This window comes from Cardiocondyla obscurior, unplaced genomic scaffold (genome assembly GCF_019399895.1).
Source record: "Cardiocondyla obscurior isolate alpha-2009 unplaced genomic scaffold, Cobs3.1 scaffold33_214576_698314, whole genome shotgun sequence".
NCBI lineage: Eukaryota > Metazoa > Arthropoda > Insecta > Hymenoptera > Formicidae > Cardiocondyla > Cardiocondyla obscurior.
The window spans coordinates 193,462-318,532 of NW_027228790.1; the positions used below are offsets into that span (position 1 = coordinate 193,462).

The following is a 125,071-nucleotide window of genomic DNA, read 5'->3' on the forward strand; positions in this document are numbered from 1 at the left end:
TAAAGTATTTCGCGTTTCCTAGCTGATCTAGTATTTCGGTGATATTTGGTATTGGAAATGAATCACCTATTGTTATTTCGTTGATTTTTCGGTAATCCACCACTATTCTTAATTTCGCTTTTCCTGACGCGTCTACTTTCTTTGGTACTACCAGTATAGGCGCGTTCCATTGGCTGCTACTCTGGCGAATTATGTCTTCTTTCAACATTTTGTCTATTTGTTTATTTACTTCTTCTTTGTGTTTTTCTGGTAGTCTATACGGGCGACTATTTATTGGCGGATTTTCTTTTGGTGTATTTACCTCGTGTTTGACAGCTGCTGTGTACGTTAGTGCGTCACCTTCTAAATAAAATATGTCACAATAATGTAGGCATATTTTTTCAAGTTCTCTTTTTTCTTCTTTGTTTAAATGATTCGTTCTTAGCTGCTTCATTAGTTTTTCGCTGCGCTCCTGTATCGTTTCGTTGTCGGTTCTTTTATTCAGCGTCAGCACTTTCGCGGAGTTGATGGTTCTCAGTTCTTCTATCTCCACTTGCGGTGTATGTATTTCCATCGGTTCTTCTGTCATGTTGAGCACACTTACTGGGCACTCGTTATCTTTTGGTGCTACCAGGCAGTTTCCTATAAATACTCCTGGTTTTGTTTCTTCCGCATTAATTACTCCTACTTGATTCTGACTTGTAATTGCTCGGAGTATTGTTTCGCTGCGCGGGGGTAGTATATATTTTTCGTACGGATGTAATTTAAATTTTACTCTGTCTATTACTATCTGCTTCTTTCCGTGCAAGCAAGATGCTCGTTGTTTAGTCAGAAAGTCTATTCCTAGTATTCCTTCGTACTCTATTGGGAAATCATCTCTTACTACGTACATTTTTTGTTTTACATTTTTCCTGCCTATTTTAATTGTTGCTCTTATTTTCCCTATCGTATTGATTTTATGTCCTGTGACACCCGTTAATGCCATTTTTTCTTCTATTATCGGTGTGTCTTCCTTTAAATTTCCTACTTTTATTAGTGTGATCGTTGCTCCTGAATCCACCAATAAATTTAATCTTCCCTTTTTTGCTTGTTCGACGTTTAGCGTGATGAGTTTTAATCCGTTGCTCACTTCTTTTGTCGCTATATTCGCAACTTGATATTCTCTTGCCGCTCTTATCACTCTTGGTCTCTGTCTTTCTTCTTCGCTCTCGCTTCCGCTTTCCTTGCTTCGGCTGGTTTCTTTTCTATTCCTACTTGTGCGAGCTATGTTTATCGCGGGTGATTGTCTTGTGCGTATTGTTTGTCTGTTGTCTTTTCTTTGCCATCGCGTATCTGGCCGTCCGTTCACCGACCAGCATTCGTCTCGAGTGTGTCCTGGCTTTCTGCAGTATGTGCAGAATTTCTCTGTTATTAATTCTCGCACGTGTTTCGGCTCGCGGCAAGTTGAATCCGTTTATGTGTTTGTTGCTTCGGCATTCGCGTGCTATATGCCCTGCTTTCCCGCATTTGTTGCATGTAATGCTTGATGATCGCGGTTTTTCGTGCGTTTTGTTTGTTTGCGTTTTCTCATACGTGCCTTTATATTTCGTTATCCTTATTTTTTCTTCTTCCACTGCGCCTTCTATCGCGTCTTTTAACGTCTCGAAATGTTGCGAGCGGACCATTGTTTTAATGTCGTCTGTTAGTCCCATGTGAAAATAATGTAACACTTGTCGCTGAATTAATTTTAGAACCGTCCGTTTCTGTTCGCTGGTCATTTCTTCTTCATCCGTCATCGCTTCGTATAATTCCATCGCGGTTTTTTGTACGCGTAGTCCGTATGCAGTCGCACTTTCTCCGTATTTCTGTTTCAACGAGCTCATTTCTGTTTGTAAACGCGAAGTCCCCTTTTTTCTTAAATATGTTTTTTTGAATTCATTTAGGAATTGGTCAAATGTCGTGATGTCTCTTGCGTCGAAATCTAATAGCGCGGCGCCTTTCAATTTCGTGCAGAGTACTGCTTCTAATAGCGTTTCGGTATCTTCGCGTGCGACATGTCTCGCGGCGTACGCGCATGCTTTTAAAAATTCTTTCGTTTGAGCATGATTTGCTCCGTCTACCGTCGGAATCATTGCTCGTGCGTCCTTAAGTTTAAACGTAGATACTGGTTCTGTCGGTCTATTTCGTACCTCTTCGTGCGGGCGTACATTTCCTTCGATGAGTTCTTGATTTCCTTGCGTTTCTCGGTTTTCGTTTGGTCGACGTTCGAGGCGAACAATTCGAGAATTCATTTCTCGCAAGTTTTCGAGTACTTGTTCTAATAATCGTTCTTGTCGTTGTGTCGGGTGTGGCGTCGCGGTATGTAACTCTCGCAACGCGTTTACCTCTCTGTCGATGAGTATCTCCGGTACTCCCCCAACCGCTCCGTCCAGCAATGAGTAGTTATGTGTCATTTTTTCACGGGTAGTGTTTAAATTATTTGCGAAAATTTCCGCGGGATCAAACACGCTACTATCGTATGATGTTAAGGAGAATTCTCCCCTGTCCGAAATACCGCTAATGTCGCTCGGGGTGTCTGCGAATATTTGATTATGTGTACGGCGCGCAATATTTCCGTCTCCGCGGTTTAATAACGCGTCGTCTATTTCGCCAAAATCAAATTCGCGCGGCGTGATAACATTTACGGATTCCTCGCTTTCTGTCGCGGGGTCGTCTTCGTATTCTAACACGCGGCGTACCCTATTTCTAATGTCGTTTAACGCGTTTATGGCGACTCGCAATGGTCGTACAGGTGTCAGCTGAAACGCTCGTCTAGCCGCTTGGCTGTGTAGCCACGAATTGTTTGCAACGCGGCGTTGTAATTCTAATTCGCTATCCGACATGGATCGGTCGGTTACAAAATATTTCGGACTTACATTAACGCTGTGACTCGCATGTTTGATCTGCTTTGTTGCTGGCTGCTATACTGCTCTCCTTGTCGCACTGCTTGGCTGCTATGTTGCTTTTCTTGTCGTACTGCTTGGCTGCTATGTTGCTTTCCTTGCCGCACTGCTTGGCCGCTATGTTGCTTTCCTTGTCGCACTGCTTGGCCGCTATGTTGCTTCCTCGTCGCACTGCTTGGCTGTTTCTTCCTTCCTTTCTTTTATCACGGGTTCAAATACTGAGTCTACTGCTGACTCAATACTTTGTTCACTATGGTGTGTCTGTCTCGTCTCGTTAATAAGTTTTTGTACTAATCTTTGATTTTATCTTTGTTTCAGAAATCGTCCTCGCCGTCGCAGAGTAGGCGACTGCGCCTCCCGGAGGGCGGATCCCACCGTTGCCACCACTTTTGTTGCACCGGGGCCGGTGCACGGGGTCCGTCCTTCGGGATCCGTGAGGGAGGGCGAAATTATTTGATTTAAATAAAAAGATTAGAATTTTTATTCAATTACAATGTTGCACTTGTCTATCTCCCTAAGTTTCCCTTTTGTCGGTTCGGCGCACGTCCTCGCGTTGTCACGCGTCCTCGGCTCCGCGTGGTCTCCTCTTACTTGGCACGCGACCGAACTTTTGTTATCACCGCTCTCAGTTTACGGTACGGACTATGATGCGACTGCCCGTCCGTGACGGTCCGCGGTTATTTAATAGTGACGCAGGGCCTTGGCCTCCTCGGGTTGCAATGCCGAACTTCGGTAGTTCGGCGAATGCAACCTCAGCGATTTCGGCAATAAGTTCTCGCACGTGTTTCTTTTATTATTTAATTTCTTAAGGAGGTTTGCTGATCTTGCATCCTCCGAGGTTATTTAATTACGAGATACTTATTCCGAAATGCCCTGCGTCATGTTTCGTGTTGTAACGGGGTTTGGGTTACAACAAAAGTTACTTTGTTAGTTTTTATTAAAATTGAGTCTTGCTTTATTCCGTGTGAGTGATCCGCGGGTGTGAGAGAGTGAGTGCACGTCCGGGGCTCGCGGAGGCAGTAAGGCGATGGTACAAAATCCGAGGAGCGGCGTAACAATACAATATAACACTCGCACAATAATCAACCACAACTCATTTACCTTATGCACAGACAAGAAGCCGTAAAATCCAAGGTCGCCGAGGAATAATATAGCCAACAGTGGTTGCACAAAGGAAGCTTGCGGCACAAGCAAGAAATCATAATAAATCTTGTACAATACCTCGTGAACTCAAACAAGCGCTTAGACATTGATTGTTCGACTAGAAACGTGAGCACATTGTATTTATAAGCCACAACAAAAGAAATTTGAGTAAAGTTCTGTCGCTTCACAATCAGAGTTCATTCACGGAGAAAGAAAGTTTGTTAAAATTAAAATTTAATTGTCTGTAATGGATCGTTTAACCGTTACCGAATTAGTTGACATGCATTTAATGTATGGTCTCGCTCAAGGTAATGCTACAGAAGCAAGAAGGTTGTACATCGAAAAATTTCCTCGGCGATACGCATCGAACCAACGTTCTTTTCAAAATATTGATAGAATGTTGCGAGAAACTGGGCAGTTAACACAGCGTCGAAAAGAGGGTAGGCCTCGAATCAACGCTAACACGGAAGAAAGAATTTTGAACGCATTCCGGGTTGACCCTTCTACTAGTATCAGTAGCATTTCAGAAGTATTAGATCTGCTGTTGTAACCCGAACCCCGTTACAACACGTAACATGACGTAAAGCATTTCGGCATAAGATTTCGTAATAAAATAACATCGGAGGATGCGATATCAGCAAGCCTCCTTAAGCAATTAAATAATAAGAAATAAAAGAGAGAAACAATTGCGAGAACTTATTGCCGAAATCGCTAAGGTTGCATTCGCCGAACAACCAAAATTCGGCATTGCAACCCGATGACGCCAAGGCCCAGCGTCACTATTAAATAACCGCGGACCGTCACGGGCTGGCAGTCACGTCAGAGCCAAAGGAGGAAGAGTCCGTGTAGTAAAACGATACCGCGTAGTGATTCAAGTTCGGTCGCGTGCCGTGAAAGAGGAGACTTCGCGGAGCCGAGGACGCGTGATAACGCCGGAACGCGCACCGAACCAACTAAGGAAAAATTGAGGGAAGCGAAGGACTTGTAACGCAGAATCAAATAAAAACTAAGTGTTTATTTCTCTATCTAAACTTTATCGCCCCTTCCCCACGGATCCCGAAAGACGAACCCCGTGCACCGGCTGCGGTGCAACACTGCCAACAACTACAATATGGAGAACTCTTAACAGAAATTCCTTGTATCCCTATCATGTACAACGTGTTCAAGGATTGACTGAAAATGATTATAGTCCACGTATCAATTTCTGTCAATGGTTCGTGAATAAATTAGAACAAATGTCTAATTTTAGTGAAATAATTTTTTTTACTGATGAAGCAGCATTCGATAAAAACGGTATTACAAATTTTCATAATACACATAAATGGATGGAAGCAAATCCCCATACAATTGTTGAAAAAAAACATCAACGGCAGTTCAGTTGTTTGGTTTGGGGAGGAATAATTAACAATTCACTTGTTGGACCACATTTTTTTGAAAACAGATTAAATGGAGAAACTTATGTCGAATTTCTTAAAAGCAGATTAGGTATACTTCTTGAAGACGTCCCTTTAAACATACGATATAATATATGGTTTATGCGCGATAGTGCACCTGCACTTTTTAGTTTAATTGCTAGACAAGAATTGGAACGCAAATTCGGTCGACGATGGATAGGGCATGGAGGACCTGTACGCTGGCCTCCTAGGTCACCCGATCTCAATCCGTGTGATTTCTATCTTTGGGGTTATCTGAAATCCTTTGTTTATAAACGGCCAATTAATAACGTCCATGAACTTAAACAAAGAATAACTTGTTACGTCCGGAGGCCTCCACAATATATTTTTTTTTTCTCTCTCTCTTTTCTCTTTTTCTTCACCTTTTCTTTTCTTTTTCTTATATATATTAAATCTCTAACTACTTCACCATATCGGTGCATTATTATCGCTGCCTTATTATTCAACACCGGTGATTGTCTGGCGGTCAATACATTATAATATATCCATTGATTTACCGATCGGCCGATCGACACATCACACGGTGCTCACGCTCGCGTTCACGCTCGCGTTCACGCTCGCGTTCACGCTCTCGTTCACGCTCTCGTTCACGCTGGTGTCCACATGAATACCATGCACACGAGGCATCGCCAGTCATAATTATTGTAATTAACAAAAGCAGCAATAATTCGGGCACCACATAAGGAAGCTAACACGAAAGGATTGAGGAATAATTGATGAATCACCCCGAATTATTTAAATTAACCATTAAAACATGCAGAAAAAGAGGAAATAAGGCCGCGCGCCTTTTTTAAACAAAATAAAAAACCAACAAACAGAACTAATATCTTATGATAATCGCAAGCAACAAATCATGTAACCCGAAAACCAAAATGCTACGCGATTTAGCTATCAAATAAGAAAATTAAGTTTCAATCATATACATTCATTCATAATGCGAAAGTAAAATCAGATATAAAAAAACCATGTTCTTATTTGATAGTTAAATAAAAGAATTAACAACGAGCGACTTATACCAGTTAAACCGCAATTATATGGAAAGTACAAAAGAAATCATCAAAGTTGCAAAACAAATTATCTAATTGTTAGAAATTAAAATTTTAAATTAAGGAATTTCGCGGGGCAAAGGGAAAATCTGTTCGTCCCTCGCCCTCGGAACCTAAGATCTGCTTGTATATAAACCGCGGATTTTCGAGCTCGAGACCGCCTTGTCTTCTCAAAACCAATCTACGACGGAGAGCTACCCGGGAAACGCTACCCAGGTGTAAGACGAAGAAATACAAACGTACGATTCAGGAACATCAAAATTTCTATTCAATTCAAACCTCAGGCTCAAGCGCGCTTCTCTTTAGCGATCGCGCCTCAACTTCCTTCCTTCAAAGAGCCACGGCGTGCTGCCTACAGTAGCGATCGCCACCTCGCCTCCTTCTCTCAGAGCCTCGGCGCGCTGCCTAGAGTAGCGATCGCCGTCTCACCTCCATCACTCAGAGCCACGGCGCGCTGCCTAGAGTAGCGATCGCCGTCTCACCTCCTTCACTCAGAGCCACGGCGCGCTGCCTAGAGTAGCGATCGCCGCCTCACCTCCTTCACACCAAACCACGGCGCGCTACCTCGAAAAAGCGATCGCCGCCTCACTTCCTTCAAATCGACCATTTCACTCAAAAATCCACAAAAGCGATCCTTACTTTGCGCACTGAGCATTCAAAATTCAAAAGAGCGTTCGCAAAAATCTCTGACTTCCTTTTAGATGAGCAAAAGCAGACACAAAGGCCGCAGATCTTGCCGCACGGGGAGACGGGAGAAGGCGCAACGATTGTTAATAGAATACAAAACATTTGGAATCTTCAACCCGTTGATCTTCCTAGTAGACCAAAGCCGGCTCCTCCAGGCTATCAATCGCCACGACGGGACACTCCTACTAGTGATGCGCACGAGACAAAACAAGACAAGATTTAAGCAATCTTGATCTTTATCTTGAAAAATCTTGAAAATATTATCTTGATCTCGGAAATTCGAGAATCTCGAATATATAATCTCGATCTCGATCTCGATCTTGACGAGATTTGACGATACATAATTAACAATGTATTTCATATAACATAGGAAAACTATACGAAGCTTTCTTATATTATTTGAAACACGCTGTACATGATTTCATATTTACTATTTACATTTTATGATTTTATTACTTAAATTTGTAAATATAATTTTTTAATTAATATAAACAAGAAGTTTTTAAGAAATAATTTTATATTAATGTCTTACAGAAGTGAGAAAGATAATTTAACTAGTAAAAATACAAAAGTATATAAATGAATGTTTCAGAACAAAATTATATAAAGTTATTTTAGTAAATTTGACGTGTACCATGAATTCAGGCATATCAGTGATCTGGCAGATTCACCAGTTAGCTGATTACGATGTTTCCGTATAATTAATCTAGCTTTCGAAAATAGTCGTTCCGCTGGAACAGATGTAGCTGGCGTTTCTAGAAAATCTCGAGCCATTTTCGATAAGCATGGATACTCATGTAAATAAGTTGACCACCATGCCAATATATCTACATCTTTGTCCGCTCTTCTTGTATTATAATATTTTGTCAATTCGTTTCTCCAATCGGAATCGCTAACAGATTTTTCATATATTAAACTTAAATCAATATCATCGTCGTTATCAGTCGAGGAATTACGTATATCATCGTTTAGAGAACTTTTTAAAGAAATAAAATATTTGTTCTTATATAAATCTTCAAATTTTTTTATACTTTGTTCCTTCATTTCTTGTCCTCATGTTGTGGCATTAAAACTTTCAATTTTGTGTCTTGGATCTAGCACGAGGCAAATACAATAAATCCAGTTAGATTTGTGGTAATGTTTTAATAATTTATCTCGACCAGCTTGATATGCATTCACTGTTAAAAAAATCATGAAATTTCATGAAGATTTAATATAGAATGGTATATTAAAATTAAAGCATCTGTAACTAAAATACAATTTAATGAACATGTTAATAAAATTGAGGTTAAGTTACGTAAAATATATAAATGTATTGAAATTTAATATACTTCTAATACACAAACAATGAAAAAAGTTTCAATACAGTGTGCATAAAAAATATTTTCATATACAGGTTAATGAAACTTTAGTTCCTTCCGTTGCGTATACGTGGCGCGACCCGCGCGACGAAACCATTAGTTGTTGCTAAGTGTTTGGACACGTCGGCATGCCCGTCGTATTATGTGATACATCGCACTTCAAAACAGTGATCGCGGTAATAATCGTTTAGTACTGCTTTTTCTTTTCATATATCTGTGACATCAAAGACAGAGACTTATGCGAAGTGGCACTGGCGGCAGCATCCACTCGCTTCTTGGTCAGAGTACGCACACACGTGCAGGCATTATTCTGTATGACCGTTCTATGCATGCTGAACGGTCTATACGGATAAGGCTTATACATGTGTGCGTACTCTAACTAAGAAGCAAATGGCTGCTGACGACGTATAAAGATCTTTAATTATAAATTTAATGTTCTACAGGTTACAATGTTTTATTGTCAAATTTGTATGTTTGAAACGATATCATTAATATCTTACTTAAATCATCATCGATATCATACAAATATAACACGTTTTTATTATTGCGGATTCATGAAATACGGAAAGTTTTTTCAAAAAAGTAGTTTTTTAACGAAAAATTTATTACGTTTGCACCGCTTTAAACAAAGTACAAATCAAAAGAGTATTGTCAAAGATGCAACTTGCATTCCTGACAATCAATGTAAATATATCTGTAGCGTTGCTATATGCAAAAAGGAATTTTACGTGTTTGCTAAACTTGTGAAGCGTTTAAAGTTTCATATTAGAAGAAGTGAAAAAATCGTTTGTCCGTATCCTTGCTGCACAAAAAGATACAAAGTAGTATCCTCTTTTACTAGTCATCTAACAAAAATACATAGAAGCTGCAATTATAATACAAATATTTCTCAAGGAAATCAAGACATAATTGATACTTCAACATCAGAAATTTTTGAGGTATTGAATAAAGCAGAGATATTACCAATGTCATCTAATAATGTACATTTAGAAATCAACGATCACTTAAATGTTAATTCAACAGAATTGTAACGCGGTAATTTTATCGGCGGAAAGCTCGCCGGGAGCCAAGGTACGAGTAAGAAGTGAGACGTGATTAAACGTGGAAAAACATAAATGATACTTTATTATAAACTAAAAGATAAGTGGCAACACAAAAATAAACCTATAATACAAAAGAAATCTAGTGCTAAAGTAACGCAGAAACAACAGAAATATTCTAGCCGCTCGGTGGAACGGTACACGACCAGCCTCGAATTCTCGGATCGATCGCTGTTACGCTCTGAGGGTGGCGGTATACGGCCGCGAGCCGTCTTCGCGCTGATCCAGGGTGGGCCTCGCGTCCGGGGGTCACGTGGTCGGGAGGCGGCGGCGCAACGGATGGTGCAAGCCCTCTGAGCTGTATCGTTTTGAGCGGAGCGGCGTGCTCGCAGGTCGGCGACGTGGTGTGAAATAAGCTCCCTGAGTCGAGTCGTTCGGTCGGGAATACGTGGTTGCGAGTCGACGGCACGATGTACAAGATAGGCCGTTCAGGCCGTGACGGTCGGACAGGTTTCGCGGTCGCGAGTCGGCGGTGCCGGTTACATGGTAGGCCGTTCGGGCCGAGGCGGTCGTACAATTTCCGCGGCGCGTAAGTTCGCGGCGCAAAGTCCAGGGAAGACCGTTCGGACTGTGGCGAGGGAGATCCGCGAGGGTCCGGACGGAAGAAGGCTCAAGAGAGCCCGAGTCCTGGGGAAGGATAGCGGTGTCGAAGGCCGGGTGAGCCCGGTCGAGGACAGGCTCGGGAGCGCCCGAGTCCTGGAGGTAGCGGTGTCGAAGGCCGGGTGAGCCCGGTCGAGGACAGGCTCGGGAGCGCCCGAGTCCTGCAGGTAGTGGTATCGAAGGCCGGGTGAGCCCGGTCGAGGACAGGCTCGGGAGCGCCCGAGTCCTGGAGGTAGCGGTATCGAAGCCGGGTGAGCCCGGTCGAGGAAGTCTTGGGAGCGCCCAAGACCTGAAGGGTCGGATGCTGGAGTGCTCTCCAGCGAGGAAAAGGTGCCTCGTCTGCGTACGAGGCAGCTTATATACCCGTGGGCCCGAGAATGGGGAACCTCCCACTCCCGAGCGGTCGGTGGCGGTGCGCGGTGTGGGCGGTTGGGCGGCCCATGTCACACGTTCCGGTGATCCGCGCTACGCGCCGCGGGCGGCTGGTCGGCCCGCGTAATTAACATTAAAATGGTCGGTATCCGCGCGATAATTCCGGGCGATCGGTGTTAGTCGCGGCGCGGGGTCTGAGGTTCTTAGCTTTTAGTGGCCTAGGGCCACATCACCCCCTCGTTTACCCCGTAGGTGCTTCCTGGACCCTCCGGCACATGGTGAGGCGGCCGTCTGCGGCGAAGCGTAGGATCCATCTTTCTGTGGTGGTCCGGGCTCGCCATTTTCGGTTATGCCGGATGGCCGACATGGGTACGGAAATGCACGTACCATCCGGCAGTTGGATTGGAACCGCTAGCGGTATTCCGGGCCGCGATATCCAGCTTTCCTGGCGTATGTAGGCTGGTGGGGCCGGTGGTGGCAGGATCACTGGCACTGTTCCCGGCATGCTGGTAACCGCCGGTGGTGGTGGATATGCCATTACTGGTGCGCTGGCTGGCCCGGCTACCGTGTCTTCCCGTCCTCCTGGCACTACAGCGGCGGTAGCGTCGTCCGCCATTGTGGATGCAGCCGCCCGGGCGTCGGCCTGCCGGAACGCGGTCGATGTGGCCGTCACGATTGGTTTTCCGGCGGTTATGATGCTGGCCACGGTTTTTATTTCCGCGCCCGGTGGTTGCACCATCTGTACTGCGCGGATGGTTGGCCCGCGGCGGGACGTTGATCCGCGCTTCAATCCCGGCGGCATTGGCGGGAGGGCCTTTGCCCGTTGTCCCCTCGCCATTTTTTGGCCGCGTGCCTCCGTGCTGGATCCTGTTGAGTTGGTGGGCAACGATCCTTCTGCGTTGGCGATGGCGGTTCGGCTGGTGATGCCGCCCTGTTGTGCCTTGTCCTCGCTGCCGCTGCTGGCGGGAAGCCTGCCCTGCGGTGGCCGTTCGCGTGCTGTTTTCCCTGGGCCGCCTGTGGCTGGCCTCGTGGTCACTACGCTGCCGGGTGCCGCCATCTTGGTCGCGGCGGCAGTTCGTGCGGCCTTCTTCCCTGTTGGCTCGCCTCGTGAGGTGGTGGCAGTGGCTTGGCCTCGGCTTCCTGGCGCCGGTCTTGGCGTGGCCGGTGGCGGTTCTCCCATCCAACTGGTATGCCGATCTCGGCTGCTGTCGCCGCGCTGGATGCTTGTCCCGACCCGTGGGACTCGATATCGGCGCCCTGGGTCCACGGGCGGTGGCCAGGCTTCCGGCGGTGGACTGGCCGGCGAGTCGCTATCCTCGCTGAGGCTTCCAAACAGCTCTTTGATTTTCTCGCGTTTACTCATCGTGGACGATAATCGCTCGACTGATATTTGGGTCGACGGGGCACGCTTTATATATCCTGATTGTGGGGGTTTCTCGGCCGTGGATTGGTCGCTTTCTTTAGGTGGGGGGTCCGGCTTTAAGTCCTGAATGTGAATGTGCCGCTGCCAGCGCCTTCGGCCGTCACGAAGATCCACGATGACTGGCGAATGAAACTTCATTACTGTAAACGGGCCCGAATACTTCGGCGCTAGTTTTGCGTTGAAACCGTCGGTTTTCCGTGACAATGGATGTTCCTTTTTCCAGACTGCATCACCGATTTGAGGTTGCCATTCTCGACGTCGTAAATTATACGTCGTTTCTTGGCGCTGGAAGGCTCGGGCGAGATTTATTCGGACTAGCTGGAAGGCCTCGTGGAGCGAGCGCTGTGTTTTATGCGGCGTCGTTGGCGTGGCGTGGCGGCGATCCTCGGGATGCGGCAAGGCTAATTCTCGTCCGTGGTTGAGAAATGCAGGCGTGAATCCGGTGGCGTCGTGTTGCGCTGTATTAAATGCGAACTGAAGTGGCCCGAGATGTTCGTCCCATCGTCTGTGATTCTTTTGCGTGAATTGCGAAATCATTGTTTTTATTGTTCGATTGGTCCACTCGACCGGGTTACACTGTGGGGTATAAATCGGTGTCGTACGGTGTTGAATGTGCCAGGCGCGCAGCAGGTTTCTCAGTAGGCGAGACTTGAATTGAGTCCCGTTATCGGAAATAACTTGGTCCGGGCATCCGTGTCGATACAAAATTTTCTCGACTATGGCAGTCACTACCGCCGTGGCTGTGGCTTTTCGCAGTGGGTGCAGCTCCACCCATTTTGAAAAGCGGTCTTGCATGACTAAGAGCCATGTATGACCTTTGCGAGAGCGCGGAAGAGGCCCCACCAAATCCATGGTGACTTGTTGCCAGGGCGCCGCCACTGGTGCTGTATGTAACTTTCCGGCTGGTTTGGTAGGAGATGCTTTATAGGCGAGGCAGGTTTTGCACTTCCTCACGAATCGGGTGATGTCGCGGAACATGCCCGGCCAATAGAAAAGCCGAGCCATACGAGCAATAGTCTTGGCCGTTCCAAAATGGCCGGCGCTAACATCCGCATGATGTCGAGCGATGGTTTGCTGTCGTTCTGGTTTCGGTATGCATTGCTTCCACTGCATAGCTGGATCAATCTCTTTAAAATCTACCTCGTGCAAAATGAGGCGGAATAAACGTCCTTGTTGTTCCTTGTAATTTGGGAAGTCGGTAGGGTGAGTTCGGACCCCGGTGAGAATGCGGTGGTACCAATTATCCGGGGGCGGTGCCTCGGTGCTGGCTATGGCCGGTTGGCGGGAGAGTGCATCGGCCACTTGATTGGCTGCCCCCCGGCGGTAACGGACTTCGAAGTGGTACTGTTGCAGCTCAAAGAGCCAGCGGCCCAGCCGTCCTGTAGGTTCGTCCAAACGTTGTAGCCACTTTAACGCTTGGTGGTCGGTGATTACCGTGAAGGAGTAGCCCTCGAGATATCCTCTCATTTTCCGTATCCCCCAGATAACGGCTAGGCACTCTAGCTCGGTGGCGCTGTAGTTCTTCTCGGCTTTAGTAAGCGTACGGCTTGCGTACGCGATGACACGCTCGCCTTCTGCTAGGTGCTGCGTCAGGACCACCCCTAGGCCGTTTGTGCTAGCGTCGGTCTGCAAGATGAAACGGCGGGAGAAATCCGGGCAGGCCAGAACTGGGGCGGTAGTCAGGGCGGTTTTGAGCTCGGTAAAAGCTTTTTCTTCGTCGGGGCCCCAATTCCACCGGGCGTTCTTTCTGGTTAGGCGGGAAAGCGGGGCGGCTAGACTGGAGAAGTTGTTGACAAATCTTCGATACCACGACGCCATTCCCAGGAATTGTCGCACCTGGCGAAGGGTCGTTGGTGGCGGCCAAGCGGTTACGGCCGATGTCTTCTCCGGATCTGTACGGATACCCTCGCGGTCGATAATATGACCGAGATATCTTAGTTGTGGCCTGCAAAAGTGGCATTTCTCGGGGTTCAGGCGTAATTTAGCGTCCCGCAGGCGTTGGAATACCATCCTTAGGTGAGTTAGGTGCTCGTTGAAGGTACGGCTTAGAATAATGATGTCATCGAGGTAGACCAGTACGCAGGGTTCGAGTTCAGGGTCGAGTACCGTGTCCAGAAGTCGCTGGAACGTGGCCGGGGCCGAATGAAGCCCGAACGGCATTACTTTGAATTGCATCAGGCCCCGTCCCGGAACGGTGAAGGCGGTGATTGGTCGGCTCTCCGGATCCAACGGCACTTGCCAGTAACCGTCCTTCAAGTCTAATGTCGTGAGGTAACGTGCCCCTCGCAGTTTATCGAGCGTGGCGTTGACCTGAGGTAACGGATACGCATCCTTCTCGGTGACTTCGTTGACTTTTCGATAGTCAATGCAAAAACGATAGCGACCGTCCTTTTTCTTTACCAGCACAATTGGGGAGCTCCAGGCCCCGCGGGAAGGCTCGATGATCCCGTCCTGCTCCATTCGCTTGATTTCCTGGTTTATTACAGCCTGCATGGCCGGATTACGTGGACGGTACCTTTGCTTGATTGGCTGGTCGGTCTTTAGTCGTAAACGGTGTGTAATTTTGTCGGTAGGTCCCCTGATGTTTTGGAATTTTCCCAATTCACGCTTGAGAAAATGTTTCAGGCTTTCCTCTTCTTCTGGTGATTGGACAGCGAGTCCAATTTTGTCGAGACTGTTTAGCTGCTTCTGGTGTGAGCTGCCTGGTGGGATTTGCAGCGTTAATCCGATCTGTTCCCACAAATCTACCCCTATGATCATGGGGCTCCGAGCTTGTGGCATAATTGTAAATTGATGCCGAAAGATATCCCCTTTATATCTGATGGGTAATAGCAGGCTGCCGGCGGTCTCGGTTGTTTCCGCCAGCCTGATTTGCTGTCGGTCCGTCTGACGGTGATAGCCTAGTTTTTCGGCTAGGTTTACCACCTCGGCATTTACGCACGAGAGCTCCGAGCCGGAATCCAAGAGAGCCTCTATCTCTGTATCTCCGAGCAGGACCGGAAGATGTGGTCGGGGCCGGAACCTTAATTCTGGCTGGCAGTGGGCCGGTCGGTGCTGTCGGTACCTCCGGCCCGTTGGGCGTTTCCCGTAAACGGATGACACTCCCGCGTAAGTACGCCGTCTTTGCCGCAACGGGAACAGAATTTGACGGCGGGACGGCGGCATTCGGCTCGAGTGTGGCCCCGCTGCTTACAGCGCCAGCAGCACTCCTCTCGGTTATAAGAGGCGGCTGCGATGGCCGGGGGATGGCTGGCTTGGTGTTTCTCGGATTGCTCTCGGCGCTTGATGTCTTCGAACTCTGAGGCTCGTCGGGTGAGGTCCTCTAGGTTGTTTATATCTCCGATTCTAATGTACAGCTTATATTCGGGCCTCATATTCTCGTAGACCTGGTCGAGAATCTCGTCGGCTGACAGTTTCTCAGCGCGGCGTGCCATGGTCAGTAAAGCGGTGGCGTATTGTTTAAATGGTTCGCCAGCCCGCTGTATGCGGCCATGAATCTCCCGGGTCAACTGAGCACGGTATCGGTGCGGCAGATAAAAATTGCGGAAACTGTCTTGGAAGTCAGTCCAGCACCTCCATCGTGCCTGGTTATTGCGAAACCACAGCAATGCGTCGCCCTTCAACATTTCCGGCAGTCCAAGTAGTAGGAGGTCCCCGGGATACCCGTAGGCGCGCTGGAGTTCATGGATCCGTTCAAGAAATGAAAACGGATCCCGTCCGTCGAAATGCACGCCCCACTTCCGGATCTGGTTGATAGTTTTTGCATGGTCGATTGTGCCGAGGAGTTCCTCATTTCGTGGTGGTAGTGGTTCTGCCCGGTCGGGGGCGGTTTCCTCCATGTCGATTCCGGGGACGGGTGCTTGCAGTGGCAGCAACTCTTCCAAGTGACTGAATGCCGGGAGCGGATGATGCCGCGGAGTGCCGGCCGCAAAGGCCTCTATTTGAGCTGAGATGTTTAATTCGGCGCTGGTTTCCCCTCGGAGGCCGCCTGATTGCGACTGATTTTCCGGCTTTGGCGGCACCGTTCTGTTTACCGCCATCGGGGGTTTGTAACTGGGGTTAGATTCCACAAATCTTCGCAGGCGGTATTGTAATTGATCACAGGGGCCGTCGTTATCGATTTGTAGGCGGGTCAATTCCTCGGACAAGTCTCTTTTGGATAATTTATAGATCCAGCTTTTCATTTAGTTTTAATCACGTCTCAGTTCGGTCAAAGTCCCTGTTCGGGCGCCATGTAACGCGGTAATTTTATCGGCGGAAAGCTCGCCGGGAGCCAAGGTACGAGTAAGAAGTGAGACGTGATTAAACGTGGAAAAACATAAATGATACTTTATTATAAACTAAAAGATAAGTGGCAACACAAAAATAAACCTATAATACAAAAGAAATCTAGTGCTAAAGTAACGCAGAAACAACAGAAATATTCTAGCCGCTCGGTGGAACGGTACACGACCAGCCTCGAATTCTCGGATCGATCGCTGTTACGCTCTGAGGGTGGCGGTATACGGCCGCGAGCCGTCTTCGCGCTGATCCAGGGTGGGCCCCGCGTCCGGGGGGGGGTCACGTGGTCGGGAGGCGGCGGCGCAACGGATGGTGCAAGCCCTCTGAGCTGTATCGTTTTGAGCGGAGCGGCGTGCTCAAAGGTCGGCGACATGGTGTGTAATAAGCTCCCTGAGTCGAGTCGTTCGGTCAGGAATACGTGGTTGCGAGTCGACGGCACGATGTACAAGATAGGCCGTTCAGGCCGTGACGGTCGGACAGGTTTCGCGGTCGCGAGTCGGCGGTGCCGGTTACATGGTAGGCCGTTCGGGCCGAGGCGGTCGTACAATTTCCGCGGCGCGTAAGTTCGCGGCGCAAAGTCCAGGGAAGACCGTTCGGACTGTGGCGAGGGAGATCCGCGAGGGTCCGGACGGAAGAAGGCTCAAGAGAGCCCGAGTCCTGGGGAAGGATAGCGGTGTCGAAGGCCGGGTGAGCCCGGTCGAGGACAGGCTCGGGAGCGCCCGAGTCCTGGAGGCAGCGGTATCGAAGGCCGGGTGAGCCCGGTCGAGGACAGGCTCGGGAGCGCCCGAGTCCTGGGGGTAGCGGTATCGAAGGCCGGGTGAGCCCGGTCGAGGACAGGCTCGGGAGCGCCCGAGTCCTGGAGGTAGCGGTGTCGAAGGCCGGGTGAGCCCGGTCGAGGACAGGCTCGGGAGCGTCCGAGTCTTGGAGGTAGTGGTATCGAAGGCCGGGTGAGCCCGGTCGAGGACAGGCTCGGGAGCGCCCGAGTCCTGGAGGTAGCGGTATCGAAGCCGGGTGAGCCCGGTCGAGGAAGTCTTGGGAGCGCCCAAGACCTGGAGGGTCGGATGCTGGAGTGCTCTCCAGCGAGGAAAAGGTGCCTCGTCTGCGTACGAGGCAGCTTATATACCCGTGGGCCCAAGAGTGGGGGACCTCCTACTCCCGAGCGGTCGGTGGCGGTGCGCGGTGTGGGCGGCCCATGTCACACGTTCCGGTGATCCGCGCTACGCGCCGCGGGCGGCTGGTCGGCCCGCGTAATTAACATTAAAATGGTCGGTATCCGCGCGATAATTCCGGGCGATCGGTGTTAGTCGCGGCGCGGGGTCTGAGGTTCTTAGCTTTTAGTGGCCTAGGGCCACAGAATTAAAAAATATCGACAATGAAAAAACTGTCTTGGAATAAAATTTACTTGCTGAAAGTGTTACACAGTTTTATTTGAAACTAGAATCGCAGTATTTAGTTCCAGCTACAACTATTCAATACATAATAACCGAAGTTAGTAGAATGCATGATGAAACGCAAGATATTTTGCGAAATAAACTTACAAAAGAATTTGCAGCACAAGGCATATCAGAGCAAGTAATACACAGTATTGTAAAAGAAACTTTTAACGCTGATCTAATAAAAAATACTTACAAGGAATTGTCTACAAATTATAAAAGAAAGATGTTGTATAAAAATAACTTCGATTACGTAACACCTGTTCAAATTGTAATTGATCAACAAAAAAAACATCCTTTGCTTACGTATCTATAATAGAAACATTACGAAAATGTTTTAAGGATAATTTTCTTCACAACGAACTGAAACATCAAGGCTTTCGCAGAAAAGATTTGCTAGAAGATTTTACGGATGGAAATGTTTTCCAGAATAATACATTTTTTCAACAAAATCCAGATGCTATACGAATAATATTGTACCAAGACGCATTTGAAATTGTCAATCCTATAGGAGCCGCAAAAAAAAAAACATAAATTACAGGGTATTTATATGTGCCTCGAAAATATTCCTTATTACCTACGATGCCATGTTAATTCCTTAAAACTTGTTGCTCTGTGTAAAGAATCAGACTTCGAGCACAAAACAATTTATGGTAAAATAGTCACAGATATAAAAAAATTGGAAAAGGAAGGAATAGAAATTGATGAAAAAAAAATAAAAGGTTCTCTTGTCTGTATTATTGGTGACAATCTTGGAAGCCACGAACTAGGTGGATTTGTTCAAAATTTTTGAACCTCTCAATATTTCTGTAGATTTTGTTTGATAACACGGAATGATTTTAATGAAGAAAATGGTGCATACAAGACATATGCTGCCAGAACCATCGAGTCATACAATAATGGCATAAATTTATTAAAAGATAATAATATGTATCAGGGAATCAAATTTAATTCCGTGTTTAATGAATTGCAGTACTTTCATGTGTGCGCTTCTGGATTGCCTCCTTGCATCGGACATGATTTATTCGAAGGAGTTGTAGCCTTTGATTTAAAATTATTTATTGATTATTTTATAACAAACAAGTGGTTTTCACTGATGGAATTAAATACTCTAATTGATAAGTTCTATTATTCGAAGGAAGATCGGAGAGATAAGCCTTGTGCAATATCAACTACAAGTAACCGAATTCTCGGAGGAGCTTGTCAAATATGGACATTTTTACAAATTTTTCCTTTGATAATTTATCACAAAATTAAGAATATTTCAGACGAAGTGTGGCTTTGTTTTCTTCTACTAACAGAAATTGTCGAAATTGTGTGTACACCAACAATTCACAAATCATATTTGTGTTATCTAGACAGAATCATTTTTGAATACCTTTCTATGAGACAAAGGTTATTTCCTGATGTTACTTTACGGCCAAAACACCATTATCTTTCTCATTACAGCAAATTAACGTTAGAATTTGGTCCTTTAATGAAAATTTGGACTATGAGGTTTGAAAGTAAACATCAATTTTTTAAAAGAACTATTCGAAATTTTCATAATTTCATTAACGTTGTGAAATGTCTAAGTGAAAAACACGAACTTTTACAAAGTCTGATACGCGTGGGAACTGATAAGAGACTAGAAACACAAGTATACGAACTTACTCATTTTAACATCGATATGTATCAAGAAGATATTAAAAAGACTATAAGGAAAATACACTTACTTACGGACGACTTTCAACAATGCACCAGAGTTGTTTTAAGAGGTACTGATTACATTAAAGGGCATGCTTTAGTAATACGTCAAGATAGTTATGAAGAGAATATTACTATAGGGAAGATTTGCTTGTTTCTTTGTTCAAATGATATTGATATTTATGCTGTATTCGAAGTAATGGATAGTTCTTTCATACCATCTCTTCGAGCTTATAAACTCGGACGTATAATTGGGTACGACTGTCTTTCCTTGTATGATTTGATAAATTTTAAACCAATGCATGTTTATAATTTGGGAAATATATTATGCGTAAAACCACGTCATGGATTTGTATCTTATTATAATAAAGATATATAAACGTTTGAGTAATATTAAGGTCATCTGTGTATGCTCTCATTATTTTTAAAACCAGGTTAGCATTACGTATATTTTGATAATTTTATAATTCTTCATGTCTGTCTTATTCTATATATTTATATGTTGTTTATGATTTTTTTATGTTTATGTATATGTTTTAATTGATTATAATTTTTACACAATTTTTATTTTAACAAAAACATTTGTTTTCCAGGTTTCAAAATGCCACTATTTAAAATCGAATCACTTGATTATAAAAGAATATTAATAAGTGCCGAAAGTATTTTACAAATAATAGATATAGCAATAAAAAAACTTAATCTTCCTGCTGATGATGTATATACGGTATTTAAATTTCTTATTTTTATTAAATAAATAAGGGCAAATAAATATATTTATTTATTTATTTTCTTTATTATATTTTTTTTAAAGCTTGCGTTACAAGAAAATGGCACTCAAATTGATGATGACAACATATTAATTCAATTATCTCAATTAAACTCTACTCCCATTGTTTTATCTCTTATAAATAAAACTCAAAAATTGAAAATACTCGCAGAAAAGGAAAACATTCAAAATGCTTCAAATATTACGCCAAACGATTTTCTAGGTAATTAAAATTTAAAACATTATATACAATAATTTATTACAAAAAATATATATACAATTATATACAAAAAATTATGTAAAATTTCTAAATTATTGAAAAAATATATACAAAATATTTCAAGAAGATAAATTTACGTTTTTTCTACTTTTTATTATATATTTTTGTTAATAAATTTTTTACAGCATCCCCAAGTACGTCCACTTCGTCAACTAATTCCGTATATAAAAAAACATGTGTTTTAAACATGAAAGAAGGTGTGTGGGATAAAGTTTCTGACACAGTTCTTTCTATTTGCCAAAGAGGAGAGAAATTGCAGCCTGCGCAAAGGCAAGCAATAAACAGAATTGTCGCCGATTATATGTTTAATGTTCTGAAACAGACGTCAAGAGTAGCTGAAAAAATAGCATTAAATATTTGTGAGACATACCCAAAAACTTTTAGAGATACAATTGATAATGAGCAGTGGGGTAGTGGCGTTGAATCTTTAAGAATGCAAATATACAACTGTGTGCAATATACAGGGTGTCCCAAACATACGTAAACAAACTTTTAGGGTAGATAGAACGTCTAAAAAGAAAACGAAAAGTCCTATACCGTTTTCTGAAATTCTTACTCGTTTTCAATAAAAAAAATTAATTTATATACACGCGAGAGCGACAAGAAAGCGTGGGCTGAGTGAGCGCGCGATAGACAGCGGCGAGTATATCTTAAAAGCGATGGGCGGAGTCAGCGCGCTACGAGCGAGACGAGGCGACAACGCGCGTTGTCGCTTCATTTCGCTCGTGTGTCGTCGCATCGCCTTCCTCGCACGTTATCTCCTTGTCTCGCTCGCTACGCGCAAGTTTCGCCCATTCTCTTTAAGCGATACTCGCCGCTGTTATCGCGTGCTCACTTAGTCCACGCTTCCTTGTCGCTTTCGCGCGTATATAAATCAATTTTTTTATTGAAAACGAGTAAAAATTTCAAAAAACGGTATAGGACTTTTCGTTTACTTTTTAGACGTTCTATCTACCCTAAAAGTTTGTTTACGTATGTTTGGGACACCCTGTATAAAGCATACAAAGAATCGAAAAAGAGCATTAATTGGTTCTGATAGCGATAATGCTGATTTTGAAGAAAGAAAAAAAGAAACTGCCACATCACGACGACAAGATGAATATGGCTGCGTTGAGTACGCACCTAGATTACCGTCTACGGAAAATTCAAAATCACAAGAAGAAAAACGTCTGAGATTACTGAAATTGTTCGCAAATGTAGAAAGAAATAACAGAGAGATCAGCCAATTGATGACAGAAACGTACCCTACTTTACGCGGTATTATTAACGAAAAATCAAGAAAGATTGAAGAATTTTTAGTTGAGTGGCCTTTTCTTAAAGAGCCAGAGTTTTTTTTGGAACACAGTTCTATGTTATTGGGTAAAAATGTTCAGAAGATTTGGATAGACTCGCTGAGCAAAAAAGTGAAGCCCATTCGACAATATATTAAATTTAATAGTAAAGAATCTGAAAAAGTGATTGGCATTATTAATCAATGCAAAGAAGCTGCAGAAGTAACACGAGACAACGTGCCAAAAATATTTGTAATATTTTCACTGTTGATAGAGTACTTCGAGAAAAAAATTAATTATTTAATAAAAGTATCTAGTGTAAGTTCAATTTTTTTAATTGTATTAAAACTGTAAAATAATTTAAAGTACATAATTTATATAATATATATTATTACTACAGACAGACACAGTAGATGCCGATGTACTAACGGTTGCAGATTCTGATTATCCAGTTTTAATTATCCGAGGTTAGTACGTGTTTATATATTGTATTTAAATTAAAAATGTATGACTAATACTTACTTCTTTATTTTTTAGGAACTTCGCTTTATGACAGTGCTGCTACATGCACTGTTGTTATTGAAAGAAAAATTATGATTTTCTGCGACGACGTTTTTCAAGGAATTTTAATTTGTTTTTTGACTTATTACGTTTTTGGCTTTTGTTATCCGAAAGAAGCGGAAAAAACTTTAGAATTTATCCAAAGGTAAAAAAAAATTATGTTTATTGTTATTATTTATTTAATAGTTTTTGCCGATTTGCAAATTAATTTATTTTAACGTACTTTGTTTCAGAGTCTTTCTTAATATTAATCCGATATCTGGCGGAAAAAGAATTAATAAAAGTAAGCGTAGGGGCAAAACATTCGACACGGAGGTTTTTAATTTAGCAAAAGCTGCACTTTCTGCATTTCCTGATGCTAATTATTAACTAAATAAATACTTTTCTTCAAGTATTTTTCAGGTATTTATATAAAGTCACATATAATATTGGAAAAAAAAATACATATAATGTATAAACATATACGAAAAATAAAGACAAAAATATGTATTGTTATACGTTCATATGTATGAACGTGTGTTTCTCTGAAATAAAAGATTTATTTCAAATACTCAAATCTCATTTTTATTTTTCTTTCTCCTTTCCTCTCAATTATTGATTTTTAACAAACATGTATAGAAAGCATGTGGTCATACCGTAAATAAAATGTAATGAACAATGTACATGAGACTTCATTAATTGATGTATTGAATTTCATTTATAAAATGTAATGAACACTATGTGAACATTCATTTATTGATGTATTAAATCTCATTAATGTTCATTAATGTCCATTAATAAACATTAATAAGATTTAATGCATCAGTAAATGAATATTCATGTAGTGTTCATTACATTTTTTAAATGAAATTTAATACATCAATTAATGAATATTCATATACAATGTTCATTACATTTTTTAATGAAATTTCAAAACAACAGTAAATGAATGTTAATATACAGTGTTCATTACATTTTATTTACGGGAATGAACACATGCTTCCTTTACATGTTTATTAAAATCAATAAGAAATTTCTAACAGTGTTCAATAATTCAAATTCATTAGTGCGGTTCAAAGTTTGCAACTTATATTCAATTTTATCTAAAAGCATATTGAATGCTACTATGACGTACGGTAAGGATACGTATCTGTCACCGCCAAGAACCGTAGATACAGTTTTAAAATATTTTAAAAATCTTTGAACTTCTAAGCACAAAGACCATTTTTCTTCGGAAAGTGAATACATATGAAATGCATTATTACTTTGAAATAAACCAATCAGTGCAGGCTTCAATAATTGATGAATTGAACGAACTTACCTTAGTGAAGTTCGATTACAATTATGCTAGTCTCGTCCGGATGGATAATCGTAGTAGCGCTCCGCTGCTTAGCAATCAACAGGACAAATTTAACAGGAAAAAACAGAGATGGCGCCACAACCGTGGCCCTCACCGCGTGTGGCGCCGCAAACCTCATAAGTTTAACCCAGCAAATTCGAAAAACAAAAAAGGGTGGGTAGTGGTGGGTCTCCATCCGGACGAGACTAGCATAATTGTAATCGAACTTCACTAAGGTAAGTTCGTTCAATTCATCAATTATGCGACGTCTCGTCCGGATGGATAATCGTAGTTGTTTAACCTAGAATTTGCTCACACAAAAAGAAAAAAAATATATTTAACGCAATCTGCGAAAATAAAAGGAGAATACAAAAGAAAATACACTTAGTACAGCCTGAGAAAAGAAAATAAATCATTCGTTAATACTAAGAATGGCCGACTGGAAATTCTCCTTAAGAATAGGTCTCTTATAGAGTCTTGCAAAAACATCTGAAGATTTAGTCCATCCCGCAGTTCGTCTAATCTCTTCCAGGTTAATCCCTTTACTGGCCGCAAGCGAGGTCGCGGCATGGCGGGTGGAATGTGCTGAGAAGATTGATACATCTACCCCAGCAGCTCCCAGCTCGCTCTTCACCCAATGTCCTAGAGTCTGCGAAGACACTGGTTTGTAAGGTCTACGACAGGAAATAAAGAGTGGGTCACATCCAATTTCCCGAACTTCTCGAGATAATTCGATATAGTGTCTAGTGAGAGAAAAGACACATAATTCAGGGCGCTCCTTAAAGGGTTTAAATGAAAGGAAGGGCTGAGACCTCCCCACTCCCGAAGTCTTTAGTTTATCTGGGATCTTGATCGTTAACCTATCCGAAAATCTAATGTTGGAAATTCGAATGGCCGCTAAAGTCTGCATCCTCTGGGCAGTGGTTAGAGCTAAAAGAGTAATTAATTTTCTGGAGATAATCTCCAAGGGAACGTCCTCGTAGGGGTATATTGTCGCCAAATGCTCGATAACCGGAGACGGGTTCCAAATAAAGTCGTATCGCGGGCGTTGCGGTTTAAGTGAAGCAACACCCCTAAAGAACCTCCTTACTAGAGGGTTAGAACCGATATCATTATTAGAAATTAGAGAGATTGCCGATCTGTAGGAATTAAGCGTCGAATAGGAGGAAACCTCTAGCAGTCTGTCCGAGAGAAATTCTAGGAAAGCCGATACTGGTGGTGAAAAACAGTCTACCTGTTTCTCTAAACAAAAATTCCACCACAACCTGAGTGGTTTAGTGTATTGGGCAATTGTAGATGGCGTAATGGATCCCAAGGTGGTCTCTATAGCTACTGATGGAGTGCCTCTTAACCTAAAGGCTTTGCGGATAATCTCGCTGCCACCAGGGAAATCCTTCTCCAGGCTGGGTGAAACTCCCTAAAAGGAGAAGACAATGCATTAATATTGGGTCCAAAGGAAACCAGAGGTTCAATTAAGAGTCTACTGAATAGAGGGAACCAAGGTTGAGCCGGCCACCAAGGGACAACCACAACTCCCTCTGCCTTATCTGAAATTATTTTCCGTAAAACCCTCAGAATCAAAATGAAGGGGGGAAAAGCATAGAAACAGAAGTTGCCCCAATCTAACGAGAAAGCATCGACTGCCCAAGCCTCAGGATCCGGGAGCCATGAAACGAACCTTGGACATTTCTTATTAATAGACGACGCGAAGAGGTCTATATCAAAGGGCCCAAAGGCCGAATTAATTTCCCTAAAGTACGCTGCTCCCAGGGACCACTCGGTTTCCTCTGAACTCACTCTCGATTCAGCATCCGCCTCAACATTCAGGGAAGAAGGTATGTAGGAGGCGAAGAGAAAAATGTCCCGATCTGCACACCAGAGCCAAATCTTCCTAGAAAGATCAGATAAATGCGGGAACTTAACAGAACCCATACGATTAATATATGCTATAGCCGTAGCATTATCTATCCTTAACAGAATATTAACATGGCAGAGATGGGAGGCAAAGCATCTCAGGCCATGATAAACTGCCAACAGCTCCAAATAATTAATGTGGAATTGTTTTTCCCCAGAAGACCAAAAACCATGAGTACGGCTATCAGCACAGACAGCGCCCCATCCAGAAGTGGAAGCGTCCGAAAAAATAGTCAAGTCAAAATTACCCGGTCTAATCTTATTAATCTGCGAGTTATCCTCAAAATTATCCTTCCACCAGATAAGGTCTTCTCTAATAGACACAGGAAGCGTCATCTGGGCATTAAAATTATCATCCGCGTCAAGTAGAGCCCGAAATTTCACTCTTTCCAGAAGCTTAGTGTGTAAAATGCCGTAAAGAACCGCCGGACAAACAGAAACTAATGAGCCAATAAAACTGGCGAACTCACGAATCTTACAAGATTTTTTACTTAAGAATGCAGATGTAAGCTTCAAGAGATGAGTCCTTCTATCTGGTGGAATAGCAATTGAGAAAGATCTGGTGTCAAATAAAAAACCCAGAAATCTACAAGAGGTAGATGGAATGAGAACGCTCTTTTCTCTATTAACCAGAAAACCTAAGTCTGATAAAAGATTTAAGGTCGTAGAGACGTTAACAGAGCATCGGTCAAAGTCCGGAGCTATGAGTAGGAAGTCGTCTAGGTAGGCCACAGAGAATAGACCCTCTTTCCTAAGAGAGTACAAAACTGGCTTAAGAATCCTAGAAAATAAATATGGTGCTGAAGCCAGACCGAAGGGAAGTGCCCTGAACTGATATAGATGTCCCTGAAAACGAAAACGTAAATATTTTCTGTAGGCCTCATGAATTAAGATTGTAAGGTAAGCATCCTTTAAATCTATAGAGGCTAGGTAATCGCCTGGTGAGAGCAGACGCATAGCTGTCTTCCAGTCCTCGAGCTTAAAATGTGGAACTATAATATAATTATTCAACTCCTTCAGATTTAATATAAATCTCCAGCCGCCAGATGATTTCCTAAGGATGAAAAAAGGTGAAATAAACTGCCCCTCACAATCAGAAACCAGTTCAATCGCTCCTAAATCCCTGAGTCTGTCTATCTCAAGGGCACAAATAATTTGCTCAGAATCAGAAAGGTGGACAACCGGTTCCGATAATTGCACAGCAGGATGTGCTCTAAACGGAAGTTTATAGCCACTGACAGCCTCTAGTATAACCTGGTCTGTTGTGACAAGTCTCCAGCGCGGGAGAAAACTGGCCAATCTGCCACCCATTCTTACCTGAGCAACGTCTATCTCCTCCTCGAATGAGACCTGGAGCGGTAAGTTTGCCGTCGACTGCTGGTCTGTGCCCCTGTACCCCTCCGATTCACCTGTCTCGGATTCCGTACAGGGGCCTGGGCGTTTCCCGACTTGGAAGAATTCGCCTGAGCCGACATATTGACAGGAAGAGCTCTTCTAGATAAAGAAGGGGCTGCCTTAACAATGCCCTTGCTAGACTTCTCAATAGTGGTTGCTTTCTTTATCTCCTCTCCAAAAACAGCACCGAACAGGAACTCGTCCGCCTGTAATTGGTCCGCTGTACCCTTGGCCACTAAGTTTAAGATGGGCAGAATTTGAGCCCTACGGGCTACCGAAAGGCGGTAAAAAAGGTCCGCAATGATCTTAGCGCTGTCGTTAACTTTAGATACAGCTGAGCGTGCCTCCGGACTTAAAGATTGTTGCAGACTAGGCTTCAGAAAGTCAGACAAAGCTTCGCCTAGCGCACATAGAGCAACGCCAACTTGGTCTTGATTTAGACTATTGAAAAAATCTCTCTTCACGACCGCATTATTTTTTAGGCCTGCCTTGCACTCAGGGTTCACCTTGGGAGCCTTGAGAAAGGCAACCGTGTCAGGTGGGGCGTATCTTTTCAGCAGAGTCTGGCGCTGGTCCTCAGATAACCCCTGGCGAGAAAGGGACTGCCACTTGTTAGAAATTAATTCGTTCCAGGGCAACACCTCTACTTTCTGCAGCTCCTCCCCAAATAACTCTCTTGTTAGGGCACCAATTTCATCCACAGCTTCCTCTGGAACAGGTGAGGGAGGAAACTCTCCCTCGTCCGGGATGCTTACCACATCTAGAAGGGAAAATTGAGAATCAGCCGAGAATTGAGGGAAGGTTGTGTCGATAGGCAGCCTGCATTTCGCAAATGCAGATCCAGCCATCTCGTACACACCTGTGGGCTGTGGCGCCGGAAGAATTACATTCTGCGAATCCGAGCACCCAGAACCCTTCACCCGCCTCTGCTCGTCCTCCGACGGCGATAAGTCCCCGCCTCTCTGTTGAGAGGGGGAAGGCGAAGGTGAGGAATGTCGAGAAGGTCGTTCTCTAACCTCAATCAAAGCGTCCGACAAAATCTCCATAAGCCGGCTCCATCTTGCTTTCGAGCGTGGAAATCCGCTCGTCTGACGGCGAGCGCTTTCTCTTCTTGGACTTATGGGACGATTTACCCATATCAAAAACGAGAATAAAATGTAAAATATCACTGAAATAAAAACTTGCCTGTTAATTGCACGTGCAACAGGAAAACAATGAGGTTTGCGGCGCCACACGCGGTGAGGGTGTGGAGACAATCCAGGGATTCAAGAATCAGGAAATGAATTACCCCTTGAACTTCCTGTTATCACCTCTTTATTAATAACACGTCTTTTCTTCCACGTGGCGTTTTATTACCCCAAAACAAAAACCAAAAACCAAGGCGCATTCTCACACACGCGATCGAACCATAATTCCAGTGCCAACACAACGCTTGCGCAGTACGCCACACCACTCCCCTTCCAGTGTAACGATAACGTTTAAATTAACTTTTTAGCATATTTTAACAAAACAGCCAATACTTAAATATAACTTAGTGATAATAATATTATTACGCTTATATTCATGTGAAAACAAAACTATACTGAGATCAAATATAGGTTAAGCTTAGTAAAAATAAAATATAGCTAATTGCTACGTTTTTTATGCGTACTATACGTTTTAAGACCCGGAACAGTTAGCTGACTAAAAACTGGATCGGGGTGGGAGGCCTCCTGTGCTGGACCCTGTTGCACTTGAGGGACGTCGTCTGAAATCTCTTGCTCCGGTGTGCTGCTTTCAAAGAACTCATTGATGGCGAGATGAGCTGGTTTAAGACGTTCCACGTTGACGATCGATTCACGACCTTCAATATCAATCTTAAAATTTGAATCATCCAGGCGTTCAATTACTCTATGAGGACCAGAGTATGGTTGTTCCAGAGAGTGCTTCACCTTGTCGCAACGTAGAAATACATGCGATGAATGATACAAATCCTTGAAACAAAAAATCTTCTGCCGACAGTGATGCGCCGTAGGAGCTGGTCTAACTCTTCTCATATGAATTCTAAAGTTTTCCAAAAAAAAATTTGGGTCTGTGGGAAGATCTTCTTGAAGAAAAAACTCGCCTGGAATCCTAATCGTAGTTTCGTACAAATATTCAGCCACCGAAGCCTTAAGGTCAGCCTTGAAACACGTGCGTAGGCCGAGAAGCACCGCAGGGAGTACATCAACCCAGTCTTTGTCTTCATGGCACATTAAAGCCGCTTTAAATGTCCTGTGCCAGCGTTCAATAAGACCATTCGCCTGCGGGTGGTAAGGCGACGTACGGACTCTTTTAGAACCCATGAGATTAGTAAGAGCGGTGAAGAGTATCGACTCGAATTGAGAGCCTTGATCTGTAGTGATGTCTTTTGGGCAACCGAATCTAGCGACCCAACCGGCCACGAATGCATGAATTACTGACTCCGCTGATATATCCGCCAACGGGATTGCCTCGGGCCATTTGGAAAAACGGTCAATCATGGTGAGGCAGTAACGAAATCTTCTCGAAGCAGGGAATGGTCCCACAATATCCATGTGAACATGGTCCAAACGTTGATCGGGTTCAGTGAAGGCAACGGGTATCTTATGCACGTGACGATTTGTTTTCGAGCGTTGACACTGAATACAGTTCCTAGCCATTCTTTGTAGATCCTTATGCATTGAAGGCCAAACGTAACGCTGGCATACGATACATGAGAGGGATCTCCCTCCGGGGTGGGAAGGAATGTGAAAAGCCTCGAAGACCTCTTGTCTAAAGCATTTTGGAACATATGGTCTAATGTCTGTCGATGAGACGTCACAATAAATTGCTTGATGATCCTTACCAAACGTGAGTTTTTGGAGTTTTAAAGATGTTGTATTCGCTTTCAATAAATAGCTCAGCTCTCCGTCTTCCCTCTGCGCTTTAGCTAAATCCGAGAAATTAATAATTATAGGTAGTCGAAGCGCATCAATTTTTGAAAAGGCGTCTGCTGCTATATTTTCTGCGCCCGCAATATGAGTGATGCTCGTCGTAAACTGACTGATGAATGAAAGCTGTCTCTGTTGCCTGGAAGTCATTTTCTCTGACTTCTAATTAAAGGCAAAAATGAGAGGTTTGTGATCCGTGCGAATCTCAAAGGTATTGCCCTCAATCCAAGTTTTAAAAAATTTGACTGCATTATATATTGCAGTCAATTCCCTGTCATACGCACTATAAGCCTTTTCTGCTTTTGAGAATTTTTTTGAATAGAAGCCTAAAGGTTGCCAATGCCCATCAACGAGTTGTTCCAATGTTGCTCCTTGCGCGATATCTGAAGCATCCGTGGTAATACGGAGTTGGGCCCGCGGGGCGGGATGTGCCAGGAGGGTTGCGTTCGCCAAATCTTTTTTACACTTGTCAAACGCTGCTTCTGTTAGTTCATTCCAAACCACTAATCTTTTGTCGTTTTTCTTACAGTTTGCTGTCTGCTCATTGAGGATCGCCTGAGATGCTGCTGTACCCTTTAAAAACCTTCGATAGAAATTAACGGCACCTAAAAAACGACGTAAATCAGCGATTGTTGAAGGCTTCTTGTAATTTAAAAGTGCCTGTACTCTATCAGGTAAAGGTTTAGTGCCCTTAGCGGAAATCCTGCATCCCAAAAAATCAAGAGAGGCTTTGCCAAACTCACATTTATCAATGTTAATCTGAATACCGTATTCAGCAAGACGCTTGAAGACCTCACGCAAATGCTCTTCATGTTCCTCCGGTGACACTGACGCAATGAGGATATCATCCAGATACTTGTAGACGTAACTTAATCCTTGAAGAACTATATTAATAAAGCGTTGAAATGTCTGAGCCGCGTTCCTCAACCCAAAAGTCATGAACGGAAACTCATATAATCCAAAGGGCGTTATGATTGCCGTTTTGATGATGTCAGAATCTGCAACTGGAATTTGATGATAGGCTCTTACTAAGTCAATCTTGGAGAAAATCTTTTTACCGTGCAGAATTGATGAGAAATCTTGAACGTGTGCTATAGGATAACGGTCCGGGACCGTTTGCGCATTCAAAGCCCTATAGTCCCCGCATGGGCGCCAGCCTGATTGACCTTTGGGTACGAGGTGTAACGGACTAGCATAAGGACTGCTCGAAGGCCGGCAAATGCCTTGGTCCAACATGGACTGAAATTCTTTCTGCGCAAATCTAAAACGTACAGGTGACAGGCGACGCGGCCTAGCTGTGGGTGGAGGACCCTTGGTGACAATGTGATGATTGATAGGGATCTTCCTTGTCTCCCTCTTCAGCTTGGCGTCCAACAGTTCAGGAAAATCGTTAAGTATGCGTGAGAATCTGTTGGAATTATTGTCGATAACAGATGAGATACCACATAATCTAGCAGGTCCCAGAAATCCAGTTGCTTTAAGTTTGGAATTAAGGTCGATGATGCAATGTCCGTGAATGTCCACAGCAATTCTAAATTTGCTTAACAGATCCGCTCCGATTATTCCATAAGGCACATCTGCAACGCGGAAGACCCATTTAAACACTCGGCGAAGTCCGAGGTCGAGCGACAGTATTTTTCTTTCATAACAATTAATCACACTGCCATTAGCGGCAAAGAGTCTCTCGATTGGTATACAATTTTTGTATTTACTTGAGGCAGGAATAACAGAAACGTCCGCCCCGGTATCAATCAGGAATGTAATCCCGGTACGCGGGTCTAACAAGAATAAACGGCAGGATGATCTCTGCACGCCAACAGCTGCCGTATCTACTGTCGTGCTACAGAGTTTCCCTGACTAACTTTGCTGTCTACAGGTTTGAAATTACATGGAGGCGTACAATTCCTGGACTCCGCTCCCCATCGCATGTGATGCAAACATAACCAGCTGCAGGGGGAAGAGCAATTTCGAGCATCCTTTCCAAAGCTTTTATGAAACTGACACCAGGTTCTTTTGGAACTACCCTTTCTTGGCAAAGTATTATGAGCTTTGGGTCGATAGCGTGTGTTAATTTGTCCTCCATAATTTCTATTCGAAAGAGCGTTCAATTGATTTGTGAGCTCGTTAACTTGTTCCAGAACGTTTCCCGACGAAATGTCGGATGAAACGACTGAGATTTGCTCACTGGTAGCCTTTTGAATTTCCCAGAGTCTATCTGCTTGCGCTGCCATACCTGAATTATCTAGACCCTCTGCTGCTACCAATGCTAATTGCATCTCTCGTGGAAGTTTCTGAAGCCACAAGAACCGAATAAATTCTGCATCAAACTTTTTCTTGCTGAGAGCAGTCATCTCTCTGAGCAATGTAGAAGGCTTCTTATTTTCCAAAATTAAGCCGGTGGTAAGTTTATGATAACGTTGATCTGATGTTTGGCCAAAATGTGCAAGCAACTCAGTTTTAAGGCTCTCAAACTTCCCGGTTTCCGGAGGATCTAGAATGAGATCTTCAATAATTGATAACGTTTTTTGATCCAACTTACCCACGAGAGTAAAGAATTTAGTGTTGTCGCTAGTTATTCGTTTTGCTATAAACTGTGCCTCTATAGAGCGAAACCACAATTCTGGTTTTTCTTCCCAAAACGGCGGAATAACTATCTGTTCCGCCGGTGTAGTACCAACCACATTGAGGTTAAATCGGTCTGATTCCGCGTTTTTTTGGACATCTACAGGTACCTCGTTTAGATCACTTTTCGAATCCTCAAATTTGTCGATCTCCTCGTCTTCGTTCTTCTTACTCAACCTCGAGCCCCACATGACTTTGATGAAAGCGGAATTATCCGTTCAGTAAATCCGTGATAATTTATGTCTCCGACTCTTAACGGGGTCACCAATGTGGAGACAATCCAGGGATTCAAGAATCAGGAAATGAATTACCCCTTGAACTTCCTGTTATCACCTCTTTATTAATAACACGTCTTTTCTTCCACGTGGCGTTTTATTACCCCAAAACAAAAACCAAAAACCAAGGCGCATTCTCACACACGCGATCGAACCATAATTCCAGTGCCAACACAACGCTTGCGCAGTACGCCACAAGGGCCACGGTTGTGGCGCCATCTCTGTTTTTTCCTGTTAAATTTGTCCTGTTGATTGCTAAGCAGCGGAGCGCTACTACGATTATCCATCCGGACGAGACGTCGCATAATAATGCAACTTTGAGCATGTCATGAGTTGAGTTCCAGCGTGTGCACACATCGATTTTTGGTGACAAGAACTTCGTATCGGTCATAGTACATGCACTTTTTAACATATTTCTACTTTGTTCTGATCTTCTTAATTTACAAAAGAGAGCCCTAATTTTTTTAATGGGCGTATTGAGAGCATCATTATTTGTTGTAACCGCATCTTCATCCGTATCGGAATGGTCGGAATCACTTTCATCGCACTTTTCCGGATCATCTTGCAAATGCAATTCACGCAGCATATCCTGAACTCCCAAGTTTAAGATGTGTGCAAAGCATTGAAAATGACTGTTTTCACAATCGAAGTCGATACCTTCACTTTGCAGAATTAAGTGTAGCTCTCGAATAAAAACGGTATTGCTAGCAGCATTATCCAAGACGATACCTTGAATCTTCGACTCAATAGAGAAGTTTATTAAGGAATTATAGAATAACGTTGCTATATCCTTGCCAGTGTGGGCTCCGTTAGACGGTACAAAGTCTAAAACGATAGACTGCAGTTTCCAGTTTGCATCAATAAAACAGGCAGTAATTCCATAATAGGACTTTCCAGCAATGGATGTCCAACCATTAACCGTAAAAGAAATTTTTGAATCATTAGCTTTTAATATATTAATTATTTCATCTTTCTTTTTTTCAAATATTTCCAATGTTCTTCTTTTCATAGCATCATGTTTGGGATAATTAAAATTAGGATTTAATGTAATAAAAAATCCTGTGTGACAGTATCATCAAAAAAATTAAATGGCAAATATTTTATTGCTAACCATTGCACGACTTTTTCTGCAAAGTTAACATTACTACACGAAGTCTGAAATTAAAAATAAATATTATTTATTAACATTATAGATATTAAAAAGAAAATAATCAACCAAATCTATAATCTATAATCTATAAATCTTAATAAAATATTAATTTAAGTTGTAAAAAAATTTGATTTAATTATAAAATAATTATTAAAGTAAAATAAAAATAAAAATAATGTATTATTGCTAACCAGTATACAAATTTTAAAAATTAAATTTTTTTTAATTTATTACATTTACGTATATTTATTTCTTTATTTTTTATTGTTATTATTTTTTATTATTTTTATTACTGTTTATTATTATTGTTATTTATTATTATTATATTGTAGTTTATGTAAAATTTACTAAAATTACCTTCGGCTGCAGAAAATGTAAAAGTTGTTGTTGACTTTTACACTTATACAAATTTTAAAAATTAAATTTTTTTTTAATTTATTACATTTACGTATATTTATTTCTTTATTTTTTATTGTTATTATTTTTTATTATTTTTATTATTGTTTATTATTATTGTTATTTATTATTATTATATTGTAGTTTATTTAAAATTTACTAAAATTACCTTCGGCTGCAGAAAATGTAAAAGTTGTTGTTGACTTTTTGATTATGGAAAGGAATCATATAATTTATCAAATTCTTTTTTGTGAGCAATTTTTAAGTGTCTTTTTAATCCTGTAATATTTGAATTATTCATTTTAATTATTTTCTTTACTTTTTGCTCTTTGCATAATTTACACACCCCAAATTTTTCTTTTTTATCATCTACATCCACATTATAATATATTGAAAGTTTTGTTCTTTTTGGTGTAGATGTAGAAGACGATGCTAAAAGGTCTTGACTATCATTAACATCGTTATTGTCACTGTCAGAATCTAAAATATCAAATAATGGTTTAATATGTAGTTTTCCTACTATACAGGTTGTCCCGCGAAAAAGCGGAAAATCTCTCGGATGTAGGTAGATATTAAGAATATAAATATAAAAGTTCTATAGCAATTTGTCGAATGCGCCATATTAACATTATTACGAATTATTTTAATCTAGCAAACAAGAGCACGCTCTTATTCGTTCGGTTATAAAAATTTATATCAATGTTAAGATTGCGAATTCGACAAATTGCTATAGAACTTTTATATTTATATTCTTAATATCTACCTACATCCGACAGATTTTCCGCTTTTTTACAAGACACCCTGTATATCATATATAAATACAAATAACATAAACAAACCTGCTCATAGCTTTACTATATAATATACAGTAGCATATAATATAAAGTAGCATTATTTCTTACCAGATGCAGAATGCTGACGTTTAGACATTGTAGTATTTACAGATTTTCTTCCACTTTTAATACTAACAAAATTGTCATTAAAATAAATCTAAACCGTGGTCTAAATCGTCTTTCACTCACAATTCACGTATTACAGGCAACAAACCGGGTATTGATAATCGAGAAAAGATCCAGAGATGATAATGACACGATTAAATATGTTACCGTTAAGTAAGATAAAAAAATAGTTGCCACTCACTCGTGCACACCGGTTGTTAAGAGTAATAAAAAAACAGAATCGCAAACAAATTGTTTTTGCGACTTCGAGCCAAGCGCCGAGCGCTAGCACAACATTACCGACCGTAAACTCGACGTTCCAATCACGGCACTTATGTGTCGTCGATCGGTAAAATCATATTGTAAAAATGTAAAATAATAAAATATTTTATCCAAATTTTGACGAGAGTTTTAAATATCTTGATCTCGTCAAGATCTTGAGATCCTGAATCTCGATCTCGATCTTGAATGTTACAAGTAATCTCGATCTTGAATCTCGTTTCGATTTTGAGACGAGATCGAGACGAGATCGAGATTTATCTTGTCTCATGCGCATCACTAACTCCTACGATCGCACAGTTACCGACACCACCAGCGATCCCTTCTCCGCGGCCCTTTAACCAGAACCTCCCTCGGATTACACGAGTCGAAACACTTACACAGCGCATACAGATTATAAAGCCGTCCCCTGTATTACCGATCCTACAGGCCCCTAAAACCGGTATCCCGTTGGGCACTATTGTGCAGCGAAGCAGCAGAGAAACGAACTCTAAATGGGGATGGCTAATGAAAGCCCTTCCTAAGATACAAAAGCAAATTAAAAAGAAAATAAACGACGTATTGAATAAATAAAATTAACTTTGCATTCTACTTTTTTTTTCTCTCTTTTCCTTTCGCTTACTTTTTAAAATCATAAACTCTCAATAATCAATCGAAACTACTCAAACATCATAGCAAAATAATATATATACGAATATTTAAAACAAAATCCAATTCCGGATGTAACAAACTAATGGATTTGGAAACATTAAAGAAAATCCCGAAGTGCTACAAAGAGTTCGGGACTCCTTAGAAAGAAGGTTTAGAGCATGCATTAATGCAGAAGGAGGTCAATTTGAACACCTTATATAATTTTTAGACCCATGCACACGCGCGCGGGCGCGCGCGCGACTTAAAACTGGCGATAACTTGGAAACAACGCATTTTTGTAACTATGTTTACATTAACTTTTTTTCTTGTTTTTGGTTCCTCATTCATCTCCCGAGCGATTGACTTCGACTTACGGAACACCCTGTATATCTGTATATACAGAGTGTCCCAGACATACCGAAGGATACTTGGGGGATAGTTAGATCTTGTAAAGACATACACAAAAGTCCCATACCATTTTATAATATTCAAGCTAATTACGGAGCTATGAATTTTTGAAAATTTTAACGATTAGAGCAAATACGAGCACGCGTTTAGAAGAGGCCTCTCCCTAGATAAGAAGCCCATCCCACTCGACTTACGGATTGGGCGATGTACGAGCGATACGAGGCGACGACGCGCGTGCGAGACGAGGCAACGACAACGCGCGAGCGAAACGAGATAACGATATACGTGCGAGACGAGGCGACGACGACGCGCGAGCGAAACGAGATAACGATACGCGTGCGAGACGAGGCGACGATAACAAGCGAGCGAAACAAAATAACGACACGCGTGCGAGACAAGGCGACGACGACAAGCGAGCGAATAGTTTTCAATTTTTTAAATGTATTTTAGTGTGGCAATGCAATCATTTCCACACCACCTTTGCGGTAGATTGCTTGGTGCGTTTTTGTTATGGTGGTGTCCCTCGGAGGCCTAATCCACCGGCACCAATTCAACGCAACAATTGTTCGAAGTGCCGTCCTTGTTGTTGTAAACAAAGTTCAGTTCTTCGAACAATTTGTTTTGTTGCTCTTTGTGCCATGTCAGGCGTAATCGTACGAAAGGCCGCTATAATAGCATCGCGAACCTCCTCGACGGTATGATCACGCACATTTTCTATTTGGGCTTTAATATGCCTCCAAATAAAATAATCCAGCACGTTCAAATCCGGGGAACGTGCTGGCCACAAAATCGGACCCCCCCGACCCATCCATCTATCCGGAAATAAATTATTTAATACTCTCCACGCGCGATGAGAGAAGTGAGGTGGGGCACCGTCTTGTTGGAAAATTAACGCTAAGCGATTGTCAAGCGTAACATCTTCCAACAAGACGCCCAATTCTTGTTCTAAAAAGTGTGCATAAACTACTCCATTTAAATGTGGAGGCAAAAAAAAATGGCTTAACCTAAAATTTAGCAATAATTATGTTACGAATTTTATTTCGAGTTTTATAAAATAAGTTTTTACTTAAAAAGAATACTTACTACCACGTTTCCTATAATTCCAGCCCACACATTGATTTTCCATCGATATTGGTAGGAACACGTGCGAACAGCTCGCGGATTTTCATGAGCCCATATCAAAAAATTCTTAGAAATAAATACTCCATTTGGAGTGAAAAGTGCCTCGTCCGTCCATAATATTTTGTTGGCAAATCTGTTATCTCGCCGACACTGCGCGAGGAAGCCTACAGGCATTTTAATAATAATTATTTTTTACAATACTTTAAAAAAATAAAAAAATAAATAATGAAAATTTTATACCTTGACAAAAAATTACCCGTTATATTTCGTCGCGCGGTAACAAATGCTGCACGCGTTGAAGATGATAAGGATATAATCCGTCTTCTTTTATTATTTGATGCACCAAAGTTCTTGGTGCACGAACGGCGTTTGCCACACGTCGTATGCTTGTATGTGGATTTCCTTCAAACGCGTCTAAAATACGTTGGACTCGATTTTCATTACGACGCACACCACGGTCATAATTCAGTCTGTTTCGACGATCCCGATTAACACATCCCGTTCGTCTCACACGATGAATACAACGTAAAATTACGTTCGCCGTAGGACGGATGCGATTGGGATGTCTTTGTGCATACATCCGTACCGCACGTTCCGCAGATTCACTTGCGATGCCGTAACATATTAGCATATCAACGTACTCTTGAGTTATATACATTTTGCTGCAAACGACTAGAATAATGCGTCGACACAAGGCAGAAAACAGTCCACGAAAAACAATTGAAAATCAAAAATACTGAGCTGCCCTGCTAGCTAGAAAGCGCTCTATGTTACTAACAGCTAGATAACATTCTAATACCGGTCGATAACTACGTAAAAGTGATTTCAAATTCTTGAATTGCATTTTGTAAACCGTTTTTTGCCTTATCATATCGACACATTATTTTAATCGTTTACAGAAAAATGTATACGAATCAAGAATACGTTGATATGCTATAATACGGTACAGCAGACTGAATTATGACCGTAGTGTGCGTCATTACAAAAATCAAGTAGGACGTATTTTAAGCTGCAAACGCCGTTGGTGCGCCAAAAACTTTGATGCAATGAATAATTAAAGAAGATGGATTACACATTTATCACTGTCAATGCGTGCAGCAACTGTTACCGCGCGATGAAATACAACAGGTAACTTTCTATCAAAATATGTATTTTCCATTTTTTTTTTAATTTTTTAAAGTAAAAAATAATAATTATTAAAATGCCTGTCGGCTTCTTAGCGCAGTGTCGGCGAGACAACAAATTTGCCAATAAAATATTATGGTCGGACGAGGCAATATTCATTCCAAATAGAGTGTTTAATTCTAAAATTTTTTTATTTGAGCACATGAAAATCCGCGAGCCGTTTGCATGTGTTTCTATCAATATTGATGGAAAATCAATGTGTGGGCTGAAATTATAGGAAACGTGGTAGTAAGTATTCTTTTTAAGTAAAAACTTATTTTATAAAACTCGAAATAAAATTCGTAACATAATTATTGCAAAATTTTAGGTTGGGCCATTTTTTTTGCCTCCACATTTGAATGGAGTAGTTTATGCACACTTTTTAGAACATGAATTGGGCGTCTTGTTGGAAGATGTTACGCTTGACAATCGTTTAGCGTTAATTTTCCAAGAAAACGGTGCCCCACCTCACTTCTCTAATCGCGCGCGGAGAGTACTAAATAATTTATTTTCGGATAGATGGATGGGTCGGAGGGGTCCGATTTTGTGGCCAGCACGTTCCCCGGATCTGAACGTGCTGGATTATTTTATTTGGGGGCATATTAAAGCCCAGATAAAAATGTGTGTGATCGTACCATCGAGAAGGTTCGCGATGTTATTATAGCGGCCTTTCGTACGGTTACGCCTGACATGACACAAAGAGCATCGCACTAAATTGTTTAAAGAGCCGTACTTTGTTTACAACAACAAAGACGGCACTTTGAACAATTGTTGCGTTGAACTGGTGCCGGTGGATTAGGCCTCTTAAGGTCACCACCATAAAAAAACGCACCAAGCAATCTACCGCAAAGGTGGTGTGGAAATGATTGCATTGCCACACTAAAATAATTTAAAAAATTGAAAATTATTTGCTCGCTTGTCGTCGTCGCCTCGTCTCGCACGCACGTCGTCGCCTCGTGTCAATCCTACATCGCCCAATCCGCAAGTCGAGTGGGAAGGGCTTGTACTCTAGAAAGAGGCCTCTTCTAGTCGCTCGTATTTGCTGCAATCGTTAAATTTTCAAAAATTTATATCTTTGCTATTAGCCTACATTTTGCAAAATGGCATAGGGCTTTTGTATATGTCTTTACAAGATCTGACTATCCCCCCAGTATCCTTCGGTATGTCTGGGACACCCTGTATACAGTTCTTAAAAAAGTTTTTAGTTGTAGGTTGGGCTTCGAAAAATAAGTAGAAAAGTCTTATACGGTTTTGTAAGTTAGGCTTTAATAACCGAGAAAATAACATGTAAAGATTTGACGCCCCCCGTGCGAGTAAGAACGCGCCGCTGAAAGCTACCGAGACGCTGGAAGTACGGCCCATCCCACGCGACTTTACAAAAATCATAGATTGGGCGGTTTGGTTCTTAGGCGAGTCGGAGGACGGCGCGCGGGTAAGAGAAGCGACGACGCATGGTGAGGAAAAAGGTTTGGTCGTCCGAAATCACAGCTTACGCTATTATCGCGTTAATGTATACTATCTATTCAAGCATCGAGCAATGTGCGAAGGAAATTATAGGGTTTATTTTCTATTCGTGTTCGCGATTATTTACTTGCATTAATGTCTTTATTATTATAACTGTAATAGATAAGCAACCTGATGAATAAAGTATTATTTTTTAATTGTTTCGACTATGGAAATTCTATTATTGCGGTATGAAAACACTATCGTTTCCACACCACCTCGCGAGGTAGATAGCTTGGCGCGTTTTTTTTAGTGGTGTCCCCAATAGGCCTAATCCACTGTAAAAATTAATGCATTAGCTGTTCGAAATGATTGCCCTGTTCTTGTATGCATAGCTGTGCTCTCTGGATAATTTGCCGAGTAGCGCGATATGCCATGTTCAGCGTAATGGTATTGAAGGCCGCTATGATGTTTTCGCGTATCTCCTCTACATTACGATCGCGCACATTCTCCACTCGATTTTTTATGTATCCCCTCACAAAATGATCGAGGACATTAAGATCTGGAGATTTTGCTGGCCACGAAATTGGACGATTTCGGCCTATCCACCGATCCGGAAAGTGTCGATCCAAGCCCATTCGCGCGCGACGTGAATAGTGCGGTGGTGCTCCGTCGTGCTGGAAAATTATCGTTTGCCGCATTTGTAGAGAAAGCTCCTCTAACAAAATTGGAAGATAATTTTCCAAAAATCACGCGTATCTCTCCCCATCGAGGCGCGGAGGCAAAAAGTATGGACCAATCTGCAAATTAATGATACAAATATTTAAAATTTGGTTTTTTATTATAATTTTTATGTAAGAAAAATACTTTAGTAGGGAATAAACACGGGTTCTAACCCAGGAGCGTTGAGGGAGGCGAGGGGACAGGGGGATGAGAGGAGCGCGGGAGAGGTAGCCGTAGGTGGGAAGAGACCGGGGGTATCTGTTACCCATTTATATACACCCCCCCCCGGTCTCTTCCCACTTACGGCTACCTCTCCCCGCGCTCCTCTCATCGCGGATTTTTTCCCCCGTCCCCTCGCCTCTCTCAACGCTCCTGAGTTAGAACCTGTGTTTATTCCCCCTCACAACACCCCGCACTAGCAGCTACCATTCACGTCAACCCACCCACACTTTCCCCAAATTTTTATATAAAATATAAATAATTGATATTAAAAACTTACGTTTTTAGTTTTGCCGCATTTTTTTTACCGGCGGCAATTCGCTGTCGACGAAAGCGAATCGTTTCCCGTGGGTGCACAGATTTAGTCTTTTGTCCACGACGTAGCCGCACTCACCACCCACGGGATTTTCGGGTATAGAACGAGGGGTCCTATCAAAAGTTAACGTTTCCCCTCGTTCACACTCACCGCGTATGCGGTTATCATAATATAAATTTAATTGCGCTAAATTGTTTTTTTGGTGTGCGCCACACCACACACCACCCGCACTAAACGGGGTACGATGCCCCAACTCGCGGCGCGCGAGAATGTGTACCAACGACGAGCACTTATCCATCTAATTTTTTTAATATACGTGTTGCACTTGAAAAAATCAGCATGCGACTGACAGGCAACAGCTACAAGCTCACTGCAGACAGTCAGAAAGTAAAAACGAAAGCATTTTTTTATCAACAGCAGTCCCGAAGGTGTGACATATACTCGTGAGAATCTTTTACAGTGTTTAGCACGTTTGAAACTTAAGATTCATTCTATCACGCAATGAGAGATTAAGAAATTATTTCATTTAAAAGATGTATCTCGAAAATGTGACATATACTTACGCAATTCTTTTTACATTTAATTCTGAGTTTTTAAAGAAATATGTATGAGATCAATCAGTAGTTCATGGATATTGGGAGAAAAAAATGCAACAATAAAAAATTTTTTAATATAAACATTTAAATTATATATTTATTATAAAATATAACATTATTTGTATATTTTGATGGCAATAAAAAATGTTTTAATATAATATAATATAATATAATATAATATAATATAATATAATATAATATAATATAATATTACTTTCGCGCTCCGAATACTAGAGCTAGCAGCTCACAATCAACAATTTGATTCCCATCATAGCAATCGCTAGCATGTATCGCGCTTACAACCTCGTCACGAGTTTTAGCAGTGGAAACGATGCTAGCAAATCGTACAAATTTCGAATCAATTATTTTAAGAAAAGATGTTAATTTATTAAACGCCAATGTAATACACTCATCAAGATCAATCATTTTAAGAAATGTCGATTCCATCATCATTAAGCATTTGCCAGCTGATTCAAACCGCAAAACATCCATGCCATTAAAGTTGCGTAATCTGGCTGTCAACGCACCGAGGTACACGGTCTTGAGGATTTTTAAAATCGTTGTGGAGCAAACTTAAAATGTTTGCACGATACTCGCAGAGTGATTTCCAAGCCTCGAGAAATAGCGGCATTTCCAATCCTCGATTATCGCCAATAATAATTTCCACATAACTAGGTGTTTCAACATTAACACCAATTTCTAAATATTTATAACTCGTAGCCGTCAATGCATATCGCTTACATAGAATACGGATTGCATGATCTTTAGATGAGCTAGTGTAAAAACAAAAATGACCATGTAAAGTTTTTATTAAAAAAATTTTTTAGTTAGAAAAATTAATACTCACTCATTATTTACACATGATGTGCTAAAAGCATTAGCTGGCGTGTAATAATTCATATTACACGCATATGATGTAGTATTAGCTGGCACATTAAATTCCATATTTGTATTAGTTGGCACGTAAAAATCCATCACATTAAGAACGGTAATAACAGATCAGTTTGATGCGCGTGTTACATTTAATGTGATATAATTGTTCCGAGATTTTTTATATATATATCCCCACCACTAATAAGAAATGCATCAATTAAGTGGGGGGATTAAATCTTCAAATTGTGTAAGTTTTTGTTCCTAGGCAACACACACAGGACACATGTTGCATGGAATTATCATATACATTGGAAGTCCACAATTACCACATGATCTACCGCATAATGCGTTTTGAGTATCAATTTCATGTTTGCGAATGGCAATCATTGGCCCACCCACATCAGCTAAATTAATCATACATGGTGCACATACTGCAATAGCTTCACTAGGTGTGCAATAATAAAAAAACAACATACAATGTTTAGTACGTCCATTAAGCGCGAAAAGTTGTGGTGAATCTATTTTTCGAGAAATACAATCTTCGAGATCTTCACTTTGATCACTCATATAATCACTATCGTTGGGCAATCCAATATCATCCTCATCAGATAAATCCATTAATTCTCCATTGTCATTTACAGCATTTAAATCAGCCATATTCTCTTAACACAAAATATAAATTTAGTGAACTGTCACCCGATGGTATTTATATAGATCACATTTGTAGGTAATAGTGGGGATCACAAGCATTAGTCTTAAAATAAAAAATGATATCATAAAGATTGCATCAGAAATGCAAGATTTGCGGGCACCACACGTGCTACTGCATTGCATTGGAAATGCAAGATTTGCAGGCGCCGCACGTGCCAGTTATCTCAGACAATGGTGTGGATTACAAGCGTTTAGTCTTAAATGAAAAAAACAGTGATTTTATATAGGCGATAATGTTATGAAGATTGCATCAGAAGCGCAAATTTGTAGGCGCCGCTATTAAAAATGTAATAAAAATAATATCATATAAAGATTGCAAGATTTGCGGACACCACACGTGCTACTGCATTGCACTGCATTGGAAATGCAAGATTTGCAAGATTTGTAGACGCCACACGTGCCAGTTATCTCAGGCAATGGTGTGGATTACAAGCGTTTAGTTTTAAATGAAAAAAACAGTGATTTTATATAGGTAATAATGTTATGAAGATTGCATCAGAAGCGCAAATTTGTAGGCGCAGCTATACACATGTGTTAAAAAAAATACTAAGCAAAAAATTTGTAGACGCCACATGTATGTCACTTATCACAATATGCACGTGCAAAACTGCTAACATTAAAAAATATAAAATTATCAGGCGGCTTCCAGTGTTTCATCTGTTCTCCATCGTTATGAGGGTTAATACTTAAAATGCTGACATAATCGCTATGAATTCATTGAACTTACTTAAAAATGTAAACGTAGAAGTTTGTCATATACCGCATATAAAACTGTGGAGCATACATCACATTTTATCATTTAACGTATTGAAATCTCGAGAACAAAATGGATCGACGAGAGCAACAGTTGACAGCGCAAGCAGATCGATTGACTTTAAAAGAATTTAATGCATGGAATCAGCAATGTGAAGAATATATCGAATTATTGGAGGACCAGGGGCGAAATAAACGTGCAAGATTATCAATCGGTGCGAAGCAATCACTAGTTGCATGTATTGCACGTATCGAAAGTTTAAGAGATTTAACAAAACAACGTTTCATTCATGTGGGTGCTGGACATAATACAAAAAATAAAGGACTTCGATGGCGTGAAATTGACACAGCTTTTGAAAGCCGCATATTAACTGGTGTGGTAATTAATTCAAACTATATCGAGCCTCACAAATTTCTGGAAGATGCGCGAGACATTGTATTAAAACATGTGCAAAATGTTATGCATAAACATAACAATATAAAAATTAATGTTGTATTTAATGGTGAATTTGTAGCTAACAATAAAACTGCAAATAAAAGTGTGTGCACAAAAAACTGTGAACTCTTTCGTTCAAGTGATCTACAAGAGTGGTACGAGTCACGCATTATCGAGCCTATTCTCACATCCTTGGACGAATTTCAAGAACGTGACAGCGGGTGGGCACTGTCGCGTATACATAATTTGATGATAAATGTAAATAAACACAATCCATTACATGCTGGGTGCCATGTGATATTACCACAGGAAATTAAAATGAAAAGAGCTGTGATAAATATACAATCTGCTGACAATGCATGTTTCGCATGGTCAGTGGTAGCCGCTCTATACCCAGCCGAGAAACATGTGGATCGAATAATATCATATCCACATTATGCAACAGTGTTAAATCTTGAAGGTATTGAGTTTCCAATAACTATGAAACATGTTAAAAAATTTGAAAATCTTAATAATATTTCCATCAACATATATACGATTGAGAAGAAAAAAATTCTACCAATACAACTCACAGATAAAGTACGAGAGAGACACATTCATTTGTTGTACACACAGCGAGATAATGATGTTGGACATTTTTCATTGATAAAAAATTTATCACGTCTTATAAGTTCACAGCTTAGTAAAACAAAGAGTAAGAAATATTTTTGTGATCGGTAAGTATAAAATGTAAGTAAAAAATGTTTTTTTCTTTTATACAATAAAAAATTTTTAATGCATTTATATTCTTTATTCCAGATGCTTACATTACTTTAGTTCAAGTGAAAGATTAATGGTACACAGCGTAGATTGTGGAAAAATTAATGAGTGCGCAATTATATTACCATGTGATGAAAAAAATGGTTAAGTTTTGACAACTATACTAGAAAGGAACGAGTTCCATTTGTGGTATATGCCGATTTGGAATGTACCCTAGAAAAAACGAATGCTGACTCCACCACATCTACATGCGCACGCCAACATCATAAGGTTTTTAGCATAGGGTATTATGTATGCTGTTCATACAACAAGTCGCTATCAATGTATCGGTTTCATCGCGGTAATAACTGTGTCGCATGGTTCGCCGAGGAACTTAAAAATTTAGCGCATAATGTAAAAACAATTTTATCAGCTAATGTACCCATGGCTGATTTTACACAAGACGAGTTGGAAAATTTTAACAAAGCTACACATTGTCACATATGTGAAAAACCATTTGTATCAGATGACATACGAGTCCGCGATCACTGTCACTTAACCGGTCGATATAGAGGACCAGCACATTCAAATTGTAATATAAATTATATGGATTCGAATTGTATTCCCATAGTTTTTCATAATTTATCGGGTTACGATGCACATTTTATTATCAAAGAAATTGCAACTGCCTATGAAGGAACTATAGAACTGCTTCCCATAACGAAAGAGAAATATATATCATTTACAAAAAATGTTAAAAGCACCACCGATAATAGAAATAATTGTATAAAATTAAGGTTTATTGATTCATTTAAATTTCTAAATACAAGTCTTGAGAAGTTAGCATCATTTCTAAGTAAAGATAAATTGCGAGTGTCGCGATATGAATTTTCTAATCTAACTAATGAAAATTTTGATTTATTAACACGTAAAGGAGTCTTTCCATATGAATATGTTGACAGTATTGAAAAATTGGAAGATGTATGTTTGCCTCCACGTGAATCATTTTACAGCTCATTGACTGATGATACAGTATCCGAAAATGATTATGCACACGCTATAGATATCTGGCAACGATTCTCAATTCAAACGCTCGGAGAATACAGTGATCTGTATTTAAAAACTGATGTCTTGTTATTAGCTGACATATTTGAAAACTTTAGAGACAGCTGTATAGTGAGTTACAAACTTGATCCCGCATATTATTACACCTTACCAGGTTTTACGTGGGACGCGATGTTAAAACACACGGGTGTAAAATTTGAACTTCTTACTGACATTGATATGGTTATGTTTATTGAACGTGGTATACGCGGCGGTTTAAGTCAATGCTCAAGCAGATATGCATGTGCCAATAATAAATATATGCAGTCATATGATTCATCAAAATCATCAACATATTTAATGTATTTTGATGTTAATAATTTGTATGGATGGGCGATGTGTCAACCGCTACCATATGCCGATTTTCAATGGGTTGACAATGTTTCTAATTTCGATGTGATGAGTGTGCCACTAGACTCACCCAATGGTTATATTTTCGAGGTTGATTTAGAGTATTCACAACGTTTACATGATGCGCATGCCGACCTGCCATTCTGTCCAACGCGCGATAAGCCACCCGGTAAGCGGCAGGACAAGCTTCTCGCAACCTTATATGATAAGAAGCGTTACATCATTCATTATCGCAATTTACAGCAATGTATTAATCATGGACTGCATCTTACAAAAATACATCGCATATTACAATTTAAACAATCCCCATGGCTACGTGTTTATATAGAACTTAATACTAAATTTAGAACGCTTGCAAAAAATGATTTTGAAAAAAACTTGTATAAATTAATGAATAATGCAGTATTTGGAAAAACTATGGAGAACGTGCGTAATCATGTTGATGTAAGGCTCGTAACACATTGGGAGGGCAGATTTGGTGCTGAGGCATTGATCTCGAAACCGAATTTTCATAGTCGTAGCATTTTCGCCGAAAATCTGGTAGCGATTGAAATGCGTAAACTTGAAGTGAAATTTAATAAACCGATCTATGTTGGAATGTGCATTCTGGACATATCTAAAACATGTTTATATGAATTTCATCATGAGTACATGCAACCTCTTTATCAAAATAAATGTAAAATTATGTATACTGACACAGACAGTCTTATATATCATATAGAGTGCGAAGACGTTTATGAGATTATGAAACGTGATATTAATAGATTTGATACAAGTGATTACGCTTGTGACAATGTGTATGGTATTCCACAAGTCAATAAAAAAGTACCAGGTTTGATGAAAGATGAAAACAATGGAGCGATCATGACTGAATTTATTGGACTTCGAGCAAAAATGTATGCATTACGAGTAGATGGTAAAAAGATACAAAAAGATTAAAGGTGTTAAGAGTAATGTTGTCGCCAAGAAGATAACGTTTGATGATTACACACGATGCTTGAAGGAGGAAATAGAAATGACGCGTCAGCAAACATGTATAAGATCTAAGCTGCACGAAGTGTATACTATACGTGAGGAAAAAACTGCTTTAAGTCCATATGATGATAAACGATATATTATACAGGATTCTATTGAAACATTACCATGGGGGCATTATAAAATACCGTTGTAAAAAATTTTTATATATTATACATTATACATTATACATTATACATTATATATTGTAAATAAAAAATTTTTTTTTAATTATATAAAATTCTTATAAAACGTTATTCTTGCATATCCATGAGTTATGTGAATTATTAAATCCCAGCCACTTTACATAAACATTATTTCCTTGTTTTCGTAACACTTTTTCAACAAGATATACATCAGGATTATTTACGTGAAGCAATTTCTGTTCATAGAATCCTCCTGCGATAGGTTTTCCACAAGAATCCTCCAACAAGTATGTCACAGGATTAGTTTTTTGCACTTTGACGATTGTAAATACTTCCGTAGTCCAATTTGGTGTATAGCCTTTTTCAAATATTGTTTTGAATTTGCTAACACGTACTGAATCACCAGTTTTAAACCGTGCTGGAGCAGCAATCTTTATGCGGCTGTAGACCGTTGCCAAGAGTTTGCCTGCGTTTGCAGGGGTAACATCGACAGGTCGCATACCAATAGTTCGATGTTTTCGCATATTATAATCCAAAACGAGCTGCTGCAGTGAATCAAGCCATTTATAATTTCCATTGAGTGTAAACATTTTCCACATAGCGTTTTTAAGCGTTCGATTAAATCGTTCGACAACTGACGCTTTCATTACAGTGTATGTAGAATAATGGTTAATATTATGTTTTTTCAAGAGTTTTTGTACGTTTGCGTTGTAAAATTCTTTTCCTTTATCAGTTTGAAGATTATTCGGACATCTTTTATTATTGCGAAAGATCTTTGCAATCGCTGTTGCAACTTCGATACCGCTTTTTGTCTTTAATGGTACAGCCCATGCATGCTTGCTCAGCACATCGATAACGGTGAATATGTAGTGGTAACCTTGGTTGACACGTGTGTATGGGCGCATTTCGACTACATCAGCTTGCCACAAGTCATCATACCCGCGCACTATGACACGCCTTCGAGAAAAATTTCTTCTCGCCGGTGTATGCAATTCGTTTACCAATTGTAGTTTTTCTGAGCTTATTTTCTTTGACATTTTTAAAGCTATGAGATTTACTGCACTATTAAAAAATTTTTTTCATAAATATGAACAATAGCAACACCGAAAACGATAACAAAAACGGTATTAACAATAAAAACGGCAACGGCAACGGCAACGGCAACGGCAACGGCAGCTGTTTAATTCTGTTCACTGCGAATAAATTTATTGCGAAGCGTGTTTACCACAACCTGTAGACTACTCTGTAGTATTTCTATTTTCTTATTCAATTCATTTAGTTGATCTTTTAAATTCTGCACATTCTGTTGAACATTATTATTATAAAGTTCCACAATTTCATTCTTTAAAATCTGTAAATTTTGTTGAACATATTGTTTGTTGACAGCATCATCATCGTCCAAATGTTCAGCTACATGCTTAATTTTGCGTGATCGCGCGTCGTAATCGGTGGATGTTACACATAGAGCGTTATCGCGCACGTAATTTCTAACTAACGCATTATATCGATAATGTTGATTAGTATTACTTCCTCCACCATCTTTAAGCAATGTTCCAAACTTGTTAATCGGCATTTCGATATCAAATGATTAAATTGTGTATGCATACTTCAATTTATAATAAGCCCCACTTCGCAAAGTTCCTCAATAATTGATAAAATCTCATTGTCGTGAGCGTTATGGCCCGCGTAACGTGAGGCTTCAAGCAATCGAAAACGATCTACGAGCTCGTTTGGATCATCCCAATGAACATAATCGATTTTATTATTGTTTAATGTTACAGCGTATGGTATACCTTGTCCAATTTTTTTACTCAGCACAGGAGCGATTATATTCTTATATTTGTGACCCTTGTTACTCTTTACTTGATTTTGAGAATTGTAGTCACGTTTATGTGCATTCGTTGCCATGAGTATACTTTTATAATTTTCTTTATCGGTATCAGTATAACTGCTCTCATCGGGAAATCTCATAAAAATCAATTCGTAAAATCCCACTGTTCCAGGATACTTTTTACCATCTATCAATATATTATTATTTTTATCTAAATCAACACGCTTGTTACCAATCATTGTTCCATTGTCGTTGAAATAAACTCCGTAAACGCTATCGATGATAATAGATTTTTTTCCGCTCAAAAAAGCGCCTAGATACTTTTGCCCCAACGGTCCATAATGAGTTTGAAGAGTCTTCCAACCTTCTGATGTTTGCAACTTTTGTCGAATGGATGTTACCAACGGTTCGTCTGCGGTATCGAAAATGTCTTCAATGGAATGTGAGTGTGAACGTTCCCTTGATAAAAAATTTCGTTGTTGCGCGAACTTAAGCGTCTCGTTTAATGTGGACGGTATGGTGTGTGATCGTTTTAACGCTGATTTAATTGGAGTCGATGCTGTTATCGGTGACGTTGCATTTGATCGTTTCCGTTTTGGCGTCAATCTACTTTCATCTTTTTCTTCTCCCAATAAAGATATCAACGATGTATTTATTAATCGATTCCGTTTTGGTGTCGATCTACTTTCTTCTTTTTCTTCAGGTAATGATATTGGAGATGCTGTAATTAATCGTTTTTGTTTTGGCGTTAACACATCTTTTTTCCGGAAAATACGATTCGTTCTTTGATATGGCTGATTCAACTTCGTTGTTTCCAACGGTGTTTTCTACAATCTGTTTAAGAGGCTCAACGATGGGTTTAAAATGTCGCTCCAACGCGATATCTTCTTCCATTTTTCCCGTCTTCATAGCATGATACTTTTTGCGAATCGAATCGCTCGTTTGAGCAATTTTCTTCGCAATTATCTCTCGATTTTTAAGTTCACTGTTGTTATTCATATCGAGCTTGACAGTTATCAATCGGTGTATCGACAACGACTGATCACATTATGATACCACGAAGTCGTTAAATCCCTTTCTATAGCGACCGTTTGAAATAGCACTGTCCTTATCAATCACCACAAATCCATACTTTTGTTGCCAACATATTCGACACAATTTATCAAAATCTTCGAATGACATATCAGTGTTAACATGATCATTATATATATGTTTCATATTTGTAACATCCTGTTTAAATAGAATTAAAAAATTCGTATTGTCACGTATAAGATGCTTCGGTATTTTCGCATACGTTTGACAAAGATAAAAACTGTCAACGTTCGCGTGTCGCCCCATTGCAAAGTATTCTCTTACCGCATCCTGCTTATCACATGCTATGTCATCAAAAATAAATATAGAATTCGGAAGTGCTTCGCTCGGTGGAACAACATCAATATTATTTGAAAATGTGAAATAATTAATTTCTTCTATTGGTGCCAATATCTTTTTCAAATACTGATATTTTGGTTGTTGCAACGATTTCGAGTATACATAAACGTTTTCAAATCGTATACCATGCGGACTTTCCAACAGACTTATTAATACATTAGTTTTGCCGCAATTTGATGGACCACAAATGATAGCGCGAATAGAACTCGGTAACATGTTTCCATGTCTATGTAACACACACTCGGATAATAACTTGTCATCGAAATTCACCACCTTGATTGGTGGCGCTTGCTGTATGAACCGCATTCTACCTTCTAAATGAGATCAATATCATCCATGCTGATATATTTATAGTTGTGTGCATAAAAATTAAACGCTCAGTATTTAATATGTTTTTGTTGCTGTCGGACGATTGTAATATTTGTAATTTAACCGCTGAACAACTACAACATATTCCAAAAATATTCTTATTGCAACGATTTTCACAACATATTGACTATTTGTGGAATAAGCTTCCTGAACACTTAAAGGCTGATTTAGATGTTCAGCAATACCGTCGATGTTTAAAACATTATAATTTATTGAGTTATGAAACACATGTTGACGGTCCTGCGCCATTAATAAAAAACTGTATTGAATGTCTGAGAAAATTGGGCGAGGCTTGTTAAACAGAGCGATTAACGCACTTCAGTTTGAATTGCACATACCAGGGTACCAGTTTTGTGGCCCAAGAACTCGATTAAACGAACGATTTGCCCGAGGAGATCGTGGAATTAATCCGTTAGATGCGGCTTGTCGTGATCACGATATAGCTTACTTACGTAGCAACAATCTCGCAGAGCGCCACGTGGCTGACAATATTCTCGCCTATAAAGCGCTGCAACGTATTAACGCAGAAGATTCAAGTTTTGGTGAAAAAGCTGCAGCCACAACCGTATGGGCAGCTATGAAAGCAAAAACAAAACTTGGTATGGGCTTATGTGCAGCGAGGAAGAATACGTTGAAGAAGAAAACGGTGAAGAAACGAACACTTCCGATAGCAAAACGTGGTGGCGTTATACCGCTTCTACCCTTACTGGGTGTTATCGGTTCGCTCGCTGGTGGAGCCGCAGAAATCGTAAAAGCTGTAAATGATAAAAAAGCCTCACAACGCCAACTTGAAGAAATAAAATGTCACAATTACGCCATGGAAGGTCGCGGTGTTTATCTCGCTCCATACAAACGTGGTGGTGGAGTTCGAAAAAATAATAGAAATAAGAAAGGAAAAAAAAAAACGCCGATAAGACGTTAAAACTTCCCAAAGGTGCTACTACCGATATACAGTTGCGACAATTAGCGAAACACATGCGCATTCCATATTTTAGAGGCGTTTTTATGCGTGATACTTTACCGATTGGGGGAATACGTCAAAACGAGAGCGGTATTGTAAATGTAGATAAAGTTGAAGGATTAGGTACCCACTGGGTGGCATATGCGAAAAGAGGAAATCGCGCTATGTATTTTGATAGTTTGGGTAATCTTCAACCACCACAAGAACTTGCTCAATATCTGGGGAATGATGCAACACGAATTGAATATAATCGCTTACCATATCAGCGATATAATCAAAACAACTGTGGGCAATTGTGTCTACAGTTTCTACAGACGATTGATACACAATTTAAGAACAAACATTATGCGCTGTAAACTCAGTATCAAACATGTCGCTGACGCTCACGTTATCGGGCAAAAGTAGTATCCTCGCGGTGAGCTACTTCCCCGCTATAGACTTAAGCGATGGAGAATATGAACTCGGGCTGGCTGATTTTGAAACGTATTTTACAATTCCTAATGTAAACTCATCAAATAACACATTCTATTTCGATAATGCTGATGATGATAATGATGGAGAAAGTATTACCATTCCCGACGGCTCGTATGAACTGTGTGATATTGCCGAATATCTAAAACGTACGCTCGACGAGCTTCATATCAATGATGTTACAAAGAACATGATTTCATATGGTAATGATGAAAAAGATTATCCTTTAACGATTAAAGCTAATAACAATACGATGAAAAGCGAGATTAAGTGTATTTATCAAATAAATTTCACCAAACCATGCAACATTGGATCGTTGTTAGGATTTTCATCAGATCGCATACTCGAGCCGTTACGTTGGCATGAATCGGACGCACCGATACAAATTATCAATGTAAATGTTATTCGCATTGAATGCAGTGTAACGGGGGGTGCATACAATAATGGAAAACGTGTACACTGACCGGCAATAATGGCCTGACGCTCTGCGGCGACGGCAGCTAACGTGCGTGAGCTAGCGTGGTGTGCGTCAGGCCACACCGCGGAGCGCGTACGTGAGCCGTAAAGCGCCGAGAGAAGCGAGAGGACAGGGAAAAATTTGGTGGGAGGCGTTCTCATGCTCTATCCCGCTCGCAACCCGTGCGTTTGAGAGAGAACGCATGAGTGGTCGCTAAGAAAAAGTTATAGGCGCACCTTCGTTCTCTCGCTTGCACGCGTTCGTGTTTATACGGGCGCGCAAAGATAGAAATAGATCGCAAGAGTACGAATTATAGTGTATACTTTAAGATTTTCGCGACTAATGATAACCGAAATTAAATACTCGTGCTACTGATATTATAAATATATAATTTTACGTTGCGTCTAATTAATTTTCGTAATAATTTTTCGACAAATATATAAATAATATCTCGAGAAAGAACGCATGGGAGGACGGTGCGAAACTGTTAGAGGTGCACCTCCGATCTCTCGCTTGCACGCGTTCGTGTTTATACGGGCGCGCAGAGATAGAGATAGATCGCAAAAGTACGAATTATAGCGTATACTTTAAGATTTTCGCGACTAATGATAACCGAAATTAAATACCCGTGCTACTGATATTATAAATATATAATTTTACGTTGCGTCTAATTAATTTTCGTAATAATTTTTTGACAAATAAATAATGTCTTTAGAAAGACAATTTAAAATTCTGTTTTCTGTCTTGAAAAAGACATTTTAAAATTCTGTTTTCTGTCTTGAGAAAGACAATTTAAAATTCTGTTTTCTGTCTTGAAAAAGACAATTTAAAATTATGTTTTCTGTCTTGAAAAAGACAATTTAAAATTATGTTTTCTGTCTTAAAAAAGACAATTTGAAATACCGTTTTCTGTCTTGAGAAAGAAAATTTAAAATAGCGCTGTCTTTAAAAAAACAATTTAATAAATCTTAAAGAATGTTCGTCGTATGAGAGTTTTGTTGGCCCTGAAAAGGGCCATTTTGTGGGCGAAGCTCTGCGGATCGTCGAATTAATAATCGGTCCAGTAACCGGACCGCTCGATCACTTGATTGAGTCGATTAGGTATCGAACTCATCAAGTTCGCGAGAAAATCTGGTCGAGCCCGAAGACCCTCCCAAATTTTTATCGCGTGATCAACTAACGCTGCCGTCGTCCTTTCCCTTCGTGGTTCCCATTGCAGAACCATCTGCGCCCAGACATTTTCTATTACATTCAGATCTTGTAAACGAGCTGGCCAGTCAATCAAGCGGATCTCCGGATGATTCAGAAACCACGCTTGCGTTTCATGTGATGTGTGCACAGCGGAATTATCTTGCACCAATCGGATAATTGGCATATCCTCTTCAGAATATATTACGCGTACTGAAGGAAGAAGAACTTCTTCCAGTATGTGAATAAACTCTGTCGAGTTCATTCGCGTTGGAATGTGCACCAATTCTCCGATTGCAGTGCCAGATATCCACCTCCACATAGCACATGAAATCCTCCCACTTCGGTGAAGAGGCACAACATGGTTTGGATCCAACCGTTGATCTCTTGGACGCCATACGTGCGGCCTGTGATCAGCGCACGATACGAAGATCTTTTCATCGGTCTATATTGTCGCTTCCCACTCCGCACGGCTCGTCACCAGATTTCCCAAAGCAAACGCGACCCGTTGATCCCGATGATCGGGAGTTAACGGGATTTTATAGGCTGGACAATGACAATGATATCCGGCTTCGTTTAAACGTCGCCGGGCGGTCCTGTCTGATACCGCGACGTCCGCTCTGTTGATCGTCTCTTGGACGGTGCCAAAAGGACGATCCACAACAGCAGCGACGAGTGCCTCGTCCTCTTCTACTCTGGTGTTACGAGGACGACGATTATGAGTGCGATGATCATGCAAAGCATGATCTCCGCCCTCATTGTATCGTCGTATCCATCGTCGAACAGCTTGAACAGAACACGGAATATCAGCAGCAATTTCTGCTACTGATTTTCCGGCCTGCCACTGTCCGATGATGCGACCTCGTATCTCAGGGCATAAGATTGGAGCCATTATTCGCAAAAAACTATTCGATGATATATCCGCGCACTGCTACGACACCACGAAAAGTGATGCTCGAAGAAAAAGCAACATACTCGCGACGATAACAAGTGAAAATCGCGACAGGAACGTAACACAATTAGACGGCTTTGTGTGCATAATGCAACTTCAAATTGTCTTTCTTAAGACAGAAAACGGTATTTTAAATTGTCTTTCTCAAGACAGAAAACAGAATTTTAAAATGTCTTTTTCAAAACAGAAAACAGAATTTTAAATTGTCTTTCTCAAGACAGAAAACAGAATTTTAAATTGTCTTTCTCAAGACAGAAAACAGAATTTTAAATTCTTTCTCAAGACATTATTTATTTGTCAAAAAATTATTACGAAAATTAATTAGACGCAACGTAAAATTATATATTTATAATATCAGTAGCACGGGTATTTAATTTTGGTTATCATTAGTCGCGAAAATCTTAAAGTATACACTATAATTCGAACTCTTGCGATCTATTTCTATCCTTGCGCGCCTGTATAAACACAAACGCGTGCAAGCGAGAGAACGAAGGTGCGCCTATAACTTTTTCTTAGCGACCACTCATGCGTTCTCTCTCAAACGCACGGGTTGCGAGCGAGATAGAGCATGAGAACGCCTCCCACCAAATTTTCCCCCGTCCTCTCGCTTCTCTCGGCGCTTCACGGCTCACGTACGCGCTCCGCGGTGTGGCCTGACGCACACTACGCTAGCTCACGCACGTTAGCTGCCGTCGCCGCAGAGTGTTAGGCCATTATTGCCGGTCAGTGTACATACAATACATGAATTTTTACCTAAGGTTCCACCTGGATATAAGATATCTGAAACTCCAACACAGATCATTTACCTTCCAGTCGTCGTACAAAGCGTTACTGATTTCACGATTTGCATTGTAGATCAGAACGGACGATTGCTTGATTTTCGTGGCGAAGAAATTACCGTGAGACTGCATGTGCGGAGACGACTTTAGTGTGAGATGCTCGTTTTGAATAAAACGTCGAACGTGAGACAAACTAAATACACAGCTTCCACCAAAGGGGTTCAATTATTGAAGAAAAAACTTACTACATCAAACGTAGAATTTTTAAAATCATTGGGTTTCATTGTGTGCAACATCTAAAAATGGCTGATATATTGATTATTGATGTTAAGCCGATCTTTGACAATAGTATTTGTTACGTCAAAGGTTGGAAATTTTGAGTGAGTTCATTTACCGCTCCTCGGATGCTTAGGAAAAGGCACGAGAGTAGGTAAGGAGGAGGAAGGGGCTTGGAGAGTGACGTAATAGCCGATTCTTGCGTGGCGCGTATTTGGAGGGGCCACGCGTAAACGCACTAGGAATGGGTTCGAGTCGATTGCGTGGAGAAACTAGCGCGTAGTATTTGTTCTTTTTAGGGAAAGAAATTTAATCCTTATTCCCTGAGATAGAACTTGAGGTGGTTTTTCGCAACAAAGGATACTTGGGTTAAGTTGAAATAACTGTTTCTGAGATTTCAGTAATGTAGTGGACAATTTTAATCTTAATTAAAATACAAATTTAGAATAAAAAAAACAGATTAAACGAATTTAGTGAGATAATGATATAAAAAGAAAGAGGAAGAGGACTTAATAAAAGATATAATTTAAACATTTTAAAATTTACAAAAAAAAGAAAAGAGAAAAAGGAAATGTATTAATTATAGGATTTAGAACTAACAATAATAATTTAAGATGGAAGGCATTACTCTAAATCTATCTCTACGATTTCTGTTATCCGGGCCGTCGACCTCGGAAATACCCTGTCGATCAACCTGATCGGAGCCAGGAAGGGATGTTCCACCCCGGGATAATAAATGAGAATGTTATGATCAGGAGTCGCTCTTCTGGCTTCCCTCCTGATCTCCTCAGGATCAAAGAAGTCAGGGCCTATTGTATAGGCCCTTTCCGGGACGGGTTCCGTCCACGGAGTGCAGGTGCTCCGGAGGAATTCGAGGAGAGGGTCTACGACTTCTCTCGGTTCCTCTTGCTTCTCCAGGAACTCTACGCTCGGGGCGGGGGAAGGGGAATGTTCCGGGCTGTCAGGCTCATGCCAGGAGATGGTTTCGTCCTCGGCAAAGGAGTCGACCTCCTCGGGTTCCCCAGGATAAGGAGTCGGTGACCGGGTGGGAGAGGAGGATGCTCTAGGAGCAACTCTAGGAGAAGGTCCGGAGGAATTCAAGGAAACGTCTGGAGTATAGGACGGAGTGGTAGGGCGGAACAGCTCCGGCTCAGGTTGAGGCGATGAAGTCGACCTCGAACGCGACGGCGATGGTGTTTGCGCCGGAGTATTCTTCTCTGACTCAATGTCTTCGCTGTTACTCGGTGAGTTGGGAGGTACGATGGGCAGAGGAGACCACGACCGCTCTGATCTGACTTTCGAAGGTTCCGGTGTGACCTCCCTTGGCGCTGCCGCGAATAAGAACTGGACAAAGAAACTTTGAACCAGTTTTCGCAATTCACGTATTTTACGATTTCTTCGGGCGCGGCTTTTCTTGATGGATCGAAGATTTCTTGATTCCACTAAAAGGTATCAATTTGAGTTTGATTTTAATAAAATGTTTAAAGCGGGAAATATGTCAGGGCAACACGCCGCATTCTTCCTTCCGGATCTCTCAATAGATCGCTTCGAAAATTCTCCCGGTACCTCTGTCCGGATAGGCCATCACTCGAGCTAAAGTTTAGATAGTCACCATTTACTGGCAGCATATCGTAACCTCTGACAGGAGGAGACCCATTAACCGAACCGAATCAAGGGAGAATTCAAAGGATTCTAGAGAGATACCTACTTCGGAAAGCGCAAACGGCACCCTGGCAATACCCACGTCATTCATTTTTAAGAATAAGAATTTTAGAACTTTAGAATTTTAGTGGAATCATTTAAAAGGGGAGAAAGTAATGTGGTTAAATGAAATAATGAGACTTACTTTTCGATGTCTTCGGTTGCTCTTGGACGAGTCCCTTGCAACTTCTTTATAAAAATCGGCTCAGCAGTGAGTCACAAGTCACACACAGTAACAATGATATTATCGAGAAAAAATTCAGAGACTGAATGAGAGCGAGTCCCGCTGGAACACGCGGTTTTATAACCTTGGAAAAGGGGTGTGCTAGCGCCGGATTTCCATTTTTGAAAGAGTCAGTGCTCTGATTTGGCGGCCATGTCCCTCCACTTTTCCTTTTCTTAATTATTGGTTATTCGGATCTCATCCCTTCTCTGATTTTTTTAAGCTCTAGTTTTCGTCCTTAGATTTTTAATTAGTGGTGAGGAGTTCCCGATATCTATTGGCTCGAGAGAAAAAACTCGGTTGTGCGACACTCCGCCCGCATGGCTTCCCCTTCTAACCTTCCAGAATATTGTCATTAATAGTCGGGAGAAAATTCCTAAGGACCCCCTTTTCGTTATCACCGGGTCGCGTTTGTTTATGGGATCCGGTCGCGTGTCATATTCTTATGACTGCAGAGCTTTCACCCCCTTCGTTTGTTTATGCTTCATAGTTGCGATCTTAAGTGCTTCACTTATCGCCAGATATTTGATATTGATTTCAAATCGTTTTAGGTTCCTTCTAATATTCTTTGAAGAGTTTTCTGTTTAAGTTTTCCGTCGGTATCTATGCCGTGATTGTTCTAAGTTTCATTTAAGCATCCGGCAATAAGGATTTCGGAGTGTAAATTATTTCTTCTGGAAGCCTGAAAGTTCTCTCTCGTCACCAAATAGTCACGGTTTACTCTTTTTATCTAATTTATTGAACGCGTGTCGGAAAAAAGGAGATGTGGAGTCCGAGAACGTAACATATTGTTAAAATTGAAACTCATACGTACAACCCATATGCTAACACAACGTTTGGATATAATGATGAAATACGGATACCAATACAACAACAGGATTTGTATACGTTGCCATGTGACAGTTTTCTCTATATTGAGGGAAAAATAAAAATAAAAAAACCTGACGATAAGTTAACAGCTGCGCTAGGAAATAATTGTGTAGCGTTTATGTTCGATGAAATTCGTTATGAACTCAATGGTGTAGAAATTGATCGCAACAGAAACGTTGGAATAACTAGCACTCTTAAAAATTATATATCGCTAACATCTGATAATGCTGTGATGCTGCAAAATGCTGGATGGAGTGAAACATCAACTACGTCAGAAGGATTCTTTAATTTTTGTGTACCCCTCAGTATATTGTTAGGTTTCTGTGAAGATTATAAACGAGTGGTTGTCAACGCTCGCCATGAATTAATTTTAATACGCGCTCGCAATGATAATAATTCCATTATTGGAGATTCGAAATTAGAGCCAGAAATTGAATTGCATAAAATACAGTGGCGAATGTCTCATGTCATATTAAATGAGGTCAATAAATTATCCATGCTGCGAACTTTGGATAGTGGGCGATATTTAAGCATGACTTTTCGCTCATGGGATTTGTATGAATATCCTCTTTTGCAGAGTACTACAAAACATTCTTGGGCCGTTAAGGCTGCAACGCAACTTGAAAAACCTCCATACGTTATCTTTGCTCTGCAAACCGATCGCAAAAACGTTATGTCTAAAAAATCAACCATTTTTGATGACTGTAAATTAGCGAATGTGAAACTTTTTCTCAACTCTGAATATTATCCATATGATGATCTGAATTTAGATTTTGACAAAAAAAGATACGCCATTCTTTATGATATGTATATACGTTTTCGTAAAGCTTATTATGGCAACAGTTCTTATGAGGCTTTTTGCAATGTAGCAGCATTTCTATCATATGGACCATTTGTTGTTATCGATTGCTCTCGACAGAACGAGTCAATCAAAAGCGCCACTGTAGACGTGCGATTAGAATTTGATTGCAAGGAAAATGTTCCTGCAAATACAACCGCATATTGTCTTATTTTACATGATCGCATAGTTGAATATAGTCCACTGTCTAACGTTGTGCGCAAGGTCTTATAAAATTGCTATATCAGCAGTTTTTATCATATATAAAGAAACAATTTTATCTACTGTGACGTGGCGGTTTTGGCTGCTTCGTCGCAGCTCCCCGCGGCCGTCACAAACGCAGCGGCGTTGGACGAACCGCCGTAGCGTAGAAAGCGGAAAGGGGGGGGGGGCGCGGGAATCTCCGGAGGGTTCGTGTTTGGTTTTGAGGCGGTAATTAACGATCGCGATGCTGGATTTTGTTGTTACCGTATGTGGCCGAGATTGCCGACTGTCCTTGACGCGAGAGGAACGGGCCATAGGCGGGGGCGCCAACTTCCGGAAGAAAGGGGTGACCGGATACGGGCCCAGGATGGGAGGCCACCCATCCCGAGAACCGTGGAGGAGGCTTGTCGCCTGCACCTTTCCACGCCGAAAACCACCTGCGGAAGAATGGTTGCGACAACGGACGATCCGAAACCCGCGCCAACCGGCTAGTACCGATAGGGCTCTGTGAGGGCAGCGGCTTACGCGGGAAATCGGCAACGTAGCGCGGAAAAATCCGCGAGACGCGAGAGTGGGGATGCGCCGGGCCTCGTGCCGAAAATTCGCGCGGTCCTCGCTCTCTTCCGTGTCGACCGGCGTGCTAGGCGTGCGATAGGAAAAGATTGGCGAGCGAGAATTAGAGCGAGGGCCCGAGCGAGAGCGAGAGCGAGAGAGCGAGAGTGCGAGGGAGAGCGAGGACGACTAGAGAGGTCCAGGCGTTTATTCGGTGAGATCTTCCACCCGCATTGCGGAATTATTATATATTGTACAGCCCTCTGCCTCCCGGGAAGACCGACACGGCTCTGGACGATACCCGGCCACGTAAAACGGGCACGCGGGCCCGTTAGTATCTTTTGTTTGGTGGATCTTTGTCGCGAGGCAAAGACGTAGTGTTAGAGAGTGGCTGCCGACGGGCGTCTAAGAGCCGGGGGGGTTGGATCCCGCGGGAAATACTGGGCCAGGTTATCCGAATTGCGCGATTTTAGCGGTCGTAGGGTGTTCGTACGTCGTGCCCGCACGGAGAGCCCTCGGCAGCGGCCGAGGCCGAAAGAGATCTACCGCGATTTCGTGAACGACAGGCGATTTTCCGTGAGAGTCTTTCGTGTCGCGGTGTCCCGTGGAGGCACGTTGCGTGCAGGGGAGACGCGTGGCCGGCACCACAACATCCAGGGCCGACGCGAGAAGATCTAGCTCTCGTACGCTTATTTTAATTTTTGTTAATTTTTTTTATATATTTGTTTGTTCCGTTGAACATAATAAACGGATCCTCTGTTTATGGTCGTGTTCGCGTACGCCTTATTTTGTGTCGTCGTTCCCGTTTGTCCGAGAATTCCGCGCGCTATACCCCGCCCCTCTCCGTTCGGATGGGCTAGCCCCCGCGCGTGACGGCGATTCGAATTCGGTAGGAATTGTCGAGGACCGGATAACTAGTCCGAGATAAAAATCGGCACGGCGAAGCCCGTGCCTGGCGCCCAAAAATCGTGTTCGTGCGAGATTCCGCCGTCCCGCGCCGGAATACGGCCGAGGTACCGCGACCCCTCCTCCCTCCCTACCCCTCGTGGCACGTCGGTGCACGGATTTTTCGTCCGTGCACGGTAGTCCCTTTTTGTTCACGACTCTCCTCCTCGGGGAGGAGAGAATAAGAATTATCGTGACACTACACATCATTATTGTTTCAAACACGCGTTCATCATGATTGCGCCAACGTTTGTTGATCTTCAAGGTTTTAATATTGGACGGCGATTTATTGTAAAAGAAGTTGCAGTGCTAAGAGAGGGTACTGTTCTAACTCATTATATCTTTAAAAATCCAGTGCCTTGGAATTTTTTAGCGCAATCTGAAAAATCATGCATTTCTTGGACAATAAAATATCATCATACATTGTCATGGGAAGAAGGAACCGTGCCATACAACATGGCAAAACAATTAATTACAACAGCTGTAACAGGTGTAGACGGTGATGAAGTCACGTCTTATATACGTCAAAGGATATGAGAAATGTGCATGGTTGGCTGATATGCTCGACGATGATGTTAGAGAAGATTACACCATTGAAACCTTAGACGCTGATTATGAAGATATTGAATCTTTAAATATTTTAGATACTATTAATACTGTGCGATGCGGAAATCATCTTACGCATTGCGCTTTACAGAATGTATTTAAAATATTCAACTGGTGGTCGCAGCGTCAAAAGGAATTATAAAGATTAAAAAAAATTTATGTTAACGGGGATGGCGATGAAGTGTAGCATCTTATATCAAAGGATATGAGAAACGTACATGGCTGATATGCTCGACGGTGATGTTAGAGAAGACCACATCATTGAAACCTTAGACGCAGATAATGAAGATGCCGAATCTTACAAAATATTTTAGATTCTATTAATAATCATCTTACGCATTGCGCTTTACAAAATGTATTTAAAAATATTTAACTGGAGCATCAAAAAGTTGTAAAAAATTTTAATAAAAAATTTTAATAAAAAAATTTCTGTTAGCGGATGGTGATGAAGTGTAGCACCTTAAAATATTTAATTAGTGGTTGTGGTGTCAGGAGGAGTTGTAAAGATTAAAATAAAAATTATTTTTATGTAAAAAATATGTTTTTTTATTTTTATAAAATATATTAATATTTATAAAAAAATTTTTAACAAATATATAATATTTAGAATAGTAAGTAATAATGTTTTATTCACTTTTCGAGATACATTCGTCTCCTTACATTCTTTAAATCTCTACAAAAACTTAACCATACTAATAATATTTCTTTATAAGCATCTCCTTACATATAACAATATTTAGAATAAAAATATATACATTTTATGTTTCTTAATCTAAAATCAAGTTTTTGGAGCTGAAAAATATATAATTATAAATTAAAAAATACAATATATATTAAAGAATATATATTAAAGAATATATATTTATTTTTACCTAACTCCAACTTTCCGGCGCAAAGGCGATGTCCTCCTCCATATCAAATAAGCGGCGCAGCCCGAAGACATCGCCACCTTCATGAGGGCCCATCCATATATATATATATATATTATATTGTCTATCACGATAGCGTTCATTTTTAATTGAGTATTTTTTTTTTATATTTATAAATCCTTTTATATGTATTTCTTCTGGATCAATCCATTCCTAAAAATTAAAAAAATTAAATTATTTTTATTTCTATATTCTTTTATTATTCAAATATATTTTTGTGTAAAGATGACTTACGGGCTGTATGCGTGGAATTTTTATTTTTACAACATGTCTAATTTGCACCTCGTCAAATGGCTCGCTGTCTATGTATATGCGCTGAAAAAAGTATTATGATACATTTTTTGTTTATTAAAATAATTTGTATTTTTTACGTGATAATACTTACCCCAATGGCTGGATATACCACATTAATATGATTCTCTATACAATCATTGTAAAATGAGTCACTCACTTTTTCTTTTTTAACAAAAAAAACTTTACAGTTAAATGCATCTCAAAACTACGATGTTTCACAACTAGATAGATTTTCATCTCACAGTCTCTCTTTATATATACATTTTTGCATATTAATGCATTTTTTAACACGTGTCGATTTGACAGCATTTTTTTCTTAAAGTGATTCGCACGGGTATATGTCACACCTTAGGATAGTAGATGATAAAAAAATTTCAAAGAAAGATTCGCATGAGTATATGTTTTAAATGTTTATATTATATTTCAATAATGTTTATATTAAATATATTGTTTATAAGAAAAAAATATTTGCAAATTTATATTTTTAATATAAAATAATTTCACATTATGTGCAAGAATGCATCTTGAGTTTCAAACGTGTAGCTATAAGAAAAATTTGCATAAGTATATGTCGCATTTTTCGAGATACATCTTTTTAAATGAAATAATTTCTTAATCTCTCATTGCATGATAAAATGCATCTTAAGTTTCAAACGTGCTAAACGCTGTAAAAAGATTTGCATGAGTATATGTCACACCTTCGGGACTGCTGTTGATAAAAAAATGCTTTCGTTTTACTTTCTGACTGTCTGCAGTGAGCTCACAGCTGTAGCCTGTCAGTCGTATGCTGATTTTTTCAAGTGTAACGTCTAATTTCTCTCAAATGGAAAAGTGTTCGTCGCTACTGCATATTCTTGCGCGTCGCGAGTTGGGGGATCGTACCCCATTCAGTACAGGCGGTGTGTGGTGTGATACACACCAAAATCACAGTTTAGCTCAATTTAGCTTATATTTAGACAATCGCTTATGTCGTGAAAGCAGCCGTGGTGGAATATTAATATTAGACAGAACTCTTCGTTCAATTCCTGAAAATCCCGTGAGTGACGAGCGCATATATGTACTTGATAAGCAGATAAACTTGTGCACCCACATAAAACAATCCGTTTTGGCGGACAGCAAACTGCTACCAATAAAAAGAATACAACAAAATTAAAAACGTAAGTTTTTTTATTGTATTTGTAATATATTAACGGTTGTTGCTAGCGCGGGGTGTTGTGAGGGGGAATAAACACGGGTTTCTAACTCAGGAGCGTTGAGGGAGGCGAGGGGACGGGGGAAAAAAATCCGTGATGAGAGGAGCGCGGGGAGAGGTAGCCGTAGGTGGGAAGAGACGGGGGAGGGATATGAATGGGCGACAGATACCCCCCCCCGTCTCTTTCCACCTACGGCTACCTCTCCCCGCGCTCCTATCATCGTGGATTTTTTCCCCCGTCCCCTCGCTTCCCTCAACGCTCCTGGGTTAGACCCCGTGTTTATTCCCTACTTACTTACTACTCTATTGCCAATTATTCCTGCCCAGACGTTTAACTTCCATTTAAATTGGAAGGCACACTGACGGACGGCGTGTGGATTTTGGTATTGCCACATTATGAAATTTTTAAAATTAAAAATTTCATTTGGTGTAAAAATTGCCTCGTTGCTCCATAAAATACGGTTAGGAAACGTCTCATCTTGACGACATTGAGCTAGGAAGACTATCAACATACATTATTAATTATTATTAATTGAGAAATTAAATTGAATATAAGTATCAGTTATAACAAAGTATACATACATATGTACTCGTTAGACAAATGTATGTATACGCGTTCTCAACGTATTTAGAGTCAAGCAGATGGACTAAATATTGTCGCGTCGATTGTGTACGTACATAACGTTTACATCGACCTGCTTGTCTAACAGAATTAAATGTTTTTTCAAATTAAATGAAAACGATCAAGTTGCTTGCAAGATTCACGATTTTGATAATAAAACAACGAATTGCTCGAATTAGATTTAACAAAAGAGTTTGCGCGTGAATCGTTTTATTCGCTTTTTCATGTATTTTGTCAAAACAATGAGTTTTAAGAAATGAAAAAATATAAATACCTTGACAAACGATTGCGCGTTGCATCTGGTCCCGTAGGAGAAAATGTTGCACCCGTTGGTAATGATACGGGTACAATCCATCCTCTTGTATCACGCGGTGCACTAATCGTCTCGACACACCCACAATTTCAGCCACGCGCCGCACACTATTCGTCGGATCATTTTCGAACTTGTTTAGAATTGCTTCCTCACGATTAATGTTCCGACGAATACCGCGATCAAATTGCACTAAATGTTGTTTCTGCACACTGACAAAACCCGTATTTCGCGCACGCCGAACGCATCTTAAAATTGTCCCAACCGTTGGATGGGCTCGGTTGGAAAATCTTTCGCGATAAATACGGGCTGCTTCTAACGCGTTTTCGTGAGCCATCCCGTAACAGATTAACATATCTGTGTACTCACTAGCTGTATACCGCATTTTTCAATATAAAATTGAAAGCACTTAATGTCTCGCAACACGTTCGTACAAAGAAGCACTCGACTGTTAAAAGAAACAACAATTTAAAGTTATAAATATTGCTTGTGCTGCTTTTGTAACAAGGCGCCTAATATTATAACTAATAATTTTAATACCGGTTGGTAAATACATTCAACTTTTGCGAGTGGTCAATTTTATTCAAAAAAATAAAAAATTAAACAAAAATTATACAAGAAAACGAAATAAATTTTTGTTAATGAAAATTAACACGCAAAAGTTGAATGTATTTACCGACCGGTATTAAAATTATTAGTTATAATATTAGGCGCCTTGTTACAAAAGCAGCACAAGCAATATTTATAACTTTAAATTGTTGTTTCTTTTAACAGTCGAGTGCTTCTTTGTACGAACGTGTTGCGAGACATTAAGTGCTTTCAATTTTATATTGAAAAATGCGGTATACAGCTAGTGAGTACACAGATATGTTAATCTGTTACGGGATGGCTCACGAAAACGCGTTAGAAGCAGCCCGTATTTATCGCGAAAGATTTCCCAACCGAGCCCATCCAACGGTTGGGACAATTTTAAGATGCGTTCGGCGTGCGCGAAATACGGGTTTTGTCAGTGTGCAGAAACAACATTTAGTGCAATTTGATCGCGGTATTCGTCGGAACATTAATCGTGAGGAAGCAATTCTAAACAAGTTCGAAAATGATCCGACGAATAGTGTGCGGCGCGTGGCTGAAAATGTGGGTGTATCAAGACAATTAGTGCACCGCGTGATACGAGAGGATGGATTGCATCCGTTTCACTACCAACGGGTGCAACATCTTCTCCCACGGGACCAGATGCAACGCGCAATCTTTGTCAAGGTATTTATATTTTTCATTTCTTAAAACTCATTGTTTTGACAAAATACATGAAAAGCGAATAAAACGATCGACGCGCAAACTCTTTTGTTAAATCTAATTCGAGCAATTCGTTGTTTTATTATCAGAATCGTGAATCTTGCAAGCAATTTGATCGTTTTCATTTAATTTGAAAAAAACATTTAATCTTGTTAGACAAGCAGGTCGATGTAAACGTTATGTACGTACACAATCGACGCGACAACATTTAGTCGACCTGCTTGACTCTAAATACGTTGAGAACGCGTATACATACATTTGTCTAACGTGTACATATGTATGTATACTTTGTTATAACTGATACTTATAATTAATTTAATTTCTCAATTAATAATAATTAATAATGTATGTTGACAGTCTTTTTAGCTCAATGTCGTCAAGATGAGACGTTTCCTGACAATATTTTATGGAGCGACGAGGCAATTTTTACTCCAAATGGAATTTTTAATTCTAAAAATTTCATTATGTGGCAACATCAAAATCCACACGCCGTTCGTCAGTGTGCCTTCCAATTTAGATGGAAGTTAAACGTCTGGGCAGGAATAATTGGCAATAGAGTAGTAAGTATTTTTCTTACATAAAAATTATAATAAAAAACCAAATTTTAAATATTTGTATTATTAATTTGCAGATTGGTCCGTACTTTTTGCCTCCGCGCCTCGATGGGGAAAGATACGCACAATTTTTGGAAAATCATCTTCCAATTTTGTTAGAGGAGCTTCCTCTACAAATGCGGCAAACGATGATTTTTCAGCACGACGGAGCACCACCGCATTATTCACGTCGCGCGCGAATGGTCTTGGATCGACACTTTCCGGATCGGTGGATAGGCCGAAATGGTCCAATTTCGTGGCCAGCATGATCTCCAGATCTTAACGTCCTCGATTATTTTGTGTGGGGATACATAAAAAATCGAGTGGAAAATGTGCGCGATCGTAATGTAGAAGAGGTACGCGAAAACATCATAGCGGCCTTCAATACAATTACGCCGAACGTAGCACATCGCGCTACTCGTCAAATTATTCAAAGAGCACGATTATGCATTCAACAACAGGGCAACCATTTTGAGCAGCTAATGCACTAATTTTTAACAGTGGATTAGGCCTATTGGGGACACCACTAAAAAAAAAACGCGCCAAGCTATCTACCTCGCGAGGTGGTGTGGAAACGATAGCGTTTTCATACCGCAATAATAGAATTTCCATAGTCAAAACAATTAAAAAATAATACTTTATTCATCAGGCTGCTTATCTATTAAAGTTATAATAATAAAGACATTAAATCAAGTAAATAATTGCGAACACGAATAGAAAATAAACCCTACAATTTCCTTCGCGCATTGCTCGATGCTTGAATAGATAATATACATTAACGCGATAATAGCGTAAGCTGTGATTTCGGACGGCCAAACCTCTTCCCTCACCATGCGTCGTCGCTTCCCTTACCCGCGCACCGTCCTCCGACTCGCCTAAGAACCGAACCGCCCAATCTATGATTTTTGTAAAGTCGCGTGGGATGGGCCGTACTTCCAGCGTCTCGGTAGCTTTCAGCGGCGCGTTCTTACTCGCACGGGGGCGTCAAATCTTTACATGTTATTTTCTCGGTTATTTACGCCTAACTTACAAAACCGTATAGGACTTTTCTACTTATTTTTCGAAGCCCAACCTACAGCTAAGAACTTTTTTATATCAACTGGGACACCCTGTATATATATATATTTATATATATATATATATACAGGGTGTCCCAGACATAACGAAGGATACTGGGAGGATAAATAGAACTAATTGAGACAAGTAAAAAAGTCCTGTACCATTTTGCAAAATTTTCAACCGTTATTTAGAAAAAAATTAAAATGTACAAATTGTATAGGCGTAAGAGCGACAAGGAAGCTACGCGTGAGTGAGCGTGACAAGCGACGGCGCCATTCCTAGCCATTCGTCTGTCGCGCTCACTCACGCGTAGCTTCTTTGTCGCTCTTACGTCTATACAATTTATACATTTTAATTTTTTTCTCAATAACGGTTGAGAATTTTGCAAAATGGTACAGGACTTTTCTACTTGTCTCAATCAATTCCATCTATCCTTCCAGTATCCTTCGTTATGTCTGGGACACCCTGTATATATACACAGGGTGTCCCAGACATAACGAAGGATACTGGGAGGATAAATAGAACTAATTGAGACAAGTAGAAAAGTCCTGTACCATTTTGCAAAATTTTCAACCGTTATTTAGAAAAAAATTAAAATGTACAAATTGTATAGGCGTAAGAGCGACAAGGAAGCTACGCGTGAGTGAGCGTGACAAGCGACGGCGCCATTCCTAGCCATTCGTCTGTCGCGCTCACTCACGTGTAGCTTCTTTGTCGCTCTTACGTCTATACAATTTATACATTGTAATTTTTTTTTTAATAACGGTTGAAAATTTTGCAAAATGGTACAGGACTTTTCTACTTGTCTCAATCAATTCCATCTATCCTTCCAGTATCCTTCGTTATGTCTGGGACACCTTGTATATATATATATATACAGGGTGTTTCATACTAAACGGACGTAATTTGAGAAGTAAGTAAAACTGGTCTAGACGAATAGAAAAGTCTTATATCATTTTGTAAAATTCTCAACAGTTATTGAGAAAAAAATTAATTTTATTTATTATACAAGCGACGGCACCATTTTTAGCTACTTGTCTGTCGCGCTCATTCACGCGTAGCTTCCTTGTCGCTCTTGCGTTAGACAAATTAATTTTTTTCTCAATAACGGATAAAAATTTTACAAAATGATATAAGACTTTTCTATTCGTCTAGACCAGTTCTACCTACTTCTCAAATTACGTCCGTTTAGTATGGGACACCCTGTATATATATATATACATATTATATTATTAGTATTAAGAAAAAGGGAAAAGTTTAAGACTGAATTTGTTAATACTTTAAACATACTCTAAGACATTTCTTAGACAATTTATGTAAAGTATGTTTAAAGGCCATCAGATAAAATAATAAAAAAACAGAGCTTACTTTGTGAGTCATGGCTTTGAGTCATGTTGAAACGTCTTCTTGAACCAAGGCCAGCCTTACAAGCCAATAGCAAAATTCGTTACCATATAAGGAACCAAGGTTGAACCTACGTAGACCAATCTAAAACTGTAACCAAATAAGGATTAACAAGGTCGGAACTACTCCTTTCCATTGTTCTAAAATAGTATATAAGCAGTTCAGAAAACCACAAGCGCCCCCTTTTACCTTTCTCGCGCTCGCTCTCTAGTAAAAAGCTCTGAACCGGTCTCGTAAATTCTCTCGTAAAAATCAGAAAGGTCTTAAGTGTAAGCTCTCAGCTTTTAGATAATCTCAGAAGGTCTCAAGTAGAAAGATTGTTTATAGCATCATACTATAATTTGGCAAGAGACATAGAGAAATACAAATAGAAATACCCATATTGTAAATTCGTTAAACCATACGACTGACTTTACTATTTATATCGAACGTTGTAAAAATCTGTGTTCAGTAATAAATCTACTCTGGGAACAAATTGTCAACTTCTCTACAGTGAATTATTAAGTGACCTTTATCTTGGAGTTTTAGCCTTCTTAACCGCAGAAGAACCCTTTAATTATTATTATTCATCATTACATGGTCGAACCAAGTCTCGAAACCACTTCGAACACTGGGACGTCACATCACACAAAACTGGTGTCAGGCTAAGGGACTGACGGTTAATCCCGAGAAGACCTCAGCTATAATATTCACCAGAAAATACAAACCGGAACTCATCAGGCCTTTAAAACTGTGGGGAAAGGAACTAAACTTCGTAACCTCAGTGAAATACCTGGGAGTTTTACTAGATACGAAACTGAGCTGAAAACTCCATTTGGACGACAATTTGGTCCTTCGAGCCGGATTCAGTCTGGAATAAACGACCGGTGGAGAAGCCAGAGGAAACCGACTGACGTTGCGGCCTGACGAGAGGTGCAATATAGCAAAGCCACGGAGGATTGGTGCCGCATGACACAGGAGCGTCCGTTCGATGAGAGACGAAACGGAGTTCCGGAGGCAAACGTTCAATTTGAGAAGGAAGGACGGCTGCTGCATCCAGTGAGGGCTCAGAGCTGAACAGATGTGACATCGAAAGGGTGAGCTGCATAGGATTCGCACCGATAATTTGTAATAATTATTTTCGAAATTTGTAAGCGTGGCAACTACGCGATTCGCGATAACACAAGCGTGTGATAGTCAAGCGGTATTATAAATACAATGTCGACCTCCGAGAGCGCATCACAAGCTGCAAGCGAAGCGGCTGCCGCGAACGCACTAGCGCAGAATAAAAAACGGCGTGCTGTATTAAAGGGAGCATGCACGCGTATTGACACCTACGTGTGTGCGGTGGACACCGTAGACGAATTGACGAGAGAGCAATTGTCGGAGCGCCGGACGCGGTTGTCCACGTGTTGGGACGAGTATAACGCTATACAATTGCGCATAGAAGACATAGATGCGAGCGAGGTCAAAGATCGCGAAACGTTTGAGGAACTTTTTTATACACTGTGCGCAAAGATTGCTCGACTAATTAGATCATACAGCGTCGGGACTTCCGCGCGGTCGTCACCGCGGATCGGTGGCCCGGGAAGCTTCAAACATTCAAACGGAACCGGCGGATTCGGAGACGCTGGATCGCGGTCGCGCATTCGCCTGCCCAAACTCAACTTGCCCACCTTCAGTGGCAAGTATGACCAATGGTTTCCGTTTTTTGATTCTTTCAAGGGCACCGTGCACAATAACGAGTCCTTACCAAAATTTGAAAAATTTCAATATCTAAAGGCAGCGTTGTCGGGCGAGGCACTTGCCGTAATAGATACGTTGGAGATTTCCGAGGCGAACTACGACCTCGCCTGGGATCTACTCCAAGAACGTTACGATAATAAACGGTTGATAGTATACACGCATATCAAGGGCCTAATGGAATTACCACATTTGCAAAAAGAAAACGCGTTAGATATCAGGCGAATGTGCGACAGCGTTCTGCGACACATGCGAGCATTGACTTCGCTAAAATGTAAGGGGAAATCGTGGGACGATCTAATCATATATATATTGAGCGCAAAATTAGACCTGACAACACAAAGAGAATGGCAAAATTCGCTAGTCGGTTCGACGTTGCCGACATTTAAACAGTTCACGGAATTTCTGGCGCATTGCAGCCGAGTTTTGGAGTCGACGTCAGCGAGAGATGCAACGACATCAAGGCGCGTCAAGACGCGCGCTATGTCAAGAAACGATAACCGGCGTCAAACGTTGCACGCGACCGCGACCGGGAACGCGTGTACTTATTGTCGAGGCGATCACTCTATTTACGCGTGCTTGGCCTTCGGGGAGCTCTCAGTCAACCAGCGCATCGCCGAAATGAGAAAACGCAAGATGTGTTTAAACTGCCTCCGTTCCACAGCGCATCGGGCGGCGCAGTGTCCGTCGGGAAACTGCAAGATTTGCAAGGGGCGGCACAGTTCATTAGTGCATTTAAAGCGGGGTATGAGCACGGATTCGAGTGAATCGAAAACAGATCGAGCGCCGGCGGGCGGCTCGGCTGTGACCACGAGCGAGTCAACATCGTTGGTGACCCGCGGGGAAACCGAGGGGGACGCGAGTAACGTTTTTTTGTCCACCGCGATGGTCTACGTGCTAAATAAAAACAATACGCGCACACCGATAAGGGCCTTATTAGATTCAGGATCACAGACAAATTTTGTCACCACGAGAGCGGCAAAACTATTGTCGCTAACATTGAGGCCGATAAATATAGCAATATCGGGCGTAGGGAAGATAACGACAAATTCCACGCGCGCAACACGGTTTACGGTACGATCGCGGGCGGGATCCTTCGTCGCGGACATCGAATGCATCGTTACCGACAGAATCACGGACAAGATTCCGGCGGTCACGATAAGACGCGTTACAATCAATCTACCCGCGAACATACAATTGGCAGACCCGCAATACTTTAAAGCTGCCGAAATTGATATGTTGATAGGCGCGGAACTTTTCTGACAGCTGCTCTGTGTCGGTCAAATCCGAGCAATACAGTCGCATCCCACGCTGCAGAAAACTCGTCTGGGTTGGATTCTGGCCAGTCGAGTAAGCGATGCACCGAATGTCGCTGTCCAAGCGCATGCGTTTCACGCAACAATCACAAACGCAAGACTTCACGAGAGTTTAAATCGTTTTTGGGATTTGGATGAAATCGCGAGTCATTCGAGCGGGACTCTGCATGAACAAGCGTGTGAGGCGCATTTCATGAATAATGTCGCGACGGACGCGACCGGGAGATACGTCGTAAAATTGCCGATAATGCCAGGGGCCCTAATGACGATGAGCCATTCGCGAGACAGCGCGGTTAAAAGATTTTATAATATCGAGAGGCGGTTCGCGCGCGACGCACAGTTTAAGACAGCGTACGCGGAATTTATGAAAGAATATTTGCGACTCGGGCACATGAAACTAGTAGCGGATTCCGAGATCGAAAATCCGCGCGCCGTGTACTTGCCGCATCACGGCGTCTTTAAGGGCGACGCTCAAAACGGAAAGCTACGAGTTGTCTTCGACGCGTCGACTAGAGACAGCCGCGAAGTATCATTGAATGACGTCCTCATGACCGGTTCAACGGTGCAGCAAGATTTGCTATCCATCTTGCTGCGTTTCCGCGTTTGGAAATACGTTTTCTCAGCCGACGTAATTAAAATGTACCGGCAGATACGCGTGCACGACTCGCAGACGCATCTACAACGAATCGTGTGGCGCGATTGCCCGATTGAGCCGGTGCGTACGTTCGAGTTATTGACGGTGACATACGGGACGACGTCGGCTCCGTTCCTCGCCACACGATGTCTTTAACATCTGGCGCAAAAATTTACACAAAAATGTCCGATTGGATCGCGTATTAATGATTTTTACGTCGATGACTTACTTACGGGTGCAAATACTTTAGGAAACGCGATACGCGCGCGCGATGAAATCGTCAAAATTCTGCGTGACGGACAATTTGAGTTGAGCAAATGATTAGCAAATCATCGCGATTTATTGCCTCACGAAGTCAGAGGCGAGAGGGAATCCGTGTCGTTGTCCGGCGACGCGGAACACAAAATTCTCGGAGTTAGTTGGGACCCGAGTAATGACGAACTCAAAATCGAGACAAAGGACGAGAAACGGGTAGGCCGCGTAACAAAACGAGCGGTTTTGGCGGAGTTGGCCGGTTTATTCGAAATGATGGGCATTGTGGAGCCGATAATTGTTGTGGCAAAAATAATGCTGCAAGAGATGTGGCAATTAAAGGTTGACTGGGAGGAATCTCTCTTGCAAGAGATTGACGAGAGATGGAGAAATTTTAGGCAGCAATTGCAGCGTCTGAAAGACTTAAAGATTCCGCGGTGGACTGGGTGCGGGGGTAAGCGCGAAACGCAGATCCACGGATTTTGTGACGCGAGCGAAAGGGCATACGGTGCTTGTATATATATTCGAACAGCCACGAGTGAAGGCCAATACAGAACCACGTTATTAACATCAAAATCGCGAGTTGCGCCGATCAAGGCCGTATCTCCGCCGCGACTAGAACTAAGCGCGGCGGTGCTATTAACTCAGTTAATAGAAAAAGTTCGCTCATCTATCGGAATTCAGAGTAACGACGTGATTCTGTGGTCGGACTCGACCATCACGCTTCAGTGGATCGCGTCGCCGTCTTGCAGATGGAACACTTTTGTCGCCAATCGCGTTGGCGAGATACAGAGAACGACCGAAATTAATAGTTGGCGACACGTACCCACGGCAGAAAATCCGGCGGATGTATTGTCTCGAGGAGTAAGATTGGAGGAATTGATCGACTCCTCTTTGTGGTGGAATGGTCCCGCTTTTTTGCGATCAACGGCCGATCGGTGGCTGCCAAGGAAAACGCTCGGATCGTCGGCAGACGCGCCAGAGCAAAGGAAAATTGTTACTGTGACAACAATTGTTGAGCCGAGTCCGGTGCATCGGCTACTCGCGCGTCGCTCGAGCTTAAACAAAATTTTACGAATAGTGGCGTATTGCAGAAGATTTGGTCGCGCGGGACCGCGAAAACACGCCGATTTAATTATAACGCCTTTCGAATTGCGGGACGCATTACATGCGGTAGTCGGGAGCGTGCAGCGCGAGGCGTTCGCAAACGAATATGACCATCTGCGGGTCAACCGGGCGTTACATAAGCAGAGCTCAATACAATCATTGACTCCATTTCTCGACGGCGAGGGGATAATCCGCGTGGGGGGTCGACTGGAGAACGCAGCAATTCCGTACGACGCACGACACCCAATTCTGTTGCCGGGAAAAAATAGATTGACGATGTTGATTATCGAAAAGGAACACAGAGACATACTGCATTCCGGCGCACGTGTGACTTTAGCAGCCATAAGACAAAGATTTTGGCCTATTGCGGCGGCATCCGCGGTGCGTGGTGTCGTGCGGAGTTGCATTTTGTGTTTTAAGTGCAAACCAAGGGTGTCACAGGCGAAGATGGCAGATCTGCCGCAGAAAAGAGGGACGATTTCGCGGCCGTTCACTCACGTAGGAGTTGATTACGCCGGTCCCGTGATGTTAAAAGAAGGGAAACAGCGGAATGCCAAATTAAGTAAAGCGTACATAGCGGTATTTGTGTGCTTCACCGTCAAGGCTATACACTTAGAGCTGGTATCAGATCTGACGTCAGACGCTTTCTTGGGGGCATTTAAACGCTTTATATCGCGACGAGGCCGTCCGGAATGCGTGTATTCGGACAATGGCACGACGTTTATCGGCGCCAATAAACAAATTAGAGAAATGTATGAATTTGTTAAATCGGATCAAACACAAGCGGATGTCGACTTTCGTTTCCGACAGCATAGTGAGTGGATGGATGTATGTCAGTGTATCTGTGGAAATAAGGTTTTTGGAAAGGTTTTTGAGGAAGTAGGGAGAGGGTGATGGGCAAAAGGTGGGTGGGAAGGAAGAAGTAAGAAGGGAAAGTGGAGGGAATAGTGTGGGAAAAGGGCTGAGGGAGAAAATTGGAAAAAAATAGGAGGTGAGTTTTAATTAAAGTTTAATTAAAGTTAGAAAGGCTTGGAATAAAGAACAAAGATAGAGAGTTAAAACAAAGAAAGGGGGGAAGAGGAAAGGGGGAAGGGGACAAAGGAGGACAAAAGAAAAGGGCTGGGAGGAGGGTGGTTAAAGGGAAGAAAGTAGTAACAAAAAGAAATTTAAGAAAATTGGGAATAAAAAGTAAAAGTAGTAAACAGTGTAGAGAGGATAGGAGGAAGTGACAGATAGTAAAAGGTAAGGAAAAAGAGAAGAGAAACTGGGAAGGGAAGGAAAGGTTTTAAATAAGAAAAAAAAGGATAAAGTGATAAGATGAGTGAAGAAAAAAGAGAAGAAATTGAAAAAATGAAAGATATGGAAGGAGAAAGTGAAAAAGATGTAGAGCAAGGAGAGGAGAAGAAAAGAAAACCAGGAAAGCCGGCGAGGGTGGAAGGCCTGATGAGGGAGAGAGCAAACAGCCTCCCCATCATAAAGGCATTTCAAAAGGCAGAAAAGAGAAAGGAGAGGCAAGAGGAAGGAGGGGAAATGGAAAGTATGGAAGGATTTAAGAGGAGTAATAGAGTGTTAAGATCGCCGATAAAGGGCATGGGAGAAGAAGGAGTGGTAAAGAATGTAGAAAGAAAGGAGAAAGAAGTGGAAGGATTGGGGATGATGATGAAGGAAATGAGAGGCGAATTTGCTAGGATTCAAGAGCAGATGGAAGTATTAATGGAATGTAAGGTAAAAATCAGGAAGGAAATAGAGGAGTTAAAGAAGATGTGGAGGGACGACAAAGTGGTGTTGGAGAAAAGAATAAGTGAAATTGAAAAAAAAGTAATGGAGAAGAAGGGTACAGAAGGGCTAGAGGGGGAGGGAGCAGAAGAGGTAAAGGGGAGAGTAATGGGTTTGGAAGAGAGAATGAGGATGTTGGAGATTGGTAAAGAAAGAGAAAGAAAAAAATGGAGGAAAAATAACTTGATTGTAAGGGGCCTAAAAATAAAAGAAGAGAATAAAGAGGAATTAAAGAAAAAGGTAGAAGAAATTTTTGAAGTGATTGGGGTAAAAGCAAAGATAATGGAAGTAAATAAGATTGGGGGAATAAATAAGGGAGGATACGGGATGGTATGGGTAAAACTTGAAAATTTTAAGGACAAGGTGGAAATAATGAAAAAAAAAGGAAAATTAAAGGAGAGAACGGAATGGATAGGGGATGACATGACGGAATATGAGAGAAAGGTTGAATGGGTAATAAAAAGAAAGGCAGAGAAAAGAAAAAGAGAAGGTAGCCAGGTGAAAATAGGGTACAAAAAAATGTGGGTGGACAAGGAACTTTGGGTATGGGACGAAATGAAAGATGAGTTGAGAAAATGGCCGGAAGTAAAGAGAAGGGAAAAAGAGGAGGAAAAGAACAAAAAAAAGATAATGGTAGATAAAAGTAATATGAGTTTTTAGAGAAAGGCGGAAAAAGAGAAGGTAAAGAAAGTGGAACGGGTAATGGACGAAGTATGGAAGGAGAGAAGGAGGAAAAAGAAGGGAAGAAAAGAGAAGTAAAAATGAAGAAAAGAAAAAAAGAAAGTGTAATGAAAATAGGTTTTTGGAACGTGGCGGGGATGGAAAATAAGGATAAAGATTTTTGGAAAAAATTAGAGCAGTGAGATTTGATTTTTATGTGTGAGACATGGTTGCAGGAAAAAGGATGGGGAAGGATCAAGGGGAAGTTACCGAAAGGTTACAAATGGATATGGGAAGAAGCAAAGAAAAGGAGTAGGAAGGGAAGAGCAATGGGGGGGGGGCATGGTAATGGGATGGAGAAAGGAGTTTGAAAAGGAAAGAGAAAGAGAAATGGAGAAGAAGAAGGGGGTATTGGGTTTAAAGATATGCTGGGGAAGAGTGAAATGGAAAATAATAGGAGTTTATATTAGTGATAATATGAAGGAGGTGGCGGAAATTTTTAACATTGTGCATATTAAATTGACAGAAAATCTTTTACATAATCTTTATTTAAATGGAACTTTAATATAAAATTTTTATTAAATAGTATTCTAGAATTATTTGTTGTTGACTCAAGGTAAAAAGCACATCCAAATATTTTGATTTGGTAAAACTTTATATAAATGTAGGGGTTGATTATAAACAAATGTAAAAAATATCCGTAACAGCCCATAAATGTTCGTTTCGTTCACACAACGCAAAAGACTTTCCAACAGATGCTCGAATCTGAATTAAGATCTATCTAATTTAACGACCCTACAACTGAGATGCCAATTATACGATTCTATTACGTACGCCTTTATATTTTTCTCGACATATTTTTAGAATTATTTGAAATATCGAAAAATGTTATATACAAAAGTTTTTTGTGTAAAAACACTTCTATTTAACGATATTAATAAAATAAAAAAAAAATTATTTTTTGTTAATATAGTGTTATATCCCGAGCCCTTGGCAACAGAAGCTCGAGAATAACGCCGGAATGTCGCACGCGCGCGACCATTTAGCTTGATCGGCAGAGTACCGCCGATCAAGGTAACCCGGCATTTCCGGCCGAGACGCGACGTTCGAGGTCAGTCGCAGTTGCCACCCGCGATTCTGCTGATTGCTATGATTTTTGACATAGCAACAACAGGGCATATATAGGGGCAGCCGCGGCCCGGACGGGGAGTTGCTATTAGAAATCTTAATTGAGTAAATCGCGTGAAGTTGCCGACTGTAAATCACAAGAAGGGAAATAAAAGGAAGACGAAACAAGAAAAGGGGTCTTTATTTCACCCAACATACACACGTCCCTCCAGAGAACGGACCCCACGGCACCTTCACGGTGCAACAATAGTTAAATAGAAGTGTTTTTACTATAAAACTTTTGTATAAAACATTTTTCGATATTTTAAATAATTCTTAAAATATGTCGAGAAAATTAAAAAAGCATTTTACCTATAAAGAATGGTTTCAGTTCTTAAACCCGTTTATGGGCCTGTTACGTCCGCGCCCTTTTTAATTTCTTTCTTTCTAGAATATTCTGAATCCACAAAGATGACTAACAATAAATAAAAGTCAAAAGGGTTGTTTTTAAAAAAAGAGCTTTTTATCTATAGAAACGGAAAATTCGGAAAATGATTCAGACAGCCCTATGATAAGCGGTACACGCGGGACAAATAACTTTCCTTGTAAGGCGATCTGAATCCATAAAAATGACTAATAATAAACGAAAGTCAACTGAAAAAGAATTTTATCTACAACTATGGAAAATTTGAGAAAATGATTCAGGGAGCAAAGCTCGCGACAACGCCCTTTTTGAATTGTATAAAAAGCCTGAGCAGGCGGATCGGAGCATCATTCTTCTCAAAAAGTCTTTTGGTGCCTGACATTATTTTACCCGCAATTCGAGTGTGATTATTCCGAGTGCTCCGAACCGAAGGACGAATCAATCGATCCAATAGCAGTTCAAACCAACCGATCCGGCTGCTCGCTCAAACTCGCCGATCCTCCGGACGCACTGATCCGCCGATCTAACGAATTCGCCGATCCGCCAGAAGGACGATTAAACGCCAAGGCCATTTCGAAGCTTCATCCGTTTTCATTTTAAAAAACCGCCTAAGTAGTAAGTCCAACACTCATTTTCTCAAGTTTCCGTCTACAATAATTAAATAAATTCGCTCATTTATAGTGAGCCGAACGCGACCACGCTCTTCCGCCGAGTCCAAAGACCATACGTCTGACTACGGTTATTTATTAGTCGAACTTAAAAGAAGGCTTCCTATGCCATGCGGCGGAAGTTATAATTGTAAAGTCTGCTATCCCGAACTTCGACTTTACGCGAATTACTGTGAGGCCCAAGGCCCGTCGTATTCTCCGACTCCGATCGCATCACCGAACCGCCTTCCTTCGTTTACCTCTCTTACTCCTCCACCGGTTCCTCTCCCAAGTTTTTCGCATTCTTTCTCTTCTTCTTTCTCTCCTCTGCCTAATCATCGATACCGACATTTCCTTGACCAAGTAGCAGCCAAATATCCTCACCCACCTCGAGAAACCCCGAAACCTCAATCCTTCTCTCCTCCAGCCTTCAAATCCGAATTCAAGTTATCCGATAACGATCCCGTCATTCACGTTTATCATCCCGATCATCCTATTCCTTTCATTCTTTCGGAATCACACCTGTCAAATTTCTATTCTCCTCCTGTTCCTTAGCGTCTTTGTGGATTCTAATAATAATATTATACTATTAATCAATTTTGTCAATAACATCATTTATACATTTTTCTATTATAATCTTACGAAAATATACTTGTTTTTGTTTTTTTTTTATAAATCTGACTTCTCTAATTATTTTAGCTTTACGTCGCACCGGCCCAATTTCTGATAACAGGTGATTCTTTTATCACCTTATCAAAATAAGCGGCCACCGGTCACGCAGCTTAAATAAGACGTCATATTGTCTCTCGAGACATTAACTCTTATCGTAGCTTTTGGTGTGAACGGTATCTCGAGTACACTATTTGTTGTGTATCTCGAGATTTTAAGGTCAGTTACCCAGACCTGCCTCATTTTTTTCCTTCTATCTCTAATCATCAACAGCTTGAACGTAACAATATAATGTATACCATTTAAAAAAATTATTTTTTGAACCGTGTCTAAATCGTTCTTAATATTATGTATAGGTCGAGTAGCGATATACGTATCGTCTGTAAATATAGAGGTATCTATGATAATATGTTTGCCATACGTTACTGTATATTTGGCGCCACATGTACGACATTTTGAGCTTACGTTTCTCATGTTGTCAATGGCATGTTGTATGTATTGAAGGCCTTGTGTTAGAAGAATATCTACATTTACGCTACATATTGTAGTTTGCCGTAAATCGGTGTAACCGCACGAGCACGATTTTTTTAAAGTGCAGCAGGGCTCATTTTTGAATATATGTTCTGCTAAATGAGCGACATTGCAATTAGCATTTAATCTTTGCATCTTACGCGTGTATGTTGTAACTGTAAGTCACAAAATCACAAATCACAAAAATAGTAAATCACAAAATAGAGATAAATCTTGCAAGATGGAAACTCGCTTATTATAATCTGCAGCAGTTATTTTTCCCTTATTTAAAATAGATTGAGCTAATTCGAAAATATTGTCGGTAGACGATTGTACAGTCATTGACAGAAAGGTTGCAACACTTGAAGTTAGGGACACGATTTTAGAAATAGAAATTTGATGTGAATCACTGCATTCGCTTATGCGGCGCTTCACACATATCAAGCTAATGTTTTTTTTTTTCGAGGAATTCTTAATATTTATAATAAATTTTAATAATAATTATAATAAATTTTACTAAAAACATTTAATACATAAATTTAATATAACATTTAATACATAAATTTTAACATTAACACATTTAAAAAATAACATAAACATTAATATAACATTAAACATAAAACATAACATAACATAACATTTAACATATAACATTAAACATTTAACGTAATAAAAATATATTATACACAATTTTTATACATTAACATTAATTTAATAAAAAATAAATACAACGGATGGCTTTTATTGCACTCATACTCTTTCATACTGCATTCAATATCCATTTACTCATATAATTAACCAGTCGTTCAATCGAGAGTTGTTATTCATTCATTCATTCATCACGCAAACATGTGTTTAATAACGCGTAGCAGATCCATTTTTTTCTATTACTTCATCCAATCTTCGGGGCATAGAATCAACTTTGAAAAAGTTGTGGTTTTGCGCGGAGACCCTTCCATTGCTCTAATACATGTTGCGCAAGCCTTTCTCGCTCGATGCACTCCTGAATTGTCTTGAACAAAGTCTATAAAAAAAAAAAATCGTTATAAAAATCGTTATATTCCATTCATTTATATTCCATACCAAATGCTCTAGAGCAAAAGCCATCCGTTGTTCTTCATGTCGTTAACATTTTTTTTTGTGCAGGAATCCGGTGATGCATGCCATTTTCGTAAAGCCTTCTATTAATTGTCCGTGTTAAATATGGCATTTCAAGTGTAGCTTTTAACTGTAATATTTAAAAATTATAAATATTCTGCTAAATATTATGAATATTTTGAATGTTGCTATCATTGATATTTCTCGTAATATTAATATTACAACATACTTGACTTGTCAATTGAAAACCATTTGTCTAATTGCATTCAACATCAAGTTGTCTTGCTGCAAATCAATGCACCTCCGTCGCCCGGGAATCGGCTTCGGATTAACATTGTTATGTTGCTCATTTTGTTTTAAAATTCGATAAACCGTAGTTCTCTAAAATACAAATGTAGATTATTTAAAACAAAAACAATTTAATTTAATTATTTTATTAAATAATAACATCAAAATAAAGTTAATTTTTGCAAATAAAATTAATTTATTAAATTATTATCAAAGTATACTTATATCAACGATACAAAATTGAGCTATTTCGCTTATTTTAAAGCCCGCGTTATGGTATGCCACCATTTCTTCTCTAATATTTAACGGAGTTGGTTCTGGCATTTTCAAATAAATAAATATATATATATATATATATATATATATATATATATATATATATATACAGGGTGTTTGAAATAAGGTTTCCTTCCCGGTAACTGTAGATAGATATCGGGAATACAAATCGAAAAGTCAGATATCATTTAGTGAAATTCGTAACCGTTACCGAGTAAGAAATTACTGAATTTTGACGAATTAGCGCGGAGCACATAATAAGTCGGGCGCGGCAGGTGAGAGCGGGTGGGCCTTAGGGAGAGAACGGGGGTGAAACGCCGCGCGACAATTGTCTATCACACCACGCGTTGACTCCTCCCACCCCCACCCCACAATTGTCGCGCGGCGTTTCACCCCCATTCTCTCCCTAAGGCCCACCCGCTCTCACCTGCCGCGCCCGACTTATTATGTGCTCCGCGCTAATTCGTCAAAATTCAGTAATTTCTTACTCGGTAACGGTTACGAATTTCACTAAATGATATCTGACTTTTCGATTTGTATTCCCGATATCTATCTACAGTTACCGGGAAGGAAACCTTATTTCAAACACCCTGTATATATATATATATATATATATATATATATATATATATATATATATATATATATATATATGTTACGCCCGGTATACGGAGCAGCATGAAGCTGCCGGCTCGCTCCGAGGTTTCGGTTCCCCGTTGCCAGGGAAACGAAGATTATTATTGGTTAAGAAATGACAGTTCTGCCCGTGACTTTATTCGGTGCGGATGTCTCTGTATTTGGTTAAAGTTTGATTAAACCTTTATCGTTCCTTTTTCTTAAACCGTCTCTTTTCTTTCGCGGAGTCCGAGTGCCGCGGGTGAGAGAGTCCGAGAAGAGTGAGCGTGAAGCGCGAACGCGGAGACGTTCGCTGACCCCGTTCCCGGCGTAACAATATATATAGTATATAATATGTATAAATATATATAAATCCCAATATATTTATATAATTTTATAAATGTAAATGTTTTTTCATTAGCAACTGTTTTTGTTTTTATTATTTAATAAAATAATTAAATTAACGATTAAATTAGAAATTTAATTAAATTATTTTATTGAATAATAAAAACAAAAACAGTTTTTAAATAGCAACAGTTGCTATTGAATAAACATTTTTGTATAAAATCATTGCATAATTGGGATTTATATATATTTTTACATATTATATACTATATATATATATATATATATACTATATATATATATATATATACAGGGTGTCTCACCCCATGTGTCGAATCCGTTAGGAATAGATAGAACTCGGGTAGACAAATAAGAAAGTCCCACACCATTTTGCAAAATTCTCAATGGTTATTGAGAAAAAAATTAATTTGTCTAGCGCAAGAGCGATAAGGAAGCCACGCGTGAGTAAGCGCGACAGGTGACGGCGCCATTCCTAGCCATTCGCCTGTCACGCTCACTCGCCCGCAGCTTCCTTGTTGCTCTTGCGCTAGACAAATTCTCAATAACCATTGAGAATTTTGCAAAATGGTGTGGGACTTTCTTATTTGTCTACCCGAGTTCTGTCTATTCCTAACGGATTCGACACATGGGTGAGACACTATATATATATATATATATATATATATATATATATATATATACTATTATATACTATATATATACATATTTATTTGAAAATGCCAGGACCAACTCCGTTAAATATTAGAGGAGAAATGGTGGCATATCGTAACGCGGGCTTTAAAATAAGCGAAATAGCTCAATTTTGTAACGTTGATGTAAGTATATTTAGGTAATAATTTAATTAATTTTATTTGTAAAATTAACTTTATTTTGATGTTATTATTTAATAAATTAATTAAATTAAATTGTTCTGGTTTTAAATAATCTACATTTTTATTTTAGAGAACTACGGTTTATCGAATTTTAAAACAAAAAGAGCAAGATAACAATGTTAATCCGAAGCCGATTCCCGGGCGACGGAGATGCATTGATTTGCAGCAAAAAAATTTGATATTAAATGCAATAAGACAAAATGGTTTTTAATCGACAAGCCAAGTATGTTGTAATATTAATATTACGAGATATATCAATGGTAGTAACATTCAAAATATTCATAATACTTAACAGAATATTTATAATTTTTAAATATTACAGTTAAAAACTACACTTGAATTGCCCTGTTCAACACGCACCATTAATAGAAGACTCCGCGAAAATGGTATACATCACCGGATTCCTGCAGGAAAAGAAATGTTAACGGCGCGACATAAAGAACAACGGATGGCTTTCGCTCTAGAGCATTTGGTATGGAATATGAATAAATGGAATATAACGATTTTTTCTGACAAAAAAGTCTTCAGTACGGATAAGAATGGAAGGATGACTTTGTGGAGAGCAAATGGAGAAAGGTACGCCGCGAAAAATATCCGTTTCCGACAATGTTATGGATGCATTACGCTAGGATTTTGAGGATGTATATCTTCGCTGGGTCCTGGTCCGTTGGTGCAAACAACACCACATATGAACAGCAAAGAATACATTCGCATATTGTCCGACGTAATGATTCCATACATTGCGGAAACTTTTCCTGGCGTACCTTTTATAAATTTTGTTCAAGACAATTCAGGAGTGCATCGGGCGAGAGTTGTCCAGGAGTGGCTGGCTGCACAACCCAACCTTAGGACGTTGAACTGACCAGCTAAATCTCCTGATTTGAATGTTATAGAAAATCATTGGGGTTTAATAGTGCAAAAATGGGACCCTCAATTTCAACGAACTCGAGAAAGACTTGCACATCATATGTTAGAGCAATGGGAGGGTCTCCGCACAAAACCACAACTTTTCCAAAGTTTAGTGGATTCTATGCCCCAAAGATTGAATGAAGTGATAGAAAAGAATGGATCTGCTACGCGTTATTAAACACATGTTTGCGTGATGAATGAATAAATGAATAACTCTCGATTGAACGACTGGTTAATTATATGAGTAAATGGATATTGAATGCAGTATGAAAGAGTATGAGTGCAATAAAAGCCATCCGTTGTATTTATTTCTTATTAAATTAATGTTAATGTATAAAAATTGTGTATAATATATTTTTATTATGTTAAATGTTTAATGTTATATGTTAAATGTTATGTTATGTTTTATGTTTAATGTTATATTAATGTTTATGTTATTTTTTAAATGTGTTAATGTTAAAATTTATGTATTAAATGTTTTTAGTAAAATTTATTATAAATATTAAGAATTCCTCGGAAAAATAAACATTAGCTTGATATGTGTGAAGCGCCGCATAAGCGAATGCAGTGGTTCACATCAAATTTCTATTTCTAAAATCGTGTCCCTAACTTCAAGTGTTGCAACCTTTCTGTCAATGACTGTACATCGTTTTGATATATTTTGTGCGTTGCAATGTCATTTATTACTAACTGCAATAATGAAAAGCACAAGTTTGCTGCAATGTTATTGTAACTACTCCTTTTGTAATAGGTTTACATTTACTGCCATTGAGCATTAGAGGTAAGTTGAGTGACTTTATATTTTTTAAGAAATCCCACTCTGGACATTTGTCTAAGTATGATGGCTTACTTCGAGTTTTAGCGATAGATTTTACATCTTGACATTCATTTTTAATACCATTTAAACGTACCAAACCGTGTCAGTTTTCAGTAATGTTCCAAGTGTATTTATCGTTACAGTCATTCAAACTTTTTTTGGAGTCGACGATATTATTTTCATAATTTTTTACTGACCCGTTTAATGATTCTTTTATTTCGTTATTGCTATTTGTGATAAGCAAATTATTTGTGTCCTGTTCGTAATAACTTAATGAAATTTTATTTTTAGCGTCACCAGTAGAATTTTCGCTATTTTTGTCTCTTTCATTGCAAGCCAAACTGATTTTTGTATCAAGGTATTCCTAATGTTCAATAACAAACTTGTCAACTCTTATTGGATAACGATTTTTGAAACCACGACATTTTAGATCGAAAAACTCCGCTTCTACAGAAGAAGAAGTGGCAATTTCTTCAGATGTATTGAAGTATGGGCGCATTATGCCTGTCCATATGGGTAGATATGGCAGTAAACGTTTATTTATTTGTTTCGCAAACTGTACATTGTAACAAGCATTTATAATGTTGCCGTTTTCTGATTCTGTTGCAATCTTTTGTGCAGAATCCAGAATAGATTTACTCTATTCTACCCAATTAGTAATATCATAATTGGTTTCGTGAATATTAAATTCAGTTTCTGAATTTTCTTTATCGTCATTATCGTCAATTTTTTCTTCTTCATCCACAGCTATCATAATTGTTTCAATTTTGTTATTGATATTGAAGTTACCTTTTATTACATTATCTAAGTAACTCATACGCAGATCAGTAGGCACTGCTTTTCCGTCATTTGTGCAGCCTATACCTTTGCTTAACGCTACAATTAACATCGACTCCATAAAGGATTCTAATTCTTTGAATGATACCATTTGATATGACTGGCCAATGCAGCGTAAATTGAATGCTCGCACTTTTTTATCTTTGGTTTTTAAGCATTTTCACTTAGCTACCATATTAATTAAGTGACTAACATCCAATCGAATGTAGCAACTTGGAATTACGCTATTGTTACCTAATATTGTAGTCATGTTACATTTCTGTAAATAATCTCGAAAGTCAACGCATTTTGCAAAAACGTTCGACACTTCAATCAATATAGCCCATCCTAAATCAGACACAACACTACGCGGAACAGGAATATTTTTAGCGATAATGTTCCATAAGAAAAAAAGAAATAATTATAGATCGATAATCGGCCGAAATCATTTGAAATACCGGCACACTGCCGTCTTTGCTTACGAGTACGCACTGATATAAAAATATTGGAGGATTTTGAGATGATTTGCGTTTTACCAAGCTACCTGTAGCGTCAATAGTTCAGAAGGCGTTTCGATCACTTTTACATCTGGTTTTGTACATAAGTTGCTGTTCAGGCATCCAATATATGCAATAAAAAGGTAATAAACTAATGCTGATAATTGAGCCTGCGTACTTACCATATTTTGCGTTATGTAATAAATTTAAAACAGGATTACTAAATACTAACCCATGCTGTTTTAGTAATTTTTTTTCTTTTGCTTTTCGCAAAACCGCAGAAAAAGGGAGTATCGGAGGATTTTTGTCTCCAAAATCTTTTAATCGCTTCGCTTCTTCGCGGCAAAAAGTAATAGCATCTTTGCGCTACTTAATCATGGCATCAGCTACCACTCCACGTCGTTTACCTTTGAGATGCCTTTTGTTTATATTAGTATGTAATTGTAGACATAAGTTTTTTATTTTACATTTAAATATTACATCAGTGTCATTCACTGGCATTTTGAATAATAGGCATTTGATTGTTGCAGCACACTCTACACAATTACTTCTGCAGTATACGTAACAACGCGCTTCATTACTAATATATACTTTATGTGTTTTAAAACTAATAACGCAATCAAGCTTTTCCTCCTGCCAAAGCTTTTCGGCTACGATATCAGTCCAACCAGATTGTAAAACCGAATATACGCGATTATTATATAATTTTTTTATTTTCTTCATTAACTGCCATTTTTCCGCAGAAATAATAATGTTAAATTTTTTGGAATGTAAAATTTGAAAATCTGAAGTGTTTATAGTAGAACTGTTTGTAGAATCGCGAGCGTCACTGAATTTATGTCTATCTTTTGGATTAATATTAAAATGACGCTGCAAAATATCATTATATCCATTTCGATTTTGGCGTACAATGACATAAATATGTTAGACTGAAATAATTGAATCACGTTCACGCATTTTATCTGAAATAGTACTATAAACACGCGCAATTGGTGGATATGGTTTTCTGTCATTGTCAAAAGTACGATAATCGTCTTTTAATAGCATTTCTAAAAGAATCGCTTTGTCGTACATGATTATTAATAATTAAAGAAAAGATAAGTAAAGGTACCAACTTTTTTATAATTTTAATGAGATATAGAAAAGATCTATAAACACGCAAGTAATTTGCAAGCGGAAATTTATAACGTTTTGATATAAACGATGCAGGCAGTGACACTCGGTTCGAATCGCTACTAACATAAGACGCAGTCTGTGCTCTCTGTAGTTCTGACTTTCTGATATTTCTACCCGTTACCAGTTAACAGTGTTTATAGGTATGGGTGGAGGCACGATTGTCTCGTCTCGAGCCGATACGATAACAGCCGAGTCCGCTTTCGTACCCCCACGCGTCGGTTTAACAATAAGACAATCGTGCTCGGCTGTTATCGTATCGGCACGAGACGAAACGATCGTGCCTCCACCCATACCTATAACAGTGATGGGAATTTGGCTCCCAGCAGCAGCCGGCCCGCGTGAATCGCGGGCACATGTTTCTTTCCAGGTTGTGATGTATCTTAGAAATATTATCATTTTAATTGTTTAAACAATTAAAATGACTACTTTTCGATTTTTAAACAATGTATCGGAAACCCCGAGTTAATAGCAACAATCGAGTACTACCAAAAAACTGCTAGGAAATGCCAGCACCTCATCACACTTTACAAACATGAGGTGCTGACAATGAGTTTAAAAAGTTGTTTAATAATTTTAAGTCGGCAGTACTCGATATAAAAAGTATCAAGAACTATAATACTCTTAAAGTACTGTAAAATCCCGTAAAGAAAATTACTTTTTTTGCAACTTGCGGTGCTACGGGAAGTTAGCACCTCATTTTTTAAAATGTTATTTTTTAAATGTAAATTATCGATACTCTGTATAACAACTATAAAGAACTCTAGTACTCTCGCGGGTGCTAATAGTACTGTAAAATATTTTTCGAAATTCTGAAAATGAGGTACTAACTTCACAGCGGCAGGAAAATGTTGTTTATACAGGGTGTCCCGGTTGATGTAAAAAAGTTCTTAGTTGTAGGTTGGGCTTCCGAAAATAAGTAGAAAAGTCCTCTACGGTTTTGTAAGTTAGGCGTTAATAACCGAGAAAATAACATTTAAAGGTTTGACGCCCCGCGTGCGAGCAAAAACGCGCCGTTTGAAGCTACCGAGACGTTAGTGGACCTAGAGGTGTGGCTTATCTTACTCTATTCACAAAGAAATGAGTAATCTATGAATCTCTGTAAATAGAGTGGGATGGGCCACACCACCACTCTATTTACAGAGATTCATAGATTACTCATTTCTTTGTGAATAGAGTAAGATAAGCCACACCTCTAGATCCACTAACATCTCGGTAGCTTTCAGCGGCGCGTTTTTACTCGCACGGGGGGTGTCAAATCTTTAAATGTTATTTTCTCGGTTATTAACGTCTAACTTACAAAACCGTATAGGACTTTTCTACTTATTTTCGGAAGCCCAACCTACAACTAAGAACTTTTTTACATCAACTGGGACACCCTGTATATATATATATATATATATATATATATATATATATATATATATATATATATATATATATGTATATATATGTGTCAAAGAAAAAGAATTACTTTTTATGCAACTGGTGGAAAAGCACGTTAAAAGCACTGCTGTGCTAATTATAATTAATATTACAAACGTACTGCATATGAAGCCCATGGAAATTATACTTATATTTTAGTATACGTAACGTAAATACAAACTAAAAAAAAATAAAAATAATTATTCAATGTGTTAACATACTCGTATAAAGATAAAAGGCTATCTTCTTATAAAAATTGAAAACATGCACATTCAATGCAACGTTGTACTAAATATTGTATTGAATGTGCAAGATCTCAACTTTTATAAGAGGTTAGCCTTTTTCTCTATACAAGTAGTTATGATGAAGTACATATGCAACACGTACCGGTTTCGTTGGTTTCATTTAACAGCAGGAACATATAAGAATTGTAGGCAAGCACGTTGAACGCACTGCTGTGCTAATTATAATTAATATGACAAACGTACTGCATATAAAGCCCATAAAAATTATACTTATATTTTAGTATACGTAACGTAAATACAAACTGAAAAAGAAATCAAAATAATTATTGTAGGATGCATGAGTTTTCCAAAGTGAAAATGAAGTATGTGTTGGGTGCGTGTGGGTGAGTGCGTGTGAGTAGGTGCGTGAGAGAGAAGGAGAGAATGATTCCCGCTGGGAACAGATCAACGACGCTCGACGATAAGAGCCGAACGACGTCGAGTCTTCACCGAAAATGTATGTATGTATGCGTGTGTGAGTGTGAAACAAATGAAAAAATAACAATCGTCGTCGCTGCTGTCGCTAAGAGAGCCAGTAGCCGCAGAGACGTATAAGACACAAGATCTTGAGATTCTACTTACGAGCCACCGAACTAAATCTTAAATAAATATATTAACTAACTATCTTAAAGTATTTCCTCGTTTGCTCCCTACAAGCGAGGAAAAGTGGGGGCTCGTCGCCGGGATTTGGCCAGTTCGGTAAAAAAGTATTGCGGATCTCAAGAGATAACGACGTTGTGAGTTTTCTGACGATCAAGACGAGGGTCACGTGAGAGTCACGTACCATTGCTGAGAAGACGACAAGAACATTAAGACGAGAGTCACGTGAGAGTTGCGTGAGGACATTGTGTGAAAACGACGAAGAGAGTAACGTGCGAGTCGTGTGAGAATAACGCGAAAAAACTAACGAGTGCGACTAACTAAAATAAGACGAGCAACATGGGTATCAGATACGCGAACGACTTGATCGTTGCAGAATTGAAAGAAAGGCTGAGGGCTTTAGGAAAAACCTGCACGGGTTGCAAGAGTGAGCTGGTGTTGCGACTAAACAAGACGGCCCCGAACGGAGAGTGGAACGAAGAAGCGCCAGAGGTCCAGCCTACGGAGACGAACGACGTTGCCGATTTAGCAATGAACGACAAAAGTGACTACGAATCTGTGACGCCAGCGGAACAATCTCGTAATATGCTTGCTCTAGAACGAGAGTTAGAAGCATTGAGACAAGAGATTACACAGTTGAGGATGCAGCCTGCCGCGCAAGGACGAAGCGCGCGCATCGAAGTAGAGCCCAGGGCCGTATCACTTAGGATTAATATAAATTCCATCGCCGAATTGCTGAGTACATTTGACGGTACAACAGGTAATTTTGAGATTTGGGAAAGACAACTGAGACTTCTGAGACGAACCTACCGACTAGATGACAAACACGCAAGAATATTAGTTGGAATGCGGCTAAAAGAAAAGGCGTTAGAATGGCTGCACTCGAAATCTGAACTGATGGAAATATCCGTGGAAGCTTTGATTTGTGAGCTCAAAACTATGTTTAACCATCGACCAAGCAGGATAATGCTACGGAAAAAATTTGAGGAACGCACGTGGAAGAAAAATGAGACGTTTGCAGATTACATGCACCAGAAGACAATTCTCGGGAACCAGATTCCGATTGACGAAGAGGAACTTATTGAGTATATTATAGACGGCATACCCGATCGTACATTGAGAGATCAGGCGCGTATTGGCGGCTTAAATACGAAGACGGCGTTGCTTGATGCATTTGAACGGATCACCCTGTGGGACAAGAAATATTCGACGAGAGGCGACGAGGGGAAGACGCTACCCCGAACGAGAACAGACGAGGCTAGCAAAGCTGGAAGGAGTGAGCGGAAAGAAGCATCATCTGGTGAAAAGAAGCGGTGTTTTAATTGCGGCCTGCCTGATCATCTCAGCAAGGATTGCCCTACGAAGGAGAATGGCCCGAAATGTTTTAAGTGCGGAGGACGAGGACATATTGCGAATAAATGTACCGAAAAACAAGAAGCGACAAAAAATAGTTTAGTAGTAACGCAGATAGCGCAAGCGAAATGTAGTAAAGAAGTTGCGGTAAACGGTTATAGTACGAATGCGTTGATCGATACTGGGAGCGATTTATGTATTATGCGCGCAGATTTATATGCCGATTTAGGATCTCCTCAATTAGAGCATAAAGAAACGCGATTCAGCGGCGTAGGATTAAGAGAAAATGTTGCGCTTGGACAGTTTCGTGCGGAATTAACAATCGATAATTATTCTTATCCTATTTTAATTCTAGTTGTTGCTAACAATGTAATAAGTCATAAATTTTTGATTGGCATTGATTTTCTAAATACTGTTGAGTTATGTATGAAAAATGGAAACGTGATCATCAAACCGATAAAAGAATCTGTTGTAGAAAGTCGTGAGAATTTGCCTGAAATATTTCAAATTAATTTAGAGTCCGAAAAAACTGATACTACAGATATTACGCATATTTCTGATAAAAAACATAGATCAATTGTCGAAGATCTTGTTAGCAATTACTCTCCTAACAAAGTCAGAGAAACCAATGTTAAGATGTCAATTGTTTTGAAAGACGAGGTACCGGTGTACCAAAGAGCCCGACGTTTGTCTCCAATAGAAAGAGAAAAGTCAATGAGCATATTAGTGAATGGATTCGCGACGGCATTGCACAACCTTCCCTCTCTGATTATGCAAGTCCAGTAGTTTTAGTTAACAAAAAAGACGAAAGCACGAGATTATGTGTTGACTACAGGCAGTTAAACAAGAAAATTATACGCGATAGATACCCGCTTCTCCTTACAGAAGATCAGTTAGATCTTTTACAAGATGCAAAGTTTTTCAGTACTTTAGATTTGAGAAATGGGTTCTTCCACGTACCCATAGATGTTGAAAATCGAAAATACACGACGTTTATCGTGCCAGATGGGCACTATGAATTTCTTAAGGTACCGTTTAGACTTTGTAATTCTCCGTCTGTGTTCCAACGTTTTATTAATGATGTTTTCACAAATGCGATACGCGAAAAAATTGTTTTGACTTATTTAGGCGATTTGATAATCACTTCAGCGGATGAAGATACCGGTATAAAAGATCTTGAAATTATTTTAAAGATAGCAAGTGAAGCAGGATTAAACATGAATTGGAAAAAGTGCAACTTTTTACATACTAAAGTAGAATTTCTTGAACACATAGTAGAGAACGGACGAGTATATCCTTCCATTCGTAAAATAGAAGCTGTACATAAATTCCCAGAGCCGAATAGTATAAAGCAAGTACAAAGTTTTCTTGGATTAAGTGGATATTTCAGAAAATTTGTGCCAAAGTATTCATTTATAGCGCGACCGTTGACAAATTTGCTAAAATCAGATGTGAAGTTTTATTTTGGAGATAAAGAGAAAAAAGCGTTTGTTGATTTAAAAAACATTTTATGTAATAAGCCAGTATTGCGATTGTACAGAGTAAATGCAGCAACAGAATTGCACACTGATGCTTCGATTGATGGATACGGTGCTATCCTTTTGCAAAAAAGTGACGAAGATAATACTTATCATCCAATTTATTATTCTAGCGGTAAAACTTTGCCTGCTGAACGACGTTATACGAGTTATGAATTAGAGGTGCTTGCGATCGTAAAAGCTTTGATCAAATTTCGCGTTTATTTACTAGGAATTTCTTTTAAGATAGTTACTGACTGTCGCGCGTTTACGTTAACTATGCATAAAAAAGATTTGTGTGTGCGAGTAGCACGATGGGCACTTCTCCTGGAGGAATTTTATTATGTTATCGAGCATAGGCCAGGAAGGAATATGACGCACGTAGATGCGTTAAGTCGTAATCCGATTTTGTCTAGTATGCTCATAGACGAATCCGAAAGTTTGACTGCGAGATTCGAACAAGCACAAGATGACCATGATGTAAAGAAAATGTTTGACGCGGTTAAAAAGAAAAACATTGATAGTTACGTGATAAGAAATAATTTGTTATTTAAAAAGCATAATGGCGAATTTCTGTTGTTCCTAAGTCGATGCATACACAGGTTATAAAACAAGCACACGAACGTGGTCATTTTGCAGTAGCTAAAACTGAAGCGTTATTATCTAAGGATTATTATATGCCAAATGCGAGACAGAAAATTGAAAAGATAATTAAGAATTGCGTAGCGTGTATATTAGCGGAAAGAAAGTATGGCAAACAAGAAGGATACCTAAATACTATAGATAAAGGTGAACTACCTTTAGATATTTACCATATTGACCACTTAGGACCATTCGACGAAGAAAAGTTATAAGTATAATTTTGCGGTTATTGATGCTTTTTCAAAATTTGTCTGGCTTTACGCTACTAAAACAACGAATACGGCAGAAGTGTTAAATAGACTTAAGAAGCAATCTACTATTTTTGGAAACCCGCGTAGAATAATCTCTGATCGTGGTACTGCATTCACGTCTGGAGAATTTGAAGACTATTGTAAGACAGAACGCGTGGAACATATCTTGACTACGACTGGTGTTCCTCGTGCAAATGGACAAATAGAAAGAGTGAATCGAGTTCTCATACCACTGTTGACAAAACTTTCAGATCCTAAGCGAGAGGATTGGTTCAGATTCTTAGATCTGGCTCAATTATATTTAAATTGTACGTCTCATAGAAGTATTGACACAACGCCATTTTATGTAATGTTTGGTACACACGCGCGTTTGCGAGATGATCCTCAAATCCGTGAATTGTTGGAAACGGAATGGATTAATAATTTTCAGAACGATCGCAATGATCTACGTGAACAAGCGCGAGAAAATATTGTAAAGATTCAGCGAGAAAATCGTATAACTTATGGAAAAAAACGTAAAGCGGTTATAAAGTATAAAGAAAACGATCTAGTGGCGATAAAGCGAACGCAATTAGGCCCCGGTCTAAAATTAGCTAACAAGTTCCTTGGTCCATACATTGTAACACGAGTATTGCGTAATGACCGATATCTTGTACAGAAATCAGGCGAACATGAAGAACCTATAAAGACGTCCACGTCGGCTGACTTCATGAAACCATAAACAGAATATGTAAGCAACAATTCTGACTCTGAGAGCGACGATGAAGACGTTCGAGGACGAACGTTTACGCAGAATGGCCGAGTGTAGGATGCATGAGTTTTCCAAAGTGAAAATGAAGTATGTGTTGGGTGCGTGTGGGTGAGTGCGTGTGAGTAGGTGCGTGAAAGAGAAGAAGAGAATGATTCCCGCTGGGAACAGATCGACGACGCTCGACGATAAGAGCCGAACGACGTCGAGTCTTCACCGAAAATGTATGTATGTATGCGTGTGTGAGTGTGAAACAAATGAAAAAATAACAATCGTCGTCGCTGCTGTCGCTAAGAGAGCCAGTAGCCGCAGAGACGTATAAGAGACAAGATCTTGAGATTCTACTTACGAGCCACCGAACCAAATCTTAAATAAATATATTAACTAACTATCTTAAAGTATTTCCTCGTTTGCTCCCTACATTTTTATTTCTTTTTCAGATTGTATTTGCGTTGTGTATACTAAAATATAAGTTTAATTTTTATGGGCTTTATATGCAGTACGTTTGTCATAATTATAATTAGCACAGCAGTGCGTTCAACGTGCTTGCCTACAATTCTCATATGTTCCTGCTGTTAAATGAAACCAGCGAAACCGGTACGTGTTGCATATGTACTTCATCATAACTACTTGTATAGAGAAAAAGGCTAACCTCTTATAAAAGTTGAGATCTTGCACATTCAATACAATATTTAGTACAACGTTGCATTGAATGTGCATGTTTTCAATTTTTATAAGAAGATAGCCTTTTATCTTTATACGAGTATGTTAACACATTGAATAATTATTTTTATTTCTTTTTCAGATTGTATTTACGTTACGTATACTAAAATATAATTTCCATAGGCTTCATGTGCAGTACGTTTGTAATATTAATTATAATTAGCACAGCACTGCTTTTAATGTGCTTTTCCACCAGTTGCATAAAAGGTAATTCTTTTTCTTTGACATATATATATATATATATATATATATATATATATATATATATATATTACAAAAAGTATCAATGCATTTTTCAGCTTATGTGGAATTAAATTATACATTTGTTATGCCAAAGGACGTACAATATATTTCTAAAAGACGAAACAATCAATTAATTAATCGTGCTTATAATTTATGTGAAAATTCAAACTTTGTAAAATCAGTGTTGCCATATATAGAATGTAATAGAATTATTGTAGGATGTAACAATGAACTACCATCTGAACTCGAATCTTATTCAGATAGTGTTGATTTTGATAATGGATTTCATAATTTATCTCTTAGTAGTATAGAATTTGATGTAAATAGTATTAATTATGTGGAATTAATTAATGCTACTCCTTCAATTCTAATTGAAGGAGTATCATTATCAGATTCTGATAAACAGCAAAATTTATTGAAAGACTTACGTACGTTTATAATTAATCGTAACATTCTACATTGCGCTGCAAATGAATTACTTTGTATTCTTAAAAGAAATGGTTACCTAAAATTACACAGGTTACACAAAATTACCTAATGACGTTCGATCTGTACTTGGAACACCACGAAATGTGTCTGCACGCATTCGATCTCTTGGCAAGGGTTATTATATTCATTTTGGTATTTCTGATCTTGAAAAATCAATTCTGATGTATTCTTCATTTATAAAGAGAAGTAAAGTAACATTAAATATAAATGTAGATGGTCTACCACTTTGTAAAAGTTCTACAAGTCAATTTTGGCCCATTATGGGATCATTACAAGATATACATGTTTACACATCACCATTTATTATCGGGGTGTATCATGGCATGTGCAAGCCAGAAAATGCAAATCAATTTTTATGTTACGTCTCCGACTCCGCGTCTCTTTTTTTCGACGTATATTAAAATTTTAGTTAAGGGGAAGGAAGACCGTAGTCCATTGTAATAAAAAAAAGAAGGAACTTCAGAGCCTTTCAGAAGATAATTCAACAGACGTCCACATATTCCGGGACAATTTGTTGCGTGAAAGCATAAAAAACATGCAACAAATTGCAAACGGGCGCCAACGAATGTCAGACAAAGAATTTGTCTAGACATAACACAAAAAAATCAAAATTTAAGGGCTCATAAATATTTCAAGTTTGATAACCTGTCTGTCACAGGAAAAGAAAAAATAACTTTTTTCTTAAAATTGTAATTGCGTACGGATTCTGAGCTTTAGAAAAACTAAGGGCGCGAAAGGCCCGAAATTACCGGAGTATGTGGCGCAGGCAAAGGCAATAAAGCCAGGTAACCATATGTTGTATGGAAAGTAAAAGTTACCCTACCATCTCTCGATGGAAATGATAGAAAAATTCTGGAAGGCTCGGAAGGGGTAACTCGTTGAAGCGGGGGTGCTTCGTAGGCATATTACTTCCTTAAAACCAATGGATTTCGGGAACTCCTCACCAAAATTTAGAAACTAAGGGGCGAAAACTTAGAAGCTTAAGAAATAGAGAAGGGATGAGGTGCAAATGCCCAATAATTTTGAGATAGGAAAAGTGGAGGAATAAGCTCTGCAAATGAGAAATTAGAATTTCAGAAAAATGAAAATTCGGGAAAAGTCCTCCCCTTTTCCGAGCTTATAAAATCTTGTGCTCAGGCTGAGCACGCTCTCTTGCATCTCAGCCACAAACCGAATCAGTTTGCTTAAATCTAACGTGAGTGTTTTGAGTGTGCAAGTCGATCCAAAAGCTATCGAAGAAGCCGTTTGAAGATCTCCTACAAAGTAAGTTCCAACGTTTTAATATGTATCCTGGCGAAAACACGATTCCACTAAATATATTTCTTAATTAATTGTTTCCAAGTGTTATCTAAGAGAGAAAGAAATGTCCGAGTCGAGGCTCCGCGGTTTTGATTCTGTTCTGATTGTTCCCGTGATCCGTTAAATGTGCGAGAATACCTGCTTCCGAACACCGGTCGAGACATGCTGTCGAATAACTAGCGATTTTCTGTGGTTAACGCCGCGAAGTATTGCTGGAACTTTGGCGACTGTTCTCGGCTAAAGAATCGGCAAGCGATTCTCGCCAAAGATAGATTACGCGGAATCTCTCATGGGCGGGTCGAGGCCTTCGGAATTCGTCGGTGACGAATCTCTTTCACTCCATTGTTATTAAACTTTCCAAAATTCTGTTCAAATTAAATTAAAATCAATTAATAATTTTAGTGAAATCTCACAATAAGAAAACCTTGAAGAAAAGTCGGGCGCGACGGAATAAACAAATCAAAAACTTGAAGGAGCTGGTCCGCCGCTTCTTCATTCAATATCTGCTCGCGGCGGCACCAAGCGAGGAGGTATTCGTCTCTCCCGCGTGCCACGAGGAGAGACCTTGGTCTCCTCGTCCGGGCCCTCCGCCACCATCACCTATCCACAGCGATCCGGAGCCGTTACACGGTTATTTCCCGGAAGAAGAGGAGAGCTTAAATAATTCCATTGCAAATCCTATCAACGAGGTCAATTTTTCAAGTCAGTCCACGGAGCCGGGATCGGAACAATTCCGCCCCACGACTCCTTCTTATACCCCGAATTCTTCCCTCGTCTCCGAGCCACGGTTTCCCGGAAATGAGCCAAGAGCCTGCTCCTCTCCTCTCTCACCACCTCCTTTTCCCGCCGAACCTGGGGAAGCCGAATCTCTGGGCGAAGATGAATCTATCTCTCTCCCGGGAGTAGACTTCCCTGATCAACCTCCATCTCCGGTCCCGAGTATAGAGATCCTCGAAGAGCGTCCAGAACCAAGAGAGGTTATAGATCCTCTTCTGGAGCTCCTCCGCAGGGCCTGTACTCCGTGGACAGATCCTGTCCCGGAAAGGGCCTTCTCCATCGGCCCTGACCATTTCGAACCAGAGGAGATCAGGATTCAGGCAGCTCGGTCTGATCCTGATTCTCACTTTTTCATCTATTATCCCGGGGTGGAATTTCCTTTCCTGGCCCCGATGCGACTGATAGATTTGGTCTTTCCGAGATCCACAGCGAGGGTGGTGAAGATCGAGGAAGTCACACTGGACTAATTATTTAAAACAGTCACACACACACACACACACACGCTCACACTCATGTATATAATGTAAATACTCAACTCCGTTATGTTATTATTTAATTTTTTATGTAAAAACTTTCACATTATTTTTATATCTCAAACGAGCTGATTGAATTTTTCTAAATTGTTTATTTGTCTTTGTATGGATTATTTTTAATTTTGTAATTAGAGTCATTTACTTAAAATTAAATTGTTAATTTTGTGTTATTCAAATCGTGACTCAATTATTTTATTATTACCCTAAATTATCCTGTCTAAGCGATCAATCACGCCTGGTTCTATCCCAGAGAATAAGGATTCATTTCCTTTCTCTAAAAAGAACCACTTACGCGCTCAATTGAAACCCGAAAAATAATCTGCGCGTAAAATTGTGTAGATTCAAATTTCGAATCACGCATAAATTCGGTGGTACGTCACTTTCCTACCCTACCGGCAAAGTCCATTCCAAGGAATTCCTTCCAACTAATTAATTCATAAAAATTAACCTTCCTGACGTAACATTTAATTAATTTTATAAATGACTTTAATGTACTTTTACAAAATGATATAACTCTTAATAATATAAAATATACTGTTGCTATTGGCGCAATAATATGTGATGCGCCTGCTAGAGCGTTTATTACTTACACAAAACACCATTCAGGTTATTTTTCTTGTTCAAAATGTACTCAAGAAGGAGACTACATCAGATCGGTTGTTTATTTGGAAACTTGTAATACTTTACGTACTGATAATTCATTTCGAAATCGTACTCAGCCCGAACATCATACTGGTAATTCTATTTTAGAGAAACTTCCTATCGGTATGGTGTCACAAATTCCTTTGGACTATATGCACCTTGTGTGTTTAGGTGTAACAAAACGATTAATACAATTGTGGCAAAGAGGAAAAAAAAATTTCCGATTGTCGAAAGAATATGTAAATGCAATTTCGCTTTATTTAACGGAAATAATTAAACCATATATTCCATCGGAATTTGCAAGAAAACCTAGATATATGGAAGACATTGATAGGTGGAAAGCCACAGAACTGAGACAGTTTCTATTTTATACAGGTATTGTAATTATGAAATCCATATTATCGCCACTTTATTACAATCACTTTCTTTGCCTTAGTGTTGCTATACGAATATTAATTGATCCACAACTGTGCGTGACATTTAACGATTATGCAAAATTGTTATTATTACATTTTGTTTCAAATTATGGCAATATGTATGGTTATGAATATATATCGTATAACGTTCATAATCTCATTCATCTTGCTGACGATGTACTAATATTTGGTTCATTAGACAACTTTAGTTGTTTCAAATTTGAAAATTATATGCAGAAAATTAAGCAAAAATTACATCAGTCAGGTAAACCTTTAAAGGAATTAGCAAACCGTATATTTGAAGAATCACAACTTCCAATTCAACCTTGTAATGTAAAAAAATATCCTATTGTCAATTATACCAAAAATAATAAAACTTCTTATCTTCAGTTTGAAACTTTTAAAATTGCTAATAACAAATCTGATAACTGTGCTTTATTACATGATATGTCAGTCATTTTTATTTTGGAAATTTTGGAAGAGCACGGAAATATATATCTTCGCGCGCAATCCTTCTTAAATCTTGAGTCTGTATTTACTTCACCGTGTCCTTCCAAAAAGCTTGGAATATTTATGATATCAGATATTAATTCTTTTAATGTTATTAAAATTCCTGCAACACATATACAAAGAAAGTGCGTAAAAATAAAATGTTTTGATAAAAATAATAAATATGTGACAATACCAATTTTACATTTCAATAACTAAATACATTGTACAATAAGATTTAGTATTACATGTTTTTTTTTATTTTTTTGTCTTTAATTTAAAAAAAACATAATTTTCATCTATAACGATAAGAATGGTGAGTGTAATGTTTGTACATTTATTTAAAATTCAATTTTCTATTACATGAGAAACCCTGTATATGTATAAAATAATATGTAGTCGTAATGTGTTAATAAATATATCAACACGATATGAATTCATATATATACAGGGTTCCACATGTAAAAGAAAACTTCTGTTTCTTTTTAACTTAAAACAATAGTACAATATTATACATATTTACAGTAAAATAATTTATTACAGATATGTCTCAGACAATGACGGATTTTGTGGACAAAAATTACGCAGTAGTTAAATTTTTGTCGGATTGCTCTTATTCTGAAATTCCTATTGCTTGGCTTTCTAAAGAGGGTGAAGTTATGAAATGTTGGTGGCCGCCACGAAACGCAAATGCCGCAACTTTTATAACTAATTATACAAGTCCAAATACAATGACGTGGAGCTTACATGAAGTAGAATTAACAAAATATTGTTGTAAGTATTTTAACTTTTTAGTCACCTTTATTTTTATAACATATTTATTTATTAAATATATTTAAAAAACTACACTAAAACTTACTAACTACACTAAACTACACTACACTAAACTAAACTACACTAAACTACACTAAACTACACTAAACTACACAAAGTACACTAAAACTTACACTAAAAATTTTAAGTAATAACTGAAGATATTATATTACTTTCCTTTTTTTTACTTCATTAGAATCGGCTCGAAAAAATGCGACAAATGCAAATTATCAAACTACTGATGAAGAACAATGTGGGCGAGGAAAAAGGTCACACATTCCATATAGCCGATATAGCAGTGACGTTAGTAACGATGATGAAAGTGATTCTGTTGAATCTCAGAAATATAAGATAAAAGGTACATTTTTTATTTACTTTTATAAGATATTTTCAAAACAGAACGCATTAGGGCAAGAACACATACTTTCGTATGGCGTATTAAAAGAATTTTATTAATGTTATTTAACAGAGTTTATTTATTCCAGGAAAAGTAGTTCGAGATAGAGATTTGTCTTCAAGTAATATTGGATCTTTTATACCAAAGTGTCCCGAGAACTTTGGATTGAATAATAACACATTTGGTACAGTACCAAAAAGATGTCGTAATGAAACTTTGCCACAACAAAAAAGTTTTGCGAACAGTTATAATATTTTGACACTACCAAGTACAAGCCGTAGTGAACATAAAGGTAACACAAAATGATATATAATTTTGTCTATGTTTATTTAATACTTGTATTAATTAATAAAATAATTTTTAGAAAAGAAAAATTTAATTTTACCATCTAAAGAAAATATACAGCTTCAAGACATACCTGTAATTTTTGACAGTAAGTACTTAACTATTCATTTAATACATATATTGTGTATTTATGTATACATACGTGTATATGAAACACGCATAATCTAACAATTTTTAATTGCAATGTTTCAGTAGACAATTGTATTCCGGAGACTGCAATATCCGGGGAGTATAATATAGAGGACAAAGAAAATTGGAACATAAAACGTAAATATTGTTTAATTCTTTTGTAATATTTAATTTATAAAATAATTTAATTACATTATGTTTTATTTATTTGTATATAAATTTTAAAGAGTGCATGGTTTATTATAGAGACATGTGAACAAATGCTGAGGTTGCAGGCAACGACAAACATAACATTAATAGAAATAAAACAACGGTTGCAAAAAATAGAAAACATTATAAAAAGAAACGGATTAGATCCTGTAATTAATGACGGATTAATTACACAATTTTTACCTCTTGACACATTGGAGCGCATAAAGGAATTTGAGGAATTATTAAAAAATTCTGAAGAGGCAGTTGTTCAGTTCGTAAGTACATTTTATAGCAATTGTGTTTTATTTAAAAAATATTTGTTTACCAAAAATACTTTATTTTTACAGAAGGAATATTTACGGAAAACAGGAGGAAACAATCCTAAGGATAATATACAAGTTAATATACGAGTTATGAAAAAAATATTAACAATTAAATGTGCAATGTTATGTTCCATGAAAGGAATTCGAAACAATTTTCGAATTGGTGATTTACGTATAATAAAAAATAGTCGAAGTATGTAATTATTCACTAATAAACTATACGAATATTTTTTACATTTTATTAATGTTTTATTTTTTTTCAGAAGAACTAATTTCACGGCATGTTAATTTAACAGAAGCCGAGTTTGATAGTATAGTAGCAGAATGGCTACGTTTCGCAAAATAAAGGAAGGAAAACGAAGACAAAATAAAGGATAAAAATGACGAAAATAATTAGCGTTATGCGTAAAATATTTTAAGTAAAGTCCACAAAATCTGTTTATTATATGCTGATTATTATATGCTGTTTATTATATAGTTTGCTGTTTATTATATGCTTTGCCGTTTATTATATGCTGATTATTATATGCTGTTTATTATTGCGTTTATATATAAAAAAAATGTATTACAAAAAAGAATTTTGTAAAACACTTTATATTAATAACATAATAAAATTTGTTTAAACATTTACAACTTATGTTATACCATATATATGTTTTTGGCACATACTCTAATTTCAGAAAAGGTCTTTAAATTAATTCTAAGCGAAGCAACTGCAGAGATTGCTTCGCTTAGAATTAATTTAAAGACCTTTTCTGAAATTAGAGTATGTGCCAAAGAAAATTCGTAGATTAATGGTACTGCAAGATAACAGTCATGTTGCATCAATGTAACAAAGTTACAAGTTAAGTAACTGTTATATTAATGTAATATAGTTGGTATATACTGCAGTGATAGTTATGTAACATTTAAGTTGCATGTTATATTTATGAGACAAAAATATAACTTTCTATGAGTGGGAAATTACAACTAACATGGAGGTTGCAAATAGCGTACAAATTATATTGCGTGTTACATTCCGTTATATTTTTACAACATTGACGTTATAAATCTGCGTTTGCTAGGATAACAAGCGCGCTGCGCGCGGCGTAGCTTGCAATTAGAAGTTTGTTCTTTTCAACTGCACTACTAGTGTACACCATTTCAACAGTGCAGCCATAAAGAATAAACTTTATAATATCTCGATTGTTACATATAACATCAATATATTATTAAAATAACAATTGTTATACAAAATGTGACATTGTAGTTATATAATTGTTCGTTCATAATAACATAAAAATAACATAATAATGTATTTGTTACATTACTTTGTTATATTGTACATATGAAATAAATTTATGTAGCTGTTAGATAATTATAGTGTAACTATCCGTTATATTAAATGTTACTTCCAGGTTATATAATATTTATAATCTGTGTTTGCTGGGTAAATACACAACTTTCACCAAAAAGATTCAATTATTGAAGAAAAAACTTACTACATTAAACGTAGAATTTTTTAAATCACTGGGTTTCATTGTGTGTAACATCTAAAAATGGCTGATATATTGATTATTGATGATAAGCCGATCTTTGATAATAGTATTGTTAAAATTGAAACTCATACGTACAACCCATATGCTAACACAACGTTTGGATATAGTGATGAAATACGGATACCAATACAACAACAGGATTTGTATACGTTGCCATGTGACAGTTTTCTCTATATTGAGGGAAAAATAAAAATAAAAAAACCTGACGATAAGTTAACAGCTGCGCTAGGAAATAATTGTGTAGCGTTTATGTTCGATGAAATTCGTTATGAACTCAATGGTGTAGAAATTGATCGCAACAGAAACGTTGGAATAACTAGCACTCTTAAAAATTATATATCGCTAACATCTGATAATGCTGTGATGCTGCAAAATGCTGGATGGAGTGAAACATCAACTACGTCAGAAGGATTCTTTAATTTTTGTGTACCCCTCAGTATATTGTTAGGTTTCTGTGAAGATTATAAACGAGTAGTTGTCAACGCTCGCCATGAATTAATTTTAATACGCGCTCGCAATGATAATAATTCCATTATAGGAAATTCGAAATTAGAGCCAGAAATTGAATTGCATAAAATACAGTGGCGAATGTCTCATGTCATATTAAATGAGGTCAATAAATTATCCATGCTGCGAACTTTGGATAGCGGGCGATATTTAAGCATGACTTTTCGCTCGTAGGATTTGTATGAATATCCTCTTTTGCAGAGTACTACAAAACATTCTTGGGCCGTCAAGGTTGCAACACAACTTGAAAAGCCTCGATACGTTATCTTTGCTCTGCAAACCGATCGCAAAAACGTTATGTCTAGAAAATCAACCATTTTTGATGATTGTAAATTAACGAATGTGAAACTTTTTCTCAACTCTGAATATTATCCATATGATGATCTGAATTTAGATTTTGACAAAAAAAGATACGCCATTCTTTATGATATGTATATACGTTTTCGTAAAGCTTATTATGGCAACAGTTCTTATGAGGCTTTTTGCAATGTAACAGCATTTCTATCATATGGACCATTTGTTGTTATCGATTGCTCTCGACAGAACGAGTCAATCAAAAGCGCCATTGTAGACGTGCGATTAGAATTTGATTGCAAGGAAAATGTTCCTGCAAATACAACCGCATATTGTCTTATTTTACACGATCGCATAGTTGAATATAGTCCACTGTCTAACGTTGTGCGCAAGATCTTATAAAAATTGCTATATCAGCAGTTTTTATCATATATAAAGAAACAATTTTATCTACACATCATTATTGTTTCGAACACGCATTCATCATGATTGTGCCAACGTTTGTTGATCTTCAAGGTTTTAATATTGGACGGCGATTTATTGTAAAAGAAGTTGCAGTGCTAAGAAAGGGTACTGTTCTAACTCATTACATCTTTAAAAATTCAGTGCCATGGAATTTTTTGGCGCAATTTGAAAAGTCATGCATTTCTTGGACAATAAAATATCATCATACATTGTCATGGGAAGAAGGAACCGTGCCATACAACATGGCAAAACAATTAATTACAACAGCTGTAACAGGTGTAGACGGTGATGAAGTGTCACGTCTTATATACGTCAAAGGATATGAGAAATGTGCATGGTTGGCTGATATGCTCGACGATGATGTTAGAGAAGATTACACCATTGAAACCTTAGACGCTGATTATGAAGATATTGAATCTTTAAATATTTTAGATACTATTAATACTGTGCGATGCGGAAATCATCTTACGCATTGCGCTTTACAGAATGTATTTAAAATATTCAACTGGTGGTCGCAGCGTCAAAAGGAATTATAAAGATTAAAAAATTTATGTTAACGGGGATGGTGATAACGGATGGTGACGAAGAGTAGCATCTCAAAATATTCAATTAGTGGTCGTAGCGTTAGGAAGAGTTGTAAAGATTAAAAATAAAAAATTATTTTTTATGTATGTTTGAGTTTCCAAAAACACTTCACAAAATTTTAGTAAAAAAATATAGTTTATTAATTGAACAAAAAAATGTACAAAAAAACGTATAACAGAGATGAAAGTAAAGTTGATTCAAGAATAAGGGCTTGCTGGTTCTGCGACGCGCAAACAAGCTTGGCAATCGTAACGCACATACAAAAACGAAAAGTTATATTGTAGCTAATTATTTGCTAAGTAGCACGATCTATCCGCATTGGAATACAGAAAGCAACTAACTCGTCGGCGTGAAGGCTCGCAATATCTGCTTGCCCTACCTTTGTTCGTAAGGACAAGCGCATAATATTACGGGATGGCCCAGGTTCTCTGAAGATGAAACTTATCAGTCGGTCTACGTGACCGGGTATTTAGTTATAAATTTCTCGGTGCTAGCAAGTAACAAAAGAAAGGAGCAAAGTTTCCAATCGCACAAAACTTTCCAACGCACAAACATCATATTACATTTTTCGACATTTTCTTATTTCCTAACAATGTAAAAATTATGTTTTTTATTTTTATAAAAATATGTTAATATTTATAAAAAAATTTAAAAAATATATATAAACTAAAATATTTAAAAACTATGATATATAAAATATAAAAATATATATAAAATTATTAAAATTATTAAAATATTTAAAACATAATATTTAGAATAAAATATATATACATAAATATACTTTTTTTTATTTTTTAATCTAAATCTTAATCTAAATCAAGTTTTGGAGCTGAAATATATATAATTATAATTATAAATTAAAAAAAAAATACAATTACAAAATATATATTAAAGAATATATATATATTTATTTTTACCTGACTCCAAATTTCCGGCGCAAAGGCGATGTCCTCCTCCATATTAAATATGCGGCGCAGCCCGAAGACATCACCACCTTTATGAGAGCCCATCCAAATATATTTATTATACTCCTTATCGCGATGGCGTTCATTTTTTATCGCATATTTTTTTTTATTATTAATAAATCCTTTTATGCAAATTTCTTCCGGATCAATCCAATCCTAAAAATTAAAAAATTAAATTATTTTATTTCTACATTCTTTATTATTTAAATATATTTTTGCGTAAAAAAATGACTTACGGGCTGTACGTGCGGAATTTTTATTTTTAAAATATGCTTAATTTGCACCACATGAAATGGTTCGCTGTCTATGTATATGCGCTGTAAAAAAATATTATAATTTTTTGATACATTTTTTTCATTAAAATAGTTTGTATTTTTTTACATGATAGTTTTTACTTCAATGGCTGGATATGTCACATCAATATGATTTTCAATACAATCATTATAAAATAAATCCATTTTTTAAAAACAAAAAAACTTTATAACAAAAATGGTTCACAAAACTTCAATACTTCACGACTAAATAGATTTACATCTCACAGCCTCTCTTTATATATACATTTTTGCATATTGTTGCATTTTTTTAACACGTGCCGATTTGATAGCATTTTTTTCTTAAGGAAGATTCGCACGAGTATATGTCACACACACACATACAGCTTAGGACTGTAGATGATAAAAATGCTTTCGTTTTCTTTCTGACTGTCTGTAATGCTCTTATTTTCAAAGAAAGATTCGCACGAGTATATGTTTTAAATGTTTATATTATATTTCAAAAATGTTTATATTAAATATATTGTTTATAAGAAAAAAATATTTGCAAGTTTATATTTTTTAATATAAAATAATTTCATAATTTCACATCGTGTGCAAGATTGCATCTTTAGTTTCAAACGTGTAGCTGTAAGAAAGATTTGCATGAGTATATGTCACATTTTCGAGATACATCTTTTAAATGAAATAATTTCTTAATTTCTTAATCTCTCATTGCGTGATAGAATGCACCTTAAGTTTCAAACGTGCTAAACACTGTAAAAAGATTCGCACGAGTATATGTCACACCTTCGGGACTGCTGTTGATAAAAAACTGCTCTCGTTTTTACTTTCTGACTGTCTGCAGTGAGCTCGTAGCTGTAGCCTGTCAGTCGCATGCTGATTTTTTCAAGTGCAACACATATATTAAAAAAATATTAAATGGATAAAAAGTGCTCATCGTTGGTACACATTCTCGCGCGCCGCGAGTTGGGGCATCGTACCCCGTTTAGTGCGGGTGGTGTGTGCTGTGGCACACACCACAAAAACAATACAGCTCAATTGAGCTTATACTATGATAATCGCATACGTGATAAGTGTGAACGTGGGGAAACTTTAACTTTCGATAGAACCCCCCGTTCTATACCTGAAAATTCGGTGGGTGTTGAGTGCGGCTACGTCGTAGATAAAAAACTAAACCTGTGCACCCACGGGAAACGATTCGCTTTCGTGGACAGCGAATTGCCGTCGGTGAAAAAAATGCGGCAAAACTAAAAACGTAAGTTTTATTAATATCAATTATTCATATTTTATATAAAATTTTGGGGGACGTGTGGGTGGGTTGGTGTGAACGGTGGCTGCTAGTGCGGGGTGCTGTGAGGGGGAATAAACACGGGTTCTAACTCGGGAGCGTTGAGGGAGGCGAGGGGACAGGGGAAAAAAATCCACGATGAGAGAAGCGCGGGGAGAGGTAGCCATAGGTGGGAAGAGACCTGGGGGTGGGGGGTATAAATAAATAATGACAGATAGCCCCCCAGGTCTCTTCCCACCTATGGCTACCTCTCCCCGCGCTCCTCTCATCGTGGATTGTTTCCCCTGTCCTCTCGGCTCCCTCAACGCTCCTGGGTTAGAACCCGTGTTTATTCCCTACTGTATGACATTGCTCTACGATTCAAGTTATCGTCGTTTACACTCATGTTTCCAATTTGTTGAGTTAGTGAGTCACGGTTAGCTTCTACAGACATTTCTGTGTTTTAATAAATTATAAAATAAGATGTGCACACTTACATGGAATGTACGGCCAGAAATAAGATGATTATGTAAGATTCCATTTAATTAATTTTGTAGTTCTTTAAGCGTATCCTTCATATCCGCAATTCTTCTTCAAAAAATTTCTCTTTTTCAGATAACAATAAGATGTCCGTTAATCTGTTTATAGATAAGCTTTTTCACTTAAGGGAATATCTTTAAATCCAAAAGTATTTTTCAATTTTTAATGGATTTTTAAAGTACTCCACCGGGATGGTATTTGTAGTATATCCCACCGTTGCCACCAAAAATTCTATCTGTACATGTGACGTCCCAGTGTTCGAAGTGGTTTCGAGACTTGGTTCGACCATGTAATGATGAATAATAATATTTAAAGGGTTCTTCTGCGGTTAAGGAGGCTAAAACTCCAAGATAAAGGTCACTTAATAATTCACTGCAGAGAAGTTGACAATTTGTTCTCAGAGTAGATTTATTACTGAACATAGATTTTTACAACGTTTTAATATAAATAGTAAAGTCGGTCTTATGATTTAACGAATTTATAATATGCGTATTTCTATTTGTATCTCTCTATGTCTCTTGCCAAATTATAGTATGATGCTATGAACAATCTTTCAACTTGAGACCTTCTGAGACTAGGTTTGTAAAATTTCTATATCTCGGAATCTATAAAGAGTAGAAGGAAGTATAATATATGGATTTGGGGTAGTTTTGCAAATGCCGAAGGATGCACGGAACAGAATTTGAAAATATTTGTTGCACCAGGTAACGGTGCAAGGAGTCCGTCCTCCCGAAACATTCTTGTAATTCACGGGAGTAATAATAAACAAAGATTTCTTTCGTAACACTGCGTATATTTTCTTCCTTCAAAACGTACAGGCGTCGGGCAGCGTATCTGCGTAAAGTTGTAATCAGAATAACCCGCGGATGTTCGGCGGCCGCGGGTTTTATACGCAACTGTTGCTAAGACGGAATAGCAACAGTCAGCGGATTTCGGGCACATAAGACAATGACCGTGTTCGGTCATTGCCTATGTGAAAAGTGCAAGGCGTCGATCGGTCAGCGGATTCCGCGATCGGAAGATTCGATCGACGTCGGTTGTTAACCCGGCCTGCGCCTTCGCGGGCGCGGTCTTGCTGTTGCCAGGGTCGGGTTACAACATCCCTCCCCCCCTGGGGAGAAGAAAAGGGCTATGCCTCTAATCAAGCTATAGTCATTTTCTTCTTTTCGAAGTGTTTACAGAGTTGAGTACAGTACTTTAGGCTTATTCTACTTATCTTAATCCCGCTTATTACTATTAGCTTATGTGCTACACGGACGCGGGCGCGGGCGTCGTGGTCGGTTTCAACATGCGAAGAGGCGGAGGGGGTTTTTTATTCTTGTTGTATCTTCTTATACCTAGTACTACAATTACCGCAATTATAGCTATCACACTTACAGTGGTACTGGCGCTTGCCGTGTATACGATTATCTCATGTGAGGTGACACCTCCTGTTTGACTTACGGTGTTATCCAGCTCACTGAGCTCTCCGCTTAGCTTATCTAATTCTATCGGGTTTCTTATAAATGTCTCGCGCTGTATTTTTTTTAAGTTCACTCCTTCCGGTACTGCGTGCGCGGGCGTAAGGCTTAGATTATATAAAGGCAGATGGGTAATTATGTCTGTCTCGTTAGGGGCGGTCCTTGTACGTATCGTCATGTCGGTCGTCGAGATCTTACACTCTCCAAAAACAGTCAGTTTTCCCGTCTGTTCAATCTGTAGTATTTTGCTCGGGTAGTTTTTACATCGCATGTGTATCTCTTGTGTGCTTATTGTCGAAAATAACCATGCCTGTGGCTCGTTTAAAGTAATCCAAAACGTGGCACGCGACGTAAGGTGTCGTATATCGCATTGCGTCGGTTACTGCTCGGGTCTCGTGAGCGCTTGTATCTCACACGGAGCATTCGCCTTTACGCGATAAACCGGGTGATTCTGCGTGCATATGTAGTTTTTATTCCCACGCTTGCATTTCTTTAATTCGTCCGCGGTTAGTAGGATATAATTAGCATTATCTCGGTCAAACGCGATTATCTCATTGTTTATATTTACGACCTTAAATATATTTTCCTGCTCTAGAACGGGTACTGGCGCGACTCTTATTACCGCATATGATTCGTATTTGACGATGGGGAATTTGATAATGATTACTATCGCGTTTTTTTTTTAATACGCGCTGATTTCCGCGTATTTTTGTATGTCGTTCCAGCTCTGTTTGTTTACCTTGAACGGGAAGTGATTTCCCCCTTTTAAATGTCCCGATGCTACTCTTAATTCTATTACTAGTCTTTCTAGGGGTAATATACGCAAGTTTATAATTTCTGCTTTCGCGTGAGTTAGGAAGTCGGTGACATCGTACACATCGCTTATCATAGTTTTTATTAACGCTTCTAGCACGGATAAGTAATCTATTGCATATAATCTTCGCGTCAACTGATCCAGCCTCCAGCTGATGTTGCTTGTCGCGTTCGCCAAAATTTGTATGTGGTGCTTTACTTTATCCTCCATTATTTTTATATGCCCTATTGTCGTATTCAGAATTTTTATTTGCGTTCTCGCGACATGTTGTAGCGCTTCTTGCCGCGAGTGTATTATTTTAAGTTGTTCTGTTATTTGTTCCTCGTCATCCGCGTCCATCAATCCGAACAACGATTTCCCTACTTTACCTACTATATCTATTAATCCTCTTTTTTGGACCGGTACCCCGTTTAAGTAATGCCGCAGGTATTCGGCTAATGTTCTGTGAGATCTTTCCAACGCGCCGTTCGTCTCAGGGTGATACGCGGTGTTTTAAATTTTATTTATTCTTAAAAGTTTGCAGGTTTGTTTAAAAATTTCGCTTAGAAAGTTAGTCCCTTGGTCTGTTAGAATATTCTCGGTGTTGCACCGCAGCCGGTGCACGGGGTCCGTCCTTCGGGATCCGTGGGAAAGGGCGATAATTTTAAGATATAATAATAAATACTTCAATCTTTAATTGGTTCAGTGTTACAGTTCTTTCGCTTCTCCTGAGTTTCCTTTTGGTTAGTTCGGTGCGCGTTCCGGCGTTATCACGCGTCCTCGGCTCCGCGAGGTCTCCTCTTTCACGGCACGCGACCGAACTTTAATTACTACGCGGTATCGGTTTACTACACGGACTCTGACGTGACTGCCCGCCAGTGACGGTCCGCGGTTATTTAATAGTGACGCAAGGCCTTGGCGTCATCGGGTTGCAATGCCGAACTTCGGTTGTTCGGCGAATGCAACCTTAGCGATTTCGACAATAAGTTCTCGCAATTGTTTCTCTCTTTTATTTCTTATGATTTAATTGCTTAAGGAGGTTTGCTGATATCGCATCCTCCGATGTTATTTTATTACGAGATCTTATGCCGAAATTCCTTGCGTCATGTTCCGTGTTGTAACGGGGTTCGGGTTACAACATCGGGTATCCCGTGTTTGAGTATTATCTTTGTCGCGAACGCCTTGGCCACGGTTGCCGCTTCTTGGTTCGGTAACGCGATAGCCTTGCTAAACTTAGGAGATCCTGAAACGTCAGCACATATTTATTTCCTGTAGTTGTTATCGGTAGCGGTCCCACGATGTTCAAGGCGCATTTCTCAAATGGTTTCCCTGGCGTGTCCGTTACGATTAGCGGCATTTTCGTTTTTCGGCTTAGTTTGTTCCTCTGGCAGTTTTCACATTTAAGGATATATTTCTCGATGTCCTTATTCTTTCCGGGCCAGTTATGGCGTAATTTAATCCTATTTATTGTGCGATTTACTCCCTGGTGTCTTCCTAAGGGGGAGTCGTGATATTCTCTAAGTATTTTCATTTTCTCCTCTTCGCTATATTCTCGTTCTTCGTTGGTCGCGTTTGTGCTGACTCCGATAAACTCCTCCGGCGGGTTCCTGCTAAGCGCGTCCGCGTTCGTATTCTGCTTGCCTGACTTATGCACAATATTATATGTATATTCTTCTAATTTTAGTCTCCACCTGATTAATCGCGACCCCGGATCGTTAACGTTAAATAGCCACACGAGTGGTTTATGATTCGTAATTATCGTAAAACGCGTGCCATAGATATAAGGGCGAAAATGTTTTACGGCCCAAACTATTGCTAGTAGTTCTTTTTCCGTCGTACTGTAATTTTTTTCTGCTTTATTTAATATCCTGCTAGCGTATGCGATAGGGCGGTCTTCTCCTATTTCTCCTTGCGATATTATGGCCCCGATCGCGTAGTCCGACGCATCGGTGGTTATCAGAAAAATTTTTTCGAAATTAGGATAACTTAGCACAGGGGTTGTTGTTAGTTTTTTTTTTAGTATTTCAAAGGCTTGTTGATGCTTCATTTCCCATTTGAAAACGCTATCTTTTCGAGTAAGTGCGGTTAGTGGCTTCGCTGTTTTTGAAAAATTCTCGATGAATTTACGATAATATCCCGCTAGCACTATAAATGATTGTACGTCTCGTACCCGTTTTGGTGTCGGAAATTGTTGTATCGCAGTTATTTTACATGGATCGGGTCGTATTCCTCCCTCCGTTATTATATGTCCTAAATATAAAACTTTCTTTCTAAGAAATTTGCACTTCTCCGGTTGAAGTTTCAAGTTGTGCTGACGCAATCTTTTTAATACTTTCACGAGTCGCCTGTTGTGTTTGTCTAACGAGGCTCCGTAAATCACGATATCGTCGAGATAGACAAGACATTTTATTCCCTGAAGGCCATCGGGCCTTCATTCGATAGTACCGAGTTCATAAGCCGTTGGAAGGTAGCGGGCGCATTTTTCAGACCAAAGGGCATTCGGTTAAACTTGTAATGCCCTAGCGTCGTTGAGAACGCGGTTTTCTTTTTATGTTCTTTGTGCATAGGGATTTGATGGTACCCTGACGCGAGATCTAAGGTTGTGAAGTATTTCGCGTTTCCCAGTTGGTCTAGGATATCCGTGATGTTCGGTATAGGGAATGAATCTCCTACTGTGGCATCGTTCAGCTTCCGGAAATCGACTACTATCCGGAGTTTCGGTTTTCCTGACGCGTCGGCTCGCTTCGGCACCACGAGAATGGGCGCATTCCATTGACTCGTGCTCTCGCGAATAATTTCTTCATTTAACATTTTGTCTATTTGTCGATTGACTTCCATTTTATGGCGTTCCGGCAATCGGTAGGATCAACAGTTTATAGGCTTTATGTTTACGTCGTTATTTATTTCGTGCGCGACCGCGGAAGTGTGAGAAAGTGTATCGCCAGCGAGGTAGAAAGTGTCGCAAAAGTTCGCGCAAATTTCCCGTAGCTTGTCTTCTTCTTCCTTATTTAAGTGTGACGTCCGCAACTGCTCGTGTAAAGCTTTTAATCGTGCCTGTACATTGCCGTCGCTAAACGCCTCGCGTAACGCGAGTACGGGTGCTGAGTCAGCGAATTCCGCTCGGTGAACGACTAGCTGTGGCGTTGAGAATACCATCGGTTTTTCGGTTGTATTGAGTACGCTGATAGGGCACGCGTTGTCTATCGAATCGACTAGACAGTTTCCGATAAAGATTCCGGGTGCTGGTTCGTGTGCGTAAATTATGCCCACACGGTTTTCGTCTGTAATCGCGCGCACGATGGTTTCGCTTCACGGCGGTAACACGATGCGAACATATGGATGAAGCGGGAACGTCACACGGTTTATACTCAGGCGGCCGTTCTCTACGTCGTATATCGTCCGCTGAGTCCTCAAAAAATCCATCCCGAAAATTCCCTCGTAGTCGATGGGGAAATTGTCCGGCACGACGTGCATATCATGGTGCACGAAATTAGTTCTGAGGCGAATGGTGGCATTACACTTTCCGAGTGTTTTTGCCTTGTGCCCCGTTACTCCCGTTAGCGCGGTCGAACCGGAAAAAATAGGGGTGGTACCTCTTAGTTTGCACACCTTAAAAAGTGTTACCGCGGCACCCGAATCGACGAGGAAAGTCGCCTTTCCGTTTTTTGCTTGAAGGATCGGTAGGGTGACAAGATCTAGCTGTCGATTCTTCGTGTCTTCCGCCAAGTGTGATACTTGGTAATCTCTCGCGAGTCGGGTTTCCTGTTGGCGCGGCGGAGTAGCATTTCCCGGGCCGCTTCCTACCGTCTCTACGTTCGGCTCTCTCTCGTGATAATACACGGTGTTTACGGCGGAGGTCCTTTTCGGTGGAGGGTTCGGTCGGGAATCGCGTCTTGCGTTTTTGCGAGGTCCCGTGTCGCGTTTCAAGCGTCGGCATTCCTCACGTGTGTGTCCCGGTATATTGCAATACGAGCAGTGCTTCGTCGTAGTGTGCAAGCGGGGAAGATGGTCGGCTTGCGGTAAATTGAAACGTTGCGCGTACCGGTTCGTGCGGCACGCGAATCCTGCGTGCCCTTGCTTCCCGCACTTTTGGCAAGCCGAAGGGGTACGACGCGGTGGGGGGTCGCGGTCCAGAAAGGATCGCGCCGGGATACCGCGTTGCCTCTTTTCGGTAGCCGCCCCTGCGATGGCCTGCTGTAGCGTGGTATAATTTCGTGACCTCACGATTGTTTGCGTATACGGGAGGAACCCGGCTTGATAGTTTTGTAATACCTGCTCCTGTATAGAGTTCCAGATCCCGCGTTTCTCGTCGTCTGAATATTTCGGGTTTTCACTTAACGCGTCGTACAATTCAGTCGCGAGGGTGTCGGCTCGAAATCTGAAAGTTTGCGCACTTTCGTCAGGTCGTTGCCGCAAGTTATTGAAATCGAACTGTAGGTACGAGGTGCCTCGTCGTTGCACGTATGCTTCCTCAATCTCACTTAAGAATTGCGAAAATCCTACGACTTTCCTCGTCTCGAAGCGGGACAGCGCGCGTCCCGTTAATTTCGTAGACAATATTGCGGCTAGCAGCTCGTTTTCGTCCGCTGGATCTATTTTTCACGCGACGTATTCACAGGCTTTGATAAATTTCTTGGCGTGCGCCTCGTTCCCATCGAAGGAAGGAATTGTTTCGAGCGCATGCTTCATTGACAAGTATTGCCGGGGGTTGTCTAGTGAAAATCGCACGTCGTCGCGATCGTGATTGAGCGGTTCCCTCCGTAAAGCTATCGGTTCAAACGTCCGCGTGGAGTGGAGCGGTTCTCGCGACGTATTTAGGTCGCTTTCCACCCGATCTAGGCGCCTATTAATCTCTTGTATGGCGTCCAGGATGGTGCTTAAAGTATCGCTATGGGGTGCTGGCGAGCGCCTTCGTGTGATAGGACATGGGTGGTCGGGTCTAGGTCGCTTTATTACAGTGTCGGCCGTTGTCACGGGGGTGCCGCCGACGGTCTCCCCTCGAGATTCTGTTATGCCGTCGCGATCGTCATTGTCCGCTGTTAAAAAAATTTGCTCGTCGGAATCCATATTAAATAGTTGGTTCTCGTAGAGCCTTAAGGAGGCCCCTTGATTATCACGGGTAGAGTTTCGGTCGCTTCGTCGCATTTCTAACTCGTCTAATATTTCCGCGGGATCAAATATACTACTATCGTATGAGGTAAGAGATAAATCCCCGCGTTACAATACGTTGCTTATATCGCTACCTACTTCTTTTAATAGCCTCTTCCGGTCGCTTACTCGCGTTTCGTCGGTAGGTTGTTCTAAATTTAAATCGGTTTCGTAGCACGGTTCGGTTTCTTCGCGCGGATTAAATTCGGCTGAGCTATCGCTATCGCTTTCTATACTTAATGCGCGGCGCACATTATCGCGGATTTCGCGTAAGGCGGCAACTGCAATACCTAGGGGGTTTGCAGGGGGTGGTCGCCGTACCCTTTGGCCCGATACGCTATGTAGCCAGGATTCGTTAGCTACTTGAGATCGCAAATCGCACTCCTCGTCCGACATCGGCTAGTAGGGTTAAGATATACAACAAAAATTTGTTTCGGACTTACATTAACGCAATGTACCGCATGGCGCTGACTCAGCTTTCGGGTTGCTGGCTTTTTCGTCCACTTTTCCTTCCGGCTCTCGTCCACGGCTGCCTGTTCCGTCGAGCGGCTGCGGCCGGGCGGCTGTTGCCTTGGTCGGGTTCTCAGCTGATCGGCTTTTCCGGTGTTGAGCGCGTGCGGTGTCGGCTGAACCGTTGCTTGTGCTGTCCTCGTCTTCCGTTGTATATCGTAGATTCGATTTCTCACCGTTTTATGTTCTTCTGTTTCAGAAATCTCGTATATGGCCCGCCGTGAGTAAAGTGAGTAGTCGCCGGAGCGGTGCCTCGCCGGGGGGCGGATCCCACCGTTGCCACCAAAATGTTGCACCAGGTAACGGTGCAAGGGGTCCGTCCTCCCGGAACACTCTTGTAACCCACGGGAGTAATAATAAACAAAGATTTCTTTCGTAACACTGCGTATATTTTCTTCCTTCAAAACGTACAGGCGTCGGGCAGCGTATCTGCGGAAAGTTGTAATCGGAATAACCCGCGGATGTTCGGCGGCCGCGGCTTTTATACGCGACTGTTGCTAAGACAGAAAAGCAATAGTCAGCGGATTTTGGGTACATAGGACAATGACCGTGTTCGGTCATTGCCTATGTGAAAAGTGCAAGGCATCGATCGGTCAGCGGATTCCGCGATCGGAAGATCCGATCGACGTCGGTTGTTAACCCGGCCTGCGCCTTCGCGGGCGCGGTCTTGCTGTTGCCAGGGTCGGGTTACAACATATTGTATTTGTTTAATTTGTTTATAACAAATTTAATAATTAATTAATAAAAAATAACTTTTATAAAAGTTAATTTGTATATTTATTTACTTCTTATACAAATATAATTATAAGTCCTTAAAATTTTGTAAATAAAAAAAGTTCTTTCTATACGTGTGTTGTAATGTATGTATGTGTGGGTAAGAGTAAAAGTTTAAAAATTCATAGCTGCTAAACTAATAAAGATTAAGAAAAGATATTTAATATACGTTAATAATTTATAGGGAAGTATGATTTAGCGTTATAAAATTTGAGTGTTAATGGTTATTAATTTTAATTTATTTATAACAATATTCTTCACATCTAAGAGGATAAAGCTTGATCTTTAATGGTTTAATAATTATTAAGGATTTTATGTAAGAAATGTATCAGAAGAACATGAGTGTGTAACTTTAAAAATTTATAAGTCCAAAACTAAGACAGATTAAGAAACGGTTTATAAGAGTTTGTTATTAGTTATTTAGAGCTCTTTAAAATGTATATAACAAAAATTAAAAATTATTAAATTATTAATTTTATGTAGGTTGATCGAGAGTCTAAGTTCTATAAGAGAGTTCGCGCGGCTAAGTCTATCGTATAGTCTGTGCGGCTAAGTCCATCGTTCATTTTGTCGGCTCGCCTCACGCGCGCATTGTCGCCTCGTCTCGCACGCGTGTCGTTCTTCGCTTCGCCTCGCACATTGTCGGCTCGCCTCACGCGCGCATTGTCGCCTCGTCTCGCTCGCGTGTCGATTTTTACTCCGCCTCACGCGTCGTCGCCTCGCCTCGCTCGCTTGCCTCTTCCTTGTCGCGCTTAGACTACACAAAATAATTATTTTTCTCAATAACTAATGAGAATTTTTCGAAACGGTCAAAGACTTTTTCATTTATCTCCTCAAGACCCACCTATCTGTAATGGATTTTACACATGGGCTGAGACACCCTGTATATAACATTATTTAATAATAATGTGATTATTTTTATATATTCTGTTTCTACAGAGAGAGGTGAATACGGCTATATAGTTCTTTTCTACTGGTTATATTGCTTTATATTGTATTTTATTTTTTATATGATTTGATTTGTGGTTCCCTTGTTTCATAAGAGGAAAAGTTGAACTGAGAGATTCAAATTCAGGAAATTTTAATATCTCGGAAACTATTACAGATACCGAAAAAATGGTATATACAAAAGTTTCTGTATTTTTAATGACAAGATCAATAGCCGTCGTAGTTTTTACATTTTATATATAATTTTAATTGTTTATAACAATTGATAATTAAAAATGTCTTATTATGAAATTGTTATTTTTACATATGTTGCTACTGTAAGACAGAAGAACATGTTCCTATATGTTTTCTATTGTTATATCATTGTTTTAAGTTTTATTTTTAATAGTTAATAATTGTTAGTAGTTGTCACAAAATGTCAGTTTCTTGTGTCTCTATGTGCGATTGAGTGTAGTGAGAGTAAATTTAATGGGTCAGGTTATAATTGGTTGGCTCTGGACATGACTTAAAGCGGACTTATTGTAGATGTCGCTTGTGTCTCTTAAAAATTTGTCGAGTGACTGTACTGTAAGTGGTGACAAGTGGTGACTGTACGACAAGTGCCGGTGTAGTGAGTGTAGTTGTATTTAAATTATTTTAAAATAGTAATAATTTGAAAAATTTTTGCTGGTGGTTAGGTTTTACCCGTGTGTACAAAACGCCTCATAGTCGTCGCAGGATGTGACACTGTCAAGGATTTGTACCTCTGTCTCCTTTATATGATTTAGAAGTTCTCGATGCTTCCTTTTTATGGCCCGTGGATTGTCTTTGTGCCTCATCATGTAGTCGATCTCTGAAGTAACTAGGGCTGAGGAGAGATGCCTATTTTTTCTAAATATGGGCTTTCTTGTCTGTTGAATGTGTAGTCCTTCTTTCTCCGCTAGAAACTCCTCTATCTGCTGCTCCATGTCTGGTCTCTTTTACTTCTTTCTATTTGGTTGTTTAAACAGTGTTCTTATATGCTTTTTATTGTTATAACATTGTTATAAGATTTTATTTTCATTGGTTAACAATTGCTCATGAATTTTGTTAAGACAAGTTGTCATAGAATGTCGGTTTTTTGTGTCTTTATATGCAATTGAGTGTAGTTAGAGTAAATTTAATAGGGCAGGTTATAATTGGTTGGCTCTGGTCATGACTTAAGGCGGACTTATTGTAGATGTCGCTTATGTCTCTTAAAAATTTGTCGAGTGATTGTACTGCAAGTAGTGATCGTACTATAAGTGCCGGTGTAGTTAGTGTGGTTATATTTAAATTATTTAAAAAATTTTTGCCGGTGGTTAAGTTTTACTCGTGTCTACAAAACACTTCATAGTCGTCGCAGGATGTGACATCTCCCTTCATGGGGAAGTTCGGCCTCCGAACTTTAAGTCAGGTTATGTTGATGTTTTGTATATATTTGTAAAAGTGTTTTGTTTAATTATTTTTATTTGTTTTAGGATAGCAATAAGATCAGTCAATCACAGGGTAGGGTAAAGAATTACGTTATTATGGAGTTAATACAGCAGATCTTTAACGGTATGTAATAATGGTTGTGGCGGTGATATACACCACCACAAGCGCCCACCGAACGGCAACCCGTTCGACACATTTAATTAAACGCTCGCCGCTTGGAGCGCGGCTTTCTCGCAAGTCAAATCATCTTAAGGATACTATATAAGGCGAAGGATCGGAACCGGTCCTCGCTTCGAGCCAAAAAGCGAATCTAGAGCACATCACTAGATAGTGCCAGACTAGCTTGTATTGCGAGAAGTATTTTGAATATAATTGCGGATAACTCTCCACCCTGGAAGTTACTCCTGCAAGGGGAGGGGGGTCGATGCCAAGAGAACCAGCGGCAGAGATATGTCGGCAGATCTTCCGGCTGGACCAACAAAGCGGATTAGGACCAGGAGAAGCTGGACCCGGAGGAAGCCATCGCTGCAGGATCTCCGGACAGCACGACCAGCCCGGAGCGGCCCAGGATACTCAAGGTGAAGATCTTCCCGCCGGGGCAACCACTGGTCTTGGAGCCGCCGCGGATCGTTGGACCACCACCGGGACCGAAGCTGCCACCGCTGGAGTTCCGGCCCTGGACACCGTGCGCATTGCGGCTGCCACCACCTCGGTTCACCAGGCCGCCGAAAGTCGCATTGCTGCCGGGCGACATACGGACCTATCGGCTCACCAGTCCTAGGTACCGAGTGCCTGGCACGCCGCAACCACTGCCGGTGTCCCAGGGTACCCAGACGGAGAACCTCCCTGCGACGGTCGCAGCGCCCCCTCCGAGGCAGACCAACGCGGGCACCCAAACGGACCCGTGGGCTACATCTTCCGCCTCCGAGTCCGAACCCATCCTTTACCCGGGGGATGAACAGTGGGGGCCGATCAGGGTCACGCTGACGGCTCCCCACATCTCCTACCGGGAGAGGCGAGTATAACCTCGCTCTCGCCTTAACCACTTTTGGAAAGCGCCCTGATGGAGCGCGATTTAAACGAATTGCCAAAGATAAGAATGTATATAGTTTGTACATATTAGCGAATAAAAGACTCTAGTTTTTAAGCTCCTAGATCTAAGATTCTTTCGTTTCCTGCCGAGATGGCGCAAGCGCTACAATGGTTTATTATTGTAAAATTTTAATTGTATTTGAAAGAGTCTAACTACTCTATATGTTACAGGATATATTGTAAAGCGTACAATGCTCCCCTTATACCAAATTATTAGGTATGTATGTTCTATATGTATGTAAGGTATAAAAATTTAATTTATTTTTAATTATAATAATTTCTATTTTAGGTTGAACATCTTGAAGGTGGCACTCTATGGAACGATTATAATTTTCCATCACCAATATAACATAAGTATATAGTATTTAAACTAAGATTAAAATTAAAAGAATAATTATATTTATTAATGTATTTCTTTGTTACATTGCAGATGTATTAATGGAATAAATTGGCTGGTTAATAAGGTAAATTATAAATATGAAGTAGTTATGTGGATGTTATTTCTATTTATTTTATAATATACGTATAAAAAATGAGTTTTACAGCAATGAGAATTTTACACAAAACGCCGCGGGGATGTTTCGCAGTCGTGGCCGGTTTTATTTTGTACGAAAAGGCGGGTGAAAGTCCTTCGAATGCGCGAGGTACGCGGAGACACGCGGTGAGAACGTGTTCGCCTTGTGAGATCCGCACTGATTCTATAAATGAGTTTCCAAGCGTGAGTTAGTCCTGAGTCGATAGTCCTTTTAATTGTCTTTGAATTCCCGCACTGAGTTTACCGAATCACAATTCTATTAATCGTGAGATCACGCTGCGAGATCAGACGAGTTACTAAGCACGAGGTTCAACACGTCTCGTGCTGCAGGGTGATGTCTTCCAGACGATTGCTGGCGTGTTGCACACGGCGAGGATGCTCTGAATGAGTTGCACTGGAGACAAAGTGTTGAATTTTCCTGATGAGTCGCACGATGAGTAATATTTCCAAGAGTAGCACACTGCACGTTGTTGCACACGAGACGATGCTAGGCACAGCTGAACGAACAATGAAAAGTCTCAAGCCGGCAACGCCTTCGAGAATCGGAGGTAATTATCGAACGACAGATCGATATCGATCCGTCGCCGGCGATCGGCCACGAGGTGCTGCCCCCGCGACGGTGACATAATTAATCATCAAATTCAAATCTTTTAACAATATATATTTTCTATTTTAGTACATTCCCTTCACCAAGCTGGATGCATTTGCTATTACCAGGCTACGCTTCAAGACTATTACAACGTCTTAGCATTATATTAGTTATAATATATTGTTAGGATTCGTGGTTAAATAAATATATTTGATTAAAAAATTTTTATTTTATTTTTTTTTATTACATATGAACTTGTTTCTAATCTGTCTGACTACCGAATATTAAATCTTTATAGACCGAGACGGTCCTTACTACATGTGTGCGTAGTGGGAGTTCTTACTCTCTGCTTTGTGCGATGTTTCGCTGATTCAAATTATCTTTTCTTAAATCTTATCTTTATCGGTCACTTTCTTTTGTTCCGTTCTTCTTACCTTCACATAATCTCCACACACACTTACACACATCATACATTTACTTATAATCTAACACACCTCCTTAAATTTATGTGTTTTACAAAAAATAGTACAATGTTATATGAACTTATTTACTTAAAGAATATGTACGTTTAATATTTTATTTATCAATTTAACAAGGGGAGGCCACTCTCAACGGAACACCGATTTTCTTCAAACTTGCAGGGTTTGAAGATTGGTGTTCCTAGAGATACTTGGTAAAGCCATTCGACGCACTACTCAAAAATAAGAGAGAAAAGTTAGTTTAAATATTTCGTATGTCTATAAGTACAGAACAGTAACACTTACTTTCGAAGCAGCGTGGTAGTCCAGAGCGGGCGGCGCAGGTCTAGTAAGCGCGGAATCACTGGTTCGATTCCCGTTATGTATTTTTTTTTTTTTTTTTTTTTTTTTAAATTTTCACATTTTGGTATAAAATTTAACAATTATTATCTTATTATTATCTTATATTATTATTACATTATTATATAAAAAGAAGAAATAAAAATAACGCAAGATTATATTTTTTTACAAAGTTATTTATTTTAGTAATCATATATACATAAAAACAATATTATTAATTTTTAACATCGCATATCCCTGGGTGGTATTTGTCATAAAAACATTCGAAACAAAAATTTTCGTTTAAATATATTTTTGTTGGTCTAAAGTCATTCTTTTATTTATATTGTCGTATTTTATGTTAATTCCCAAATACGTATTAATTTTTCCTAGATCTTTCATTGAAAATCTTTCAGACAATTTACCTTTTATTCGATCTATTTTACTTTGATTATTTCCACAAATTAAAAGATCGTCTACGAAAATTATTAAGTATATAAAATTATTTTTGGCGCATTTTGTATATAAGCAATAATCATTTTTGCTTCTGTAACAGAACTGAGTCTATTTACATGAGAATGCCCGAGATCAAACGGGCAGCGCGGAAACTTATCACGAGAGCAGCCGAGTCAACCTGATGGCCGGAATGGGCCACGTGCCACCAGGATGATTGCGTCGCGCGCGGTGTCTTTCTAC

General features: G+C 39.7%; 8 protein-coding genes and 4 pseudogenes across 8 annotated transcripts; 7 read left to right on the forward strand and 5 right to left on the reverse strand.

The window, feature by feature from the left end:
* The first annotated feature begins 19,104 nt into the window (after window positions 1-19,104).
* On the forward strand, window positions 19,105-22,733 carry LOC139112642 (uncharacterized). The gene is made up of 8 exons (XM_070673721.1): window positions 19,105-19,557; window positions 20,080-20,210; window positions 20,298-20,407; window positions 20,656-20,981; window positions 21,475-22,121; window positions 22,204-22,270; window positions 22,341-22,509; window positions 22,598-22,733. The coding sequence occupies exons 1-8, from the start codon at window positions 19,185-19,187 to the stop codon at window positions 22,731-22,733; spliced, it is 1,959 nt and encodes a 652-aa protein (XP_070529822.1). The 5' UTR covers window positions 19,105-19,184.
* Window positions 22,734-24,094: 1,361 nt separating this feature from the next.
* LOC139112643 (uncharacterized) lies at window positions 24,095-26,907 on the reverse strand. Its single transcript, XM_070673722.1, has 2 exons — window positions 25,480-26,907; window positions 24,095-25,099 (listed from the first exon to the last, which is right to left on the reverse strand). The coding sequence occupies exons 1-2, from the start codon at window positions 26,905-26,907 to the stop codon at window positions 24,095-24,097; spliced, it is 2,433 nt and encodes an 810-aa protein (XP_070529823.1).
* Window positions 26,908-26,924: 17 nt separating this feature from the next.
* Window positions 26,925-28,128, reverse strand: LOC139112654 (uncharacterized; annotated as a pseudogene).
* Window positions 28,129-31,739: 3,611 nt separating this feature from the next.
* LOC139112662 (uncharacterized) lies at window positions 31,740-33,757 on the reverse strand. The gene has a single exon (XM_070673738.1). It carries the CDS (start codon window positions 32,732-32,734, stop codon window positions 31,751-31,753), a length of 984 nt encoding a protein of 327 aa, XP_070529839.1. The 5' UTR covers window positions 32,735-33,757; the 3' UTR covers window positions 31,740-31,750.
* Window positions 33,758-44,554: 10,797 nt separating this feature from the next.
* LOC139112656 (uncharacterized) lies at window positions 44,555-45,857 on the forward strand. The gene has a single exon (XM_070673735.1). It carries the CDS (start codon window positions 44,613-44,615, stop codon window positions 45,693-45,695), a length of 1,083 nt encoding a protein of 360 aa, XP_070529836.1. The 5' UTR covers window positions 44,555-44,612; the 3' UTR covers window positions 45,696-45,857.
* A 326-nt stretch (window positions 45,858-46,183) lies between these two features.
* LOC139112657 (uncharacterized) lies at window positions 46,184-48,366 on the forward strand (annotated as a pseudogene).
* Window positions 48,367-49,936: 1,570 nt separating this feature from the next.
* On the reverse strand, window positions 49,937-51,961 carry LOC139112658 (uncharacterized; annotated as a pseudogene).
* A 5,706-nt stretch (window positions 51,962-57,667) lies between these two features.
* On the reverse strand, window positions 57,668-58,628 carry LOC139112644 (uncharacterized). The gene is made up of 2 exons (XM_070673723.1): window positions 58,610-58,628; window positions 57,668-58,485 (listed from the first exon to the last, which is right to left on the reverse strand). Exons 1-2 carry the CDS (start codon window positions 58,626-58,628, stop codon window positions 57,668-57,670), a joined length of 837 nt encoding a protein of 278 aa, XP_070529824.1.
* A 1,327-nt stretch (window positions 58,629-59,955) lies between these two features.
* Window positions 59,956-60,909, forward strand: LOC139112645 (uncharacterized). The gene is made up of 2 exons (XM_070673725.1): window positions 59,956-60,142; window positions 60,248-60,909. The coding sequence occupies exons 1-2, from the start codon at window positions 59,956-59,958 to the stop codon at window positions 60,907-60,909; spliced, it is 849 nt and encodes a 282-aa protein (XP_070529826.1).
* A 7,005-nt stretch (window positions 60,910-67,914) lies between these two features.
* LOC139112664 (uncharacterized) lies at window positions 67,915-68,812 on the forward strand (annotated as a pseudogene).
* An 8,214-nt stretch (window positions 68,813-77,026) lies between these two features.
* Window positions 77,027-78,145, forward strand: LOC139112646 (golgin subfamily A member 6-like protein 6). The gene has a single exon (XM_070673726.1). It carries the CDS (start codon window positions 77,027-77,029, stop codon window positions 78,143-78,145), a length of 1,119 nt encoding a protein of 372 aa, XP_070529827.1.
* An 18,955-nt stretch (window positions 78,146-97,100) lies between these two features.
* On the forward strand, window positions 97,101-101,879 carry LOC139112659 (uncharacterized). Its single transcript, XM_070673737.1, has 2 exons — window positions 97,101-97,114; window positions 100,736-101,879. The coding sequence occupies exons 1-2, from the start codon at window positions 97,101-97,103 to the stop codon at window positions 101,877-101,879; spliced, it is 1,158 nt and encodes a 385-aa protein (XP_070529838.1).
* The last annotated feature ends 23,192 nt before the right edge of the window (window positions 101,880-125,071 follow it).

Excerpts from the sequence above, each read along its gene's own strand:
- LOC139112642 (XM_070673721.1), top strand. The coding sequence starts at position 19,185 with ATGAGACAAAGGTTATTTCCTGATGTTACTTTACGGCCAAAACACCAT. Across the intron at positions 19,558-20,079 it reads CACCAGAGTTGTTTTAAGAG|GTTTCAAAATGCCACTATTT; the intron begins GTACTGATTACA and ends TTTGTTTTCCAG. Across the intron at positions 20,211-20,297 it reads CTGCTGATGATGTATATACG|CTTGCGTTACAAGAAAATGG; the intron begins GTATTTAAATTT and ends TTTTTTTTAAAG.
- LOC139112643 (XM_070673722.1), bottom strand. The coding sequence starts at position 26,907 with ATGGGTGGCAGATTGGCCAGTTTTCTCCCGCGCTGGAGACTTGTCACA. Across the intron at positions 25,100-25,479 it reads AGGCGGATGCTGAATCGAGA|GGAGTTTCACCCAGCCTGGA; the intron begins GTGAGTTCAGAG and ends TTCTCCTTTTAG.
- LOC139112662 (XM_070673738.1), bottom strand. The coding sequence starts at position 32,734 with ATGTGGGGCTCGAGGTTGAGTAAGAAGAACGAAGACGAGGAGATCGAC.
- LOC139112656 (XM_070673735.1), top strand. The coding sequence starts at position 44,613 with ATGGATCGACGAGAGCAACAGTTGACAGCGCAAGCAGATCGATTGACT.
- LOC139112645 (XM_070673725.1), top strand. The coding sequence starts at position 59,956 with ATGTTCGATGAAATTCGTTATGAACTCAATGGTGTAGAAATTGATCGC. Across the intron at positions 60,143-60,247 it reads TAATTTTTGTGTACCCCTCA|ATTCGAAATTAGAGCCAGAA; the intron begins GTATATTGTTAG and ends CCATTATTGGAG.
- LOC139112646 (XM_070673726.1), top strand. The coding sequence starts at position 77,027 with ATGAGTGAAGAAAAAAGAGAAGAAATTGAAAAAATGAAAGATATGGAA.